This window comes from Hesperophylax consimilis, chromosome 11, assembly GCF_061612785.1.
Source record: "Hesperophylax consimilis isolate HC1 chromosome 11, BYU_Hcon_1.0, whole genome shotgun sequence".
Lineage (NCBI taxonomy): Eukaryota > Metazoa > Arthropoda > Insecta > Trichoptera > Limnephilidae > Hesperophylax > Hesperophylax consimilis.
The window spans coordinates 9,594,246-9,716,141 of NC_142846.1; the positions used below are offsets into that span (position 1 = coordinate 9,594,246).

Below are 121,896 nucleotides of genomic sequence, written 5' to 3' on the forward strand. Positions count from 1 at the left end.
CTGCACACATAGACTTCTGTTCTAATATTCTCTACCTTGGTAATGTAGGTAACCTAACAAAAATTCTTAATAACATAGAATTGAGAAACGACAACTAAAAATTAAGTGTTTTTAAATATTGAATATATTTTTAAAAGGTTTAACAAATACACGTAATTGTATACTTTATAAATACATCCAAAAATAATACATTGGTTAAGTAAGCACAATTAATTAAGTAATACATTGGTTAAGTAAGCACAGTTAAGTAAGGAAAACATTGGTTAAGTAAGTAATACATTGGTTAAGTAAGCACAATTAATTAAGTAATACAATGGTTAAGTGTTGGTTTAGTGTTTGTGATGGAAGCTTCTTCCTTTGCCAGTTCATAAAAATTAAAATGATAATGCAATATTCTAAATTTTTTCGCAAAACTTGTTAAAGCATTGAAAACTTTTTTGAAAAAAAACATTGAATAATTATTTTACATTATATTAGCTCCTATTTACAAGAGACCCTGAGCAAAATAATCCCCCTCCGGGCCTGTGTCATCATTGGGGATGATGTGTGGAGGGTCTTTTTAGGGGGGAAGTTCTGGGAAGGAAAAAGGTGTGAGGGGTGGGTAAGAATCTAAGGGTCAGTGTGTCCAGGAGTGACGAATGTATGAATCCATCCCCCTCACTGCGGTGCAAGGCGATGTTCTGAGAGTCCTGCTAGAGAAGTCCTAAAGTTTCCATCAACCAGTCTCTCCCGATCTGACCTGCCACGCAGTTGGTGGTGATCAGACGCATTTGTCGCCAAGACCCGGACACACATCACCTCATGAACCCGGGCACCCCTACTACGTCACCAAACGTAGCGATCCACTTAGGGTGACCTATGGAAGAGGTTTTGCTTATCCAATAAATGGTTTCCTGGGTGGCGGTACCCGTACCCGCCTCCCAAAATGTAAATAATGCGAGTATCATGTAACTTTTTTTTACTTACAACTTTAACTTTTGCGACAAACTCCTATCCACAACGAAGGAAACTGTTGTGGTGTTTTGTTTTACATTATATCACTCTTACTTTGATAGTTACAATGCTTTATTCAACTACCTAAAGGATATTAATAAAATAATGACCATTTTTCTTTTCGGAATTAAATTGGATCGTTGGGGTTTTGCATCTAACGGACTCAATTTAACAATGCCTTCTATACGCAGCCTCTTGCTTGTTTAGGCTTTGAAATCTCTTCAATGCGAATATTTTTACAGAACGAAGAAAGGTTTTTTATTTCATAAATATATTCTTTTGATTTGAAGCTTTGATACGAAAATCTCCATTAAACCTCGTTTAAAATGTCCCGTGCAACTGTGGTAAACGTGTGCTTATAGGAACATTCAGGTACAAAGTCCCGTGGAACTGCGGTAAACGTGCGTTTGCAGGAACATTCAGGTAAAATGTCCCATCCAACTGTGATAAGCGTGCGCTTGCGGGAACATTCAGGTAAAATGTCCCGTGCAACTATGGTAAACGTGCGCTTGCAGGAGCATTCGGGTAAAATGTCCCGTGGAACTGTGGGAAACGTGCACTTGCAGGAACATTGAGGTAAAATGTTTATAAAATAAACTTACCGATACATTTTGACTCAAAATATCCCTAATTTTGAAAGAATTCGATATTTGGAGCATTCCTTATAAGTTATAAGTATGGAATTAGTAAAAAGAACTGCCCCTTCACTTGGTATGCTTTTTTTATTCAATAAAAACATGAAAACATCCCTCTAATTTGTTATCATACAATTTTAAGGATTTTATCAACCTAATCAAGTTTAATATTTGAGACAAACCGAGAAGAATGATTATTTCTCTTTCTAACGACGGACATATCACATATCTCTGAATTATAGAAAAAAATATCAAAAATACTTTTTTTTAATTTATGGATGCCCCGGTCAGATCTGTCCTTGAGAGGCTCCATTGAATGTGCTGTTTGTGGCTAGTATTGTCCTTCCAAGGTTTGAAGTGTTAAGTTATTTTATTTTATTTATTTACTTAACGCCCAGAGGGCTTTTACATGGTTGGTAGTATAATTTTAATTTGACAAATACTTTGAAACATAAAAAATAAGAATAAAATTACATTTGATAAAAGCTATGCAACAAGTCATACAAACACAAGAAACAAAAACAGAAAACTACAGCAATTTGTAGGTTTACATGATGTGTTTATGAGTATTGTTGAAATAAATGTTTTAAATGATCCACAAAACTTGCCAAGTTGGTATTGAATATGTCAACATCACCCAAGTAATGATTTCCCATGGTGTGAAGTCGTTGTATCGGAGAGTGGGCAATGTAGTTACGCTTATGTGTGCTGCTGTAGAATATTGTATTTTGTCGTGTTGTTACTGTGGGTGTATGCATGTTTATAAGTTGCAGTAATTTATTTTTATAAGTTATGGTTGGAAATTGACAAAAATTTTATTTAATCACTTTATCAACACTCAGACCAAATATGTGAAAAAGAAAAATCATAAAAAGATTCGGTCGTATCTAAAATGGAACACTAGACCTCAGCCTTTTTAGGTGCTTTGCAACTTTGAATATTGAATATTCATAGCAGACTTGTTAAAAAGTCGATAGATGTCGCACATTTAAAAAATAATGGATATGTTTGTCCAAGACACTATCTAGATTGCAAATAAATACGGGTAAAAAATTGCACATAATCACATTTAAAAATAGCAACAACAAGAATAGTGTTGAAGAAAATTAAGATAATTTTGGTTGTATGTTACAGTTAAATATGACCAAAGGGGTTAGGGTCGGATTAGCTCAGTGGTAGAGCAAATCCCCGGCAAGACTGAGACTCTGGTTCAATTCCTTGATGCAACCCAATCATTTTCTGATGTTCCTTTCTCACATTTATCGTTTGAGAGTTTTTAATATTATCTTCAATGGTTAAAATAGGTTTTACTCGATAAGTTATTGCCAGCTATAAAATTGTAAATATAACATCTTGGGTTTATGAAGAAGAACTTGGACACAATTGGTACTTCCATATCTGGGTTCAGAGCACTCAGCCACAACTGGTATATTGCACCTATTTATTATAATATACATACTGCACATATTTATTATAACATACATACACCCACAGTAACAACACGACAAAATACAATATTATACAGCAGCACACATAAGCGTAACTGCATTGCCCACTCTCCGATACAACGACTTCACACCATGGGAAATCATTACATGGGTGATGTTGACACATTCAATACCAACTTGGCAAGTTTTGTGGATCATTTAAAACATTTATTTCAACAATACTCCTAAACACATCATGTAAACCTGCAAATAGCTGTAATTTTCTGTTTTTGTTTCTTGTGTTTATATGACTTGTTGCAAAGCGTTTATCAAATGTAATTTTATTCTTATTTTTTATGTTTCTAAGTATCTGTCAAATTGAAATTATACTACCAACCACGTAAAAGCCCTCTGGGCGTTAAATAAATAAATAAATAATAGTTATTACATATTCCATAAGCATGACAAGTAGTCAATTTAATTTAAAAGTAGTCAATTAATTCAAAACACGACAAAGAGAGTGCATTAAAAAGCATTGAATCGTTTGACATGGGTAAAATAACGTCTTACGTGAAATACATTTAAATGTCATCTGTGGTTAAAACAATACGTAATCATTGCGTGATCCATCTCGCGTATTATCTTACTGCTACCATAATCAGTTACTATCTTTTTGCTTCCACTCTTGGGTAGGTACTGGAATAACTTGAATATGTGGTAAGAATACACGATTTAATTACATTAGTAAAAAGCCTATAAAAATAATAATAAAATCAGTGAATCCTCCCTCAATTCGTATTACGTAATAAAATAAAACCGTCAACGAATGAAAAAAACTACATTTGTAAACGTTTGCCTCGGGCGTGAAGGTGTTAAGACTGGCTGGCGGGACCTTTGTCGGTCCCTTTGAAGCTCTTATTTAACTCTGGGCGCTAAGGGGTACAAACTGGGGGTGCTACACTGCCAAACTTATAAAGTTCTCTCATAAAGGAAGATATTTAGTTAGAATATCTTCAAATTATTGGTAATACGGTTAAAAACTGGATTACAGGCCCTTAACGAATGATTTTATAGGTTTTTCGGAAAACTTTTTGTAATATACTAATATGTTATCACGATGTCGGAACACGTGTTAGTAAAAATTAAAATATTTTCGCATTTCATTATTATATTTTATCAAGGCAAATGCAGGGCATGAACACGTGTACCGATATATTTTAAATTTACTAAAAATTTTACAGGAAATGGCCTGCAATCCGGTGTTTAGCCAGATAACCAATAATTAGAAGGTATTCTTAATAAATTAGCATTACTCATTTTTCTCAGTGTATCGCTCTTCCAGTTTGTCATAAATTGTATTAGATCAGATGTTTGTCGTTGTAAACAAACTGCTTCTTAAGACGTAGACGGTGTATGAAGTATGAATGTGGATGAAGTAAGTATTGTATGGCAATCTATCTCTATGCCTACTATGTCTAGCTTTTAAATAACGCACCATTCAAGAGACATCAAATAAATAATGCTATTAAATTTAGTCAAATATCGGTACTATTATTACTGTTCTTAACACATTCGTTACGAGGAGCTTTTGTTCCAATTAAAATTACATAAGTTTGGTCTGCCTATGGGAGTGCTTGTCACAGAACCGGTTAAAACCTAAAAAACCCGGCGGATCAAAACAAAACCATGCAGCGGTAATGGGTACGGACAGACCCAACTAAAATAAAATTAAGTGCTTTCTTTGCATTTTTTTCGTATTTTTAATTTTAAATATGTATCATCTTGTGCAATTCCTCACACATCAAATAAGTTTCCTGTAAGTAGTTGTAAAGTAAAAAATATACATATTCTGAGAGCGAACAATGGCGTGCGTTTTAGCACATTTTCATACACAATGGTGTACTTTGCCGAGCAGTTATAATCCTTGGCTCCAGATTCCAGATCAATAAAAATGATTCGAATTGTTTACGCCATTTCACAGATAGGTCAAGTTCCAGAGTGGCAAAAATCCTCCACTCTGTATCGCCCTGGTTCAAAACCACCTTTAGAATCGAAACATTGCATTAAATGGTTTTAGCCGTGCTTGGTGACCAGATCTGAACAGCCAGGTTCTTACCAAACCTTGCTCTGCCCCATCGCCTTCCCCTCCCTTCAAACACACGACATACCGTAATGGAGTATTTTCACAAACTATGAATACCGTTTGAAGATTTAAAGTTTATTTTTCAAAGTATGTAATTTTAATAATAGATTTAAAGTCATTATAACATAGAAAACGTCAGTGTCAATGCCGCCTAATTCACAATTAAAAACAAACATGTCGATAATGGCACATTTTAAATCGTTAAAGAAAGATTATTCGTCAACATAAATAATAAAATTAAAATATTACTTCCAAATATTATTACACTATCATAACTTTTTTCGAGAGTTAAAAAAACTGAAAATATCCTATTATTAAAATTGAATAATAGGATAAGCTTGAAGCTTGTCCTACTATATTCCTGTTTACATCAAATTGCGGGTAAATATTTAATAATCAATGTAACTGCTAATGGAAATTAACTCAAAGATATTCTGTAGTTATAATTATATTTAAAAGCCCTGGGTCATTCCTGACCCACCAGAGTCGTCTTGTTAGGGGTACTTTGGTGTGAGATGAGCCTCACTTATAGTTCCTTTGTATGCTGATTACCAATAAAAAATCTATTTGTTCAGAAAGAAATTCAAGATATTTCGTAAATAAAAATAGTTACCTTTGAAGTCACTTCCCAGAATAAATAATGTGTATCGCAGTATTAACACCCACCAGGTAGACTCGGACGTTTCAAAAGCAACTTCTTTCTAAGAAGAAAACCATAAATTACCCACAATTGAGATGCGTGTAGTGCCGGACGCTGGGCGCTTGCAGCGGCGGACACTGGACAGGGACGGGGGTATTGAGGGGGTTAGAAGTATGTTGGGATAATATTAAGTGTCACTCGAATTGAAACAAGGCGTTGTCTTATGTCCAGATAGTTTAGATAAATTTAGATTTATGTACTTTATTTATATTACTACAAATATCTTTCATATGATTTATTACATCGCTCTAAAAGTGAATGAAACTCCCACCTTCCTCTCCCTCATCTCCTTCCCCTCCCCAATACCTTCAGCCTCACAATATACACCAATTGGAGATACCATAGTCTCTCTGGCAACAGTTGGAACTTGTGCGGTTTCACATAATTTTTTGTTTCTTTTTTATACATTATTGAATCAAACAGTACATGATTTACAGAGATGAAACAATATAAAGGAATAAGATACCTACTTTATGTTGTGTACCTATGACTTTTTTCCTCGTAATAATAAGTGGTATGTTTATTCCTTAATTACCAGGTGAGGTGTCTAGTATATAGGTGTGTGTATTGTATGTGTGAGTGTGTTTGTGTGTGTGTGTGTGTGTATGTGAGGGAGGGTGTGTGTGTGTGTGTGGGTGTGTGTATGCGCATTGAACAGTTTAAATTATTGACATGATGCCACGTTTGAATTTGGGCAGTGTGAAAAAATGTCAATAATAATATTATATTGGATATTTAATATTAAATAAATATGCCAAATAGAAAAAGGTTTTATTTATTAAGTATACTTGGAAGTGTCATTTTAACCTTGGAGGAATATTTCTTCCAATATCTTGACTAACCATAACACCTGTATTTTTATGGTTATAAAAATATGAGGAGTAATTTTTTTTTGTTGGTTTGTATAATTCTGTATTGAACTTAATTAATGTTATATCCTGTCCAATTTTTTAATTTGTTCTTGTCCTTAAATGACAACTTTAATTATCACCTGATATGTACTGTTTTGTTTATTTGTATTTTAAATTATAAAATATAGGCCATTAAATGATTCTATTTTACACGATTTAAGAAGCAAACTTTTTGTGCGGTAATGATAAATTTTAAAAAATAATCCTTCCCAACCTACTATGTAAATACAATAAAACAAATTTTTTGTGTCCGAATTTAAAATTTATTTACGACAAATTTGTGTTCAAACGTAAATTGGTTGTTTAAATATTAAATTTAAATCCATCTGAATACTTTTTTTAATAATTCATATGTTTTATATTATATTTTGTTATGTTTGTTAAAGGGCAAGATTATTTTTTTAGTAGTTACCATTAAATCACAAATAATTTCCAAACTTGCCTCTATAATCGTAAAAATGGATTTTTTCAATTGCCAATATTTTATATTATGAAATACAAAAAAATAAAGTTGCACATCATCGTACTAGATTTTTGCTACACCCTTTGAATAAACAACATATTATTCAGTTTGGTTGGTTTTTTTGGCCTCAACTCCAAATTTAAGTTTTTTTTAAAAGGCCGCGCAACCGTTCCCCTTAAGTATAATAAATACTCTAAAAAAAACTATTCATAAATAAAAGTACTTTACTTGAACCAGATACTTGAGTCGTGTCATGTCAAGAGTCAGAATGATAGAAGAGTATATATATGAGAAGATGTATGAATGTGAATGAGACAAGGAGTATTGCCAAGACTGAGTTGTTTGGCGGTCAGTCTTCTCTACCTACCTCTGCGGGAAACGGCATGATGGTTAGTTAGTAAGTTAGTTATAAATTACACAATTTCTTCTCGGGTAAAGACTAAAATACTATCAAGGGTAGTTTCAAATTCGCCAATTATATAGTAACTGTCCCTAAATAAGGACAAATTCCGTTCGGCCGTTAAGGTAGAAACACACTGGGTCAACGAACGCTACGTAAGCAATGCATTAAGATATCTATAATAATTATAATCCATATACTTTCTATTGTAGCGGCTACGTCATACTCCGCTCCCTTTGCCTCAACATATGTATTATACCCTGTACTGCCTGCTTGTCACAGCAGTTAAAGCAGTTAAGCAGTAGTAGACGTGTTCACATTATTGTTCCGCATTTCCTCCTACATGCCTTTCTTAAGAGTACTGTAAATACACTTCCAAAGTGGTGACCCCGACGTGATCTAGAAGTGTGTGTGAGAACAATAGAGTGATAAGGCAGTGTAACCCAACACTGCATCATTGCGATATTTTCTCGTGAATTTTTTAACAATAGAGTGGGTCAGCGCAGTTCCAGGGCTGCCTCCGAGCCCGAGGTGTACACGGTTTCTCTAAATACTAAAATTCTGGAGTTTTAGGACGAACACTATTAACGTATTAACGGAACGAGGGAATTTTAGCGACACAAAAAATTGGTGATGAGAATCGTTATTTAATCCTTATCGCAAAGCTAGAAAAAAATGAACTGCGACAAATCAGTGATATACTAAACAACAAAACAAATACTTGGCGCTGAAGACCAGACTCCTTCAGGTATATGAAGAGTCAACAACCCAGCAACTTCAACAACTCCTCGGAGAACTCGAAATAGGCGACCAGAAGCCTTCACAACTCCTGCGACGAATGAGAGAGTTGGCCATAAACAAACTCTCAGACGAGACGCTCAGGATCCTTTGGCTAGGACGTCTTCCGCAAACCGATCGCGCCGTCCTGACTGTCTGCGAGGTACAAGACATAGAGAAGCTGGCATAGATTGCCGACAAAACATTGGACACCACTAGAATCTCCGAGGTAGCCGAGGTTAAAGCGCAATCATCATCGGCCATTGAGATGCTGATTCGGACGGTTGAAAAACTGCATCTGGAAGTATCCAGCTTACGAAGAGAATCACGGGGCTGCGAGCGACAACGTTCAACCTCCAGAGCCCGCCAGTCATCTTCATCTGTGCTGGTATCATTTCAAATTCGGTTCCAGGGCGCAAAAGTGCAAGTAAGTAAGTTCTTACAAGGCAAAAAACGAATATTGACCCCCGCGATCGAGATAGTTGCCGTTGATAATAAATCTCGATTATGTGTTACCGACCGTAACAGTAGTATCAGATACTTAATTGATACCGGCGCTGACATTTCCGTTTTATCATCTACAAAATTTTCCTCATCAACACCTACCGAATACAAACTGTTTGCAGCAAATGGAACAAAAATAAATACGTATGTTGAAAAATCCCTGATTCTCGATCTAGGACTACACAAACTACTCCGGTGACCTTTCATCATCGCTGACGTCAAACAATCTATCATCGGAGCAGACTTTCTTCGGGCGAGCATCTACTCGTAGATCTACATGGAAGAAAACTGGTAGACAAGGTGACAACCCTAACCACCAGTACATCTATTACAAAGGATCCAAACGTAAACATTTACCCAGTAGACATAAACAACCCATATCACAAGTTATTATTGAAGTGCCCCGAGTTGACAAGACCGGAATCATTGAAAATGCACCGAAACATGATATCCGTCATCATATTGTGACTACAGACCCACCCATACATGAGAAGGTACGTCCATTAAATCCAAGCAAGTAAAAACCGCCAAGCAGGAATTCGAACACACGCTCGAGCTTGAAATCTGTCAACCATCCAACATTTCGTGGGCAAATCCATTACACGTCGTAGATAAGGCGTGTGGCGCTATTCGACCCTGCGGTGATTATTGCTTATTGCATACAAAAACAATCCTAGACCGATTTCCGATCTCTCGCATATTAGATTTTACCTAGGCACTTCACAAGCGACAAATATTTACGAAATTAGATTTATGCATAGCTTATCATCAGGTCCCAATCGCAACAGAAGACATTCCAAAGACTTCAGAGAGAAGCAATTCAAGACAGTCAGACCTCTCAAAGGTTCATATACATGATATTACGTGGACTCGACTTCGTTTTTGCATACTTGGATGATATACTAATAGCGTCAGAAAACGAAAAACAACATATACAACATCTTCAACAGGTTTTATCCCGTTTGGACGAATTTGGTTAAACAATTTATGCAAGCAAATGTGAGTTTGGAAAAAAAGAGCTCGGATACTGCGTAAAAAGCGATGGAATTACCCCTAGTGAAGAAAAAGTCAAGGCTTTTGCCGATTTCCCTAAACCAAGCACTATCGAAGAACTACGTCGACTCCTGGGGATGGTAAATTTTTACCGCAGCTCTATTTCTAAAGCTGCACAAATGCAAGGCCCACTCAAAGCATTCTTGCATAACTCCAAAAAAAAAGACAAACACGAATTGAATGGACGGCAGCCGCAAATGATGCATTTCCCTCATTAGCCCTCATGACAGATGCTGCCGAAACGTGTGTCGGAGCTGTATTACAACAACAAGTCGGAAACAGTTGGCAACCACTGGGTTTTTTCTCGAAGAAATTGAGTGAAACCCAACAAAAATACAGCACCTATGATTGCGAACTTTTGGCTATTTACATGTCGATCAAACACTTCCGCAACATGACGGAAGGAAGAGAGCTGATAATATTTACAGATCATAAACCTCTTACCTTTGCTCTTACAAAGAAAATTTCAACGTCCGACATACCTCGAAGAATCAGACAACTTGATTTCATTTCACAGTTTTGTTCCCAAATTAAATATGTGCATGGAGATGAGAACCCGGTCGCAGACGCGCTTTCACGAATTCAAGAAATTAACTAACCTGGCTTGTTCGACAGCGAGGAACTTGCAGATAAACAAAATAAAGATGAAGAATTACAAAAACTAAAAAAGCAGAGTAATGTTCAATTGAAACAATGCCAAATTCAAATTGCTAAATAACTTGTGAACTATCAACAGCACGTGTAAGGCCATATCTACCACTGAAATTTCGTGAAAAAGCATTGGCCTTAGTTCATAATATGAACCACGCTGGCATCAAAACAACTCGACGTTTGATAACGCAGCGATATTTTTGGACTGCAATGAACAAAGACGTAGCAGTGTGGGTAAAAAGTTGCTTGCTTTGTCAAAAAGCAAAAGTTAGTAGACACACAATAGCACCGCTTGAGGAATTCCATGACGTGTCTCGATTTGAACATTTACACATCGATATCATCGGACCGCTTCCAATTTCACAAGAAAACATGTATTGTGTGACAATTGTAGACAGAGAAACATCATGGCCAGAAACCATTCCGGTTAAAAAAATTAAACAAAACAATTGCTGACGTTCTGATAATTCATTGGATTTCAATATTTGGCCGTCCGGCTTTTATTACTACTGATCAGGGTAGGTAGTTCGAGTCCGACTTATTTAACCAGCTGTTAAAGAAACCCGGCATCAAAAAGATTCATACTACCGCTTATAACCGGAAAGCCAACGGCAAGGTAGAACGCTATCATCGCACTCTCAAAGCTGCTATCATGGCAAAATGCGAAGATAACGAACAGTGGGTACACTAATTACCAATCATATTATTAGGCCTTCGATCAGCCGTCAAGGATGATAAAGGCTACAGCCCGGCACAAATGGTGTATGGTACATCTTTAACATTACCTGGAGATATTTTCGTGCCTTCTAAGCCGAAAATAAACGACACAGATTTTAACAAAAGATTGATGGATCATTTCCAAAATGTATCTTGGCCAGAAGGAAGAGTCATTACAGACCGAAGACACATTTTTATTCATTCTGAGTTAAAAACTTGCTCCCACGTTTTCCTTAGGAACGAAGAAAAGAAAGCCCTTACTCCACCATATAAAGGTCCGTACGAGGTTTTCAAATGAAAAGAGAAATATTTTAGCATTATTATCGATTCAAAAAAAGTCAACGTGTCAATTGATAGACTTAAACCGGCATTCTATTAACCGCTAAATGTTTCTAACGAAAATAAACCAGCTGATTTTTCAGACCAACTACTGAGTCAGCTGTAGACAGACCGACTAAACTGTCAACCCAAGCGACCAGTGATCCTGTACTCGTGCCCTCGTTAGCAAAATACGTTACACGGGTCGGACAAAACTTAAAAAAACAGTACGTTTCTCCTGAAAATGTTCATTACTAACTTTCGCCATCAACATCTTGTGCTATGAAAGTTTAAGAAAGTGAGCAACGTAGTTGATTGTAAAAAATTGTGAAAAAAGTGTACAGCCCAAATTTTTTTTGAGGATATTCTGCGTTATTTAATGTGAATTTTTCTTTTTGTTCGTGAAATTATATGACCATTTCACTAGGGGGAGGCATGTAGTGGCTACGTCACGCTCCGCTCCCCTCGCCTCAACATATGTATTATACCCTGTACTGCCTGCTTGTCACAGCAGTTAATAAACGCACTAGCTTCGTAGCAGACGTGTTCACATTATTGCTCCGCATTTCTTCCCACACACATGCCTATCCTAAGCATACCGCAAGTACACCTCCAAACTATATAAATCGATGCTTTAGAAACACATTTGTCACACGCAACACTAACCCACGCGATCGGCGTGGGACGTGTAAATATGAAGGGGTGATCGATTTGATTTTACATCTATGAGTGGTATTATCTATGCATCTTCTGTTATGTTTGGTATATCTGTGGTTGTTTGTTTTAACAGTTGGTTTGGTAAAATAATAAACTAACAAAATCTTCCTCAAATTTTCTCCCTGAATCGCAAGACATGACAAAGCAACGAATTGCGTTTGTAAAAAAAAAAATTAAAAAATAATAACTAAAAAAATTAACGTCATATCTACTGACGCACCTACGCGCCACATACCACTTGTGCGTGTGCCATTTGCCCACGCGTTGCGTGTGTAGAACCAGTGAAAACGTTGATCTTGGAACGTAGTGTATCGCGTACGTCGATTAGTGTGTTTCTACCTTTAAGGAACCATCACAAAAGTTGAATTATAAGAAGTTAATTTCGAAAAACTCTTTTTATTTCATATAACTATAATTCTTTTTTCATGTTATTTGTTAATGTGTTGCCTAACTGGGTATATTATCTGTACTGATGCCTCCTTTTACACTCGCCTATTCGATCATCTTCACACTCGGCTCTGCGCAGTTGTTCGTATGAGTTAAGCGCTGACGGTGATGCGGTTTGCTAGGACAAATGGACCATCTGCTCTGCCTCGCCTCATTTCGCTCTACTTTATGGGCAAACCTTTAGCTTCAGGCTTTTGCAGTTAAGCTTCGATTGGCATCGATTACAAGGGCCGATCTGCTGCCCAAAACACAGCATGTTGAGACTCCTTTATATGTTTTTATTCATTTAACCTCGGGTTTACTGAAAAAATTATTGCATATTAAAGTGTTCAAAAACAAATCCCTCAATAAACACAAAGTTCATAAAATTTCATTATTTTTAAACATGATTTTTTTTTAAATTTTGATCAGCTTACATTTATTAATATTTGATGCATGAAACGCTTTTGTAGCGTTCCTTTATTTTGTAAAGGTGCTGAAATAATTATTTCCTCTTTGGGGGAACATCAAAAGCGTTAATTGTATGAACCAAACCCATAAGGATCACGGGTCCATTTTCTGGCAGCAAATATTCATCAAAAGTAAGTAAAAATAATTATAAATTTATTAAGTTGGTGCTTGTATACATTTCCATCTCACCTCAGAGAAGAATCAAGAGTCTTCGCTTTAATTATAGCTATGTTTAGTGACTACACGGATAAAAATAAGTATTGCTAATTTATTAATAATCTCTTCAAATTATCGGTAATCCGTTTAAAAACGGGATTGCAGGCCCTTAATGAATGAATTAATAGGTATCCCGACAAACTTTTAGTAATATACGAATGTATTATCATCATTTTATAATACGTGTTCATAAAAAAACTAATATTTTCGCATTTCATGATTATATATTATCAAGGCAAACGCAGGTGCATGAACACGTATGTCAATGTATTAGGAATTTACTACTACCATTTTAAACCGGATTATCAATAATTTGAAGAGATTCTTAATAAATTTGGAATACTCATATTTCGAGTCCGATTTCCTCTGGGTAGGAGAGAGTTTTAAAGATTAATCTCAGCGATCAAATGCACGAAAACACACAATTTTTCCCCAGAAACGTAACCTCAAAAAATCATTAAGAGGGTGGTTTTAATTTCTAATCACCGAAGTTAATCTCAGTCCGTCCGCGCTCCGGCAGTTAAGCCCCCAGCAGCTCCTTTCTCTCTTTTTGTACACCCGTACGCCCTTTGTCGGCGTTTGGCCGAGCAGGTGGGCCGCTACGCGCAATAAATTAATGCGCATTAGTCACTGGCTACCGTGCAAATGGGCCCGCCATTATGCACCGACGGTTTCGGATTTGGGTGCATTCACAATCTTTAAAATCTCGTTAGAACCAACTATTTCGAAAGGTTTTTTTATTGTATGTTAACCTTTTGCACGCGACTGGTTGTTCGTGATCGATTTTGTTACATCAGCTTCACACAGGAGGCTCTGATGAAAAATAATTTGCAATAGCACCTATATCATCTTTGGGCACGATTTGTGGAAGTTTTTTTTGGGAAAGGGGGGAGAGAAAGATCTGGGAAGGAAAAGGGTATGAGATGTGGGTATAATATACGTATACGTCTCGGCGGGACCAACCTGAAAATTTGCAGCGAAATCAAATATTTGGGGCATGTCATCACCGATGACCTAAATGATAAAAAAGACATAGAACGTCAAAGAAGAGTACTGAGTGTGCGAGCTAACATGCTTGCCAGAAGATTCAACAAATGCAGTCCTCCGGTGAAGAAGCAACTTTTCCACACATATTGTATGAGCTTCTACACTAGCGAGCTATGGACGACATACACACAAGGCGTCATGAACACACTCTGAGTACAGTACAACCACGCATACAGAGCCCTATTCGGCCTCCCCTGGCGTTGCAGCGCCTCACAGATGTTCACCGAAGGAAGGGTGCATGGGTTCGCTGCTTTAATGCGCCACAGAATAGCCGGGACGAGTCAGCGCTATCAGAGATCGGACAACACTCTTGTCCAGGCCGTTGCCCAGTGGCAGGGAGCGCCTCTACACCAGAGATGGAGAATTTCACTCAAGCCACCATAAAGTCCTAATGTGCTCATCAATGTATTGATTTTTTATTTATTTCTTTATTCATTTTATTTTTATGTATTAACTTAAATGTAAACTTTTATGGCAGGCAGAGCATTGCACACACCGCTCTGTCCAGCTGAAATAAACATTATTATTATTATCATAAATTTACGGGTCAGTATGTCCAGGAGTCATAGACGTTTGAATTCACCCCTCTTACTGCGGCGCAAGTAGATAGGTCGAGAGAGTCCTGCTGGAGAAGTAAAAAGATCTCCCTCCACCAGTCTCTCCAAATCCAGCCTGCCACGCAGTAAGACTAGACAATCCTCGCTCCCATGAACCACCCACCACCACCCCTGCTAAGTCCCCAAACGTAGCGAACCACTCAAACGTTACCCAATTAAAGGTAGACCGGGGCGACGGTACACATACCCGCCTCCAAAATTGCGCCCTTATTGTGAGTTCTAAGATATTGGCTGTTAAGGCTCCGTAGTACGCGTTCAAAGATGGTTTGAAAGGGATATATGTAAATACGAATGTTAGAGGGAGAGCGCTAATATTAAAAAAACGATAACAATTAAGCGAAAATTGTAAATATATTTAATAAGGTGACCGGATAAATCATCACAATAATAATTCATCACATCTTTAAAAAGTTATATAAAGTCATGGAAAGTGATGAAACAGAAACTTTATTAACATGGTTAAGTAGGTTAGGTTAGGTTTTGAAAAAAAAAATATCGTTTCTAATGACTTTATATCACTTTTTAAAGGTGTGTTGAATTGTCGATGTGTTGATTTATCATGGAACCATTTAATAAAACACTCGACTCGTTTGAAATATAGCGAATATCTCTATACAAATCCTTTAGTTGCGTTTAAAGATGCCAATAATATATTAAATAACAGAACAAAGCGTGTTTTTAATAATTTTCGCAGCCTTCTTTGCGATTTTTTTCTATCTAGAGAATTTAAAATAATTAACGTTTCGGCATAACAATGTACAGATATTATTTTCAAAAATAACATATATTTTTTCAGAACGTAAAAACTTAAAGAGTTGAGGAGAAACTTGTTATAAATCGGTAGAAATTGGGAAAGCGGGGGCTTAAACATTTTATTAAATGAGAAAATATATTTTAACTAATAAACAACACTTTTTATATAATATATTTTAAACTGTTTATTTTTACAAGTTATAATACAAAATACGTAAAAATAAAATTTTAATTACGACGTTTTTATAAACTTTTTTTGCCAGTAAAAATATCTATAATATTTCAATTTTTTTTTTTTTTTTTACAGTATTACCGCACAAGAGTCCCAACTGCTCCCGTCTGGAGCCAGTTAGACTATGGCATCCCCAATTGGGGTATGTTGTGAGGCTGAGGGTATTGGGGAGGGGAGGGAGATGGGGAAGAGGAAGGTGAGGAAGTACCTGGCTATTCAGATCTGGTCACCAAACACGGCTAAAGCCATTTCAAGCAACGTTTCAATTCTGAATGGTGGTCTTACACCAGGGCGATACTGAGAGTATCTTCCACTCTGGAACGTGCCGCAAATATACTATATATTATTTTAATTAATTAATTGTGAAATAACACAAATTAATCAAATAAAATAAATAAAACTAAACGAAACATTAAACAGAACAATACGCAGAAAACAAAAACACTCAATTTCACAATTTCAATTAGAATTGTGACCGTTATCTTTTTTTTTATTTTCTGTGTCTTGTTCTGTTTTATGTTTCGTTTAGATTTATTAGTATTATCTTCTTCAATGATATACATATTTCATTGATATGTATAACTGCTTCAAAATAAGTTAAAGAAATAAAATTACTAATCATTTAAATAATTACTTCCTTGCTAGTTGGGAACGGCTCATGTGCGTTGCGTGGAGTGTCTGGACAATGCTATTGTGATTTCTTATCTACGCATTTAACAACACTCTAATAATTAGTAAAATCCAAAGTCAATAATAGTACCTACTTCAAAAGCTGCTTCCGCTGAAAGGTTTGAAACTTTGCTAAATCAATCAGAGTTTGCCGCCTTATTTATTCAGCACAAAGGTTCCGAGGGTTGAAACTAAAAAAAAACCTTCTATTCTGTCTCATCATACTTATTTCTTATAATTCTTTGCCAGAAATCAATTACGGACCTAATTACAAAACCCTTGTCAAGTGTTCTCGAAATTTCGGTAAATGGGACAGAGAATGGGCACAAATGTATTGTACCGGGAACTTAGGGTCCCATGAATGACCACACACTAAGAGACTATTCGGGAAATAATCGTTTTATTGTTTTATGACACCATGGGCTTTAGAATTCAAACTATTATTGGTATTGCGGTGGTGTCAAAATGTAGTTTCGTATGGCAAACTTTAAATTAAAACTTGAAAATGTGTATTTCATCACAAGAGTCGTTCAACTATAAACTTCATCTATGGATATACAAATAACAGCTGATTCTGACAGCTCCAAATTTAATGGCGAAATAAGTGACAATTATGCAAATAAATAAAGTAATTCAATTAGGAACAAAAAAAACAGTGATACGTTAAACGAAGTGACAGTTTATCTGGTGGTGGCAGTGAGAAATAACTATACAACTTGATTTAAAATTTTATGCTACACAACAAATCATCCTCATTGTAAGGTCAAACACAGCCAAAGGCAATTCATGTGTTTTGAATTTGTGCTTAAAAAAGTGTCATTTTTGTCCATAGACAAATTATTTTAATTTAATAGGAGGCATTTCTGAACAACAATAAAATTCATGACAATAATTTGTCATTTGAATAATTCTGTTTTATAATCTATTTAGAGCAGTTTTAGAAGGGAACTTTTACAGGGACGCCTTATAAATAATTTAGAAATTATTAGAAGTTGTTTGAATTCTAACTTATAAATTTATCGCGGTAAATGAAAAGATAAAACTTCTTTGCGTAAATACCGCACGAGAGACTTTTTGACAGTTGTTCGAAAGAAGTGCGAGAGAATGAAAAAATAAGATGGAGGTTGGCTATTAATGTTCAGATCTTGTTGCTGTTGTAAGTATTGCTAAATTCGTTCCAATCAACACGTTGATTCTGAAAAAATACTCCACCATGACTCTGAAAAATGAAAAACTTTTCAAAGTGCTGATTTTGTTTGTGGGTCTGTCTGTAAGTCTATATGCGTAACTCTGGTTCAATGAACTCGGATTGGTTTAACAGAAAATTAAACGTTAATTCAATTTAACGATTTTAATTATTATTGATTTTAATTCATTTTCATGTTCGAATAACCTGGACATGCAGATTTAGTTATTTCACATAGAGTAATTTTTGCAAATTATCATTAGAGTTTTTAAAACTTTTTAGTTTGGCACTGTATTTATATCCCTGAAAAAATAAAATTGTTAATATATTTGAAAACCTATTTATTATTAGAAAACCCGAACAGAAAATTTTATGATTGGAAACCATTGGCTTGCAGATTGGCAGAAGAAGAATGACATTGTCAACCGAAGTGCCCATTCTAACACATCACACAAACCGACAAATCAGTGTTCCTCAACCAAGCAGGAAACATCAACCATTTATGTTGGCGATAAATTTATTTTGTTGTTGTTATTTTTCCTACTATATTATATTGCTGCATTTAGATTACTTTAAAGCTAAAATCTATGTTGGAAAACGTAAAAATTTTATATATATATTTTTTTCCATTTCATTTACATATGTATCTACCGAACTCCCGGAGGGCTTTTAAAACATAATGCATATTGAACAGTTATTTGGGTAAATAGATGCAGGTATATTAGTTAGTTAAAAATAAAAATTTACAGATACATACAGAACTAACAGAATTTTTGTTTCGATGCATGGCGGAGAGATTTTGAATATTCAGAAAATGTCTGTATTAGTATATTTCTGTATTCTGTCTGTATAGTGGTGGGTTACTGGTGAGTTTGTTTTGAATGTATATTTGCTTTTTCCAGTAGGTTCTTGTATGTAGTCTATTTTCGGAAAATATTTCTCTTCGCTTCATATTTTTCTATTCCTGTGGAAGATTGGTTAACATCACCTGTACTCTTGATTGACACATAAACCCTTGTTACTGTAGCCTGGGATATAAACAATATGATTAAGTCAACAATCTCTGTAAATTTCTTATCAATTTTTTAAATATATTTACCTATCTATGTCACTACCTGTAAGTCTGGATTAATAGATTTTTATACTGCTAGTATTTTTTCGAAGTCATGAAAAGTGATATAAATTTAAGTTAAATAGGGTACGTTTGTAGGAAGCGATATTACCCGGAGAACTAGATAACTCTAGGAAAACTAGAAATGCTAGTTTTCATTTCAATGGCATTTCTCTGTGTGTCTGAGATGGCGCTTCTGACCACGACTCTTCATAAAACCATGATTTATCTACTGTAGGTAGTTATTAATTGTTCAAAATTCATTTAAGTAGGTACATTAATTTTTCTAATCTTTCCCTTTACCTGTATTTTTCAATTCCCCAAAAACTCGTACCGTTATTCTATCATGTGAACTGTAAAGAAATTGTTTTAAAAATATATATTTTAATAATAAAATGTGCTAAATAGTTTTAAGAAAAAAGATTTGCGAATATTGTTTAAAAATTCTATGAAAACCGTAGAACTTTTGTGTGACAATTTTTCTTTTGCGTTTCTAGTTCTAATTTTAGGATTTTTTAAACTAAAATAATTTATTACAAATATTTTTGCCTCGGGATCATTGCCTTTCAAATTAATAAATTTACCTACAAATGTTAGCAAACTTGACAATGACATTATAAAAATAAAAGACACGTTATATTCATACTAACCGAAAAAAATGTAGCACCCCTTATAAAAATAATTCAAAGCATTTGTGTATGAACATATCTAATATGAATAACATATCTTCACTAATTCATCTGAGCATCTTCTGTCAAATATTTAAAGCATTTCGAATAAAGATTTATTAATTCATAATATAAATTTTGTCTCACTTTATCACTTGTGTGACATGATAAGATTAAGAGTTCATTAAACTTGAATAATGTTACGCATCGACCAAAAATATTTCACATTACTTACTAACGACCGAAATTATTATGTTTAATTATAATAACTTGACCACCTCTGGCTTTAATCTCTTGACAAGGCTTCCTTGACAGGAGTGTGAAGTCCTTTTTGTATTAGCTTGATCCTTACAATTTTGTCACACCGTGCAGCAGTCGTAAACCAACAGCGGGAACCCACTTTGTTAAATGCTCTTACATTCTACACGCGACGTTTCGGGTATCACCCCTAACAGGATTTCAGGAATTCTAAACAAGGCTTGAATGCCTAAATCAACTGCCGCAGTGGAGTCGTATAGGTCTTAGGAAATAATTAAATTAGGTACCTGCTTGCACGAGTCTCAGAACAGCACAGTGCGACTTAAGTATGTTTGATAATTTGATGGTGAAGTAGAATATTATATTCTGGGTATAATAATTGGTACGTATCTACCTAGCACCTAGAGGCGGTTCCTTGGTATCTGCATTTGTGTATTGTACTGCTTGTCTTCCACCTTACACCAACCAGTCATCGATATATTAAAGTGCGCTTCAGAAATAATTCTCGCCGGGGGTCTAGCACAGAGAAATCGATCGTTAAGCGTAACTAACGATGATTTTATACTGATTTCCCGGGCACGGTGGCGCTGTCAATATCCAGACAAATATTGATAGTGAAAATTAAGATGTCGGTATACGCTGGCAACAAAAAATTGACATACCGAAACGTTATAGGTCAAACAGCTACGTAAAAGTATTAATAAATTGAATTGAAATACTGACCGAAATATGCATGGCAGTTTGCGTGTACTTTTTGACGCTAAAAAAGTAGTTAATTTTTTATTGAAGTTTTTATTTGAACAACTTTCGTTTCTCCAAGCCCGAACCAATGTAGCGTCATTGGCCTGAAAGGATTCAACCCACTGCGAGTATATGACTTCTTTCAATTCTAAGAGCTTCGTTAGGTCAACTCAATTCGTTAATAAGCCAGTATTTTTGCACAGTTAACCGAAGCTTATCTAATATTATGGAGCCCGCACTAAAATTTGTCCATCGGCCGTCGGAACATTTCTTATTTTGAGTCGTGCGTGCTCGCAAATATCGTTAACTGACCATAATACTTACACATTGGCAATCGTGCGCGGTGAATTCAAATGCTTTTGTGAAATTTTTGCAATTAATTGCGTCCTTTAGTACCAAGATGATTTTGCGAACGCGTACTGGACATGTAAGTACAAATTTAACTTTGTGATGTGAATGAATTGCAGCCCCCCATAAATTAATTTGCTACCTTTTTTAAATATTAAATACATTTCAAAAGTGAAATAAACTGCTGGCAATTTCAGTCGTGAGCCGCTACTGCTAGCGCCTATCTAATCAATTCAATTTTAACATAGATACATTATTAAAAGTAGATGGACTTGTGCTGAATGTTTGTGTAAGTATTGTATTTATTGGTTTTACGTGTGTCCTTCCCTTAAATGACGTTGGTGAAATCCAGGGGGGGCGTTGGAGAAATACAGGGGGGCGTTGGTGACATCCAGGGGGAGTTGGAGAAATCCAGGGGGTCGTTGGTGAATGGTGAAATCCAGGGTGCGGTGGTGGCCTCGAAGGCAAAAAGGGGGCAATGAATGGCGGTGAAGAGCCTCAATGACGGTAAAAGGAATAAAAAATAAATAAAAATCCTAATGAAATCACGTAGATACAATTGCAAGAATCTTCCAGATGAACAATTAATGATAGATGGAATAACAGTTTTTTTAATTATATTTTTTCAGATATCCTTAAAATAATGTGTACCTACATGTGTGTATATATTAATTCCCGGTTTCAAAAAACATTGATAATCTACCCTCTTCCATCGTTATAAACGTAAAATGTGAATTTTGCAACGATGGATGACTAATCTAGTGAAAGATCTAACCCGCAAGGCTCGGGTTAAAAAATGGTTTAAATATGATTTTTAAAAACTGCCACGCTAATAACCGGTTGGTCGTGGTACTGCAAAACTTTTGGTGACCTTCCCCTTGCAAACTTGTTACATTAACTTAATAATGGGGCGTTAAGAGGAAGCTACAAGCCAAAAATGTGTATATTCTTGGCATACCCTTCATCGTAGATAAAACGCATTAAAATCGCTTGACAAACGGAGTCTAAAAACGTTCGATTTCAAGCAAAAAACTGGTTTTTATTTATTTTGTAAATAATTTTATAAGAAAGCAAAAAAGTAAATCAAGTGAAACTGTCACAGATAATCTTAGCTATAATACTGTATTTTTTAAAGTTTTTTCCTTTATGCGTTCATACATTTCTGTTGAAAAAATATTTTTCTTAGTAGTTTGCATTTATATTTTTTATTGAGGCGAAGCAATAGGAAAACCTTCAATTTATCTAAAACATATTTTTTTGTATTCATAATGTACACCAATTCGTTATAAAGATTAATCAAATTAGTGCTTTGGCATTAAGCTTCGCCTTAATGAAAAATATACTCGAAAAGGGAGCGATGAGTCCGATAAGGTTAGTAACCTCTGCTCTAATTCGCGTACAAGTAGGTAACTACCTATATACAATTTAAATTAAATAAACTAGTCAAAAAATTAATTCGAAGCTGGTTTTCGTTCCTGTTCTTGGTGATTGAAATCAAAGCGCGAGCGTAAACACGCATCAAAGTAGTTCTAACCTTCCAAGCCGCGCTATCGGAGACCGTCTCGTGATAAGTTCTTGCGGCGCGAGCAAAAGGCCGCTCGCCGAAAGCCGCCAACTTCAAAAATAATGTTTATTGGCCCCGCTCATTCGGCCCATTCCCGCGATGTTCCCAGAGATAGCGGCCTCTTAGGGCCCAGGATCGATTGTACAGTTTGTATACTCTGCGCCGGGATAAGCGGAGCAAACAAACAAACAATCTCAACATCTATGCGTAATCTCGAATACAGCAAATCAGGGTCACCAACTAAGGTTTTAATTCGAGATTTGATTTTCACCCTCTCGGATTTCGATTTTCCTGTGCCAGTCGCAATTGCGCACCATTATTGAATTTAGCAGTCACCTATGTGTGTACACCTATCACCTGTCGCCGTTTTAGCCACGTCATAAATCCGTATTAACCCCTCCCCTACGGTGTTCAAAAATTACTCATCCTCAGGTATACACGCGGTAAAAATTTATATACTGTAATTACTTGATGCAATACATAAATGTATTTATTGCGGATGAAAACCCAAAATTTTAACTCTCTGTTTAGTATATATACAGAGATATGTTATTAATTAGAGGCGATGTTCATTCAGTTGACAGCACCTGCAGGGTTAAACTACGAACTTACTGGTTTGTTAAGCCGAAAGATACAGAGTGGATCCCCTGGTCTGGTGTCCAAAAAATGGGCGGTTCGATTCGTAGATTTCCAATCTTCAAAAGGATTGCAATAATGTCTGGTGGGTATCTTGTCTTTGTTCCAACGGTTGTCCAACACTTGTTCACGTTTGATATTTGTCACAATGGAACTTGTCATTTCTACGACTCGTTCTTGAGTTCAACATCTCGGCCGAGGAACGATTTGATACTCACTCCTATAACATTGGTCTCTTCAAGACATGTTCATTTATTCATTTCCTTGAAAAGATGACATAGACCCTGAGGGAAATTAGTTTCCTACTAGTCTTCCTTGCCTACTGAATGTAGATGTTTTTTTTAAGGGGCAATTTCCAAGGTCGAATTTATTTACACCCAGCAACGCGACAATATTCACAAATAGGGCAAATATTACCTCATAAACATTAATCTCTTAATTATTAATACAGTACGAATAAAAGGTGTTTAAATGAGGATACAAAAAAAAATTCTATCTTGCACACCAGATTAGTCATCAACTAAATGTGCGAAGTTTAAATACATTTTACATGTTATTAGGTGGAAAAACGTTCCTTATTACCTAATATCCACTTAATGTATGTATAATCAGCTCCAATTTTGAATAGTACCATCACTAAAAATTAAATATTGTTGAAATTTGCTATATTTGACGAATTTAAGATATCGCCTCGATTTTTTTTTTAATTTTGAAAAAGCTATGAAACTATTTTTTTTACGTTAATTTGTCGCCACCCTGTTATAATTTCGATTAAGATTTCAGATAAAAAGACAAAGAAACCTTTGACTCTTTACGTTATCTCAAAATAAACTGTGCATCTGCGGCGGAGGATTCTTCTGAAATCTAAAAACAAAAAGTTTCATTGAAAACCAAAATATTTTCGTAAATGGAAAACTGTAACTAGCGTGCACTACACAAAGGGTGAAAAGCTGTTCCTACCAGAAAAACAGTAATATAAAATAAAACATGTTTTATTAAATCCAATAATCACTTTTTGTTTTACCATAAAATATAATATATATATTATTTAACGTCAACCGGTTTCGCTTGGATCAAGCTCAAATGAGGGGGTCAAAAATCTTGTGGAGCCGGATCATTAAATAACTGAAATTAACCCCCCAAGCGAACGATTTTTTTATCGAACTTTGTTCAAACCACTTATTAATATTTATTTTCTTATAAACGCTGACCGATTTAAAAACAACCGATTTTTTAAATTTGACCTGAAAAATTTCAACATTGAACTCGATTTACTCGAAAACGGAAGCTCAAATCAAAAAAGAAGTTATACCACAAGATCGACTCTAAATGTGATATAAATTCGCATGTATATTGACTTTTTGAAAATTATTTATCTAGGCACGTGTTATCGACATTAATATTTACCAGTATTTTTTTGTATTTTTTGTGAATAAAAAATCTGATCAAAAGTCTTCTTCTCTATTTAAAGAAATTAATTATTAGATAATCAAATAACATTTTGCAATTAAAATGTTAAACAGAAATATTACAAAACTAAAACAAAGTAAACGATGTTGATCAATCAATGACCAATCAATTCGTTGAATACAAATCGGGCATACGATTGTAAGCAAATAGGTTTAAATAGGTTCAACTTGTTGGGGTGTTATTTTTCACTAATGAAGGTTTTATGGTTACAATAACAATGGGTTAGTTTCCTAAATACCAGTGACAGTAATATGAAAAATTATTTCGTATTTTTGTATGAAAAGTTTTTTTACGAATTTTCTTATGAAATTTTAAAAAAGACTTATTTTATGTTTACAGAAAATTTCAACACAAAAATATGTCTATATTATTTAAATTTTTGTGTTGAGTTATAATCTATAATATTTTTATTTTTGGTCAAATTCTTCTAAATCCAATGAAATTATTACGTCTGGAAGGGAACAGAAAAGTCGGCTTATAATAAAGACTAATCATTGTGTTTTTAATTTTATTTTAATTTTAAAGTTATATTAAAGATTGCTAGTAAATGACACAGATGTGTCGAAACCGGTAGAAAATAAATAGTAATAATAATTATAATATTTGGATGATTTATGTGTCTCACATAGCAAAATGGACGTACTGTCCTGGCATAAGACATGAGGTATGGCGCTATTAATAATGTTTCCAAGACTGTTGACATATTTATGACATTTTGTTTAATATATATATTAATGAGCTATGTAACAGTTCCCTTGCCGACCACATTATTACCTTTGCAGACGATACGGTCTTGTTATTTGAAGGTAAAAACTGGAATGAAGTTCACAGTAAAGCAGAAGCTGGTATAAACAGTGTTAAACAATGGCTAGATAATAATCTACTCACACTCAACACGGAGAAAACAAAATTCATCCGCTTCAGTGCAACTCAAGCGGGACAACCGAAAGAAACACAAAACATTATTATACACCACTGCAATAACCTAACTACTTGTAATTGTAACACCCTAGAATGCGTAGATAGTATAAAATATCTAGGAATTATGATAGACAAATTTCTGAGATGGGACCTACATATAGACTCAATTTCCACAAAAGTCAGAAAACTTACTCATCTTTTCCTGGGCATTAGAAATATTCTCTGCATAAAAGATCTGAAATGTTTATATTATGCCCTGTGTAACTCATTACTTGAATTATGCATCTTTGGGATGGGGCGGATGCACAAAAATAATACTGGATCCCTTAGCAAAAGCACAGAAATCACTACTAAGGGTCATCCTAAAAAAACTATTTAGGTACCCCAGTGATGTATTATTCGAAGAGATACGAGTTCTTGATATAAGGCAACTATACATAAAAAAATTATATTACACACTCAAAAACAACGTCACCACTACCCTTCCATTGATCATTATCACGACACTAGACATTCAAGGAGGAATCCAGTTGTTCCACCTACTACTATGACATCCTTTGCCCAAAGACAATTCTATTACCTTGGTCCAAAATTATTCAACCTCTTACCCGATTTATGGAAATCGAAAAGCATAAGCATTCTGCGTAAATTAGTTAAAGATTGGCTTCTAGACTTAGGAAGAGTCGAAAGCGAACTTATGATGACCAACAGATAAACAAAAATGTTCTGTACTCACATTTATTCATTGTTATTGGCAGTTAAATAAAAAATTCCTACCATGCATCTGATTGATACAATGCGATTGATAATTTTTGTGATTGATAATGTTTATACAATATGTTTTCATGTACCTTGTTTACATTTTTCTTGATTATGTATATTATATTATATGTACCTTGATTATGTAAATTTATACACAGCATAGTAACAGCGAACAAATTAAGAAACCCACCTAATATTTTTCTTATATTGTAACTATAAATTGAATTAATCCAATATGTTATCATGTACCCTGATACAGTGTTCCTTAATTATTCATATTATTACATGTACCTTGATAACATTTATCAGGTGTTTTCATAAAAAAAACTAATATTCGGGTGTACAAATATGTCTGAAAAAGTTTTTATTTTGATTACTTTGAAAAAAATATATGTATATAGACTATATATTACTAGCTTAACTATTAATGTAAAGTATGGAAATATAATTCATAACAGCAGCGTTTACAAATGTTAACTAAACCAGGCAATTTGGCTGTCCTAAAACGGGAAAATTTCCTAGTTGGACAGCCAAAGCTTCCTTAATATGTATGTAATTATTTGTATCTAATAAATAAATAAATAAAATAAATAAATTTAAGAGCAGTCTTGATTTAAAGCATTACAGCACGTTTAAAAGTACACAACATCAACATTTCTTGTAAAAAAATCAGCACATTGAAAAAATAATAATATAAATATATATGTATCTGTAATAAAAACACAGACGTAAGTATGGTCCAGTATATTATCTGCCTGTTAATAATAACAAATGATACTTACATTTTAAAGCACTTTCACGTTCATTGATCAAACACATTGTACAGTACATAATTGCCAATTTTTTGTATAAAAAAAATTATTAACAACTAGTTGATGCAATCTGTTTACCATAAGTTTTTTTTATTAGTTTATTTTTGTAGTTTTTACAACAAATATACAATTTTTTGTGTTGTAAATGAAAATAAATATTGCCTTTCCTAACCATAGAGAGACAAGGCTCTTCTTTGTGGTGAGGGAATTCTAGCTCAGTTATATAAAGTCATGTAATTAAGCAATAATAAAAAATTGTAAATAATTAATAAAAAAATTATTAAAGTCTTTTACAAAATAATTACAAATTTGGATATAAGGATTTAAGTAATTTTTCAAATTTTGCTGAAATTCAAGAATATTTTCGATAATTTTAATATTTAAATGAAGATTGTTAAAATAAGTTATTCTTGGAAAGAGGTATTTTTGGTATTTTAATGCTATTCTGATATTTTGCTGACATATTAAATTGTATGTTATTTAACTATATTTCTTTAAAAATTGGTAGTATTGAACATTTTGTCTATTGTAGGTAAATTTAATATTGTATAAATAATTTTAGTTGAAAATGTAATTTTTTTTCCCGGATTACCTTAATCATCAATGTTTAAACTATTTTAATTGTATTTAAAATAGCCCATAATACCATATTGTACATAATATAGATTGAACAATTGCATAGTACACTCTTTTTAGGTTTTTAGTTGTTATAATAGATTGTCTGTAGTTATACAATTGGGAAAAAATAATACTATTTGTGCGATCTTTATAACGCCCTCAAAGTGTTTTCTCACACAAACCAAACAAATGATTTAGATTTTATTATTATTATTCCAAGTTCGATTTTCAAGCTCGTTCGAACACCATCTACCGGCCGATTTAAGAATCGTAGAGCCTTACCTCCCCGTCGACAGAGCAACAAAAGAGGTTATTATTATTTGAAAAGGTTCACAGTCTGCGGCTCCTTCCACCTTCTGCTTTACTATCAACCATTACCATTTAGTCTTGTACGACATGCTTCAATAAGAACACGGCCTCGACGGTCTCTGCTTCAATTTCAAACATCGCGATCGATCTTCGGATTCGAATGTCAATATTATTTTCAAATTTCAAAATAAGAATTCGAACTCAATGCGGGCGGGAAGATTTCGCGCGGTTTTTGAAACCGTCCTTTCGAACTGATTTTACAATAAAGTGACTACAATGATGTGAATTTTTTTTTGCATTATTTTCAGTGTTGTATTTATTAAAAATGATTAAGTTTTTATAAGTGATTAAAATGTTGAGTGAAAGATCAATGTTAAGTTTAGTTTCGTGCAAGGATCCTGTTAGATTATTTAACGTAAGTTTTTTTAACCCTTATTAATATTATAATTTGTCTATTAATTCTGAATATTTTTTCATTTGACAGCAAGTGGAAATCGCTTCATGTAGGTACGTTAAGTTACGATTAATAAAATTGAATTTAATTTTTCGTTTCGCGTTCAATTTTGCGTAAAATATCATGTATTTTTTTCATATCATGTATTATTTTATTATTTAATAGATACATAGTTGTTGAAAAAGTTTGGAAGGGTTAGTATTAATGTTAAGCTCCCTTAAGAGGAAGCTACAAACCAAAAATGTGTATATTTTTGGTATACCTTATATTATCAGTAATAAGCATTAAAATCCTTTGAAAAACGGAGTCTAGAAACGTTCGATTTCAAGCACAAAACTGGTTTTTATTTATTTTGTAAATAATTTTATAAGAAAGCAAAAAAGTTAATATGTCACAAATAATCTTAGCTATAATACTGTATTTACTTAAAGCTGTTTTCTTTACGCGTTCATACATTTCTATTGAAAAAATGATTTTTTTAGTAGTTTACATTTTTACTTTTTATTAAGTAATTTATTATTTTATTTGTATTCTACTCAGGCGAAACGATAGGAAAATCTTCAATTTATCTAAAGCATATTTTTGGTATTCATAATGTACACCAATTGGTTACAAAGATTAATCAAAATAGTGATTTTGCATTAAGCTTCGCCTTAAGGCGTTTTTTTTACAAAAATTATATTTTCATATTATTTTGATCTGTCCTACATTTCAGATGTTATTAACGTTAAGCGTTGGTTAAATTTCATGTTACGTTTTAAGCGCAAATTGTTCTAAGCAACAAATTGAACAACAAAAAAACATTAAAAATATATTGTTAGATTTTATATTTCTACATAACTGATTAGCATTTATGAAATGCGTAACCAAATAAAAGGAAAACTATTGATATTAGCATTATTGAATTATCATTAATACGGAGCGTAAACAAAATCACGATTTACATATCAAAAAGACCGATATTCGCTAAATAATGGTTCATTTGAATAACCACCCATTGGAGTAACATTTGTTAAATATCTAAATACACACATTATATAACTGTATTCCTTTTAATAACGTTATATTATGCGTGTAATCATTTTATATTAGAAATGTAATTGCCTACTTATTAAATGTTTAAGAATACATTGTCAGTTCCAGCTTTCTTATATTTTACTGTGGTATTTTTAGAAAATTTATGTTATGTTCATATTTTAAGACATAATTTAAAAACGATAAGCATGGTTATTTCCTAACCTAACTATAACTTAACGAACATCATAATTTTAAATTCGTCCACAGTATCTTAGCGATTTTAATAATAATACTTGACTGATTTGTATAGCGTCGTTTTTTTTAAAAATCACCTCTAGGGTGCTGTGCAAATAAATATATTTTCGAATAGAGTACAGCTGGCTTATAACTCAGATTTATAATTATAACTAGTGATTTATATCTAAGACATAAAATTAGTGACTTCATGACTTAGGTACATATTCTCAACTGTCGCTTAAAGTAAAAGACTTGCAATTAACATATTTACATTTAAAAATACATGTTTTGATGTTACCTGGATTTATAGAAAGTAAAGATACCTTAAAGAATGAAATGAATTAATTAATTAATGGAATTATTATTTAATCATGAACACCTCTATTTATTCATGATTCGCATGAATTAACAGTAAAAATTCTAATACTAATTTATATAGCGCCCTGTTTGGGAAAATATTTTTAAACTTTGCGCTTGACAAAGCATCAAAATAACTAAGGACGGGTGATTGTAGAATTTGAACAACTCTTCAAATTTCAAAGTAAATTTTTTTCAAAATTCTGTTATTATTTCAGTTCTGTCAAGCAACTAGCCTATAATGATATAATAACAGAACATAAATAGAACTTTCACAAAACTCGAAAATGAACATTGAAATTTGATGAATTGTTCAAATTCTCCGAAACAACCCGCCCTTAATTTTATAACATACTGTTGTTAAAAATGATATATTTTATTTATTTTTAATTTCCCATGAATTTTCTATTTTTGACTGAAGGAGTGAATTATTTAACTTTGTCTGTAATATGTGATTATTGTTATAACTTCTACAACAATAACCCCATTTGTCATGGATTTGATGGGTGGCTTGACCTCTTTCAAAAATAGACGATCAACCTCCTTTTCTTCGATTTCAGGGGGAATTGATTGTATTTCAATATTGAAGACAATATTAGTGATTCTTAAACGCAAATCTGAAACAGAAAAATCAGAAAAGGAAACGGTCACATCTGGGACTCGAACCCAGGACCCTTGTCTTTCCGGGACAATGCTCTACCAACTGCGCTAATGGGACCCTATCCTCATCGGTCACTTTTAACTGTATCATACTTCGAATAAGAACTACCAACGTTGTCTAGTTGGTAGAGCATTGTCCCGGAAAGACAAGGGTCCTGGGTTCGAGTCCCAGATGTGATCGTTTCCTTTTCTGATTTTTCTGTTTCAGATTTGCGTTTAAGAATCACTAATATTGTCTTCAATATTTAAATATTATAATTTGAGGTTTTACTCAATAAGTTATTCCGAAAAATAATGATTCTATTTCATCTATTTTTTATGGATTCTCTTTAAAAATTACCTTAATAAATAAAAATTTCATATTGTGTCAAATAAAAATATTAATGTATAAATTCATTTTAAAACAAACTAGGTACCTATACAAATTGTTTTTATATCCATTAACAATGCCATCTTCATTTCGTTGCCCCGTGATCAGTGAAGAAAAATTGTAATAATTAAACATCATGGTATAACTATCTTCCGTCTCCTAAATAAATAAACACTCATAAATAATTTGCTAGTAAATTCCTTGCGAATACGCTAACTAACCGACAAACGTGAATAGTAACGAACTTTCCGGCATAAGTCTAAATAGAGTCGGTATTTATCAACCAGCCTACAAAAAGCTTTCTTTGTTAGCTACTTAACATAATGAACTTAGAATTACAATCTTTGAAAACTGGTTAAAACTTCAATTTGGTACTGAAAAGATATTGTATAATAAATATCTATTTAGGTACATATTTTCTGTGATGAAAATATATAACAGTGTGTAAGTAATTTATGCAAATCAATATCTTAGCAGGTAGGCACCTACATATTTGAATTAAGTATTAATATAAATAACGTTTAAAACCCCGTTCACATAAAATTACTATTCAATTGGGTAATATATATAATCAGTTAATTATTTAAAGTTCTTAGGCGCCATCAAAGTAACGACATATTTAAAATTTATTTATCATATGGCACCGAGTAAAAACATATTATTATTCTTTCATATATAATACGTACTGAAAAATGTTTAATGAATATTTAAAATAAGTGCTTCATTAAAATTGATTCCCTTCTTTTTCAGTCATTTTCATTTGTAAAAAGCTTTCTACTAATCCAACCTCATTCATAATATGACCATGGAAATGGTGGTTTGAGCATGAAGAGAAGATGGATGGAGAAGTAATGTGTGTCCGGAGAATATATGTAAAGGACGTGTGGTTGGAAGGAAATGTCCAGTACATCCCAGAAAAACATGACAGAATCTAGCATATCGAATATTTGAGTCGAGAAACGTCAAGAGACCGAATATCAGAACATTGTGTAGGAATAAATGGACTGAACCATAAGTGTACACTAAAACAGAATTGGGTGGTATTCCATCTTCACTGCCATCCCTATAGTAAAATTATATGATTGTTAATTGGTTAGTTACGCAGAAACTGCGTATAAAAAGTTTCACCTAAGGACCTTCTCTATAAATTTATTAAATAATAAGGACGATTTCGCTCTCAGTATTTTACTGCAAAATACTTCAATCGCGTGCATTTCTCACAATCAACAAGTTGTAAACAATCTTTACTCTGCTTCATGCCACTACTCTTAGGAATCTAACTGGAAATTTTCCCACTCCATTCAATCAAAATTCCCCTCGAGTCAAAAGCACCGAGGCATTGTAACGTGCCTAAACTCTAAGCTTCCTCAGTTTCATTTGTATTTTTCTACTTATTGGTTCTGCTGGACAAGATTTTGCTGATGTTGGGTATAGATCTAAAGCGGTAAAAGTGATGTAGTGTGCATACGCAGACCGGCGTGATCAAAGGGCGCCAAAAGAAACAAAAAGCTCAGGAGCTTTCAGGAAGTTGTTGCAGGATTACGAAATAACTCCGAACTAATAATATTATTATCGCATTCAACACAAAATGTTCAAATTTACATCATCATCCCTTATATTATTACAGTTTACTTTAGAACCTACGAATGTACTCACCCCCACTGACATGAATTTTGTTTGTCTTTCAAAAAGGTTAGAATATATCGCTTCTTCAAAGTCCATTCATCTCGGATGTTGTTTGTCCTAGTATCAAATATAACGATATATTTATAGTGAGCTTTTCAGTTACAGAACTACAATGTTTCACTATAATAAAGTGAAATATCATGCAAGTTTTTGATGTAGATATTTTAAATAAATTGTCATCGTGATAAATATAGTTACATATGTAACCCTACTCAATCTACTGCAATATTTCTGCTATTTAATTAGATAAAATAATGTTTTATAAAGTAACGTTTTTTTTACTTATTTTGAAAATACGTTATGGGATTTATGTGGCATGGAGTTGTGAAAAAAAGACAACTTATGCTTTCAAAAATTACAGCAGGCAGGTGGTTATAACTTGAATTTTTTGAAAAGGCAAAATAATCCAATCCAGAATTTTTTTTTTAAATCATATCAAATACATGCATATTGTTTATGGTGATAATATAGGTATATTCCTTTCCATCAAATCGATTCGAGTTGATAAGCCACATTCTTCAATTAGCTGTCATATTATCTGATCAGAGGGTGGAGATAGGAAATATTCGTAACTCTCATATGAATTAACAGAAAACGCATAGCAAAAAATGTTGTTTGATACAATCGTGACACCTTTGAATAAAAATGTTTATCTCGAATTAAAACGTTAAGACTTTTTAGTCTTCTGTACAAATATTGTAATTTTTTCCTTTTTAAATAATTATTTAAGTCAGCAAGTAAACCTTCTGCAAGGAGGAAAATAATAGTTTAAAATACAAGGTTCCAGGCTTCTGTGATCAGAAGGACAATCCCGGTTCTATTTAAGGGTAGGGAATTATCGTAAAGGCGGTGCACTAGGTCGTGTAATATTTTAAATCGAGCCGTTATCAATAACACCCCTTACGTAGATGGCGATAAGGTTTAAATTCCCGCTTAACACCATCCGCCTGTTTTGATTTATGCAAGAAAAAGAACCGAATCGCACCTAGTTGACGAAAAATTCGTTAATTTTAAGGTTAAAGACAATTCCTTATCCATAAATTGACAATTTGCCTCTCTCGCAGAGCATAGGTTAACTTGTTATTTGATTCGTACGTATTGAAAGCTTTATTTCAAATAAATACGTACATAGATAGTAAGTCAATTAGGACCTCCCATGCTGTGTGACCTGTAACTGTGTTTGATTTATGTTTAATAATGGTTGACTCGTAACAGTGAACTGTACTATATCAACCTTCATTGGCAATTGACCTTGACAGTAATTGAATATCACTTGTAATAGCAATTGACCTATGAAATTGATGTACTTATAATAATAAATTAACATATAAAACTGATTGACCTATAATAGCGATATGGCCCTGTACTAGAACGTATCTTTGGAGCTTATAGCTCTCCGAAAAATGTACGCTTTTAAATCTGGGAACCTTAACGAAAAGGCTCTATAAGAGTCACAAGGTCCATTTGAACTCTTCCAGTGGCACTAACAAACCATTTGATTCAAATACTGATTTTATACCATTTAATTATATAATTTTTAGTTGCCCGGGCTTTGCACATAGTTTTTAAAAATCAGATGAAGACAGTGATAATTATCCTTTTATTATAAACGTCAAGTGTGCAAAATTTCATCAAGAATTATCAAAATTCTGCTTTAAGGGGGTGCGAATAGGGGATGGGGTGGTTTTTAGAAATCTAATGAAGACCTTTCTCGTATTTTAATGGACACGGGAGTAAAGTTTTATTAACCTTTGAATTAAACTGTAGACTTGTGTACAAAACAAACCCACGCCGCCCACCCGCCCGCTACAAACAGACACTCTTTTTTATATATATTATAAATTACTTGTTCCCTTGAGAAATATTTTTTTTGCACACGATTACAGACTCTCAAAACTCATTGCGTTCCTCTCTCAACTTCATCCAATCTCAGCAAATAACTCCATCAATTATGTATCCAATTTTATTATCACTAATTTTTGTTCCCTAAAAATGTTAAAATAATTAATAAAGTCGGCTCGCTCAGCATTGTTGGGTGACCCCTGGTCGAGATGCTGCGAACATTGGTCGCTGCGGGATCTCGGAGCGCGGTGCCGGTTGCGCGGCACGCCGCTCACGTGACCCGCGCGAGATCAAAGTGCCGCCGCCCGGGCCCTGCGCGCCATCAGCCTGCCACCAGCCTGCCACCTGCCGCGGATACACACACCAGTCTGTACTCACTCGCTACACGGTACGCGCTGTGACCAACCATTGGTGCGCGCGGAAACTAAATTATTTTTTGAAATATCTTTAATTTTTTTAAAATTAATTCTCTATTAATCTTAAGGAAACGCAAAAAAAATCAATGCATCGTGATATATGCACGGAGAAAAATAAGTATGGTTGATTTATTAAAATCCTTAAAATTAAAATCGTTAAAAACGGGACAGCAGACCGTGTCCTAATGTAATGTTAGAACTTTCCGAATGTATTGGAACGTGTTCACACACTTGCGTTTGCCCTATTAATATTATGTAATAACGAAATGCGAAAATATTATGATTTTTATGAACACGTGCTCCAACGTCGCGTAATACATTCCTTTTTAACTAATAGTTTTACATGAAACCTATCAATTCATTATTTTAGGGCCTGCAGTCCCGTTTTTAACAGGAATAGGACTTTTTGAAGAGATTTAGAAAAAATAGGCACGTGTAAAAAAGGCACAGAAACATAAAATAAACATGTATTAAATAAAGGGTAGAAAATAATGTAAAAGAGAAAAGAAAAAAAACATACCCGATAAATAATATATATTATAGAAAATAATAAAAAAGTGCCATTAAATTTTTTTATATAGCACTTTTAAATTTTGAATTTAGTATTAGTATTAACTGACAATTGTTTTAACCATTTTAAATCCAATATATTTATAAAATTGTTGGCGTATATAACGTAGAAAAATGAATATTGCTAATTTATTAATAGAAAACGATAAACACCTACTAAAAGCGATTAAAGAGAAGTTCAATGTAAAAATACCATAATGATGAAATCTTAGTAATTAATTATAAATTTAAATCGCTTTTTTACATATATATATACCTATATATATTTAATATTCATATTTCCTTAAATCGTAACTACAAACACTAAATATTCTTATCTTGATGCTCACCACTCTTTTAGACACAAGCGCCAGCTTCTATAGAAGAGAAACATTAAAAAAATCAAATAGTATTAATAGTTTATCAGGAAACGGTATGCAATCCCATTTTCAATCGAATTAGCAATAATTTCATAAGATTTTTACTATACATTATTACTATAATCAGCGATAATCATTTTTCTCCGTGCAGGCAACTCAATCTGTGTTCATCACTTTTTATGCAATTCCCTAAAGATTTTAAAGCCGAACTTCTGATAGTATAATATATAAAAATGATGTACCTACCCACCCTCACAAAATAAGGATAGCAAAATAAGTTAGCTATGTAAAAAATTTGGTCATAAAACTTTGTTATTTAGCTGTCAACAGGGTGTTTCTTCTACGACATACGACAATAGGCACCAATCAGCATTCCTCAAATAACTTGTCACGTTAGCTGATAAGGTAAAAAAATAATTCACTGAGGCACTCGATTAAAACTGTGCACTTTATCTAACTGAGAACAATTGATACACATTTGTCTTAAAATCAGCAAAATCGTTGTATTCATATTCCTCGTATTCTCTGTACGAAAAAATAATAATAATAATGTATTGTATTTCAAAGGAATCTAAAGTGAAGTGTCAATTTTATTTGAAATACGATTTTATATGACATGGAAATCAGCTCAGGACTTGAGAGACATGAGAGAATTTATCTCATTTATGTTATTTCCATAAATACCCACATTCCGTATGAACAATTTTTTTTATATACATATGTAGTGGTACGCAACTACTTCATTCGAACGAAATTCTAGAAGTCTCGATTGTTCCAAACAAACTTCTTGGATGCCATCAGTTAACAAGGTGCTCAACGAGTGATAATCCGCGCACCTCACTTGCGCGAAGGAAATTCTTCCCGGCTCTCATCATGGACTCCATCGGGACATCATCATAGCGCTTTGGCCCAGATCGCCGTTCTTGGCCAACGCTACGTGGATTACAGCGCCTTGGTTCCAGCGTCTCTGACCAGCGATTCATCCACTCACCATGACCACCACGAGGACACGCAGCATCCTCACTGGTCTACCAGCTCCCGCTCAACCGCATACAAGGTCCATCGCACCTTCGGCATTCTCGTCAGCACTGGAGTACTGATTGCCAAGATCGCCAGTGCCTGACAGACAACGAGTCCGGTCACCAGCGCCCGGCGTCGACTCACAGACCCGCGCTTGACCTGCCATCACAGCCAGCATCCGGAGAATACAACATCAGTCCTACGCCCACTCTCATCACGGCCCTGACTCACAAAATAAACACTCTGACCTTCACAACATCTTTCATTCCGTGCCTCCTCACCAGATCACCAAACATATTTATATTTTTTGGCAGAATTTTTATTACATACTAGGTATACCCCGTTGCTGTCTCTCAATCTGTCTGTACAGAGAGAGAAACAATAGTGCGTGTTGCTTTTACGTCCGACAGATGACGCTGTAATAAAAAATCATGTTTATAATTGTCACAGGTGACATCTCTATAATATAGGTATATAAAAACACACACGTATTCGAATGCAACGTTGTATCAAAATTTCAAAGCAATCGGTGACAAACTTTTGGATACTTAAGATTTTAAACAAACGAACATTTATATTTTTACTTATATGGATTTTACATGAAATTACAGTTTTCAATGTTAAAGTTTGTGCAATATCATTCTTTCCTAATATAAGCTTGTTGAAAACAAAAATAAAAACGAAAATCAACTTTTCAACCCAGGATTAAGACAAAGTTAGTAAGACAGAGATCATATCTTTGATTTCTAGCTGAGACCGTTATATTTTTATTGTATGTGTCTTATTCTGTTTCATGTTTCGTTCAATTTTTTTATTTGTATATTTTTCTTCCCAAATAATTCGCAATTGTTAGCATATAGTATTATTATAAAGAAAAATATAAGCTTTTTATGTAAATATATATTTTATTGGTGTTTTGACGTAAGTACCCATTTTCGTGTCAATGAGTAAGGTAAAATCTCGTATATTACAATTTTACAGATCTTTCGTACCTATTAAAAAAGCAAAGGAATAAATTTAATCAAATATTAGATAATGTTGGCATTTTGAAAATATTTAAGTCCTTTGATGGAAGTACGCGGTTTTCTAATAAGAGGTGTTATTTTGATATTCAATCGAAAAAGATCAATGGTTTCTTTGCTTGTGTGGCACGTAACGCCGTCTTGTTGAAAGTAAACGTTGTCCAGATCAATACCATCCAATTCCGGCCATAAAAAATCATTAATCATCTCTCGATAGCGTAATCCATTCACCATAACTGTTGCTCCAGCCTCATTTTCGAAAAAGGAAGGTCCAATGACTCCGCTGGACCATAAACCGCACCTAACAGTCACACGTTGAAGATAAAGACGCTTTTCAACAATAACTCTTGGGTTTTCCGAGCCCCAGATGCGACAATTTTGCTCGTTGACGAAGCCACCGAGGTGGAAATGGGCCTCATCACTCAAGATGATTTGCATTTGATTCACTCAAGTGAATTTTAATAATTTCAATGCGTTGTTGAAGCGTGTATCGTTCCATTTTTATTAAAGGCGTAGTTTCTACTTGTCAAATGTTAAAAATGACAGCTTCAAAAGTAACATCTACCGAAATAACGGGCTATTCAAAATAACACCTCTTATTGAAAAAATCCTGTAGATAATGAAATCAATTGTAACATTTATTTATTTTTTTAAAAAGCATTTACACATTTATAAACGTAAACTTTGGCAATGAACTAATTACACGATAATTAAGTAATAATCTCGATTCACAGACGAATTCATAATACTACACGTTAACAGTTTTTGGTACTGTGTCAAAACTGTATCCTTTTTATGTATGTTTGGATGAATTTACGAATAATTTAATAAAATTAAATTATATTACATAATTTGTTTACTCGGTATTGAATGTGTTACCCTTTGAAGCTTGCCGACTCGGGCGCCGTGGAAGTTAAACCAATTTCTCCGCTGATGCAAATGACACCGTATAACGGTAGGCAATTAGCTCGAGTCGAGTCATAACACCTTCAAGGCCGGGGCAATAAATCTTCGCTACTTACAATAGCTACATATATATATCATATCACTGTTTTTCAGGGTTGTAACGCGAAACTTCAGGAGATGCTTATTTACGATGGTCTAGGAAACATCGTGATAATTTTTTCAAACCGATTTCCAAAATACAAAATAAAAAAATATTTGAATTTTCAGTTCTCAAAAACTTGTTTTGTGCTTTACAATATCCGCGTACGTACTACCTCCTTTATGTATCCTCCAATCAGTGGCGTGCATTGCTTTGTGACCAAAGGTAGTTCTTAAGTCAGTGTAGTTTTTTAGAAAAAAAAGTTCAATAGTCCGTGGCTGATTTGAAATTGCGTCGTGAATTCAGTTCCTTGGCTGGCTAAGTTCTTAATCACGACACAAGTTACATTTCCCGCTTACTGTGGTGGTACTATTAGAATATTATTATTATTATTAACTAACCAAATAGAGTAGATATTACTAACAAGTTACTAACACGCAGCACTTGCATACTGCGAACAACATTGTATGTTTGGACATTTTTTAGGTCTTGTTTTGAAATTTTAAACGTAGACTCGTTATATCAAAAAATTAGCGTCCTCACGAGAGCTCTGAAGGAGTACCATCAGTAATCAAAACAGGGCGGGGAAGTGGTGGGCCTCCTCCAGAATGGTATTATTAGATTATCAAATTATTATCAGGTTATTCGAAATACGGAAATGTTTTTTTTTATTTTTTTTTTATATTGAACACCTCACAAGAGTCCCAACTGCTCCCGTCTGGAGCCAGTGAGACTATGGCATCCCCAATTGGGGGATGTTGTGAGGCTGAAGGTAAGTGGGGAAGGGAAAGAGGAAGGTGGGGAAGTACCTGGCTATTCAGATCTAGTCACTAAACACGGCTAAAGCCATTTGGAGCAACGTTTCAATTCTGAATGGTGGTCTTACACCAGGGCGATACTGGTAGTATCTTCCACTCGGGAACGTGCCGCAAATATACTAGGTATATATTATTTTAATTAATTAATTGTGAAATAACACAAATTAATCAAATAAAATTTATTTGCGCACGCCGGGTTCGAACCCGCGACCTTCGGAATGGCAGTCCAATGCGTTACCACTGGACTATGCCGGCCGTAATATGTCTCTCTTCAAAAAAATAATTTATTTTGCACTGAATATTTGAAAATTGCCATTTTATTATTATATTTTGATCACTGTTGTGGCCAATTGAATAAACTATCTAACAAGTTTATTATTTGTTCATAAAAGTGTTTTTTTTATATTATATTCTTCTTATGCTTTACTTTTCTTAGGGTTGGCATAGCTTTTCAGATATTATGGACTACACGTCACTGCCGTCTATTCGTAAATATGTGTTAAGCCAATCAGTCGTTAGGTAACAGTAAATCAAACAGAGCCAGTGGTGGTACGGTGATATTTTGATGTTCACTACAAAGGATCGTTAACACTACACTTAATTTATTCTAAATACCAATGTCTTCACTTTTTTTATGTCGATCTTAAGGCGATGCACTACGTCGTTTAGTATTTTAAATTGAGCCGCTATCAATAACAACCCTTACGTAGATGGCGATAAGGTTTAAATTCCCACTTAACACCATCCGCCTGTTTTGATTTATGCAAGAAAAAAACATGGCCAAAAAGTGCCTTTTATTTTATTTTGTGGATGTTCAGGCATAAATATTTAAATTTTTTTCGTTCATTTTATAAATAACTTAATTTGCCACATTATACAATAAAATCATTACCGAAAATGGGTTCGTAAGTAGGAGATCTTGAACTTTAAAGCAGTTTTTATAGGCACTTACACTATTTTTTTCTGGTCTTATAAAAAGACTTACCTAAAGAACAATCGATTATTTTAAAGGCCAAGATGTATTCTACTCGCAGTATTTAATTAAAGTATCTGAAAAATTTCTAGACGACCAAATTTTCAAACCAAAAACACATGATTTTGCATTACTACGTATGGCATCGCCTTAATGTAAATTATCTGGAGTTTTCATTTGTCTATCTTTACATATTAATAACCATCCCCTGAGATCCGCGGTACCACCCTGTGTAATACTATATAGTATATCTACGTTATATAGATTATTTCATCGTGGAGTTGTTCGAATGCTGTCCGAGCCGGTGGTACCGTTCAGGTGAATTCCGATCACGGGGTCATGAGTTCGATCTCTAATGAGTGCAAAAAGTGATGATGTGTTCTGATCGGAATTTGCACGAGGCATTTCGCAATGCACTAGAGATATTTGAAACACCTCGATATTAATGGAGTATTGCTAGTTTTACAAACTTGTGTTATTTTAAACTGATTAATATTTTTTTCTTATCTATAAACCAATTGTCAAATTAGCAACACTTCAAAGGAAGTAAGCCTGTCTGTAACCGGAAGATATCTGTATTTTTGTGACTTACGTAGGAAGTTTTCGTCTTACGATATTGATTTTTAACTCGATGCTCACAGCGGGCGTTCTAATGATAAATGTAATCTTACAAATAATAACGAATTAAAATATGTATTATAATAATAATTAAAGTTTTTTTCCAGATTTTACACATTACATAAAGTGTAGGTACTTATATGCAGGAACTTACATAAGTATATACAAAATATAATAAGTTTGTGTTTCAAGCCATACTATACTATCATGTCCCGACTAGCAGTCGGGTGAACCAAGTGGAATTCCACAGTGGAAACCGTCTTACTCCCCACTCGGAGAAAAATCAGTATTGCTAATTTATTAAGAATCTCTTCAAATTATTGGTGATCCGGTTAAAAACAGGATTGCAGGCCTTAATGAATGAATTAACTGATTTCCTGATAAACTTTAATAGGTAAGTATCGTGATAACATATTTGAAATTTTCTAAAAGTGTATCAGGAAACCTGTTAATTCATTCGTTAAAGTCCCGATAGATAGATTTTTAATAAATTAGCAATACTCATTTTTCTCCGCGTTTATGGTTTAGTTTTTTTCATCGCTTTTAATGACTTCGTAACACTTGTTAAAGGTATTTTAAATTGTAATTGTGTTGAGTTATCATAGATTATATTAATTAACCTATAGTGTGCATTGTTATGTACACAAATAAAATAAATAGATAACATTTAACTTAGAGTTTTTGGAGCCTAAGATATATTTTAGACGTAGCATTTAAAGCTAAGATCCTTCAAAGCATGCTATTGAAACATAATTTTATTTTTTGCAGCGACAGTGTTGTTGATGTGTATTTTCATGTTATATTTATGTTATGTTAAATACAATTCTGTGGTACATTACTTTGATGTACATTGTACATTGTACAAGTTGTGTAAGGTTTAGCCAGCGTTAACAATGTAAGCGCCAAAAACATCAACTTTTCTCTTCTTTCTGCATATACTATTATAAACCCTCCGGAAGAAATTTTCTAGAAGATGTAAAAAATATATATGTTTAAATGCATTACGTAGTTTAGAAGAAATAAGCGTACAAACAGTCAGACGAAGATAGTAACATTATTTACTTTTAGCTTATAAGTGAATGGGTTCCATCATAACTCAACACAGTGACAATTCAACACACTTTTAAAAAGTGATATAAAGTCATTAGAAACGATGAAAAAATATTTTTTTTAACCTAACCTAACCTAACCTAACCTACATAACCCAGTTAATAAAGTTTTTGTTTCATCACTTTCCATGACTTTATATAACTTTTTAAAGATGTGTTGAATTATCTTTGTGATGATTTATCCGGTCACCAAGTGAATGGTAGAAGTCTGGCCATGTCAAGAGTCAGAATTACAGGTGAATATCTATGAGACGATGTGTGAATGTGAAAGAAGCAAGGACTGTGTGCTAGACACAGGTGTGTGGTAGTCTACCCACTCTGACTACCCCTGCTGGGAAACTGCGTCATGGTTAGTTAGTACTGCAAAATTTGGTGAGCAATTTTATTGCTTCACATCTATTGTAAGGAACATTTATAAAAAAACTAAAAGCAATACTTCACCCATATCTTTCAATTCCACACCTCAACCTTCTATCTTTCAATGCCGTTTTTTCGAACACAACAAAAAAACTGTGGATTTCCTCAAAAGGCAGATTAAAATACCCATCTAATTAAAAATAGATTTGAAAACAAACTAATTTATTACCCACAATGCAAAGGAATCATATAAAGTATAAAGAATGTTGTTTTTTCTTTTCTTTCATTTCGGAGCGTGCCTATCCGAATAATGTTATTAACATTACTTTCGGTTTAATTTATTTCATCGGGTTCGGGAAAGATCAAAAGATCTGTATACTACTACAGGGTGGTGCAAAATGTCTTGTTTAAATTACTTTAACTTTTTTTTAATTACAATAAAAAAAATATTCAGAATTTTACAAGCGGATCAGATATTTAGTTGTTGAATGAACAACTTTCGTAAACTTAAAAATAATCAGATTAAAATATGTCAAAAATTTTAACGAAATAAACAAACATTTCAAATATATTTTTTTAATTAAAATGCAATAACGTTGGCTCGTACATCATCGTTTGTCTAGTATGATTTTCAACTAATCAGTTCCAATTTTGAAAATATAAAATTCAATGATTGAACTTGAATAATTTCATAATTCATTGAACGTGAGAATATTTCACATGACGCGTGCACCGATCACGCACAACCGAAATAAGTATATTTTATTATTGTATTTTTTTTTGTCTTCATTATTCAATGTTATTCTATCAATGATATAACCATCCTAACACTGTCAAATGCGTATTTGTAAATAGGTACTGCTCATAACGCTAATAAATAAAATTAAAATAAATAAGTCAGTAAGGAATCTCGTACAGAAAGACCACGCTGGTGAAAATATTCAATGTGTACGGAAAACCTTAATAAGGACGCGTTTGGCTCAACTCGGGCTATCCTACAACTGAAAAATCAATAGATATATGCAATGGAATACGTGCACGAGCACCTGAAATTTAGCGAAATGTAATACGTAATGTGTTGTGAAGAGCACGAAAGTGCAAAGCAAAAAATGGCCGCCATTTGCGAGTCGTAATATTTCACGACAAGTTCAATAAAATTCCCTATTGTACCTAAAAATAAAAATTATCATTATCCTGAAATGAAAAACGGCACTACGAATTTAAATCATAAAAGTCATTTTCCACCATCCTGTACTATACGCTCTACGGCAGGGGTGCTCATTGCTCATATGCATTATCATGGGGATCGATTTTCAAATTACTTGGATCGACTTCTCACTAGTGCTTGTCACTTAACTTTCCAGGCGGCCAGAGGTCGAACACTAAGAAACTAGAAAAGATAAAGTTACATTAGCTTCATACAGGAAGACCTGAAGAAAATAATTTCCCTCAGGACCTATGTCATCTTTGGGCTGTGATCTGGGAAGGAAAAGAGTTTGAGGGGTGGATGGGAATCTGAGGGTAAATGTTTCCATCTCTCCCACTGCGGTGCAAGACGATGGGTCGAGAGAGTCCGGCTGAAACGACTTTTCTTTAATATTTTTCGAAGGTTATATCCACCAATGTAATATATCATTGAAGAAGAAGAAGAAAACGACTAGTGCCTTTAGTTGCCCCGTTAACAGAGTTTCCTGCATTCATCCTTCTTTCAATGACTTTATCAGCCTTCCCATCTCTCCTGAACATACTTATTTATTTATTTATTTATGTATTTATTTACGGACAAATAGTCCATTAACAACATATTAATTACACGAATAAGTTTTATAAACAGAAATGACAGTGAAAGGAGAGCATATATAAATGAGGAGCGAAGACAATAACAATGACAATAATAATATAAAAGTAAGAATGGGAGATAATAATAAGTCAAAGCATGAAGATGGTTCAAAGGGCATTAGAAATTAGACATTGCGTATTGACTGTCGAAAGTCATTTAGGCATATACCACAAAATTCAATGCTTTGACTTGACAGTGAGTTGACAAGTCTCGACAAAATATACAAAAAAATATATAAAAATATACTTCCCAAATATACAAACTCATTCACTTGCGGAATAATCTTACTGATATAAATACTGTTAATATATCAAAAAAACTGGTCAAATTGTTCGTTTTTCTGTTAAAAACGGGACTGCAGACCTTTAACGAATTAATTCTAACACAGTATCACTTAAGAGCGAATTTTTTATGAGGACGGTGGAACATATGTCCAAATAAATACCAATATTTTCACTTTTCGTCGTGATATTTATTATCAAAGGAATTTCGATATATTCTGTATAAATAATATTTTATCGGGAAATTGGCATGCTATCACTTTTAACGGGATCATTTTTCTCCGTGTAGTATTTATCGTTCTCAACTATATTTTACTCTTTTTCATAAAACATGCCAATGTAATATTAAAGATTATAGCTGTCGTGTGATGAAACCTAAAAATATGATCGACTTTGAAATCTCTCGCTATCCACCGTTTGGGTAACCCTGGTGTACAGTCTTGTACATACTGTACAATCTACAGATACCGATAGGAGTTGAACCTCATTGCCAGGTGAGTCACAAGTCGTGAGAGTGTTTAGATTAAGCTCCTAATCAGACGGAATATTGTTTCTTCCGGGTTTAGCTGACGCGTGGTAATAAACAGGCTCCAAGGATTGGACCAAAGATAGAATCCATTCAATCCTGAATAACACTGACTGGAAGCTCCGAAAAGCTCTTGGGAGGGATAATTTCATAGTTACGGTGATTTAAAACAGATTTTAATAGGTACGTTATAATGTAGTGATACTTTAAATAACTCTTAATGCGATATAAATATTTACACGACGCACATGATACAATAAACTACCTTTGTAAACGTAATTTTAAAAATCCTGAGAATAAACAAATGCGTGTAAAATATACTATAGGCATATATATTTTTCCCGGTGAAGGAGCGGTGGTTCCGTAACCAGACGGAAAAATACTTTAAAGAAGTGGTGTTTTACTAAGTGAAATTCTTATATTTTTTATTATAAAATATGTTAGTTTAACTTAGGGGTATATCATCATTCTCTCGATAACTAGCGATAGCAAACTCGGATTAAATAAATATTAAAACTTGGCTGACTTATTCGATATATTATATAGCCACTCTTCACAGGTTCGAGTACCGAATAATCGAAAATAATACGTTATCCAATGAATACTGCTTCAATTTGCGTGGTAGGTGTGGGCACCGCCGTCCCACCGCCGGTGGATAACCAACACATAGGTCAACCCACGTGCCTGGGTACGTTACATAACTTAGAAGTTTATGGGTGAGATTTGTCCATGTTCAGTGGAAAAAAAATTGAGCTTGCAGTTGTCCGTTTACGGGTTAACTATGTAGGCATATTCTTACTATAACAAATTGTTTCGATTTTTTTTTGTTTACACAACAAAAGATCCCCATCTGCCTGAAACCTGAACTACGGCATCCCCAAGGGGGGTATGTTATGAAAATGAAGTGAGTGGGGAGGGGAGATAAAGGGAAGAGAACAATCTAGAAGTCCCTCTTCTTCTCCCAAAGCTGTGTTTCCAATCAATTAATTAGTGTAAAGCCTGCTCATTTCTCAGATACTGAGCAGAGTCTACAGAAAGCATGTAGCCCAAAATCTATTTATTATACATTTATATATTAAGGACGGGTTGTTTCAAAGAATTTGAACAATTCATCAAATTTCAAAGTTGATTTTTAAGTTCTGTGAAGGTTCTATTATTATTATATCATTATTGACCTGTTGCTTTAAAAAACTGAAATAGTAACATAACATGGAACACAGAACTTGAAAATCAACTTCGAATTTTGATGAATTGATCAAATTTTGTGAAACAACCCGTCCTAATATTAGTATTCTTTTCTTTAATATTACCAAATCTAAAGTCTTAACCACGCATTAAAATACTGTATCGTGCATTAACATTATTACTTAGGTACATTTATATGTAATTATTTATGTTATCCTTGAAAAATCACGGGATAATCTGAATTCTTAATTCTTTAATAAAAAAATGTTGTTAAAATATTTTATATTTTATGCTAAGGAAGTAGGTATCTACCAGATATGACGTGAAATTGATCATCTTCAAATTTAGTCTGCCAAGGAAGTAGGTATCTTTCTAGATACACTGTGAAATTGATCGTCTTTTAATGTAGACTATATCTGCTAATGAAATAGGTATCTACCTAGACGGTTAGGAACTTAAAGCTCAGGACTTCTCAGATATAAATTACATATTTATGGAATACAGATAATACAATGGAAGAATACATAAAAATAACAAATTATAAAAAAACTCACTCAAATGACAAATAATACAAAAAGAGGCCAGAGACAAAGAGGGACACAAGTTATACATAAGTTATAAAATTGTAACATGTTTTGAGCAGAACAATATTTCTGAATCTGCGTAAATTATTGACAAAAATGTCTACTTCAGCACACCTTATCTTATTAAATATATTCGACACATTTGAGTGAGAGCGCTAAAATAGGCGATGTTATTTATAAATTTATTCAGGTGAAACATGCAATGGCGTTTTAAACAATATGAATTCGGAATATTCATTTCAATATGAACGCAATACCAGATCAAATACCTTATTTTATATACAACATTTCAAATCGAAATACGCACAAAACTCCTTGCTCGGGCGTATCTGCAAATCTTATAATGCCTTAAGCGATATTGACATTTTCCACTGTACCCTTAAATCGTTTAAAATCAAATCAAATATTATAAACGGAACTTAACTGGTTTATCATGTTCTATATTTTATGTTCAATTATTTTTTTTGTAAAACTGTATGTTTCCTAAATAAACTAAAATAAATAAAAAAATATTGCTAAGACATAATTTAGTATCAAGATGACCGTGAATCATTGTATAGTAAAATACTAGATCAATCAATTGCCTTCTAACTGAAGGTGTATTTTTTGAGGTATTCAAGAAATACTTCTGATGGCATCTCCTAATCAAGGTAATAATTCTTCATCTGTAATCTTAACAGCGTCATCAAATCTTCGAGTTTATGAAGATTTGGACCAATTCACCCCTGATCTCTGTAGTTCTTTTAATCTGCTCCAGATAAGTTGGTCGGTTGGATAGGGACCGAATCTATTTGCTATGTGCGGCGTAAACTGTTGTTATCTGGTGGCGTTAGTGCTTACTGCGTACTACTTACAATGCTCACTGCTTACATATAACGCGGGGTTATTTAATTACTCTGACCACTTCGTAACCACCTACTGGATTCTTCAAAGGAAACCGATCCTTTCATCTCGTACCGCCTCCACCGCGAGTGTTTTCAAATCGAAGTATGTTGTATTGAGGGACTTTATGATTCGTTTGTTTGGCCATAATTGCGTTGTTACTAGCTATCAACTTCAATATAATGCTACACTGTGTATTGTGTATCGTATTCCTGAGAGCAAGCAGGTCTAATGACTTTAGATTTGTGGTTTCAATGCATGCTAATTTTGCACGGTAGGCACTTTGTGCCAGAGACAGCTGGCTAACTATAACCTATACCGCTCTTCAAGGGAAAGGTTTGAAAAATTTTAACAAATTAATTCTGTCAGAGAAAGGATGGCTGGCTAATATTTGGATCGAGAAGAATGAGAAGATTCAAAAAGAATCCAAGGTCTGTGTAATCGGAATATAAATGATTAGAAAAGGAAAACGTCCTTTGGACATGTGGAGGTAGAGAATATGGACATGGAAAGAAGCGAAGAAAGATTTAACATTTTTGTCGGACCACATGTCATCAACAATCTGAATTATAGAATAAATTAATCTCGATTTAGTCAGTAGGTGGTAGTCGATCCTCCCTGCCTAAACCTGAAAAAAAAGTCTGAGAAATATTTAACAGATTTTAGAAATCTAGGAATCTTGTGCTTTTCGTCCATAACCTACGTTAAATCTTTAAAAAAAATACTTTAATAAAAGAAGAAAAAAATCTTTCGAAAAAAATATGTCAGCCTATATTTTCTCTTACTAAGTTTATGTCTAGGTACGGCTTTCAATTACGTTTGATATAAATAATTAATAAAAACGAATAGTCACAGTGTACACAAGGTGTGTGAAATGACATTTTTTAATTATTATTTTGCTTTAATAAAGCGGCGAAGGTTTTAGAATAGTCCCCGTGAGCACTCGGGCTATGGGTACATTTCACCTCTTTCCCTTAACAGTAACCCGTTCCCATTAAACAAAACCTTGCTATCTAGATGGTTTTGCTATAAACCCCCAAATGTCATGCCTCCTGGTTCCACAAATTGTCTTTCCAGGTACCTGAGCCTTGGTCTCATCAGGGCGGGACTTTGGCACCATATTTGAATTGAAGTCTCTTCATTCTCTTCACATGTATCTCCTGAAGTGGCAGTTTCTTCGAGGGTACTCTCGACAAACCGGCTAGGGGACGAGGGTGCTTGGGCTCATTGTAGCCAGGCCGCTCGCCACGCTCATTCTTACCGGGACTGCCCCGTAATAGATAGCGGGGTAAACTGCCCTCGATACGCGGCTTGTATATTTTCATGTTTTATTCATATGTGAGCTGGTACATATCTTTTCTCTTACTATGTTGTCTAGGTACGGCTTTCAATTACTTTTGATATAAATATCGTTTTCTTTCTTTATTATTTCACTTTAAATGCCAAATCATCAGGCGAACACATCTCTGATGTATCCTTATTTTGAGTTACTATTAATGTAAGTATGCATACATTATTTCGTACTAACAATCATGCATGCAGGGACATTGGAGGGTCTAGAATCGTTTTAAAAATAAATGTAGCTTATTTTTACGAGTCCTGACGTGTGCGGCTAAGGGAGTTTAATGATCAGTTTCCTCACACAGGCGTTGGGAAAGGGTGGGTCCCCTCCAATGAGGTGGCAGTGTCCCTTTTGTAGTCCTACAAGTTCTCGCAGTGAGTTTCTGTCCGTTTTGATTAGTTCTTTGGCTCGTCTAGGGTCTGGTCCGTTATAAGTACAGATTACATATTATGATCGTTAATATATACGTTTTTTCTACCTACGCACTTTTATGATTTTTGTATACGCACACGGAGATAAATGAGTATTGCTAATTTATTAAGAATCTCTTCAAAGTGTTGGTAATCAGATTAAAAACGGGACTGTGGGCCGTTAACGAATAAATTAACAGGTTTCCTGATAAACTTATAGCAAATCACGAACAAGAAGAAAAAGACCAGAAATACATTCGCAGCTTTACCAGGAAACCTATTAATACCCGCTATTAAGGCCTGCAATCCTGTTTTTAGCCAATTTAACTGGCAATAATCATTTTTCTCTGTGGATATGTTTTTCTTAAAAGGACCTCATCTATATTTCATCGAATATATTTCGTGAAAAGTAATTGAAAGTAGTTAGTTACGTTGGCAGTTATTTGTTTCAGAAAAATTACATAAACTCCGTGCAATACATTCCCGAAAAATTCTTAGAAATATTACTTTCCTGTTACGAGAGATTAACGATTATTACAAAATATTCAAAATCTGATGAAAACAAAAATATTTTCCCTGAAAACTTTGGTAATAAATTTAGTTTGGCGCGTCTGATAACTTCTTAATCCTACAAAAAATCGTCAATGGGGGCTCCCAAGTTGCAAAGTTTGCACAAAGGCATTTATTTTCGATGGGAGTGAAAATTGTAATAACGCTTATATTATTATGACTCTTCGCGTCAATATTATGGATTAGACATCTTGTTAAAGCTTTTGTTCGTTCAAGTACCTGCCTATTATACCGTATATTTTCTTGTGCGTATGTGTGATGTTTTCAAATGTTGAACTGATCTACGTTTTGTGTGTTGCGAAAACGATCTAATTAAGGAGGCGGGTGTGGGTACCGCCGCCCTGGGAATTTTTTATCGGATGACCAACACCTCTGCCATAAGTCACCCCAACGTTCAGTGACTTGGCAATGGTGCCCAGATACATGGTGAGGTTTATTTAGGTCTTGGTGGTGAATGCGCCTGCCCCCGGATCTGGATTATTAGTTGAGGGAGACCCTTTGACCTGTACAGCTGGACACTATCGATCCATTGTCTTGCACCGCAGCGAGAGGGATCGAGTCATACGTCCACCACTCATTTCTTCAACACAGCATTCCCAAAGATGATTTAGGCCTTGAGGGAAATTATTTTCCTCTATCCAGCAGATTTTATTTTTCTAGACGATGAATTAGTAACTTCCTGAGGTATCCATCTAGAAACATTTGAGATTTTAGTAATACGTTTATCAGAAATAATTCAAACAAACCCCACGGAAAGTTCGAAATTCTAGGCCTGCTGGGGCAAAGTCGACCGTAGGTCCGTCCATTACGGCGGGCCGCGCACCGAATATTATTTGTACACGACTTCATCACTTATGTCGCTATGATTCCCACTTTATTTTAGAGATTTGATAGGGCAAATTCAACTGCAGGGTATCTATTCCAGAGTCTCTACCACGTATTACTTGCTATGCGCCATCTACGAACGAAAATCTCTACTACTTTCGTCATAAGTTCTATATTTATACATTCTTTAGTGTCGCACGGTTGAAGATATGTCTGTGTTGGCAACCCTGTGAATATTGTCTATGTTTCTGATGTGTTTGAGGTTTCTATGGAGTTAATTTGAAATGTCAAAAACAAACCGTTGCCACGTCGTTCAACGTTTTTATTTGCTACCTCACTTTTTCTGAAATGAATGGCGGTGGTGGATACATATCGAAATGCCAGAAAAATGGTTAAAACAACTTTGCAGAACTAAACGAATCCGATACCAACTTCGAAAAGCGCGCGCGAAACGGTCTTTTTTTTGTATAAGGCAATTCACCACGATGCAATGAGATTTTGACAGTTTTGCCGATCTCTACTGCTTCGACCCACTCGTTGTTTAAGTCGAATGAATTTTGACGTATGGCGTGTAGTATGTACTTTCGGTGAGACTCAAGAATAACAAACTCTACCAGTGTATGTACTTTCGGCGGAAATTGCGAGCGATCGAGACTGGGGAATAGATTCCCAGGTCTGTCACAGTTGCTTCACTTACGTCGTTATTCTAGGATATTGTCTCGTCTTAATGAGTTGGTCTATAAAACAAGACCAACAGTTAGTTTTAATTTCTACCAGTTTAGAGCTTTGCCTGTAACGCTAGGCTTGAATCAACGAGCCCAATTAAAGTGATTACTTAACTTTATTACTGGCAGTAAAAATAAATCACCTTTGTTGTATCGTAAGCGGGAATTAAGGCTACTGACCAACTTCTGGATATTACCGTAATAACATTTTTTTTAAATATATTCGTATTTAACTTTTGAAGATTTAATATTTATGGAAATCCTTTGCTGATCAGTTCTGATCCTTGGCTCCAGATTCCAGACCCTCATTTAGAATCGAAACATTGCATTAAAGGGTATTAGCCGTGTTTGGTGACCAGATCTGAACAACCAGGTTCTTCCCAACCTTGCTCTGCCTCATCGCCTCCCCCCCCTAACTTCCTCCACATACGCAACATACCGTAATGGTAGAGCTAATGTAAGAAATGGGTTTTTTCACAAAATATGTAAAATGGGGTATTTTCACAAAATATGTACAAAGGAGACAAAATATATATAGTGGGGTATTTTCACAAAATATATATCATGGGGTATTTTCACAAAATATGTATAATGGAGTATCTTCACAAAATATGTATAAAAGGGTATTTCCACAAAATTAGAATACCGTCAAAAGTGTGTGGAAGATTTAAGATATTTTTTCTGATTTTGATTGTCGAGCTAAAAATATGTAATTTTAAAAATTTCGTTCATAATTATTTTTATTTTATTTGGGATACCAACAGTTTACATTAATAAAAGCATAATAATAATTGAGTTACAATAATTAAACCATTTACAGGTTTCCACTTAGGTATTGTATACAAGTATAGTGATTCCGAGATATTTACTAAGGAAAATTACATTTCAAGAGACAAGTTATTTAGTGGGGAATAGGGAGGGGGTAGGATGGGGGGGGATAGTTTAGGTTGAGGTATAGTAATAAAAATATATGCGTAACAAAAAAAAAAATCCGATCTAGTTCGTCTGTTAGGAACTCGTGTCTGTATTCGTTCTAGGAGTTCTGAGCAATCAACAACGGACCTTGCTAATTTTTTTAAGAAAGGGTACATCGGCCGAGCTTCTTCGAACTTCTAATGATAGTATATTGAAGTAGGCTGCTGAATCTTGGTGACTTATTGATTTGAAAAACCGCCCATTCCGAAACGGTTCCAACTGGCTACAACGTCTTTATGACATAGTAACCGCCACTGGTTTGGATGACGGAAGACAGCAACGTTGCCGAGCGTGACGACACCGCCGTTTTGTCGTGTCGTTTTGGCAGCAAATAGAAAATGGTGCATTTTAAATGGTCGTAGAAAATGTATTCGTCGACTTAAAAATAAAATCAAAATACTTTCACTTTTGTAATTTTATTATTTATTTTAATTTTAAAATAACAGTAAAAACACCCTATTAGGGATACCATAGACGTAACTAGTAACTAGGTAATCAATATAAGCTGCATAAAAGTACAAATAAAATATTTTATTTTCTCCATGAAACCTTTTCCAGGTAACCACAGATTTAATGCTCGTAGCCAGTGGCGGCCAGCTAATATGTGCTCCCGAGCGCCGAACAACCAACAAGATTTCCGACATGACTAATCACAATACGAAACTCGGTTCGGTTATAATATCTCATTCAAAAGGTACCTACTTATTAAGCGCGCTTAACTTGCAGACCGACTTTGACTTGTGCCTATGTTCGTAGCAGTTCGTTTTCGATTGCGATCCAAAATTTAACTGCTTTGTCGCATATTCTGTGGAACAGTCGAAAGCGTGGGTACATACCAGTTCATACTATTCTTTGCAAATAATACCATATCATGGACGGCGTTCGGGGTTTTACCACCACATCAGAAGGAACGGTTTATTCAGTAGAAAGTTAAACTAAAACGCGTATGTTTAATGTTATTGTCGATATCGTGGTTTCAATTTTCCATCTGCTATTTTCAGCGAATGTTTCGCTTCTTGGATACAAGCATTTAAGATAAAACATGTCATTAAGAGATGAGTGATGGTCAGATTACTTATTATCAGTTTAGTCAGTACTCGCCGTTGCCGGGCACGGTCTGTTGAATTAAAAAATGTTCTTACTCTGCGAAAGTTTTTAAGTTTAATTGCAGGTTATATCGATCTTGTATATCAATTATTAATAGGGTTATCAATTGCAGGTTATACTAATTTATGATTACTTTTGTGTTTGTTCAAAGTATAAATTAAGAATGAGTTTGAATGTGGAATACATTAAGAACAATAGGTCGAGTTTTGAAAACAAAGTGATAATAAAAAATGCCTGTCCACCTAAAATCTGAACTGATAATAAAACAAGAGTGAAAATCTGGATCGAAGAAGTTTACTCGATCATTTAACAAAACAATGTATAACAAAGCTTCGTAGCTCTGTGCATGTGATCAATTGAATAGTTTATTTTGTTTTACGTGTTCAATTTACGATGTTGATTCAGTTTGGACAATCAGCGGTGTTACTGATGTAACTCACCTTTCTGAAAAAATCAAAAAACATAATTCTTGTCATTTACATTTACAAAAAGTTTTGAGCTTAAAGGTTTTAGGAAAAGTTGACATCAGAATGCAATTGGATTGTGGCTACCGTGCCTAAGTTAAACACCATAATGAGCTATTTAATAAAAATCGATACAGGTCAAATTTCCCAGAACATGATTTCAATGTTACGTTTAAAACGTATGACTTCCTAAATAAAGTTCAGAAAAAGTGAACTCTGTAGAATTTACGCCCGCGACGATTTTTCAAAAGCTAACGGCCCTTTATCAATTTCACAAATTTTTTATAGTACTTGTTTATTAGAAGACTTTCCCGAGACTGTGAAATTACTAAAACTTTTGTGCACCATTCATGACCTTTGGAATGACCTCAGTTGAAAGCTAAAGATGTTTCTCAACGTTAAAAAGAATAAAATCTTTTTTAAGCACGTTGAGCCAGGACAGACTGATCGCACTATCAGTGTTAAGCATTGATAGAGGTCTTCGCTAAACAAAAGGAGCAGAGAATAGAACTTCTTTATAAATAGGTATGTACCTTTATTTAATTTATTTTATGACTTAATGTTGTAATCCGGTGAACCCCCATATATTTTGACCACCGGCCGCCACTGCTCGTAGCTACTTCCAATTATTGAATATGTTTCTCCAAGCGCGTGTTAGGCTTAGAAATTATATTACATTTAGAATATTTTAATAGCTAGCAGCATGATCATAATTAGAATGGAATAACGCCAGATAATCCGAGTCTTAAAGGTACCTAGATTATACGTTGAAGGTCGAATGCGATTATAAGTAATCTTGCCGTAAGTGGGTACTAACTTAGTAAAAGAAATGGAGGAATTGGTCAAATATGGCGTTTTATTTTTTATTTAATCTTTACCACGTGTCTTAATACTCTTAACCTACTTCTCGACCCAAATTAATTTGTTTTATGATTAGGGAATTTGGTAAAATGTGTGATTTATAAATATTTTGCACGAACACCTAACAATTTGGTTTTGAAACATTGGAGACCGACATACAATAGTTATAGTCAATAACATATAATAGAATTTGTTTAAGAAAGCAAGGCTACATGGAGGAAAATCATATTGGTAATCCGGTTAAAAAGAAGATTACAGGCCTTTAAAGAATGAATGAACAGGTTTCCACATTATGATATTCAAAATTTACCAAAAGTTTATCAGGAAACCTGTACATTCATTCGTTAAAGGCCTGCAAATTAATTTTAACCAGATTACCAATAATTTGAAGAGATTTTTAATTTTTCTCCGTAGCAGTTCACAGTTGAGTTCTGATATGGCAGATCGGCGGTGCGTAGTATTGACAGAAGAATATTTAAAGTTTTTCTAAAATGCAGATGGATGTGAATTTTTGAAAAACCACTTTTGATTTGGATGCAAGTCAATAATACGTATATGAAGATCAAATGAACGGAGTACAAATTTCTCATCACATCAGAAACGGAATGAGAAAAGAGCGAATGCCAAGTGAAAGATTAATGGCTTTTTTTGAAAATCAGCGCCATCTGTTGGACAAATATGCTATTTTTAAATATCGCAATCTGTTGGACGTAAAAGCAACACGCGGTATTGTTTCTCTATTTGCACATGCAGACTGAACCACACAGCAGCGCACAGATGGTGCTGAATAAAAAAATGACGTTATTTGTCATTGGCGGTATTTTTTTCTAGATTAAAATAGAGAGCAAATGAGTACAGTCTCTAAAAGGGATGGAGGATTTATTTTAAGTGGAAAAAGAGGACTTGTCCTTATTTTGAACACCATTTGGAATCCCTATAACAATTACATGGTGCTGTGTCAATATGAACTCAACTCTCGAAACGCCCCGTTCTACTTTTTGTCGAAACTAACGATCTTGTTGCTAAGATTGTCAAGATTAACAAGATTGTCATTTTGGTGTGTCAATTATTTAATTGCGCATTATGGTGAGTTGCGAGTTTCGAGTTGGAGGTTGAACGCATTCTCGCGGCCGGCTGCCATTGCGCCTCGGCAGGAATTCTTCGGAATTCAGTCCAAAGAATGACAGCCCGCGCTTTTCGGTCGCGTGCGCGCCGCCATTTTTTCATCGCATTTCTTCCGACCAATCAGTGGCGTTGGCGGCATCACTGCGCGCGCAACAATCTCGCGAACTCATCGGACCACTTATAATTTTTTACTGCCACCGAAAGTATTCGAATAATAATTATTATTTATTACTGTTGAATAATAGAAATAATAAAAACAAATTTGCCTTGTTCATAGGACATTAGGTATCTACCTACGTACCTTCCCAATGTTCTCACTATTATATCGTAAATAAATAAATGAGTAGTGTTGTGTGGAGAAGTTGGGGATACCTTAAAAAAACATGGCGCGCACAAGTGGAACAAATGCTTGAGTCGCGTCGTATCAAACATAATATCTTTGAATAAAGCAAACACTGTCAAGACATTGCTACCCGGCAGAGAAATTGCGATATCTAAATATAAGTAATGATAATAATACCACAAATTTTGTGTGATTTGAATCTACTATTGGGGTTGGAAAAAGGTACCTACCCTTATGTAAAGTCTCCCAAAAAGTATTTCTAATTAATTTATGAAAGTTTTAGTTGGTTCTTTTGACAAATGGATTTTTATGAATTTCGGGTAGGAAAAAAGTTGGGTTGGAGGGAGGTTTGAGATGGGTTCGAGGTTAGAGGTTTCACTGATTTTTATATGTATGATATCTAAAAAACGAATCTCATCATTATTTAATATTGAATAATTTTTATTTCATAGCTACAGTAGAAATCTAAAATTAAATTAATAAATTGGGGAGATAGAGAGTGCAATGTTTCATCTTTGGGGATGCTGTGTGGGGGGTCTTTTTAAGGAAAGCAAGTTCTGATAATAACCGGGGTTTCTAAATGTTCGCACATTTCAGAAAACCTCCGTAACCTTCACTGGCTCAAGTGCCCTGAAAGAATCCAGTACAAATTGTGCTGGATGGTTTTTAAATCCATCAATGAAATAGCCCCACCCTACATCTCTGAACTATGCGTCCCGGAAAACACTGGTCAACTCTTAGATCAGCAACATCATCAGTAGGCAGACTGGTGGAACCTAAGCGCAAGCCAAATACTAAGTTTGGTGATCGAGCATCTGGGCCGATTAAACTTCCTCGGGAACTAAGATCCATAACAAGACCAACAGAATTCAGGTCTAAACTAAAAACTTAAATACATTCTCCCAGCCGATATATTTGCGGTCAGGAGTTAGGCAAGGAGGGTGTATGTCCCCCATTCTATTTAATGTATACATGGACGAGTTGTCAAGTCGCCTGGACATCAGAGCGGGCTGTCGTGTTAACAGTATATGTATGAATCATATAAGCTACGCGGACGACATGATCCTCTTAGCTCCGTCGATCAAGGGATTAAGATTACTCCTAAATACTTGTGAAGAATATGTAAAACAGCATAATATGATGTACAACCCTAATAAAACGGAATTGATTGCGTTCCATCACGGAAAAAGTCAAGATAGAAGTAACATGCTCCCCGTATACCTTAAAGAGGCAAAAATAAATACATGTTTGAACGTGAAATACTTGGGGCACATTATTAATGAAGACCTATCGGACGATGGCGATATCGAACGACAAAGGAGAAGCCTAAGCATAGTGTCTAATATGATTGCCCGCAGATTTTGCAATGGCAGCGATAACTTAAAAAAAAAATACTGTTCAACGCATTCTGTACTGGCCTGTATATGTGTGAGACATCGTGTCACTACCGAACTTGCTCGATGGAACGACTCCAAATTCTATATAATGACGCCTGTAGAGTAATATTTGGATACCGAAGATACAGCAGCGCATCGACAATGTTCACGGAACTAGGACTGAATGGATTTGCCTGGTGAGACACCGGGTCACTGGAGCCAGGATGCGGCTAATGGCCTCCGCCAACACGTTGGTGACCGCAGCCTACCAGCACCAAGCGCCACTCAAGACCACACCCTGCATAGTTGTCCTTATTTGTTAATTTATTATATGTATTATACAAAAAAAAAATGTATATCTATATGGGACGTGTGGGATTGCACTAACCTCCCCACATTCTGGAATAAAATATTATTATTATTATTAAATTAAATAGAGAGAAAGTCCAATTATATCCAATTTCTCAATTATGTCCTAAATCTTGTATCTAAATTTCGCTAATAAACAATTAGTTAATGTTAATTTCAAGTGATCTACCAGGTAAGTATTGTACTCATAGATCAAGTGATCTACCAGGTAAGTATTGTACTCATAGACTAAATACATCAATGATTGTACTGTATTCTCCATATAAAGTTTGTAATAACATAGATCATTTTATAAATGTATTATATATTTGTACAGCGCCCTTGAGGTGATTTTGCACAAAAACGGCGCTATAGAAATCATCCAAATATTATTATTATTATTTATGAAGGGTGGGTAGAAATCTAGGGATCAGTGTGTCCAGTTCCTGAACCTACCTCACCCGATAACCACAGAACCCTTGCTAAACCACTTGATGTGTCCTATTGCAGAGGTGTTGGTTATTCAATAAATGGTGCCCGTGGCGGCGGTACCTAAACCCGCCGCCCAAATTGAAAACTCTTAATTAGTTCTTTCAATAATCAGACACCAACGAAACAATATGATCAAAAAAATTAATATTAGTAAGAATATGTACAAGAAAAACATGCAGATTCCAGTAAATATCGAAATTACACGGGCGTGAATTTCACATACCAGAATTACACACGGACGGAATCACGCATGGAAAGGAGAGAATACACTTAAATTAAACCTACTAGAATTACACGCGTTAAAAACCTTACCTAACCTAACCTAGCTTTCGTGTTTTTCATATGTGAAATTCACTTAGCGCATACAAAATTTAAACTTATAAAAAATTTATGATTTAAGATTTTCACGGCCAAAAGTATTTATGTTATTGTCAGGGGAGATGTGTTATTGATGAAAGACAAATCCTTACGATAATCATATATTGTAGTCCAATGTTTCAAAAACAAATCGTTTGGTTTTGGTACAAACTTAGGAGGTCATATAACATACGTAAATACCATATTTTACTAAATTCACTCATAATACACCTACTGGAATTACACAACGCTGCCTTAGTTCTTGTATGTTCAATAAACCATTTTGCAAATTTTACAGGAGACGTTTTTTTTGTTTTTACAGGCAAATTCTAAATAATTCTCGGCTTTGGTCATTTCATTTTATACATATGTATTACAGGAAATGTTGAAACGTCTAATTTCGAAGTTTGAAGCTATAATATGCCCATATTATGACTTTAAAGGTGGATATTGAACATTGGTTGAAAATAATGTTTAATTCTTTTGGATATTGAACACATTGTTAGAATATTGAACAATTCGGCGTGCAAAACTTTGAGATATTTTATGTTCAATAAGCCAAATAGTGGTAAATTGTACGTACAGGGTGATTTTCAGATTTCAAACAATTTAATTTTATCTTGTAAGTAGTAGTTGTCCTAAATTATTACTTTGAAATATGTACACAAACAGCGTTCTTCAGGTAATTGTCAACAAAGGCGACACTTTTTAAATCATTCAAATATTATGATTAAGGTTATATAAGTTTGAAAGCGTAACTATGTACAAAGATACGTCTTAATGATGTTTCGTATGAGTAAGCTGTGCATTATTAAACATACTAATTTCGATTGTCGGTGCATGCGTGATGTGAAATATTCATATGTGTAACAACATAGGTAAAATTATTCAATTTTTTTTATTTCTTGGGCATTAACTATGTAACAATTTCTTGACATTTTGTTTTGAAGAGTTTTATTTTAAATGTACATTTACATTTAAAATAAAACTCTTCAAAACAAAAAAATATTCAAGTTCATATTTAATTTTAAAATTGGAACTGATAAGTATTAAATCATATCAGACAAACGAAAATGTGGGTACCAAAATTATTTTATAAATTATATACATACATATATTTGGAGGGCTTTCGCTTTGTTTTTTTTTTTTTTTATTATGTTTGTTATTTTTCAAGTTTACTTATTTTCGAATAGTATTTTTTTCCTTTTATATTTCCATTATATTATAACGTGAAGACATTTTTATTTTTTTATAAATAATAAATAACCCGTGGATTATAATACGACAAACAAGTTTATGGAAAGGCGGAACAGACACTGAAATAAAATTTTTTTTTAAAAATGTGCCGAAATTATAAGCTACAAAAATTACTAGTTTCGGTGGAGGGGCCTGAGGTCGTCAGTCGTTTGAAACATTTCACGGAAAACACATAACTGAACATTGTTTGTTCAACACAATTTATTTATTGACCACATATTTAACATAATACGTTTTTAATGATAAAGTCCACAAATCGGTTAATTTTATCTTTAGAGTATTTAAAACGTATTAAAATAAACAAATTACGAATAAAAATAACTAATTTATTATGACTTGTTTTACGTAAAGAACGAAAGGTGTAATAAATAGTTTAATTAATAAATAATAAATGGAGCATCCTGTGTATATACCTAGCAAGTTCAAAAAGTACATGTAAAATATATTGGAAATGCGTATAAATAACATAATTTTAAGACTTACCTCTCTATTTGAGCCACAGGTCTAAGGTTTGTTGATTCTGTAGTCGGTGAAGTCATTTTTCACTTCAATAACAGCAGTTTATTCACAATTAAACGTATTTTTAATAGAACACTGCGAAGCTCTGATAGCAGTTCGAAAACAATAAAAAACCAAGATGACCGCTAACAATCCTAAAGCCGTAACAAGCCGACTCCTGATTGGTTGAAAGTGAATATTGAACATGCAAGAACTCAAATTGCGGCACGAATAGGCAGAACGTTGAACAAATATGTATGAACTTTTTTAAAACTATTCTATGCATAACTTTGAGTGTTTGAACGTTCAATATACAGAATATTGAACATACAAGAACTAACAAATTGTTCCGTGAGTGGATATTGGCACTCGAGAAATGCTGAAAATAGCAGTTAAAAACCGAAAAATTTGGTTTTTTTTAGCTACATTAATGCGTAATAGGCTAATGAACACAATGGCATTCATAACTCAGTTTTGCTAAAAAAGGCTTATTGAACATACAAGAACTAGGACAGCGACAAGTTAAAAAACCTAACACGACACGTACGTGAAATTCCCGCCTGTTTAATTTTGTCCTGACACCGCGGGTTCCAAGTTACCATTACTACATCTTGCAATAAAAGACTTGAAACAATTATTTCCCAATAAGTCAATAAAAAATGGCTAATGAATTTTTCCGTCTTCAATGGAAATGTGTAAATCTAAATGTTATTAATTATGAAAAGATTTCGAACGCCGTCTTTTTACATTTCTTTGATTTAGCCGATTTATATATTGGGGACTAAATTCAATTATTCATCTCTTTTGTGGACTTAATTAATATGAGGAAACTAATTGCGTTCAATTATAATTGCTTTTAAATTAACGTTTTATCAAAAAATTTAAATAAAAAGATCAAAGAAATTTTAATGTTTGGGGATGGAATTTTTTACGTTAATTTAACGCGACAAATTTTAGAGCAATGTAAACGAAATGGCATAAGGGAAATTTGAGTTCTCTTTCCAGCATGTAAGCAATTTTTAACGTACCTAACAGTAAATTTTGAAATATCAAGAGAGCTTTTCACAGTTTGTTATTTTAGCATAAGTTCTAGCAGTTTTTTTAATATTTTTTCAACCGTTTAATTTATATATTTTCGAACTTTGGGACTGAAATGGACACAAACATTGTTTAGTTAAAGTATTTTTATTATTATTCTTTATTTTGGTTTTCACCCATTAGGGGTGATTTTGGCCATACACAATTAACATTTTTCTTATTAACAGATACAACAAATTACAGAATATAATTGATTACACATCATAAATTTAACATAAATAAACCAAACATTACATAAACATAACATAACGTAACATACTTAACATAAACGGTACAGAGCTGGTAACAGTAGGTTATCACAAAATTATAAAAATAGGAACCTGTGTACAATATAAGTGGGCGCTTTTCGTTATTTAACCAAAGATTTTTCTAAAATTAGTAGCGTTTTTTTTTAAACAGAACTATGAATTGGCAATCTTATAAACAAACACAACATATGGGAGTAAACAAATGTGATTACTAAGCATAAAGATAAACATAACACAAACATACCATGAACATAACATAATATACACATACATAGTAAAAGTAATGGTTCAAATTGCACTATTAGCGCAACTAAATTTCTTAATGGTGTATGTGGTTGTTCTCCCTCAAATAGCAATAAATCGGGTAATTTCTTAAAGGTGTATGTAGTTTTCTCGCTCAAATAGCGATAAATCGGGTAATTTCTTAATAGCGTATAGCGTAATGTGTCGCTACCGTAATAATCAAAATTAAAACGCCGCTGCAGTACCTACCGCGATACATTTTTTTTTTTTTTTTTTAAAGAAAGACAAACATTCCCGGGTTACGAATAACCTGACAATATTTGAAAATCTCCTACTACCACCACAGTAAGCTGAAAATGTTGCTGGTGTTGTGATGGAGGACTTAGCCAGCCGAGGAATTGAACACACTACGCCCGAGTGAGACCCAAGCGCGATGTCAACTCGGCCACCGACCGGTCTGTTCGGACTGACTGATGTTGGACACGTTCTCGTAGTAAATCTAGTGCTTACGAAATACATTGTAAGCACCCCATTCTATACCCATTTATTTAGATTGATTTCCCAATTTCTAACTGTGATAGACATTTTTTTACACACACTTTTAAAAAGCCAAAATATGTCAGACTTCATCCCACATATACAAACACGGGCACTTCAATAAAGCACGCGCTTACTTCTAATGCCAAATTACTACTTTGATTCATCTTTATAACGAATTGGTGTAAATTATGAAAACAAAAAAATATGCTTTCAATCTTAACTTTTATTGTTATTGAATTATTTTCAATCTTAACTTACAAAGATTCAACGATCCTGTTCTATTAATGTAGCGAGACTCCCCGTCCGTCACATTTAAAAAAGCACCGCCATTACGTGAATACTCTCCGAATTTCTTGAATTTTAACAACACGTTTGCTGCGTAAATTCTTTTAAACTTCGTCACTGTTTTACTATAATTAATGACTCAGTTTCCTCGTCGCCACTGTAGTATCCTGTAGATTCACCTTAATAGTGGACTTGGGTTCAGGATTGATAATGAAACGTAAGGCTAGTTACTATTTACAGAGATCGTTTATTGCTTGCTAACTGTGAGACTACAGAATACCGAAAGGCAATACAGACTACCGCCGAAGTGCTCCCCGCACCTCGCGGCCCGTAGGTAGGTAACGAGTACCACAGATAAGTTGAAGGTTTTCCTATCGCTTCGCTTGAGTAGAATACAAATAAAAATATATTTTACTCAATAAAAAAATATAAATGTAAGCAACTAAAAAAAAAAAATTTGATTAGAAATGTATGAAACCATAAAGGAAACAACTTTAAAAAATACAGTATTATAGCTAAGATTATTTGTGACAGTTTCACTTGATTAACTTTTTTGCTTTCTTATAAAACTATTTACAAAATAAATAAAAACCAGTTTTGTGCTTGAAATCGAACGTTTCTAGACTCCGTTTGCCAAGCGATTTTAATGTCTATTACCTACAATATAAGGTATACCAAGAATATGCACATTTTTGGCTTGTAGCTTCCTCTTAAGGCGATGCACAACGTCGTGTAACATTTGGAATCGGGCCGCTAACGATAACACTGCTTATGTAGAAGGCGCCGGTTTTATTTTACGCAAGAAAAAACATCGCGAACAATTTGTTTTATTTTATTTTGCGAAGATTAGGCATAAATATTTAAAAAAATTACGATCATTTTATAGAGAAATTAATTAGCCACATTATACAATTCAAATCTAATTTTATTCTAATTTTTTATGTTTCAAAGTATTTGTCAAATTAAAATTATACTACCAACCATGTAAAAGTCCTCTATGCGTTAAATAAATAAATAAAACAAAACGGAAAAATGGTTTGTAAGTAGTAGATTTTGAACATTAAAACAGTTTTTATATCCCTGATAACTTATTGGGCTCAAAAAAGACTTATCAAAAGAATACTCTATTATTCCAAAGGCCTAGATGTTATCTACTCGCAGTATTTAATTAAAGCATTTTAAATATTTTTAAGCTATCAAGTTTCCAAATCACAAAACGCATGATTTTGAATTTCTTCGTAGTGCTTGGCCTTTATTGACAAGTGCAGCTTCGTAGAACAGCTGATCGGTAAAGCAGCCAATACAATAAATAACTAACTAGCTAAACACCACGCCGTTTCCCTGCAGGGGTAGGCAGAAGGATTAGACCGCCACATAAATCTATCAAGGCACACACACCTTGCTTCATTCGTAATTATACATCATCTCATTCGTGCTCTTCTGTTATTTTAACTCTAGACATAACCCGACTTGAGCATTTGATTGTACTTGACAGATTTTACGCCAAGTTAAAAAAATCACAGCATTGCTAGATTGACAGGTAGACGCGAAATGACAAGAACAAAAAGCATGTTGAAGTCATACTAGATTAATACGTAACATACTACTCGGAAAAATAGTGGTGTAAATATTACCCCGCGCGTAAAGTCACAATAGTTAAAACTTGACTTATTACTATAGCGTTTTCTGGTTAAAACTGTCTTAAACCAGGCTCGAGGCCGGCTTTACCACACCACCGTTCAACAGGCGTGTAAGAATCTAATTAGTAAGACGGATAGTATATCTAACGCATTGTTTACTCTAGCTGCATAATATTACAACACGTAGGTACGCAATCTCTGCTTCCCCTGAATTGTAACTCTAAATACTTGGCCCTTTCCACCCTGAACCCTTAACTTCTCATTGTTTACATCCATACTTTACCATTAGTGTGCCGAGCCTTCACAAATTACGGATCATGATCACCTGTCCCGACCAAACAATTAACTCCAAACACCGCGCAAAAAAGAACAAACAATCAGAAATAAGTTAGTTTGGTTTCAGTGGTTGAATTGAGGCATTGTTGTGCGGTGCCAGGTGTTTGGTAGTAAACCCGGGTGGCGCGTATAGGACCAACGAATTATAACAACCAATACAAAAAGGAATGGATAACCGGTTACTTGCGCCACTGTGTACCGATTTACACCGCGAAAGAAGGAGGTGGTTGTCAGGGGTGCCAAAAGCGAGAAAAAAAATTATAAACAAATGTTTAAAAAATCTACCTACTCGTTGACAAGCAGTGCCACTAAACAGTAGGTATTTAATAGTCTTCAGATAAAAAAATAACCAATCATAGTTTTTCTTTTAAGACCACGCATTCCTAATTTCTACCGAAATATATCGTACTTCTCTTAAACACTATCACCACGCTCGTTTAACGTTTGCGAGCCTGGATTAAGAACGTTATAACCAAAGAAACGCAATGGTAATAAATCAAATTTTTCACTGTTCCGACCTTAAGCGCAGCATAATATTACCACAATTTTAGTGAGGATGTTTAAGTTTTAAGGTCTTCAAAATAAAGATAATTTCTCTTTATCAACTGAGTTAAAAAATAGAAATTATGTGAAATTCTCTCGATTGAAAATAATCTCAAAGTATTCTACGAAAATTATTTTAAAAAACATATCTGGATCTGTTATTTGACATGTTCACGGTAATTTTTAAATACTGCTTCAGTGCAATCTTAGAATTATTCATAAACTGCTCATGCATAAAATATATGATGCTAATTGAATTATTTTAGGACAAAACACTTTGCAAGCCTTGAAGGCTTTTACGAGTATACATTGTTATAGGTTAGTTGTTCAGGAGTAAATAAAATTTGTATCGTACATAACACAATAAACTGATATGAACGATATAATTAGGTACAATACAAGTTGTCATAATTGATTTATATATATATATATATATATATTTTTTTTTTTAAAGAAAGACAAACATTCCCGGGTCACGAATAACCCAACAATGTTTGAAAATCTCCTACTACCACCACAGAAAGCCGAAAATGTTGCTTGTGTTGTGATGGAGGACTTGGCCAGCCGAGGAATCGAACACGCGACGCTCGGGTGAGACCCAAGCGGTATGCCCACTCAACCACTGACCGGTCACCTGTAAATCCATTCATTGCAATCAGGAGTCATTCCTTGCAATAATCAGTGTGAAATATTGTTCCCGTGCATGAAGTAGGAAGGGGGTGTGACGACTGTTGATGTCGCCCGAATCCTTCCCACCGCGAACGAACTCAACAAACGTGTCAAAGGCGACCGGCATCACGCACCGCCAACCAAATGCTCCACATGTTTTTAACATTAATAAGTAAATTTACACAACTTCTGACTATGGTAAAACCCTACTTACGGATTAAAGGTATTGCTTTCCCTATATTTTCCAGTACGACTTATACAATATCTCAGCGTGCATGTCAGCATTTTGAGGTTATCGCCGGAGACCTGTGCCCAGCGACCGCTTGTAACCGACTGTACATACGGAATATGAATATGAAAAAATAATTTTGTCCGTATAAAAACTCAATTCTTTCAAGAAATGGAAACAAACACAATATTGTATCGGTGATTCAATTCAATATTATATTTGCAAACCTTTCTTGAAAGAATTGAGTTTTTATACGGACAAAACGAAGTGTAACGCAATGAAGTGCATATTGTTCAGGCGAAATAAAAACACGGCAACTTTGGCTTTTAATTTAAAAACAAGTATTTCTCTCAGCCCTGATTGGCCCGGAGAAGAGATCAGATCGCAGGGAGAGAGGGGGGTGAGGGGTAGGGGATGGTGAGGGGCAGGGGGGTGCGGTTAAAATTTTTGATGTCGGCGAGATGAAAGCGGGCGGCATGTTCAAAAGGAGACCGCTCCATGGAAGTAATAACTGAGTGTTGAGCGGGGAATCGGAAGGCTGCATCTCCATTTTATTTGACGATATTCAAAAAAATATTTACCATGTTTTTATTTTTGGTGACAAATTAGATCACGCGTGGTGATGTTTAGTTAAATCTTGAAAAAGAGCACAAACCTTGTAGCCTAACTAAAAAAATATATATTATGTATTGAATTGCAAAAAATTGCATAATATATTATATATTTGATTAATTTGTGTTATTTTACAACTTAAATTAATATTATTGTTATTTACTTGGTAAATAAATTTAAAACACTCATTAATGTCTTCAGTATATTATATTTCTTAGAGAGAAAGCATTAACATTAGAGAGGAAAAAACATTTCTCTGGATACAAGTCTGGGGAAACTACACAGGCATATTAAAAAAAAAAAATAATTTACGAAAACATAAATTTGCAAAAAAAGGGAAGTTATTAAAAAATACTTTCAGCCTTTGGCGATTGGCATTATACTCCTAGCATTCCAGGGGTTAAACTTGTGCTTGAACTTGAACGTGCTATAATTAAAACATTGCTCTAAATTTTTGTGAAATCTCAGCTAAACATTTGTGACGTTTTTACAAATATATTGTCTACAACAGTCACAGTATCCTCGAAACCGAAAAATAAATTGCTGTAATACTTTCAAAATCTCCCACAATAGACTCTCTTAAATTTTAATATACAGGGTGTATCGGCACTAACCCGACAAACTTTAACCAGCTATTCCTTAGCACATTTGGGGTAAAAAATGTTATGTGCACTTTGCTGTCCGGTAACGTTTTTTTTTAATAAAAAATTAATTAAACATATTTTCACCACATGTCACCACTGTTTTATCCTTTGTCAAAATTTGAAAGCAACATCGCAACTCTCGCGTGTTGCTGCGAACGAAGCCCGTATTACATAATCCAGTACCAGAAAAGAAATATTTTATTTAACAATAATGATTATTCACATTTTTCGTATGCGAATCACTGATTGTCTTCTTGTATTGTACACATCAGTTTTATTTTTGTATCTAAATTGTTTCACCTCTGGAATGCTTTGGTTTCACCTCTTACGCGTTTCACGTATTAAATAGTCTAATTTTGAAACTAAGAAACTAATTAGTAGATTTCCTGAATTTATAATCGAAGTCCAATAATTCTGAGCACTTTTAAAAACAATTTTCCTCACTTAGGTACTTATCAATAATAATAATTGGATTATTTGAACAGCGCCGTTGTTTTTTAAATCACCGTAAGTGCTCTGTCAAAATGTTACTTGCTAGGCTATCCTACAACGTATATTTTTTAATAAATTTAGTTATTTACAACTTCGCGGAATGTGATTTATGAATATTATTGCTTATGTTAAAAGCCTTCCAGAATTACCGGAATATAACGAGCAGCTTGACACACTTAAGTTTATTTCCACTAATTTGAAGGTACAAAGAATGTATAGTTTTAAAAACAATCCCGATGAATCAAAAAACGGTTCATATAAAACTGCTGCGCAACACACTGAGACAAAGGAAAGCACTCACACAAACGTCATGACTGCATTGGATTGACCACCTGCAAATGAATGCTGCCAGATTGCTAATTTATTTAAACAATAATTATTAAATTTTATTTAAAATATCGCAATTTTTTTAAAAAATCGACAATAAATTACAACTATAATTTAAAAAAAATATTCTTAACCCCACGCTTTTTCGTAATTGATTAATTAATTCAGAATTTAAACGTTGCTTGAAATGACTAGCCGTATTTGGTGACCAGATCTGAATATCCAGGTTCAGAATTTAAACGTTGCTTGAAATGACTAGCCGTATTTGGTGACCAGATCTGAATATCCAGGTTTAGAATTTAAACGTTGCTTGAAATGACTAGCCGTATTTGGTGACCAGATCTGAATATCCAGGTTCAGAATTTAAACGTTGCTTGAAATGACTAGCCGTATTTGGTGACCAGATCTGAATATCCAGGTTTAGAATTTAAACGTTGCTTGAAATGACTAGCCGTATTTGGTGACCAGATCTGAATATCCAGGTTCAGAATTTAAACGTTGCTTGAAATGACTAGCCGTATTTGGTGACCAGATCTGAATATCCAGGTTCAGAATTTAAACGTTGCTTGAAATGACTAGCCGTATTTGGTGACCAGATCTGAATATCCAGGTTTAGAATTTAAACGTTGCTTGAAATGACTAGCCGTATTTGGTGACCAGATCTGAATATCCAGGTACTTCCTCACCTTCCACTCCTTCCCTTAGCCATAAAACTTACCCCAATTCAACATAAAAATTGTTTAAATTATCGGATGTAATGAAATGCATAATAATTAGACCCCAAAATACTTAATTATTCAGGGAAATAAACCCCTGAGTCATCAGTTGGAAATACCAACGACATTAAGTGAAATTAACAATGCAATAATCCTATTATTGCATTGTTTAAAATTTCACTTAATTATTAGCATTAGCAAATAATATTGGGATTAGCAAATAATAATTTACGACAATTTACTCGGAAATCAATAAAGCCAGAATAATAAAAAAAGAAAGTTATCACTTACGTCGTCTGTAAGTGGCTTTACCAAAGTTTGATAATGCCGTCAGAAGGTGAAACAGCTGTCACGCGTAATAATAATTACAACTAGCAGAACTTGTTTATAAACACACTGTTTTTATAAATTTTTTAATAAGACTGTTAAAATAAAAAAAATCTCTAAATTGAAATGGAGTTCTACAAACTAAACTTAAAATCAAATAAATTTATTGCGAAGGTTCAAAGTACTGTACTGTAATATTATATTAAATAATTTTTACGTGTTTAATTATTGTTTAAAGTCAGATTAAAGCGATTAAAAAACCCACCTGGCAATTCTTATTCGAGTTTCGTTGTTTTTACGTATTGGCGCGCTTACAAGCATCAGTCGTCTCATTTTTAACCATTAATATTTAGTGTGTAGGAAAGAGAGAAGACGCTTTTCGACACACTTGTCGAAAAACTTGTTGAATGCCGACGGGCATACTCTTCTACAGATTTTATTAAATATTGATATGTAGGTAATATTGATGTGTAAATGAATGACATTGTGAGAATTTTACCAATAAATAATAAATGAAAATGCGGACATGTAGTTTATGTTAATTTTTTTATTGGAGCATTTGTTCGAAGTGACTACCATTATTTTCGATGCAAGCGTGTAGTCTTGTTATATTTTGATTATTTAAGTTTGCAGGATTTGCTTTAATTTCTGCAGCGGCTTCCATCACTCGTTCGAGCAGTTGCTCTCTTGAGGCTATTGGCTTAGCATACACTTTTTCCTTGAGAGCCCCCCACAGGTAGTAATCCAGGGGGGTCAGGTCGGGTGATCTTGGTGGCCAAGCAATGGCCGGACTTCCACGGCCTATCCAACGACCAGGAAACTCGACATCCAAGTAGTTCCGCACGGCAATCGAATAGTGTGGTGGGGCTCCATCGTGCTGGAACCACATTCTCCGTAGTAATTCGAGGTTCACATCTTCCAGAATCTCGCCCAGTTGCACTTGTAAGAACTCCAAATACATCGGTCCATTTAGTCTGGGAGGCAACTCGATTGGACCGAGTATTTGATTTCCCAGGATTCCTGCCCACATGTTGATGGAAAATCTGTCCTGGCTCGACGACTCCCGAACAAGCTTGGGGTTTTGTTCAGCCCAATGGTGCAAGTTGTGCACATTTAGCACTCCTGTTTTAGTGAACTGTGCTTCGTCGGTAAACAATATGTTTTTCATGAAGTCTGCATCTCTTATGACATTATGCAGCATTCTTCTGCAGTACACGACTCTGGAAAAGTGGTCATTCTCCATGAGGCCTTGGCAGCGCCTATAGTGAAAAGGTTTGAGCCCGTGCTTCTTCAGAACTCTCCATACCGCCATGTGTTCCCTGTGTCCTATCATCAGAGCGACCCGACGCACGGACAGCGTGGGGTCTTCGGTAATTAAGTTCAGGATTCTCTCCTCAACTGCCACAGGAACGATGTTGTGTCCTCCGCCGGCGCCTTCAATCCGTCCGATGCCACAGTCACGCAATTGTTGATACATCTGAAACAAAACAACAAATAACAACTGCTTTTATTATTCAGCTCAGTAATAATGTCAAATAAACAATCGCGGGCTTTTTCACTCATTTTATTTTTAAAGAACACTTATTTTAGGCACATATCAGAAAACTTACGTTTTCTCTTCATTTATTTCATTTTTTTATAGTAAAATGTATAACAAAGTGTTTTAAATTATAATTTTCTTAACTAGGTACGGTTGATATCTTGGATTCACAGGGGTGAAATTGAATTCAAGTAATTTAAATAATCCCATGGTGAGAAAGGGAGTGAATTCAATTGCAGTGAATGATGCATTTATTAGAGATTAAAATTAATTAACTTTTTAAAACGCCGTTTAGTGACCACTGAACACAAATCACCTAAAGTACAATTTACATTTTTAAAGTTGGTGGCCCCTTGTTATGTTTTTAATGTTCCCAGTTTAAATTTCAAAAGCGCTTTTTGGCATTATCAATGAATGTAAATAGTTTCAATAAACAATTGATAGGGTACAAACCTGGACAAAGGTAGCATGGTGTGGGACGCGTCTTCCAGGAAACCTCATGCGATACTCCCTTACGGCTGCTCGTGAATTTCCATTGCAAAATCCATAAACAAAAACAATATCTGCTTGCTCGGCAGGTGGATAATTGAGGGGCATATTTCAACAGTAAAAACTTAGATAACAAAACAAAAACGAAACTAGAAACTTGATGACATGCGAACTCCCAAAACAGCACTGACCACTGATACGAGACGGGGTGGCGGGAACCACACGGGACTTGAGACAGAATATGTGTGAAAGAGATGACAGTAGCGCGGCGTTGCCAATTATTTTACCCCTATACTGTGGGCAGTAGCGGAGTGTGGAAATTTTATTTATTTTTTGTTTTTAAAAGAAAAAAAATGTTACCGGACAGCAAAGTGTACATAACATTTTTTACTCCAAATGTGCTAAGGAATAGCTGGTTAAAGTTTGTCGGGTTAGTGCCGATACACCCTGTATTCTCAAAATGGATTTAGTACAATCTTGTTTAGAACCGTAATTACCTGGCGTAGTGATGCACTCTGAATGGAAAGTGTAGCGACATAGCTTACACAAATACTCAAATCTTAACAGCCTTGGTGCACTTTATGAAAAAAACGTAGTCAACAGTACTATACAAATAAACACAAAACGTAAATAGTTTCAACCTTTTTATATTTGCACTTCATTTTGCGTGCATGGGGATAACATCGAGATGACTCTTGTTGTCTATTTAGAGTAGGGGGTGGGGTTTGAACGCACTGAAATAAATAGAACAATTTTTTCGAGTATTTTTTTTTATATTTGTTTTTTCGTAGTTATATGAAAATAATAACTTACATAATGGAGCCACCGGAAGAAGTCGGTCCATTTCGCTGTCAGCATCTTAAATAAGACAGGAGTGCGGAGATTTGGCCAATAGGGCCTCGCCTCGGAACAGGTGCAAAATAAAAGCCAATAACACATTACGACGGACCCAAAGACAGTAGCACATTTTTTCGCAAACAAATCAAGATTCGCTCTTTGCTGAGTATAGACTGTTTCGGAAACTACTGATACCTTATAATTTATCGTTATTTTAATTTTTAGTTCCAACTTTTTTTCTTCTTCTTAGAGACATAAACATGACATTTATTGAACACGCCTGTATTGTAAAAATAGTTGATAAATTTCACAATTAATAAATTTCACAATAGTTGATAAATTTCAATTCAAAAATAAATATCTATTTTTCTATTTTTGAATTTAAATTAAATTTAAAAAAATGTTTGTCTGAGGATTGTACCTTCTTTCCCATGGATTGGAGTCAACCGCGCTAACAACATTGCCAAATGCCAATCGGTTAGTACCGATATTTATGTCTTATATCAACTGCTTCCTTCATCGAATTTGTTCCTCTGCCCTAACATACTCAATGGATTTTACCATTTAGCCACGTAACTTAACTCGTTAACTCTTCGTTCATTTTGGCTTTAAAACTTTTGAACAAACAAATTAATATCATACATATTATATTGTATATTAATACAACTGCTATCAATTATATCGTAAATTATAACAACTGCCATCAATTATATCGTAAATAATAACAACTCCTATCAATTATATCGTATATTATAACAACTGCTATCCATTATTTCGTAAATTATAACAACTACTATCAATTATATCGTATATTATAACAACTTCTATCAATTATATCGACTCTCAAACAAAATTTGAAACAGAAAAATCAGAACAAGATTTGATTGCATCTTGAAATTCAGCGTATTTTTATTGGCTGCTATCTTTATGTATAATTAGCAAGATTATTCCGGAACTAAATGCAATCTAGATAGTTTCTGTGATAAATATATCCATTTTTTAATGTGCGACATCTATTGACTTTTTTACGAGTCTAGGATTAATAGTTTTTATTTTTGGAATAACATAATGAGTAAAAACTCAAATTGTAATCTTTAATCATTGAAGACCAAATCAGAAAAAGATTCGGATGTGACAGGATTTATACCAAATCTTTTTCAATTTTTTGTTTGGAAGTCGGTAATATTGTCTTGGATGATTAAAGATTATAATTTAAGGTTTTACTGATTAAGTTTTTCCAAAAAAATAATAACCAATTATTATGTGCTATTCTAAAGTAGAACTGCATACGGTAGTGTAAACATAATTGTGTCTTATTTATTAGACTATCGCGCACCGGTTTAGCATTGGTATAGTTAGGCCCAGCTTAAGGTCATTTTATCCACACAAACGCAGCTTATAAAAAAGGAAAGTTTTTCACTATTCCGACCTTACGCGCCGCGTAAAATTCACAGCACAATATTATAAGTGTGGGGGAATATAGCCCAGACCTTATTCCCTTTTTGGTCCCATGAAGCTCGAGGACAGGCGGCTCTTTAACAACCGTAAAATTGATCATTTTAAACCGCGACATAATAAAACCTTATTGACTCCAGGTGTGGAATTATTACTCCCTCACCACAGAGCAGTTTTTTTCTGGTCACCGAGTCACACGAGCCACTCCGTCAAAAGATGCCGCCGTCTTACTTGAAACTGAGTTTCAAAGATTATATTGATATATTTGATAAAACCCATGGAGAACGAAAAATATCATCTGAAAAGTGCACCTCATTTATGTAAGAGCATTTTTAATAATTTACTGTAAAAAGCTTTTTATAGTAAATGTTAATTTATTTGTGCCTCTCAATCACGTAAACACTTTTTTCCCTCCGTTTTATGTTAACAGACTTGTGCAAAAAAATCCCACAATATCTAATGCAATTTTTTTTACACAAAATTCTGCTATATTCATTAGATATTATTTTTACCTACAATAAGCGCATTGATTTATGAAGGTTTCGAATTATCAGGCTTATATCTTCTATTCTTCTAAGAGCGAAACAACTGCTATCAATTATATCGTAAATTATAACAACTGCTATCAATTATATCTTATATCATTACAACTGCCATCAATAACATCGTATATTATAACAACTGCTATCAATTATATCGTAAATTATAACAACTGCTATCAATTATATCGTATATTATAACAACTGCTATCAATTATATCTTATATCATTACAACTGCCATCAATAACATCGTATATTATAACAACTGCTATCAATTATATCGTAAATTATAACAACTGCTATCAATTATATCGTATATTATAACAACTGCTATCAATTGTATCGTAAACAATAGCCAAAAACCTAATTTTTTTATTAATTTTCCAAATTAGATTTTTCCGTCTTGCGAAAATCGTCTCGGCTATTCACTGAAAAGATTTTTATGAGTGTACTTATTAACTAACTATCCATTGTTTTTTTCCGAGGGGTAGGCAGAGAAAACGCACCGCCAAAAAACTCGGTCTTGGCCACAGACCGCACACCCCTCGCTTCAGCCACTTTCATACGCCGTCCGTTAATAAGCACCGCGCAATTTTTCTAGCTAATGGCAGCGGCCTAAAACTATTGACGACACATTTTAAAAGATTATAATTGGCTGGAGAAATGCAACTCGCTTTTTCAAGCATAAAAAATGTTTTTTTTTTTTTTTACTATAATAGTAAAATACTACATTAAAGGTTTTGATATAAGTTCCTATAATTCTCGAAATTCGGTTTAACGAACTATTTATTCGTATTTACATTCTACATTCCATAATAATTTATATTATGTCTTTTGTGAAAACCAATTGTATGTTAGTGAGTCTATCTTTGAGATTCTTCAAAATGATTACTCAGCCAAAAATTTGACCGCAAAAGTTTCAACGAGCATTGTCATTGACTACCAAAAATAATACGGTAGCAGAATGAATCTGGTATTGTAATTTGTGAGCGTAGATCCATTGTGGTACGGTGGCCAGAAAATGACCACAGGCACGTCTTTGTTGGTTCAATTAAAGCACTATCGTATAAAACACTGGACATTACTTATCCACCAAATAGTCCGGATTCCTTTGATGTCCACCGCCAGGTATCCAGTAGCCAGTAGCCATGAGATAGAACTAGCTAATCGTGTGAATTTCCCGTAAGAAATTTAACCGCAAAATTGCAGCTAAGTTCGATTTTCGTCAACGCGTTTCGTGCAGAGATCAATGATGCGAATCCTTAAAAAAATGTAATTTTCATTTTTTACTAGTATCCTCTGAAATTACAAAATTTGTTGTATGTAGGTATCACTGTATCTCTGGTGGTTCTTCTAATTTTAGAGAATTACTGGATGATCAAGTGAATTATAATGATGGGTAAAATATAATAATTAGTTTGTCGTCATAATATTTTGTACGTTCAGGATAATCATGCACTCTCTTTCATGCACGAATGTCTCATACTGCATTACACCCACCTACTTTATTATAAATATTTTGTTTCAAATAAGGAATTATAAACATAATTTTTCCAGAGAAACGTCACTATCTCAATGGTAATTCTTTTTCAAACTTCCTGGCGAGTAGGTACTTGGTAGGTGCCTGAAAAAGGTTAATAATAGTGAATATGAAAGTCCAAATAAACACGAAGATTTAACATTTGAAAAATGTATCTTTACTGAACCATTAAAACGGCCACCATCTTGAACCGGAAACGGAACGGACAAACAAATTTACAAACAGGCGAAACGCAAAACGGTTGTGTTAAAACATGACTTCACTTAGTTCAGTTAATAAAAGAATTTACGTATGGTGAATTATGGTTCCTTCAAATTGGCGTTTGTAATTATTCGTTTTTTTTATGTGAATACCGCACAAGAATCCCATCTGCTCCTTTGAGGAGAGAGTGTAGCGTAAGGTTAGGATTTTCACCATAATAAGTTATTGAAATCTTAGAATTCATCTATTAGATGCGCCTTACAAAGCGGTAGGTGAAATTCTAAATGAAAAAGTAAACATATACTAAAGGTTTCTTGTTAATTTCACACGTTAATTAATTTCGAAAAGTCTGTATATTTTTCTTTGATTTTCTTGCTTTTATATTTAGGAACAATGAAAACCAGAAGAGACTTTTTCCAATTCAATCATTTTATACTAAAATAGACATGGCTAGTGTGAATACAATACATTTCTGAGAAAACTCCAACTTCGGTGATAACGTAATAACTTAAATGAAGTGATTTTTTCCAATTGCTTCCGAGAATTACGAAACCTTTCACTGAAAATTCTTAGTGTGATTCGATTCGTGAAAAACAAAATTATCAGCCAACAAACGACGATGTTTTTACATTCTACGAACAGGTCGAATCGATAAGAAGGAAAATTTAGATCGGTTGCTTCCAAGTAGGAACGTAAAAGATATTTTAATTCAATGAAGCATAAAATTAAATTGAATAGATGAATTTATTACGGATGGTATCAGAGGCGACCCGTAACTGAAATTTCCAGAAAATGAATTAATGGGGGTTTCTACTTCTAAGTTACATTTTAAAAATAATTGAATAAATAAATAATCTCCAGAGTAAAAGACAGACACAATTCATCGCTTAAATTCACCGCGCCGTTTAAAACACCGCGCATGAGTTCTAATGTGTGAATTTTGTAGCGCTTATATTGTAAATTAGTATTCCTAAACGAATACACACCAAATACATTGATCAAAGTGCTGCAAATTCACTTGCCGTCAAGGCGCTTCGCGCATGCAACGATAATGCGCGGAATGAGTTATATATCTGTACTGCTCTTACAAGTGATTTTTTAAGAGTTCTCAACCATGTCACCATTTCAGCTAGCCGAGTTGTCTCGACACTGATGCATGGTGGTCTCCATAGTATGGTAAAACATAGTTTTGTGCATATCGTAATATGCACGAACAGTTTACGCTTGCACGGGATTCTTTTACTAGAAGATCTAAATAATGACATTAGCGGGAATCATGACTATAGCACACTTTCTTATCTCTATGACTGGGGCGCGGATGTCGTTGTAAGTTATGCGAAAACTGAAGACAAGCACTGGAATGCACAAAATCGACATACCAAGGTACACCGTCTATGGATTATGTTATTGGTATGAACATATATAGATTTTAAAATACCTTGAATTCTTACGTCCTTGTTCTGCCAAATCATCCCTTTAAATCATTATTATCATATCACGTATGTAGGTATAAAACAAATGGAAATATCATTGCAAACATCCTGCAGAAGATTGTGAACTCATCGAAGTGAAGTTGTTTGCCTTAACCCTGTAGTTATCGTTATAAATAATTAATCCTTTAAATCTTACACACTAATCAACTGATGAATAAACATGAAGTGGAATAATCAATTTTACTATGTCTACAAACCTGCAATCAACTCTGAAATATGTGGCCATTATACTAACTGGAACTGGAACCACGTAGCATCCACACTGATTAAGCTTATCAGAGACGGTAATTAAAATACTTTAAAATCGCTTGATCATTTTTGATAAATAGTCTGTAAAAGGAATATTGGTAGATGAATCGAAAGAATGCTGTAAAAGCTGTTTTCATCTACAAACTAGCTTTTGTAACCGATTACGCCCGCGTTTTCCCGCTTATTAGCTGACGTGTACCCGGCCTTGCTGGGGGTTATCCTTAGGAGACACACATATGCCATCATGGACTTTTTTGTAGGCCTTTTTAAGATATATAATATTGTAGTACATTATTTTGATGTATCTCATAAGGTTTAGCCAGCGTCAGCAATGTAAGTGCCCGAAAATATTTTTTTACGACTTGATTATAAAACATCGACTTTTCGCTACTTTCTATAAATGTAATATGAATGTTTTATATCCACAAACCATCCAGAAAAATGTTATTGAAAACCCTATCAAAATCTTTTAGAAGAACTAAGCGCACAAACAGACAGACGGGAAAAGCTACTTTATTTTATACTGTTTAGAGATACCTCAAAATTGACTACAGGGAAATTTCATGTTGTTTAGGAATACATACTTATTTTCAACTACCAGCAAGAATACAAGTATTACCTATTGATGATCAACTCATGCAATTGCAATACAAAGCTAAGGGTTAAAGAAGCGATTTATCCCTGTCATTATTGATATTGATTCGTTTCGCTGTCTTTATTTTATTTTATTTTTATTTATTAATTTCGGTGCGCTTTTACAAAACAAGTTTTTTACATAACAAGCTTTTACATAACATAACATACAAAAACATTTTTAAATGGAAAAAGATAGACTATAAAAATAAAAATAAAAGTAAACATAATATGTAAGGTAGGTAGGTGAATAGATAAGTTAAGGTAGAGTTAATTCATTGTAATAAAAGAGAAATAAACTAGTAGGTATGTTAACAATTACAAAATTATATGTGAATGGCTAAATGTGATACATGACAAAATTTATTTATTTGTTTGTTCACTCCTTGACGGCTTTTACATGCGAGGTAAATCATACAGGAGCATTATAACAAGTATATAGCATCATAAGAAGTATAACATAGTAAATAAAATAATAAGCTGAGCATGAAAGACATAAGTAGGCACAACACAGGTAGGTATTAGTATACGATAAGTAAATTGTATATTGTATAAAGGAGTTCAACAGGCAAATACTTATTTGGGCTCAGGCTACAGTACATTCAGTATTACAATTAGTAATACAATTGTATTACATTTGTATTACAATTAGTAATACAATTAGTTAATTTAATTGTATTACAATTATTAGTAATACAATTAGTAATACATTCAGTATAATAGTCACAATATTATTGTGACAATTATAATTGCTTAATGACTTGTTCGATCAGTTATCGAAATATCAAAAAATCGTTAACTTTTACTGTTTTTTTTCCAGAAGAACACTGAAATTTTAAATGTGTGTCAACAGAAACGAGTCGATTTTGGTTCGTTACCATCGAATTCTTGTTTTAATTGGAATCAAACACTTCCGACTAAAATCAGAATTTGAGTTGAAATTTGTGTTCACTATTTCTAATTCTGAATTAAAATGTCACATTCCAACCATATCACATCGCAATTCAAAACGTTTCCTTTTTATCAAATACCACTAAAAATGAAATTAATTCATGCTGAACACACATCGAGTATTTTTAAAATAATATTACTTCAAAAACAAATTCTTTTACCATCCAGTAAATCAGTCAGTAAAAAGATTTTTCCGTGTAGATTCATGCAAAAGTACTTACTTAGAAAATTATCACAAAAATACTCGTGAATCTTATTTCTTCGTATTATTTATTATGCTACTTAGTGTCATAAAACAAAATTTCTTACAAATCTCATAAAGCAAACTGAAACTTGAATTTATTTTTCTTGGAAAATGGAACATAAATGTCAAAGAAACTCTTAAATTTAAATAAAAATCTGTAACCCTGATAATTTATTTAAAATTCAAAAACTGGTTAACCGTTGGCTTTTAGGGGATTACATTCCTTCCAGTCAGTTTGCGAGAGAGAGAGCTGTTCCAAAAGGATAATAAATGGTGAAAATCAAGCAAAACAAATCGATAGGACTTAGAAATGGCAGGAGAAACTGCGACCTGAGTGATGGCCGCCCGCAGAAGGCTTTGCGAGCCCTTCCAGGAGTTTCATAACGGACACACATATTATAATCAAGGTGCCACCGAAATAATGTTTTTTCATTGAAGAAGAAGATAATACTAATAATAAACATGAATCAGAACCCAGGATCTCTCTCTTACAACATCTTTGACTACTCGGGACCTAATTATTATACGTCAGTTTTTGCGGATCTCATATTTCAAATTCAGAAATAACTATATTATCTTGGTAACTTTTTTTTGCAGCTATATTTTTGAATGATTACAAAGTTCTAAATAATTGGTTGGTAACCTAGATAGTGTCTCTGATAAACAAATCTAACCTAACCTAACCTAGATAATGTCTCGGATAACAAAACCGATTTTTATTTATATTGGAAACCTTTTGACCTTTTCGAAACGTCTAAATGAACATTCCAATTTTTTTCTCTTAGAACTTTTCAAAAAAAATTTTTCAAAATGTACTTTTTATCGCACATTTTTCAATTTTTAGAGCAAAAAGCGGTAATTATCGACGAAATGTACCCTTTTGTTTAGAGATTTACCGAAAAGTTATGTATGGAATGTCATCATCGGGGTACTAAAGTTTCAAAAGTGGCCTCGTCTAACTAGGATGGGATGTTATTTCAAATCTGCCGTGTTTCCTGATTTAAATATTTCCGCCTCTCAAACTTCTTGCATTTTGCTTTTTTTATTGCAACGATACAAAAAACAGGTTGACGACTTCTTTATCTTTAAACCCCGGAAATCCTCAATTTGGTGGACGTTGTGAGGTTGAATGAAGTGAAGAAGGTAAGAGATCCTGACTATTCAGATTTGATCACTAAACATAGACAAAAGGTTTATAAATTATTTTTTTGCACGTTTGTATGGAAAATTACCACCTTTTTCGTACAAAAAGATATAAATTTTAAGATCTAAAAGATTTCTCTTTCAGAAAGAGGATTATATGTGAAAAAAAATCTAAAAAAAAACACTTTTACTGCTTAGAAAAAGTTAAAGTCTGTATTTTAATATATTGATTCCGTGGACATTTTAAGGTTTGGCTGACTTATAGATGTTACTCTCTATTGCCCAGTATTTTAAGTTTGTCGTACTCATGAGAAATAAAAAACGTTCGCACTCAATTCACCCATATTTTATGTAATTTAGAACATATTTTTATGATTAAAAGTGTTTTTTTTATTCGAGGATAATTCCATAGCACTGATCGATTTCCATGTTTCGTATTTTTTTAATAAAATTTTTAATCCGAGTGCTAAATGTTTAGTATCGCTGGTCGGGTCGCTTGATTGGTCACCTGATTGATGCAATACGGAAGGGCACATCCATCGAGACGTATTTTTCTCAGAGAGCGGCCAGGGTTTGTCAAACTTTTGAGGCTTAGAGAAAAAAACCCTTATAGATTACATTTATTAACATATTATATTAAAATTATATAAAATACGGAACATGTTAAATGTGTTCCCCAGCACGGGAAATCTCAGTGAAGGAAACATTATGAAACATAGTTATGTCAAAAAAAAGCGTTTATATGCAGATTAACTTTTTTGAATACTGTCATACAAACATGATACGTTACGAGTAGGTGTGGCTTATTCCCTCTTCATGTACTTACGCTACATTTAATTTATTTTGGAGCATTCTCTAGAATTTCATAATATTTCAATTTAATGCTCTACTTTGAGAAGCTAGTATATAATACCTAGTAGCCAATAAATAAGCATTATAAAAACAATCGTAATCAAAATCGATGTGTGACGTCACACGAAAATGTAAAGATCATGCCTTCAAGGATAACTGCATGAAATGTAATCATCACGCCTTCAAGGATAACTGCATGAAATGTAATCATCACGCCTTCAAGGATAACTGCATGAAATGTAATCATCACGCCTCCAAGGATAACTGCATGAAATCAATTATTATTCAGTAATAATAAAACTAATCAGACGATAAAAACAAAACACACATTTTTATGTTAACCTTAAATTGCAAGAAATCTATCTATTTTGCAACCGAAAAAAACTCGGTATACGGCTCCTTTAAAAACTGATGTTTGACACTTTGAAACTTACAAAAATCTTCTGCAGGATCAACTAGAAAATATTTCTGAAACACACTTATTCACCAAAACATGAATTTTAGACTATCCCCCAGATGAAGATATAACTTTCATAATGGGTGGAAAAACAACAATAAGTACCTACATAATTTAATTCCCACTGTTTTGTAGAATCCAAAAACTTTGTTGTTTGACATATAATTAAATTACACAAGCACTTTTAAACAACTAATTTATTTATTTTTTTCACCACCGGTTTCGCGTAGATCCGAACTTTAAATTAGTTAAAATTAGCTGTAGTTTATATTTCTACCCTGATAAAATTTGTGCCCAGCGAAACCGGTTGGTAAAGAATTCTTTTTTAAAACAGTAAATTGTAACAAATTTAATTAAATGAATTATGATTGTTAATTGATGTTAGTTGAAACAAGCCACAGCAAAATGTAATATAATAATAACAGCCTTCATTCCAGAATGTGGGGAGGTTAGTGCAATCTTATACATCCCTTAGATAGTACTAGTTTAAATACATTCATACATAGAAAAAAGAACATAATCGTATTTATAAATAATAATAAAAAATAAAAAGACAAATAAGAAATAGATTTTTTTTAAATAAGGTTTATGAAGGACGGCTGTATTTGCCTTATGGTGTATATCGCCAACTTTATATACTCGTATATATGAGAAATGCATAGAGAACGCGCGCCCCATTTTTAACATCTTGCGGTCTGGACATCTTCCATCTCACTTGTGTGACATTTGAGTTTTGAAAATCGAATTTATATCCCCCACTAAAAGGAATTCCGACCACCAAAATAAATTCCCAAATCTCTATACGGCGCGGCGTAGCCCCTTGCGCCGGCCGCAAGTAAATTGGTTTCCCAATCCAGATTGATCTCATACTGAGGAATCTGAGAAAGGATGAAAAGCACTTTAGATTTAGGCTGAATGATGCGCACTTCGCGATCACATTATTAAATGAAATCTATTCGAGTTATTTACAATGACCTTCATAAGCAAACTGGAGCAATATAACTACCTACTTATGCCAACAAATTTTCGAAATATTTTTGGCCGTCTGAATATTGTTGTTACTGACCTTCTATGAAGTTATACAGCAAGATGTAAATTAATTAAATGAAAACTTTTGTGTTTACTGTTCACAAAAAAAGCATCAAGCTAAATGAATCTTGCTTAAGGCGATGCACTACGTCGTGTAATATTTTAAATTGAGCCGCTATCAATAACCACCCTTACGTAGATGGCGATAAGGTTTAAATTCCCGCTTAACACCATCCGCCTGTTTTGATTTATGCAAGAAAAAAACATGGCCAAAAAGTGCCTTTTATTTTATTTTGTGGATGTTCAGGCATAAATATTTAATTTTTTTCCGATCATTTTATAAATAACTTAATTCGCCATATTATACAATAAAATCATAACCGAAAATGTGTTCGCAAGTAGGAGATTTTGATCTTTAAAGCAGTTTTCAAAGGCCTATACATTATTTTTTTCTGTGCTTATAAAAACACTTATATAAAAAATACTCGTTCTTTTGACAGATCAAGATGTATTCTACTTGCGTTATTTAATTAAAGCATCTGAAACATTTGTAGGCGACCAAATTTTCAAACCAAAAACACATGATTTTGCATTACTACGTATGGCATCGCCTTAATTGAAAACCAAAACATCAATGGACCAGTCACGATTTAACTTTCTTACTCCTAAAATCTTCCAAAATATAACAGTACAAATAAAGACAGTTGCCAAATAACACAGAATCAAAAAAGCTATAGAAATTTTTTTAATAAATTAATGTGATAATATTAAAAATCTATTTCTCATACGCAAATAGATATTATGTATCAGAAAAATAATGATGTATTATTCTCTAACATGTCCTTTTCTGTTATATTTTCTCTTCTGTTCTCTCTGTTGGTATTTTGATTTGTTGTTTATATTTCTTTTAACCTGTTTTTTGCTTGTTTTACATGTATACATATATATACATATATAAATTACATTTTATTGTTCAACATGATAAAGGCAGTCGCCTTGTAGGGTTTTTTTTGATACATCACTCCCTTTTTATGTTAATACCACACAAGAGTCCCAACTGCTCCCAACCGTCTGGAGCCAGTGAGGCTATGGCTTCCCCAATTGGGGAATGTTGTGAGGCTGAAAGTAGTGTGAGGAGAATGATATGCGGAAGAGGAAGGTGGGAAGTACCCGGCTATTAGGCTAAGATCTGGTCCCAAAATATGGCTAAAACATTTCAAGCAACGTTTCAATTCTGAAAGGTGGTCTTACATCAGGACGATCACTGTATATATATTTTTTAAATGAATAAATTGTGAAATAACACAAATTAATCAATTAAAAATTATTTGGCTACGCTGGTATTTGAACCCGCGACATCCCGATTGCTAGTCGAGAGCCTTACCTCTCAAGGCCATCAAATAAATTAATATTAATGAAATACCAAGTATTTTATAAATAAATAAATATGCGTACATATTGCACTTAACACATGTTTGCACTAGGGCATCGTTATTGTCATATGCATAAACCCAATCTCCCTCAAAACTGTCATAAGATTACCAACCATTCATGCTCACGGACTCTTAACATATCTACATCAAGTACCAAAACTGTCATAAGATTACCAACCATTCATGCTCACGGACTCTTAACATATCTACATCAAGTACCAAAACTGTCATAAGATTACCAACCATTCATGCTCACGGACTCTTAACATATCTACATCAAGTACCAAAATTGTCATAAGATTACCAACCATTCATGCTCACAGACCCTTTACATACCTACATCAATTATCAAAAATGTCATTAAATTATCAAAAATTCATGCTCACGGACCCTTTAACATAAACATATCAATTCACAAAAATTGCTCATGCAATATCCTAAAAATATCTATCGAAATTGAATACTTAGGGGTTATCATAGACGATCAACTGCGCTGGGACGTCCATATCAATTCCACAACCGAAAGGCTCTGCAAATTATGTTACATTTTTTAGTATCTCAGATAAATCCTTAATCTAAAACACTAAGGATTGGTTGTTTCGTAGAATTTGAACAATTCATCAAATTTCAACGTTCATTTTCAGGTTCTGTAAAAGATCTATTCAATTTCTGTTATAATATCATTATAGGCTAGTTGCTTGACAGAACTGAAATAATAACAGAACTTGAAAAAATCTTTCATAGAACTTGAAAATTAACTTTGAAATTTGAAGAATTGTTCAAATTCTCCGAAACAACCGGTCCTTAGGGTCAGTTGTCAGAATTTGAATAATTCATCAAATTTCAAAGTTATTTGTCAAGTTCTGTAAAATTTCTGTTAGTATTTTAGTCATATGAAACAACTGGCCAGTAAGAATATAATGATATAACTTGAATAGAACCTTTACAGAACTTGAAAGTGAACTTTGAAATTTGATGAATTGTTCCAATTCTATGAAACAACCCGTCCTAAAATGTGTTTTCTTTCCACTTTTTGAATCAATTACTACATATGGTTTTCTGACATGGGGTGTTGTGCAACATCAATTCTTCATCCCATGTTTTAATTTAAAAACTATTCCTAAGGATAGTATTCAAATATCACTGCTTGCATGACAGCACCGATGGGAAGGTTGTGCAATATCAATTCTTCGTCGCATGGTTTTAATTTAATAACTATTGCTAAGAATGATATTCAAATTAAAAAGTTCACAATAATTATACAACAAAACTGTATTTACGGAATTCGCATGTAGGTGAGACAGAGCGCTGGGATGTTGGGCTAAATGAAACAATTTTTCCTTTCAAATTTGTATGGAAGGCCCTTCAAATTTACTTCTCTATTCTACACTCTTTAACAATTTTAAGTACGACCAACAATCTTGGCTGGAGCCCCACAATACTTGATAAACCCACTTGATTCCGCGTAAATGAGGGTAGTCCGTCTGATTGACAAACCATCTAATGCACAGACGAAATGTAAGCATGCTGAGTCTCTTCTACGGGTATTTTAACGAAGCCTGCTCTAAGGAGCTAGTAGCATTTATCCCCGTGCACCAGTGCGCGTACGAGAAACTCGACATACACGAGCGGAACCGTTCACAGGTGATGTTAGCTCCATGAGAACAAGCTGCTTCTTCGATTCGTTTTTGTATCGTATGTGAAACTAGCTACTGCCATCCGTTTTTCCTTCTTCAAATAATACAGATCTCTTCAAGACTCGCATTAATAAATCCCTTCCTGTAGCCCCTATCTTAACCTGCAAAGATTATACTTATTTTGTTTCTTGTATTTTTATTTCGTGTATGTGTGTTATTTTTGTTTATTGTAATCATATTTTTATTCTTTCTTCTATTTGTTCTAAATTATGCATCGTGTCAAAATTATACCTCTTATTATATGTACCTACGTAAAAGTTTTACGGGCGTAAAATGAATAAATTAAACATAAATAATTAACTAGAGCAGTGCACTCTACTGGTATTTCTGTTCCCACTATCCTTGTGCTTAGATTCCGCCCACCTAAATTCGTTTCCTTATTATATTTCTATGCTTTCCCTACTTGAAGACAATTCGTATTAATTTTTATTTAAAAAACATTCCCACTATGCGGAAAAACACAACGTACATAGTGCTATTCCTTTGTGAATTTAGATTGGTTTGTACAAATTTACACTGAGCGAAATAAGATTTTCTTTATTCAAGCTTCATGAATAGAAATTAAATTAAATAATACATACTTTAAGACTGTTCGTATAGGTATGTACTCGTAGGTGGTATCGCAGAATTGAACTGCATTGAATCATATAATTAGGTTAAACTCCAGATATATAATTTTACAAATACCTATGTTGAGTTTTTTTTAAACATTTAGTAATATATTCACAGTCCTCCAGTATAGTATGTGTTGGTGTTACATCATGATTTCTTCGTGTTCTTTAATTTGGGAGGATTTGGGTACCACCGCCCCGGGTACTATTTATTTGATAACCAACACCTCTGCCATAGGTCACCCCAAGTGACCGGGTGCGGTGTGTTCAGGATGCACCTGCCCACCAGCTGTGGATCGGGAGAGGCTGATTTGGGGAGACCCTTTGACCTCTCCAACTGGTTTCTCTTGACCCATCGTCTTGCGCCGTAGTGGAAGGTATAGATCATTCGTCCGTCACTCCTGGACACACTGATCCCTAGATTCCTACCCACCCCTCATACTTTCTTAATTCCTCTCGCTCTCTCTTTTCCTTAAATAGACCCTCCAAACAGCATCACTAAAGATGACATAGGCCCTAATAGAAATTATTTTCTTTAGGCCCTCCTGTATGGTATTAATGTTAAAAAAATCTTGACAATGTTTTTTTTCTTAAGTCCTCACCTTCATGTTTGTTGACTATGTTTTTTACTTAATTACTCACCTTCATGCGCACTTGAAGTGAAACAACACAAAACTGCGCTATATAAATACTATGTTTTTTTTTTTTTTTTTAAACTTCCGATTTAGTTGTCCGGGTTAAGTCTTCCCCAAAGGAAAAACTTAACCCTTCCACTCACTTTTCCACAAATGATTAGCTAGTCAATCAACACTATGTAAGTGCATTATATAAGTAAAATAAATACAAAACAATACAAGAACAACAACACGTCAAATCACCAGATATCAAATGGGAAAAAAAAAATTCACCGTCTCCAGATATTTTCATATCAGAGGGATCGGCTCGGTAGAACTTCTAACAGGGCCTATAAATCCTACTGATCCCTCAACATAAATATTTAAAAAATCTTTTGTTATCCTACATGTATTCAAAATGACCGACTTTTGCATCTTTATATATAAATTTTTTGATAGATCTAATACGCCTAAATTTTTAATTAGAGAGCTAGGTATAATGCCAGTAGCCGAAATAACGAATGGTAATATTTTTATAGTCTGAGAATGCCAAATTCTTTTTATTTCATTTCCTAAATCTGTGTATTTTCTTATTTTTTCACTAACAGATTTTTGAATATTACAGGAATTTGGAATAGCAACATCAATGATATAAGTAATTTTTTTAATTTTGTCATGTAAAACTATATCGGGTCTATTATGACTAATCGCTCGGTCTGTTAGTATAGTTTTATCATAATATATTTTATAAAATTCGTTTTCTAAAAATGAATTTGGTTCGTATTCATAATATGGTACTACATTACGGCAGTCAATCAAGTTATGTTTAATTACCAAATTTTGGTGAATTATTTTTAAAACTTGATTGTGCCTAAATGTATACTCGGACGGTGCTAATATAGAACATCCCGATATAATATGTTCTATAGTTTCCGGAAAGGCCAAACATTTTCTACACAAATCATCAATTTGATTTGTATCTTTGATTATATGCTTTCTATAATTTTTAGTGTTAATGACTCTATCCTGAATTGCAAGCATAAATCCTTCTATTTCTGCGCTCAACTCTCCAATACTCAACCATTTGTTTGACTTAATTTTGTCAACATACGTTTGGTTGAGATAATTGAAGTGTTTTGCGTGTAAAATTTTATTTGACCAGGAATCTAATAATTCCTGGTTGGGATTTATAAAAATGTTGGCATTCTCATCGTATAAATTTAAAGGTGTAATATTTCTATCTGCCTTGCAAATTATTTTGTGCATTTCTGAGCTATGAGCTTTCCTATGGAAAAAAGTTCTTAGCATTTCTACCTGATTATGTTTCAAAGAAGTTATTTTGACTATACCTCTACCTCCTAAATTTCTTGGTAAATTAACTCGTTCTATAGCTGAATTTGGATGATGGCAATTAAACTTTGTTAGCGTAGTTCTAATTAATCTTTCTAAGTTATCTAAATCTGTATTAGACCATTTAATTATGCCAAATGAGTACGTTAATAGAGGTATTGCCCAAGTATTTATTGCTTTTACTAAATTTTTAGCAGATAGATTGCATTTTAAAATTTTCCTTATCCTAGTTTGAAATTTAATCCTAATATCATTTTTAATACTACTATGGTCTAATCTATTTGATTGTGGGTATCCTAAATACTTATAAACCTCATCCCTTTTCATACTAGTAATTTGGAAATTTCTAAATATACTCTCGTCCCCATCTACAATTTTGCCTTTCTCTATATGGATCGTTCTACATTTATCTAAACCAAATGTCATTTTGATATCATCTGAAAAGTTTTTAACTACCTCGATCATTTTCTCTAAATTTTGTTCAGAATTCGAAAATAATTTTATATCATCCATAAATAATAAATGCGAAATTGTACTACTCTCCCTTGTATTACCCTTAACTTTTATTCCAAACTTGCTTTTAATTAACATTTTAGATAGAGGATTCAATGCTAAGCAAAACCAAAGAGGACTCAATGAGTCTCCTTGAAAAATCCCTCTTTTAATTGAAATGCCCGGTATTACTATTTTCTTACCTTTTAAATTGATAAGTAAATTGGTATTCCAAAAGGACATAATATTTTCCAAAAAGCTAATAATAATGGGGTTAATTTTATATATTTTTAATACTTTGATCAGCCACGAGTGCGGGACACTATCGAAAGCCTTTTGGTAGTCTATATAGCAAGTATGTAAATTACGTTTTCGAGTTTGAATCTGTTTTAGAATTACAGAATCGATAACTAATTGTTCTTTACATCCCATATGTTTTCTGCGACAACCTTTTTGTTGTTCAGATAAAATATTTCTTTCATCTAAATGAGTATATATTAAATCTGTTAAACAAGAGGTTAAAATTTTGTATATTGTCGGTAAACATGTAATGGGTCTGTACTGAGAAGGATTATTAATATTTTCGCTTTTGGGTAACATATAAGTAATACCCTTAGTTAGAAAACTTGGAAAATTTTGAGGTTGACTGACAAATTTTGAAAGATTTTTTGCCAAAAGAGGATGTAAAGTAGTCAGACGTTTGTACCAAAAATTATGTATCCAATCGCAACCCGTGGCTTTCCAATTATGAGTATTTTTAATAATTTTGGTTAACAATTCAACCGATATATTAGAAAAACTCATTTGTTCAATACCTGAAAAATTGAGTTCTTCATTTTCTATCCATGGAGTTGACTCGTTATGTTTTATATCTTTACTCCAAATTTTAGTCCAAAAATCGCGCATATCTGATTCAGATGGTAACGGAATATTATTATTCGAAATAATATTTTGTTTATCGTCAAGTTTGGAATAAAATATTTTTTCATTTTTCTGAAATAATCTATTATTTTTTTTTTTATTATACGTATAATTATATCTTTTTAATCTACTAGCTTTTACGCCTAATTTTTGTTTTAATAAATCCAATAAATCATTGATTATATTTTCATTATTATGACTATCAATGTTATAACCAAATTTTCTACCAATTTCATCTACATGTCTCAAAATTTTCCTACTTCTATTTCCATTTTTATATTCTATTACTCTAGCTATGTTACTTCTTAAAAATACTACATCATTTTCTTATCTGATCTGCCATTCTGGTTTACTATAACTATATGATCTATCGTCAGAGGATGATAATTTAATTCCTAACTTATTACAAACAGTAATCGCACTAGCGTATACTATTGTATGAAGATCTAAAAAACTAATTTCGTCAAATATGATTTTTGGTATTATTATTATTATTATTCATGTTTGTTGATAATGTTTTTTTCTTAATTCCTCACCCTCATGTTTGTTGACTATGTTTTTTTTCTTAATTACTCACCTTCATGTTTGTTGACTATGTTTTTTTTCTTAATTGCTCACCTTCATGTTTGTTGACTATGTTTTATTCTTAATTCCTCACCTTCATGTTTGTTGACTGTGTTTTTTTTATTAATTACTCACCTTCATGTTTGTTGACTATGTTTTTTTTCTTAATTCCTCACCTTCATGTTTGTTGACTATGTTTTTTTTTCTTAATTCCTCGCCTTCATGTTTGTCGACTATGTTTTTTTTCTTAATTCCTCACCTTCTTGTTTGTTGACCATGTTTTTTTTCTTAATTCCTCACCTTCATGTTTGGTGACAGTTGTGTTACTTCACAATTCTTAAGATTTCCTCTACTTCATGTTTAATTAGCCATATTTTTACATTGTTTGCCTTGTTTATCTCCGTGGTATTTTTATTTTCAATTGAAACGGCGCGGGTGTTATATAATTTTGCAACATGAAATGTTTTTTCTGACCAAAATAAATATTTAATTTTGGGATATTAAGTAGATTTCAGATTTTCGTCCTCGTAGTGTAAGATATGTTGAAAAGTAAGGTACTTTCTTTCCTATAAATTTGAGAACTTAGAGCATTTTTTAAAAGAATTTTAAAATACTTAAAACGCAGTATTTAAAAATTCTTCTGATAGAGTTCTTATTATTAGTTTTACCTTTAATTTACTATTTTATTTCTTCTGATTGTTGCAAATTTTATTTTGAAACACCTACACAGATTCAAAGTTCCAACACGAGACCAATGGCAGCAAAATAATTGCAGATAACGATAATACAATAATTGCCTTAAAATTGTTGTGATTGAATGTCGCAAAAAACGGGAATGAACCAAATTCATCAAATCACCAATAGTTCTCCTTAGATAACTACGTACTTATACTCGTATATTCTTCATTTGTACAATATCATTTCATTTTATCCTGTTTGTAATTTCATACCGTTAATTCTAACACAAATAGGAAAATTAAACGAAAGCAGTACATACTATAAACAGATACATGACAAGAAAATAAAATGCAAAGAAACTGAAATAAACTTTTTCATCCTATTTATTTTCATGATATCTTTTTTTTTATTAAAATGATTTAAATTGAAGTTAGTGTCTTAAACAATTATACGTGAAATAAAAACGCGTGTTAGTGTTAAAAAGGTGGAGAAAAATAATTTTTAGGGGAATATTTTTAAGTGTTATTGAAATATCAAAAACATTTTTCATAGGTTGCAAATTGCAAAATGTTGGAAATGGTCAGATTCGAAAGGTTTATATCGCACCCTTTTTACGTCAAAACCTGGTAACTGACTTCAAAACGAGCTGCTTCTGTCGAATCACACACAAACCAACCGAATCAGTAACCGGATTACATATCAACATGTCAATTCAACATACCTATGGTGAATCACCAAATAATATAAAGTCAGAAAATTGATGATACAAAAACTATGTTAAATAGGTAGTTAGTTAGGGTGACCGGAGAAATCATCAGAATGATAATTCATCACTTTTTTAACTTAGGTTAGGTTAGGTAAAAGAAAAATTTTCATCGTTTTTAATGACTTTATATCACTTTTTAAAAGTGTGGTGAATTGTCACTGTGTTGAGTTATCATGGAACCGTTAGTTAGGTAACATAGGTTTGTATGTTAGTTTTTTATCGCTTTTAATGTCTTTATATTAAATTATAAAGGTTTTTTGAATTTTCATTGTACTTGGTTCGTAAAAAATTTAAATATCTGTGCCTGAACTTCGCAAAATAAAATGAAAACACTTCATGGTGATGTTTTTTCTTGTAAAATCGAAGCATGACATTCAGCAGGAAATTTAACCTTATCGACACCTAAAAAGGAGTGTTATTACTAGCGACACGAGACCAAGAACGACGTGGTGCATCGCCTTAATTTACAAATAGATGGCATTAGAGAATTCTTTGAAAGTAAACTGAGGGGGCGTAACCTAACTCCGTCGTATGATATATTCAAATTATTGTTTGCATAATATTTTCCCCAATTGAATGGAAATTTCCCCAGACGTAATATCACTGCGAAATATCTCCCTAGAGAGAGAGCAGAGAAGAGTGCGGGAAGTGTTGGTAGTTTGGTAGCAGAGCTGAGACGATTGTAGAGTGTAGAATTGAGTATAGTGTACGAGGAACGAGAACGAGGTATGAGGTACGAGCTGCCTACGAGGAGAAGAGAAGGGCAAGGGGAAGCGGCAAGGCGGCGAGATCAAACGCTCTTGAATAACGTAATAATAATAATTATTACTACAGATCACTGGAGATCAAAGCCAGCCGACAAAGCAGCCTCGCCGCCACGGGCCTTTTTTCCAAATCACTTCTGTCTAACCTCCTCTAAATGGTGTAAGCTACCAACCACCGACAGAACTATACTACGACTACAGGAACACCATCAAATGTATTACACTCTATTCATGTACTAATCACAAGGTTGTGTAATTATTATACAGGGGATATTTCACCATCTTCTTGATAGATTGTATGTAGGATAACGCATACTGTCGATTTACGATTTTTTTTTTTTTAAATCCGATAAATTCGTTACTCGAACCTATGGATAGTAGCTATCGGATGAGTTAGCCGAGTTTTCTACAAATTGAGAGTATTTATTTGTTTAATTATTAATATACGTTATCCTGCAGATAATCTATCAGAGGATTGTGAAAAAAACCCCAAAATCTGATAATTCGTTGGTACTTGCGAATAACCTGATTTTTTTATGTGACTCCTCACAAGACTGCCCCTGCCTGTACAGTGTACAGACATGGGAACTATATCGCCACCTGGTTGAGCAGGCGTGTGAGACCGGTTAAGGTAGGGGCTGAAGTAATGAATTTATTAACGTGGATCTTCAAGAGGTCTGAATTATAAAAACAGATTCCGGTAACCCGTTCCACAAAAATGAGTCGAAAAAACGACCCGTTTTCATGAAGCCAACATTAACTGTGAACGGGTGATTCGCTTGTGTAAGTCGAGTTTGTACCTGCACCGGTGTGCAGGAGATCAATGCTGTTAGCTTTTTAGAGCAGGCCCCATTGAAATACCTTTAGAACAGTCTCATTGCGTTCATGCATTAAAGAAAAACGGTAGGTGAATCAAGATCGGTTTGACCAAATTAACCGTTTGATTGTTAACATATCATCACCTGATCATGGTGTTTATGACGTTTTCAAATTAAATACAGTTGTCAGGATTTTACCAATGGAAAGTAAATGCATCAGTAACCGTATTTTTACATTTAACATAAAATAACTAAAATGCCTTTCAAGGTTATTCCCAAACACCATCGAATTGGTGGACAATTTATGGCTAAATTTGTTGTTCCTGGTTACTTGACCAAATTTGTGGGCATGTGTTGACAAATCGTGTATCTAACTCCACAATTCCAAAGATTTTTACATATTTTAACGCGTAACAAATCAATTTTTCCGAGAGATTAACATTTTTAACTTCGATATTTCGAAATAATTGTTTTTGGTGATCCAATACCATACGATCATTATATAGTGACTGTGTATCTGTCTCACGATCATATAGTGATGAGGGACTATGGGAGAAAAACGTAAATCTTAAAAGATTTGGACGACTAATTTTTATAACTGGCTCATTAGCACTTAATTTCAACTCTTATTAAATGTTTAATTTTATTTTTGCACTGATGCTCAATTTCTGACATTAATGTTACATCACAATTACTAGGTCGAAATATGAAGGAACGAAAATAACTGCGGTTAAATTACGAGTATATGTAAAGTATATACTTAGCTATTTTGTAAAATAAACTAGCTTATTGGAATCAAACAAATAGTTTACTTGTTCTTGTCGTTCTATTTGAGATGCTTCAATCTGAATGACATCGGGCAGTGGGATTCTTGTATGGTATTCATATTTAAAATGGTTTTACCGAAGAAGAGATCATTTTATCAAAAATCATGGGACATATATTTCAAATAAAACAACAGGCTATTACAGAAGACTTGTGAAAGCTTTTTAGCTAATTTACGACTTAGCCTTAGCGTTTATTATGTGAAGAGAGCTATTACAGTCTCAGTCGTCGTATAGTAGTCTCCAAAATAGACGAATATTCGAAATATATATTAGAAATTTCATAAATAACTTTAAACTGCACTTTTTTTAAAGAGGTTGTTCACAATTCAAAGTAATTAAAGAAAAAATCTTTCGGCAGCTAAAAGGTTTGTTGATCATTCCTTATTCATTGCAAAACTGTGTCAAATGAACTTTACTACCGTACGAAAAGGAAACAAAATTATAATATTATATAATACCTCGTGATCATAGACATATTCCTATGTCTGTGCTCGCGATGTAATCCAATCTGGGGACCTAACTTAATTTAGTATGCAAATCGACGTGAACTGTTGTTTGTTCGTTGGCGAACTGCATGCTCCTGTCATGCTCGGGAATCATAATTTTTTTAGGCTAGAAATAGTCGCAAACGTACCGTCGCGGTCGGTCGACCGACGACATATCGCTGACGAACTGGACCGATGGTCCTCGTATGCAGCGCATAGCGAGTCGCGAAGCACTACAGCTCTCATTCATTCACTTACAAGTGACCGACATTAGGTTAAAAATTTTCAAATTTTTTTTAAAGTTCTCGTAGATATTTGGCTCAGTTAGTGTTTGGCAAAATTAAAGTTAGTCGATTTGTTTCCAATCCGTCACTTGTTATTTGTTGATATCGAGAAATATGATCGTGATAACCCTGTAGTTGTTGTGTTGTAGCTATAATATATACTTAAAAGCGAACTAGAGTTGCCTAGCCTAGCGCGCAGCTCGCAGCTCGGTGACCACGTGGGGATTCTGACAATAAAAAGAAACGAATGAATTCAAGCTCCCATCTGCGGTGTTTTTATTGAATAACCGTGAAATCTACGTTTATTTGATTCAATCACACATCCGTGAATAAAACCATATTCTAAAGCCGATTTACAATAGTTAAGCAGGTAGGCACTAACCGAACAAAATTAAACATACTTACATTTAATTCCTACCTGGTATAAATCGAATGTATTCACATATAAGAACACTCAACCCTACAGAATATTATTTTTTTTAAAACTACACTTAATTTAGATCATCTATCTCATCTACTGCCAGTTAATATATTTTTATTTTTCAATAACAAACTTTCCTTTGGTTTTCTACGTCCCTGTACAGCTTGAGTATATGTCATTTGTAAATACAAAAAAGCTAAGTTGTATAACTCGAATTCTTAGATTTACTATCGTAGTTTGAAAATAATTACATTTAATAACAAGGTAGTGATCAGCTTGAGTGATCATAGAACAACATCACATTCCTTTGTAAACTGTATTTCCTTAACGAATTTCTACGAATCTATTAATCGTTTTGTAATAGCTGCTCCGTCGAATAAATAGCTACCATCTCTTACTCTTTCTACTGTGATACATTATTTAATTTCCGTTTGAAGGTTGCTGATTCTACTAATCGAACATGAAAGCTGTGTTTACTCCGATTCTTTGTGTAGTAATTTTGTTTTTCTTATTTTCAGATGTATTTCCTCTGGTTCCTATTATGCAGTACAACGGCAAAGCATTTGCAAATGCCAGACACCTCAGACAACCAAAGATTACCATCTTCATCATCATCTAAAACGTCATCATATTCATCAGAATCAAATACGATTCCACTATCAAATTTAGGAAACAATTACGATGTAGAAACAACATTCATTCCGCCATCGTCAATAGACTCAGGGGGGAGAGAAATAAATGAAAACTGGGATGAAGACAGTGAACTTCAAAGTGGGATAAGCAGTGGTCTTTTAGAAAGACAAAACGTTGTTTACAGAAGACAAAGTGAATCTAATACTAGACAAGATGATTTGACTCTAGACGCAAGTGACTTGAATAAAAGACAAAATGTTTTGGGGTTAGTGGAAAGTGAATTGTCCAAAAGACAAAATGACATTTCTAGTAATGGAACGCAGAGTAATGAGACGAGTAGTAATACTGACGATTCCACGGAAAGAGATGTTGCGTCTTCAGCGAACGAGAGAGGATCAGATGATATAATTCCTTCATCTACTGTTGTTAGTGTTGACTCGAATTCAATTCAAAAAGTGTCGTCAGGAGAAATTGAGAAAAGCGATGATTCGAGATCTCTCAAAAGAGTGTTTCTTAGCAACCGGACAATAGTCTGCAATGATGGATCTCAAGCTGGGTACGTATTTATTTTTCTTCGTAAAAATACAAGTATTATTTGCAATAATTTTTTCAGAAAGTATTTGACTCTATTAACACATTATACGAATAATTCTTAAGCAAAAGTTTGTTTCTTTCAAAGGCATAATCTTTAGATGTTAACTTTATAGCATTAAAAATCTGTTGAAATTGAAATCATTTTGTGTAATAATCCACAATTCTTGAATTTTATTTGAATGTCTATCCAAAAAGATAAGTTGTTAAATTACGACAATGTTAAATATGTGCGAGTTCGTGTGTAATTTCGGTTCGTGTTTTATTCACTGATCTGTTTAATTTAGTTGGTTATAATCCAAGTCCAAATATTAAATATCTTTTCTCATTTCTCTTTGAATCCTGCTTAAATTAAAATGGTTCTTTTTAGTTCTTAGTACGTCTTCACATGAGAGAGAAAAGTTAATGGGGTGTCTATTTTATTCTTTGCCCCTGCGTATTTGATTTGAACTCGGTTTGTGCTTAATTTAAAAGTCGAAACATACAAAAGTTTATTTGAACCTTGTTGAGAATCTTTAGGAAAGCTCCCTAATATAAACAGAAGAAAGAGACACGACAACCATTTTGTTTCCGACTACAGACTTTATAACAGTATTATTAGTTTACTTATGGGCTATATTTAATGTTTTTCATCAAAATATCAAGTTTTCCCCTCTCTATGAACCAATATCCAAGAAATTTCCTTTTTCAAAATTTGCTCGAATACTTCTTCATCTCCAAAGAGTCCAAATTCAAAACCATCAAATTTATATCTCTTCTGATATTGAAAAAAATGTTAGCCCATAGTAAATACCTTCCAATATTAATAATACGTCCAACTCTAGTGAAAAGTTGCAATATCTACAACGCTGGCCGCCAGAGACGTTAGTGTAGCATATTGACTTTGACATTCCTTTCAATGGCGGTAAATTGAGTTTATTTTGTACTCGGTGACATTACTTTGCGCTTTCTAATTTATATTTTTATCAATATTGATTAAAAAAAAATAAACCAAAAGTATCCCAAAAACTAGGTTCTGTATGTGTACATGGATGTAATAAAAATTAATAAACAACAAAAACAATGTCGTTTTCAGGATGCCACAAAACTTTAACAGGTTAGTTGTTGAAACATAATACGAGTTTGTTAAATTCTATCAACTAAAACATTTTTTGTTACAGTATTTTGTAACATTTCTAACCCATAAAGACAGAGTTTATTATTTTTCTATTTCTCTTATTTATTAAGTAAAATAAAAAAAAATATTCCACACATAAAATCAATTAATATGTATGAAAAAGAACCAAGGCGCACAACCCACGCCGCTAGGAGGTACTAGTGTAACATTTTGCCATCAGAATCTATTGGAAATTTCAGAAGTTGGAGGTATTATGAGTATTATATGGTATATTTGCCTGTCGATCTGTGACGAACTCAATTTTGCTTTGAATGAATTTCACAAGATCATTAGAATCACAAGCTTAAAGTACCTACCTATAATGTGTGTAATATTTTTAACAGAAAATTATTGTAATTATCTTTTTCAAAATTGGAACCGATTTGTCAAGAATTTTTTCACTTTTTTCATTTTTAGTTTAATAAAATCTAAATTAACTTTGATATGCATCTACCCTATATATTTAAATTCAAATACCTAACGACCGTTCCATAATCGAATTCTAAAATTGCTTCCTTTTGAATGCTGGTCAACGAGATAATGCTTATTTTCCGTGCCATATCTTACATCTCTTTAGAAACGTGCCTTGCGTTCAACTCATTTACAATAATTTCTGTCCGGTAATAATATAAACGAAACCAGCCATTAAAAGTCTAGTAAAAAATTCTTATTTACATATTTTCTTTCCAGATAATTCCAAACCCAGCAAACTCTTTGATTTCAACTTACAATCTTTTTCTATTAATCTTCATAATGAATATTTTCCCTTCAGACAATGTTTAAAAAGACGAATATCTTTTTTTTTCTTTGGCACTTTATTTTTTTTTCATCAATTTTGATTTTTATGAGGCTTAAAAAAAAGTTTTATTTTGCATCTAGAAAACTTCGTTAGAACCTGGATGATTTTTCGCGTATAAAAATATTAAGTTAAAAATTTACCATATTGAGTCTTTAATATTTTTTCATTTTTTATTTATTAAATTATTCCATGTGTTATTTCACAAGTAATAGTATGTAGTACTAGCACAGTCCGGTGGAAATTCACGGGATATTATAATTTGTAGGATTTGTAAAGCTGAAATTGAAAATAAAAATAAAAACTAAAACTAAAAGTTAAAATATTAAAATTTAATGAAAAAAAAGTTTCGCGGCCTTAAACCTATCCTATCCAAACCCCGATCAACTGCTTGGAAGGCAACTATGATGACCATTACACCACCAACTATTTTACGAACGGCGGCATAAATTCTTTATAATATGTACTGAAAATATTGTCGGTTGAAAATATACAAAGATTATCTGAATTCTCGACAAATCTGACCAAATTTTGAAAATCGCAAAAAAAAGAAATTCTGTTAAAAATTATATATTATAAGTAGCTACTTTATCGCTAGTCTGAATTCCTCACACAATAAGTTCCACTTTTGAAAATGACACTTAAATTCAAAACAAATCCAAAAGTGTTCCAAATTCATTTACCAAGTTACGCAGGACGCACAGACAAGCTAACTTAGTTTTTTTTTATGATTTGATAATAACAGTTTAGGAAGGTAGATACTATAAGTAGGAATCTATCTCCCTGACCGCCATACGGAATCGAAACGTTGCTTTAAATGACTCTAGCCATGTTTGTTGATCATATCTGAATAGTATATAGTAAACGGAGAAAAATGATTGATGCTGATTTATTAAATAACTTCTTCAAATTATTGGTAATCCTGTAAAAAACGGGAATGCAAGCCACTTCATAAAAAGGTGCTAGTCCTTGTAAATTCGTGATAATATCGGAATACGTGTTCATACACCTGCGTTTCTCTTAGTAATATATCATAAAGAAATGAAAATATGTTATAATTTTTATGAACCTGTGTTCGGACATCGTGACAAATCATTAGTATTTTACTTCATCAGGATACCTATTGTTGTATTCGTACAAACAGGTCTCCAACTCGTCTTGTAAGGAGTTTATAAATAATTGGTTCTTTTAGATTAATCAGGGATGTATTAATACTCCGCGTATTATAATGGTGACTCGATAGTCGACCTAACTAGAAGCTGGGTAATTGGAATCTGAATCCGTAAGTTTCTCTGGGAGCCTTCCCACTGGCCTTGGCGACTACTGGCCACTGGCTCCATCTTGCAGACTTCCATCCACACTGCCATCTGTGCGTGCATCTATGAAGCTCTTACTTCCCAAGACCTATCAATTCATTCAATTCGTTAATGGCCTACAATCCCGTTCTTAACAGGAATACCACTAATTTGAAGAGATTTTTAATAAATTAGCAATATTTTCTATCAGTAAGCTTTCTCTGTGACTCTTGTGTGTTTGTTCAACGTCAGTGATTCGAATCGACAATAATTATTTTATAATATTGGCACAATTGTCGGTGATAGAACCTTATTTATTTCTCAACTCGTGTGTTGTTCTTCCACGTTAGGTATTAATTGTGTGGAATATAATCTAATTGTTTCTTAACTGTGTACGAGTGTTCCTGAAGATAAGAGTCGTGGGGCTTTATTCGCGCGTTTGGAGTAATTAGCTATTCAAATTGTGCTTTCACTGGAATTGCGCCCACTAAATTTGCATCATTAGTTAGAAATTTACCACTTCTCTCTAGGTTGAAGGTTGTTTCTAAAGAATATGTATCATATTTAATAATTATCTAACATAATAACCATCACAATTTAATTTGGGAGCCCCCGCCCCGGGAACCATTCAAGTGGTTCGCTACGTTTGGTGACTTAGCAGGGGTACCCGTGGTTCATGGGGTTGAGGATTGTCTTGATCTTGGTGGCGGATGCGTCTGATCACCTACCGTGTGGCGGGTGCTTTTTACATCTCCGGCAGGACTCTCTCGACCCATCGCACTGCAGTTGTAGGAATGGATTCAAACGTCCATCATTCCTATACACACATTCCTAGACCTTCATCTCCTTCTTTTCCTAAAAAAAACCCTCCCCACAGCATCCCCAAAGATGACGTTATTTCTGAGGGAAATTATTTTCACAGAGCCTCCTAAAAAAAATCTCGCCTATTCTCAGCGGGGGTAGGCAGAGTGGCTGGACCGCCGAACCACTCGGTTTTGGCACGTACTCCTTTTTTACATTTAAATACATACATCGTCTCACACAACTTTCTTCTGTTCTTGACACAGCCCGACCCAAGTATTTGATCAACTTAATCGTGTCATGTCTTCCTCGAGCGTCCCCGATTTCCTCTAACATTTACATTTGCAATATATTATTATCCTTACAATCCATTCTTCGTTTATCTGCTCTGTAGGCCTATACCATACAAGAGTTATTTACAAAAGACGACATTAATCTCATACTAGACAAGATGATTAGACTGTGGACGAAATTGAATTAAATAATAGCCAAAATATTTTGGGTCAATGGAAAGTGTTGTTCATCCAAAATTGTATATCTACTCTATTAGCCCAAACCATATAAGCATAATTTCTTAATATTCATAACGTTTATATGTCTTGATTTCTTTCCGTGTCAAAAATGTTAGCAATTTACAAAAATTTTAGCATTTGACCGTGTTAAAAATGTTGGCATTTGACCGTGTTAAAATGATGACGTTTAACGGTGTTAAAAATGTTGGCACTTAACCGTGTTGTAAATGTTAGCATCTGACCGTGTTAAAAATGTTAAAATTTTATTTGTCAAAAATGTTAGCAATTAACCTGTAAAAATGTTAGCATTTGACCGCGTTAAAAATGTTGACGTTTAACGGTGTTAAAAATGTTGGCAGTTAATCGTGTTGTAAAAGTTAGCATCTGACCGTGTTAAAAATGTTAAAATTTCATCTGTCTAAAATGTTAGCATTTGACATTTTTAAGTAATATAATTTGATATTTTTAATTATTATTATTGAAGATACTACAAATATAAAACAATTATTTTTACTGCTTAAAACCAAAATGTTAATTTCTAAAATAAGTCTTCGATCTACCAGGAAAACATACATAAAAACAGCACTTAAACAAAACCAGTATCACATCCCTTTTATAAGTTGTTTGTTGTTTTTCTACACCAGCTTGCTCCAGAGGTCTTTGAATATAATATAATATAAGTCCCCTGGAAGACTCTTAGCTCTCTCAGGGAGCTTTATGGAGGCAGTAGCTTTGTGTTAAAGCTCGCAGCCTATCGCTATTGTTGAGAGCTTTTACGGCGTGTCTCTGTTGTTCACTCGCTAGCTTTTATTTCGCATGAGATGAGCTTTGTTAAAAATTTTCGATTCGTTGACGAACTTTAACAGCTGTGTCAATCAATGTAAATAACAAATTTGCATAGTCAGATAGCTGGTGATACTCAATCGGATGTTGGTGAAAATTGTACGTACCTACAACCATCTTGTTTATTGTGTATATCTCTAAATAGTATAAAATAAAGTTGCTATTTTCGTCTGTCTGTTTGTACGCTTCGTTCTTCTAATCTACGTAACGCATTTTGATAGAATTTATACTATCATTTAGAAAATTTCTTCCGTAAAGTTAATATAAATAATGTAATCGAGACGTAAAAATATTTTCGGGCGCTTACATTGTTAACGCTGGCTAAACCTTATGAGATACATTAAAATAATGTTCCACGGAATAAGGAAGTTGAGTCCATTTTTTTTATTTTTTTTTATCAATGTTCGCATTCAAACTTAAATACTGGTATTTTTTTTTTTTTTTTTAAAGTTTGTTTTCATAGTTAAATTAATTCTCAAAGTTTAAATTTTATTAAGCCCGCCAAAACGAACGGAATCCGAGCGGTAACAGGCGGGGTGTAGTGTGACGTCATTAGAACTGTGAAAACCACGTCGCTTAAGCATTATGTATGGAAAAAAATTTAATTCTTCAACAAGGAATTCCAGTAATTTTTTTACCAATGTTAACCGTCTATTATAATTGATGTTATTAAAAAAAAAAAGAAAATTGATTAAGATTTCATAGTTAAATTAATATTTTAAGTTAGAATATTTGCTTTTCACGCCCGATACGGTACTTGTACGGTATCGCCGTCGCTACTTGTTGACGTTCCCCGCGCGAATTCAGGACCACCGCGCAGAAAAGTAAAGACCGAAAGTAAAATAACGGTTTACAGCCCAGTTCACTGTGAGACTTTTCTGAGCGGCCGGCGGCCTGAAGTGTATCACATGCTATGTGACATGTATAATAATAAAAACATCTAAGTTATGCAATAAACAACATATTATTATAAAGCACTATACGAATATGTATCTTTAGAAATCCATTTCATATAATAATAATAACAAATACGTACATATATTTGACAAACCCAAATAAACCTTTGGCCTATACACCTCTCTCATCTAAATCGACCATCTCTCATGTAATAGAAAGAGATGCACCATAGGTGTTCCGTTGTACGTACAAGTCACGACACATGTGACGACAGAATTCTTTCGACCAATCGTGGAGCGTATACAGTCTATTGCTATTGAATTCTTTTTCAAGAACGTTTAACTAATTCTAAGAATAATAATATAGAAATATATTTATATATTTAGAATCGATATTTTTTGATCTACATGAACATATTTTTTATAAGTCAAAATATTTTTCACTCAACTTCCTTATTGTATATCAAAGGCCTACAGAAAAGTCCGCGATTGTATATGTCTACATATCTCCTAAAGTTAACCCCCAGCAACGCCTGGTTCAAGTCAACTAGTTTACATATATCTATATTAAAAAACTCATTTAACATTAAAATACACATCAACTTCTTAAAACACTTAATCGGCAAAAAATAAAATAATGTTTTAATAGCATACTTTGAAGATTCTTAGCTTTGTAAATGCTACGTCTAAAATATAACAGGTGCTCCAAAAACTCTAAGTTAACTGTTTTTTAATACTTTATCTATTCATTTTATTTGTGTACATAAAAATGCAACATTACATGTGCTATGATAACACAATGACAATTTAACACACCTTTAAGGCGATGCCATACGTAGTAATGCAAAATCATGTGTTTTTGGTTTGAAAATTTGGTGGCCTAGAAATGTTTCAGATGCTTTAATTAAATACTGCGAGTGGAATACATCTTGACCTTTGAAATAATCGAGAATTTTTTAGATAAATCTTTTTATAAGCCCAGAAAAAAATAATGTAAAAGGCTTATGAAAACTGCGAACCCATTTTCGGTTATTATTTTATTGTATTTTGTGGCAAATTAAGTTATTTATAAAATGATCGAAAAAACATAAAATATTTATGCCCGAACATTTACAAAATAAAATAAAAGACACTTTTTGGCCATGTATTTTTCTTGCATAAATCAAAACAGGCGGATGGTGTTAAGCAGGAATTTAAACCTTATCGCCATCTACGTAAGGGTTGTTATTGATAGCGGCTCAATTCAAAATATTACACGACGTAGTGCATCGCCTTAAGAAGTGATATGAAGTTTTTGAGAGCGATAAAAAAAACTAAACCATAAACGCGGAGAAAAATGAGCATTGTTAATTATTTATTAAGAATATCTTCAAATTATCGGTAATCCGGTTAAAACGGGATTACAGACTTTAACGAATGAATTAACAGTTAAGTAACCTAGATTTTATTTCATCACTTTTTAAGTTGTGTTGAACTGTCATTTCACCACTTATCCGGTCATCGAATACTGAAAACCTTGTTCACCAATCATTTTTTATTTTATTATTTTTTTCGTGTTTTACTGGTGGGTACTGCGGGATTTAATAAACATCTTTGCGTAACTTTTAAATTATGCTATAACATTTTATAAATATAACCGGTATCTAATATATTTTGACATAAAGTATTTTGGACCAAATTCCCAAACAAGTCCCCGACCCCTGAACTAAAGCATGGCTACATATCAAGAAAGGCCGTCCCTTGGGTAAAGCCATGTCCTCACGATCAGAAATAAAACTAAAAACAATCTCAATAGATAGGTATTTTATTTATTTTTCTACAATAAATTGTAGTTTCCTATGCATCCCGTCTGCCACCGCTCGCGCTCATGGATGTGGATCGCGTGGTGCATCCCTAATACAAGACTACCCCACTATCACAACCCCTAGCCCTAGTCTAGTCTCTGAGGGCTGTAAATCTTCACTGGAAGGCAACCAACCACCAGGGGTGCCACACCACGATGTGTAATTTGTGTGAGGCACTCGCGCGGCTAAACAAATCTAAATAAATTCCCCGAAATTCCGTGTAATTTTAAATATTATGTAAGGCAATTCTCATATACGTATGAAAAAAACATTTGATGAAAAAAAACACCAAAAAATTAGCATCAAATAATTCCATAATTCTAAGTTCAACTCACTGAGTATTGATACTAGGAAATTGAAAAATGATTATTTTTATACCATAAGTCTTCTGAACTAGTTATTTAGTGAAGGAACTATTTTAAAGAATGCTTCACATCACTGAAATAAGTTAATTTGCTTTACTATTAATTTTTTCATTAATTCTGAAAATTTTACTTTTTTAACAAGTAAAGATGTACTGTCTTATTTATAATTTTATAATATACACAGTTGTCTACTAATCTTAATTCGAGCATGTGCCTAGTTTGGTAGTTGAAAAGCATGCAAATACTTTGTACAAAAAAAAATTACATGAATTAAGAAAAATTAAAAATACATTTCATTTGAAAGAAGCGGTCGAACACCTTCGTTAACTCGTGCTTAGTTTACTAGTGTTCCTTGTAATGCCTGGGGTAAAATACCTAACGCGGAATCTACGTCGGCTGATATTATTTTCGTAATAACTTACTTATTTTTTTGTAAATTAAACCGTATTACCAAATAATCTTAATTTTAATATTATATTTTATTTAAAATATCGTTTAATCAATCAGTTTAATCTTTATTTCTTATATGGTTTCTATAATAATATACATTTTTAAATTTTCGTTTTACCATAACATGTCATTTTCTACAAAATATTATTTTGTTAATTTCACATAAATCATGTACGACTACCATAATACAGGCACGAGCCTAGTATGGTAGTTGAGAAAATCAATAAAATTGTAATCTTTGAAAATTAATTAAAAATGTTTATTTTTATCATTAAAAAATTATATAATAAGGAAGTTGAGTGAAAAATATTTTGACTTATAAAAAATATGTTCATGTAGATCAAAAAATATCGATTCTAAATATATAAATATATTTCTATATTATTATTCTTACAATTAGTTAAACGTTCTTGAAAAAGCATTCAATAGCAATATACTGTATACGCTCCACGATTGGTCGAAAGAATTCTGTCGTCACATGTGTCGTGACTTGTACGTACAACGGAACACCTATGGTGCATCTCTTTCTATTACATGAGAGATGGTCGATTTAGATGAGAGAGGTGTATAGGCCAAAGGTTTATTTGGGTTTGTCAAATATATGTACGTATTTGTTATTATTATTATATGAAATGGATTTCTAAAGATACATATTCGTATAGTGCTTTATAATAATATGTTGTTTATTGCATAACTTAGATGTTTTTATTATTATACATGTCACAAAGCATGTGATACACTTCAGGCCGCCGGCCGCTCAGAAAAGTCTCACAGTGAACTGGGCTGTAAACCGTTATTTTACTTTTGGTCTTTACTTTTCTGCGCGGTGGTCCTGAATTCGCGCGGGGAACGTCAACAAGTAGCGACGGCGATACCGTACAAGTACCGTATCGGGCGTGAAAAGCAAATATTCTAACTTAAAATATTAATTTAACTATGAAATCTTAATCAATTTTCTTTTTTTTTTAATAACATCAATTATAATAGACGGTTAACATTGGTAAAAAAATTACTGGAATTCCTTGTTGAAGAATTAAATTTTTTTCCATACATAATGCTTAAGCGACGTGGTTTTCACAGTTCTAATGACGTCACACTACACCCCGCCTGTTACCGCTCGGATTCCGCTCGTTTTGGCGGGCTTAATAAAATTTAAACTTTGAGAATTAATTTAACTATGAAAACAAACTTTAAAAAAAAAAAAAAAAATACCAGTATTTAAGTTTGAATGCGAACATTGATAAAAAAAAATAAAAAAAATGGACTCAACTTCCTTATTATAAATTCAATGTAGTTTTATTATATTTTCCATAAAAAAGCGTTCTTCACCAAAAAATACATTATAATGTGAGGATTTCTTCTAAATAAATACTACAACTGTTTAAAATTGGAATTATAAAATTTGACATGGAATTTTGCGACCAACTTTTTCACAGATAAAATAAAACATATTTGCAATTTGCAATTTCAATGGAGCCTGCTCCAAGGAGCTAGCAGCATTGATTCCTGATGCACCGGTGCACGTGCGCGAAACTCGACGGACACGAACTAAACACCCGTTCACGGTTGATGTTGGCTTCATGAGAACGGGCCGTTTTTACGACTCGTTTTTGTGTAAGTCGGCTCGTATGTGGAACGAGCTACCGGCATCTGTTTTTCCTCCCTCCTATAATCCGAGCCTCTTCAAGGCCCGCATTAACAAATCCCTTCCTACAGCCCCTACCTTACTCCGCCTCACAACGCCGCCCAACCGGGTGGTGACATAGTTCCCCTGTCTGTGCACTGCACAGGCAGGGACACTCTTGTGAGGTGTCACATAAAAAAATAAAAAATAATAAAAAAAAAGTGACGAAACGACAAGCTAGAATAATATTAAGCAACATTATTTCTTTGCCAAAGCGAATGAAATGTTTTTTTAGTAAAATAGAGCAAGTTCGGTGAACTACAAGCAAATCCATCGTAGGTTTCTTAGCACAATAGAGGTTAATAATGTAATAATGATATTATTTCATTTATATCGTCCTTAAATCCAAATTAAAAGCTATGAAAATAGCGTACTTGTAAGTATAAAAGATTTTATTTTACGGTTGGCATTTTTAGTTTTTGTACACTGGTACACCCCTGATAATCGCTACCAACAACCATCCACTAGAATACTAGAAAACTACGAGATGTAGATATTGGCTCCTTTAGAACGGAACAAACGACTCGAGCAATACTGTTGAAAGTTTAAAATTTATTTGTCTCGTTATCCCTTGTCTGAACTCTTATGCCCACAGTAAAATACGGGAATAAAATCATAAGTAACCGGATAAAATAGAACAGTGACAAAATAGAATATGATAAAATAATGTATCATGTTGACGCAACTGCATGCATCTCCCTTTAACATATGTTCCTGCTTAACTCCACCCAAATATATTCGTTACCCAATTTCCTGTCCATGTCTGACAGTGTTGTGTACATACCTACATCAGTAACATTGCACAAATTTATTATACATTACCAGTATATTAAGAAAACTCAAACAGTGAACATGTTGCCTCGGTGCGTTTAATTCGAGTCTATTACGGAAGATTTTGCAGTGATCACTCCAGTGTCCCTCAAGGCCATAATATAACAATACATACACCAAAGACCAGGGGTAAGTCATAATCCCTTTCCGATTCTAACTGTTAACCACAGACTGCCAATAGCTGTGTAATATATTTATTACAGTCCACAGTAAAACCACAAAGTTATTCGCGTACAATATTTGCGACTCCATATCAGGTGAGGTCAGTTTGGGTTTGATTAAATTTGATTAGGTGTACTGTTTTCCTTCACTTTTCTACCTGGTATTATATTATGTTTTGTCGTGAAACCAAAATCATAATATCCTTCCATAGGGGATGAAGTTGGGTCGTAATTTTCCTGCCTTTTGTCCTGTTGTAACTATCTCCTGGTTTATTAAGTTCGACTTGTTTAATGTTCTCTTTTCGGCGTGATATTTTTTTCGCCTTTCGAAAGCACTAACAAAATTTATTGCGTATTATCATGTAACAATGGGAAAATGTATTCTAGGGTTTTATATTTATGGCATTTTTAAAGGTTTCGTGACTAGGAAGCTGTTTTAAGTGTTGTTAAATCTAGAATTTACGTTATATTAATCACAAAGGGTAAATTAGTAACTGCGTATAAAAAAAATTAACTACTTTTTACCTAGTTTGCAGAAATACATACCTATCTTCCATGAGATAACATATTTGTTATAGCTGTAATTTATGTCACGGATATACCTTTGGTCTAACTTCGGAGGATGGTTCATGAAAATCTAAAGATAAATGTTGTTTGTTTATCATTTTCCTAAATAAAATGGTGTGATGTCTCTATGCTTTGCTTCATATATTACCTTACACGGAGAAAACTTACTGATATAAAATATTCCTAATTTTTTTAAAGAATCATTTCAAGTTATTCGTAATCCGGTTAAAAGCGGACTTGCAGGCCTTTCCTAATAAACTTTCAGTAAAACACGAATATATTGTCGCGACATCGGAACACCCGTTCATGAAAATTCTAATAACTTCGAACTTCGTCATTGCATATTATCAGGAAAAACGTACGTGCATGAACACATGTTCTGATATATTATAAATGTACTAAAAGTTTATTAGGAAACAGTCTACAATCCCGTTTTACCATGATGTTGATAAATCTGCAATACTCATTTTTCTCACAGAAGTAAATAAAAGGTAAAACTTGGCTAGTTTATATATTAACTAACTAACCATCACGCCGTTTCATCGCAGGGGTAGGCAGAGAGGTTGGACCGCTAAACATTCATAGATCGTCTCATACATACTCTTCTATTATTCTGACGCTTAACATGGCCCGACTCGAGTATCATGTCGTCCTCGAGCGTCCCTGACTTCTGCTACCATTCACATTTGCATCGTATATTCTCCTTACACTCCTTTCTTCGCTCATTCGCTCTACATGATCAAACCATCTAAGCGTCACTTTCTTGATCTTACTCATTACACTTACATCAGCCTTACACTCTTTGCGTATCTCCACATTTCTCACACGATCGTACATGGTTTTACCACACATACGCCTCAGGGATCTCATTTCTACTGCTTTCAGTCTAAAAAATATATATATTAATCTTTCGGCTCACCAAACATTTCGTGATGTTTTTTATCGTTCATAATAATCACTCCCTGAAATCATTCCCGGTATGATACAGTACAATGTGTTATTTCTATAAAACTTCTTCTAAAATAAGACTTTTTGATTGTGTATTATTGAAGTACCTAACTTTCGTTTACCAACGGTCTACATTATTCCACCGCCAAACTTGTCCATTATTGTTTGAACACTGAATTTCAAATGACAACATTCAAACAACTCAAGTTCCGCTGGGCAGTTCCCCTTTCAAGTTTAAAACTTTGTTGCAGAAGTTCTGGGTGTCCTGCAGGGATTTTAATTGAATATCTGAAGAACAACAGGCTGAAGGCTTTATAATTCCTCTATTACCGACGCGCTCCTGAAAGGAATTCATGAAGCCGGAAACCAAAGTACAGCCTTGTAACTTGACGGTGCCACCTTAATGTAACAATATACTAACAGAAACACTGTGCGAACAAGATACTGGGTGTGGGTACAGACTTGCGAAGTTAAGTTTTGGTTTCGGATAACTCAGAGCTCGGATTCAACCGGAACGCAACTCCAGCTTGTGAAATCCTCATGCCGTATCGCACCGCTTCGTGACTTCAGTCACTTAAGTAGTTATTGTCACAAAAGGTCATAAATCTACTAGCGATATAAGCATTCCGGTTGGTATAATAATCAATATCAAACGCTGATGTGACTTATGCAAAAAATATCAAGTACATTATATAACCTCAACAAGTGAAAAAAGGATGGCTTTACGCAATTGGAATATAACAATAATAATAGTATCATGGCATTTATATAGCTCAGTTTAGTGTCATTTCACTTCAAGTGCGCTATACTAGCATTGGTGGTCATGTTCTTAAAATTATTACTGCAGTGTGCCTTACCCAATTCAGATCTAATATTATAACAGTAGGACACTCTTAAAGGGTGAAAGCCAGAAATAGTAGAAAAAAAATAACAGTAGGACAGGACAAAACAAGATCATTAAAACTAAAACGTAATATAAGACAGGAGGCCGTTTGTGCTCAGAAATTAGAAACTTCTGGACAGACATTTTAAAAAGGTACAATAAGAAGGCAACCGAAACTAAACAATTACCAGAAGTTTTAGAATATGGCTTATTATAAAATATTGAAAAGAAGTTAAGATTTAATACTTAGCTCTGATACAAATATTGTTGTTTAAAGTTGCAATTCAATTTACTAGCCAAAATATTAGCACACCCCTTAGTTATACTGCCATAAATCAAAAATCGGGTAATTTGTGCATAAATGCAATTCTTGATATTAGGTATACCTTACAAATATAATAGATTTGAAACTTACATACGTAGAAAAATTACTATTGCTGATTTATTAAAATATGATTTTAGTAAATAATTTTTTGTACAATCCTAATATATTGGAACACGTGTTCATGCACCAGTAATTGTCCTGATAATATGCAATGACGAAATATGAAAATATTAAAATGTTATGAACATGTGTTCCGTTTTATTAAAACATAATCATGTTTTAAATTTAATAGGAAACATATAAATTCATTAGTTAAAGGCTTGGAATCCCATTTTTAACCGGATTGCGAATAATTTGAAGAGATTCTTAGTATTAATATTTTATATCAGTAAGTTTTCTCCGCGCTTAAATACTGGCTACCAACAAATTATTTGCCATTGTTTAATTTCTGTCATGCTGTCATAATTCAACTATTTAGAACTAGATAATACTATTAATACCCTGACTCTCAAATGATTACACGCATCAAAATCTAGATTCTTGTTTCATATATCATCAAAATCTAGATTCTTGTTTTATATATCATCAAAATCTAGATTCTTGTTTTATATATCATCAAAATCTAGATTCTTGTTTTATATTTCATCAAAATCTAGATTCTTGTTTTATATATCATCAAAATCTAGATTCTTGTTTTATATATCATCAAAATCTAGATTCTTGTTTTATATATCATCAAAATCTAGATTCTTGTTTTACATATCATCAAAATCTAGATTCTTGTTTTATATATCATCAAAATCTAGATTCTAGTTTTATATATCATCAAAATCTAGATTCTTGTTTTATATATCATCAAAATCTAGATTCTAGTTTTATATATCATCAAAATTTAGATTCTTGTTTTATATATCATCAAAATCTAGATTCTAGTTTTATATATCATCAAAATTTAGATTCTTGTTTTATATATCATCAAAATCTAGATTCTAGTTTTATATATCATCAAAATTTAGATTCTTGTTTTATATATCATCAAAATCTAGATTCTAGTTTTATATATCATCAAAATTTAGATTCTTGTTTTATACCTATATCATCAAAATCTAGATTCTTGTTTTATATATCATCATAATCCCAGCTTTGTCATTTTATATGAAAGCCTGCGTTTTAGTGCAATTATCGTTGTAAGATAACTGTTACAAAGGGCATTATATGATTCCGATGCGATCTGAACTCTCAACTATCAAAGCCTCCTTACCAATGATCTCGTATTCGGTAGCTTGCTTCACGGTCTTCTGTTCTTCCGATAATTCTACCTGATATCACCTCCATTAGAAACCACTTGTTGTTTTGTGAGATTTTCATTTAGATGAGAATTTTCCTGGATTCTCTTGTACCCCAGACAGGAATGGGAAGCAGGAAGTAGGTTCTGCAGAAGATAGTACAGAACAAAGAAAACAATACCGGAAGGAAGCCAGGGATTTCATTTTCCAAAGCAGGCTGCGCTGTGCACTTGCACCATTCGCTTTTGAATTATCCCGTCGTAGCCTTGAAAGCCTTTGCAAGCTTAAAGCATTAGATATTTTAATATACAGGGTGTTAAGGGACGTACTTGACTTACTTTAACCGGTTATTCCTCACATTATTTGAAGTAAAAAAATTAAATTAAATTTTGGTCTCTGGTGACATTTTTAATGTTTTTTTTTAAGGAACGTAGAAAACCAAAAAGTATTGGACAGCTAGGATCGTTGTGGTCAGTTGGATGGTTACTCGGCTGACTGACCAGAGACGACGTGTGGAAGTTTATTTTTTAATTGTATTAAAAAAATCATAATCCAAAAAATCACCGGAGACCAAAATTTCATTTTTTTATTAAAAATAATGTCAGGAATCAATTTTTAAAGTAAGTCAAGTATGTCTCTTCACACCCTGTATAGCTAAAGTTTTTATAAACCCACTTTTCTTTTAGTGTGTAGAACTGATACGAAGTACTTACTCGTGTACCTAAGAAATTTTGAATTACTTGCAACTTTTTATTGTTATATTTATTTATTATTCATTATCGCTTTGTCAGGCTTTTACAAGGAAACTTAACAAATTATATGTTTAAGTGTAACAGGATACATGGGTAATAGCATAACTATATAAAATAAATGTTCAAATATTAATACTATGATTGACATCAAATCCAAACAATATAACCAGATATTGTAAATAAAGAAAAACTTCAAATGTAAAGTAAGAATATATATTCGTATAAGCATACAATTATTCGTGTTTGTTGCAAACCAGTAAAACTGAAAACACGAAAATATTTTACTCGTAAGTTACATACTAATATTATAAAAGAGAACATTTAAAAAAGAAGAAAAATAATATCAGTTGTATCTATAGAACAAACTAATTAATAAGTAATTGCATTTACATTTCATAAGTACGAAAATTACACGAACATTAAACGGAAGCAAAGCCAAAACATTATGTACAGAGTAATCAAGAGTAATCATTGAAGTTTTATCTATATATTTAAACGTGACTAGTGAAAAAAAATAACAAACAGTAGTAGGGTAAATCGTACTACTAAATTAAAAATTAAATGTCAACGGAATAATAAACGAAATACGGTTGTGAAAGCATTGCCATCTGTGGCTCAACCAACAAACTAAAATACTTTAATAATTATATTTTTCACCTTCATAAAGTTCTTCAGAGATGTCGCTATCACTCTCACGAGGCGAAACACGAGAAAGTAATCATACAAAATTAATACTAAATCATTTCTATTAATATAAAATTGCACATTTTCATGGCTTATCTTTAACACTTTACAAAACTAATTTTTTAAAGTGATATATATTATTTATTCAAGCTTTGGTTGGCTTTTACACCTATTTGTACTAATATAGCAAGTCTACGGGGCCGACCCTGAAGTCCTGAAGCGAGTAAAATTTTGGCGCCCCTTGTCAAAGCCCTAGTAGAGGCCCAGGTAAATAATCACTGTAATTCGGATGATTTGTATCTTTATTTAAAACCATATAATATACGATGCAAATTTGAATGGTAGCAGAAGTCGGGGACGCCCGAAGAAGACATGGCACGACCAAGTGAATCAGATACTTGAGTCGGAACAAAGTAAGAGCAGAATAATAGAAGAGTATGTGTGAGACGATGTGTGAATGTGAATGAGGCAAGGCGTGTTTGCCAAGACCGAGTTGTTTGGCGGTCCGTCCTCTCTACCTACCCCTGCGGGGAAACGGTTAGTTAGTTAGTTAATGGTTAGTTAGTTAGTTAAAAAAAACACTTCTTTAAAATTAGATATAGGTAAGATTAGAAAATTAATTAAAATAAGCAATCTGCGTAAAATACCTAATAAATTATGAAATGAAATATAAAATTAAAATAGAGATTGAAGGAAAAAACGCTTATAGTGGTAAACTTGTACATTTCAGAAAAATATTTATGAAGAATAATTCGGAATCTCTAAATATGTCGACAACATTCATAATTTTATTGCCATCATTTTGCTGTCGATTTATCGGTGTGTAAGCCTCTTGGTTTGTTTTGGAATTGAAGCGAACGAATTAACTTTTAATTCATCTGTGGTTAACTTCTAGATTTGAATATAAAGCGTGGTGTTTGCTCTTTCGAATCATATTTCTCACCATGTTAGTAAGGTAAACACAACGATTCCAATGAGACCATATGAGTTGTTCCCAAAAGCGAACAAATTTGCCTAAAAGGTTAATGAAACAAATACAATGTCGCTTTATTTCATTGTTTCCCTTTCATTGCATAATGTATGATTTCTAAACGTTAATTGAATTATTATTTACCCGTTTTATCGAACTAATTGATTGCCTACCTACCTATTTTTAACAAAATGCTGCCTTAGCTGATCTAGTTTTATGTTCCCGGGGTAGAATATATTTGCATAGGAATGCTACTGAGTAGAAATTCTATTCGCAATACAAATGCTCAAATATATGATTTGCGACTGGAATTTTGAACGTCAAACACGCCAATTCTCTTATTATGTTCTCATCCTTCAAAGTAACAAAGATAGACCTTAACCCTACAGGGATTTAATCAAAGTTGACCAAAACAATGAACGAAATATATATGCATATTTTTTTTAATATTATGTACTAAGTCAAATGCGTATTCCACCTTATCGGGTGTTCCTCAAGGCACCTACTTTGGTCTCTTGTAAAACATTAACAATTAATTATGATTATTTCTATATTCCAAAGATCTCCAATATTGATTGTACTCATTGGAAATCATCTTCTTCCTTAGATTCTACCTGAGGAGGTCCACAACCGGCAGTCCCGTGTGGGTGGTGTTCCTGGAGGGCGGGTGGTACTGCCATGACCGCGCCTCCTGCAGGTCCCGATGGCTGAGGCTGCGCCATCTCATGACCAGTTCCCACTGGCCCGAGTCCAGAGATGGTATGTGTGCTTATCATAAATAAAAAAAATATTGGAAATTTATTTGAACAAAATATAAACATGATTGATAACAGAGTAATAATTCAAATGCATAATATATATTGATATTAAACGGACTAAATGATTTTTTCTTTTCTATTCTTCTTCTTTCTGTTTTCTTCTGTCTATTTCTCTACGATGTTTGCACCTTATATTATGATATACCTCTGCATATGTTTCCATTTATTTGTTATTCACTTAACTATAAGCATCACTTTGTGCTTAATACAATATTCTTTTATGTAGCGCAATTGATTTTTATTTGAAATTTTGCATTCTACTTTTATGATTTCGATAGCTTGACTAATTTTACTAACCGACTTCACCAAAAATGTTGACATTTAATATAATATTTCTAATCACACGATGGATATTTCAATCAACTGCAAATCAGCGTAAATATCATCTAGCTCACGGCTTGAGAGAATAAAGTTTTTTCTACATTATAGATTTATTAAACAAGGCTTATGGAAATATTCATCATTTCTTCATTGACATTTTGGCAGATATTGGTTTACCTACATAAGCGCCCTAAAACTCTTGCAGTTAAATATTTTTTTAACTCAAACATATTTTATTTCTGCAGTGAATGGCATTCTATCCGCCAACCCCACGGAGAACCCCTACTGGCATGAGGCTAACCATGTCTCCATACCATATTGCAGCAGCGACTCCTGGTCTGGTACGGCATCATCTAACTCCGCCAGGGATTCCTTTCATTTTATGGGGAAACTGATCGTCAATCAGGTAAATTTGTTCTTCATTCCAACCAATATATGCCTAATCGTATGCATCCATTCCTAAAACATATTATAAATCTTACGGCTTTAAAAAAGTAATATTCTTCAAATGTCCACATTACTTTTTTAAACTTTTTTTCTTGATTCCGAACCCCTGTATTCTCATTAGAACTAAAAGTGGGTACACCTAATGAAACTTTGGATTAGTTTTAGTAGTTGGTGTGCAACATATTTTACCCAAGTACAATTTGAAAAACTTGCCTTGACGGTTTTTAAAGTCAATAACAGAGTTGCATTATTTTCTATTTATTTCTTTTTTAGTTTCTAACAGGGCATAAGTATAGTATAGGTAAATTAAGAAACTACATACTTCTCTCCCCAAATCTATTCTAATAAAGTTTTTTTACGTTTTTACAATTATGTCGACAGAAGAAAACTTTTAAACAATGTGAAGACCTGTGTACTGTGCAGGTGCACTGCTCAGCATTCTAGTATCATAAAAGTTCACGGAAACAAATAGAAAACTCCTTTTCAATAGATTTTCTTCAATGTATGGCGTTTTTGTCTTTCTTTTCGCGTTGATTCCCCATACTCGCTGAAATAACCATCTCCTGGGGCGCCATAAGCAGCAATGAAAGCCTTAATGGCTGTGCTATTAGGGGTGTAATTGGCTCATCACCATTTAATTCAGATGCTATCGTAGTCTTCTCGCTTGGAGTCTGAATGGGACCAGCTAAGGCAGAATCTACTTATGTATTGAATGGGTAGACGTTAGAGGAAGTTACCCATTGCGAGTAGCCCAAATGTGTCTTGAAGCTAGAATATTTTTCTACTGCAACACAATGAAAAACAAATATTTAATCTCAGGGTACGTAGTAGAACTACACGTTTAAGGAGTTTTCCTGGAAGAAACCTGTGTAAAAAATGTAATCACTATTGCTTTGTCAACAATGTTGATGAGCGTAAAAAAACAGTTTTTTTTATTATTTTTGTGGACCGAATAATTTTCTCAAATATATAATGAATCTGCTGTGTAAAATAATTTTTTAAATTATTGTTTCACTAAGAATTAAGTTAATTAACATGTAAAATGTAAGCGAAAATACACAGAGAAAATTTACTGATATAAATTATTGATAATTATTCGTATTCTTGCTAAAAACGGGATTGCAAGAATTTAACGAAAGAATTGATAGATTTCCTTTCAGTAAAACACGATTTTTATCGCGATGTCGGAACACATGTTCATAAGAATTATAATATTTTCGCATATCGTCATTGTATATTATTAGAACCAACCAACGTAGCTGCACGAACATGTGTTTCGATGTATTATGAAAGTACTAAAAGTTTATCAGGAAGTGGCCTGGTATCATGTTTTTAACACGATTTTAATAAATCAGCAATACTATTTTTTTCTCCGTGGACAATTAAAAAAGGAGAAAAGAAACATGTAATATATATAATATACCTGAGTAAAGTAATAAGAACCAACTGAAACAAAAAAATATTACTGGGTTATTTCTACTGACTACTGCAGACTACCATTTAGGAATACATATTATATACGTACTAAACTAATTTATTTTTATTCCAGGTAATTCGTGATTTGGTCCCCCTCGGTGTCCAAAACTCTTCATGGTTAATCCTTGCCGGGAGCAGTGCTGGCGGTACGGGAGTAATGCTGAACCTCGACCCTGTTCAGAGACTGCTGCGGGAAGAGCTTGGACTCAAGAAGGTAGCTGTAAGAGGCATATCAGACTCTGGATGGTTCTTGGACCGGACTCCTTACAGGTATTTAGTTGAAACTCTTTAAATATAATAACTCCAAAGGCTTCTCGTATTCGTGCGAACATTAAACGACTGTGTCAAGAGGCATTTTCATCTCGTTAACTAACAAAAATTTTTTTTTAGCCCTACCACCCTGCCAGCAGTGGACGCCATCAAGAAGGGCTATGCTCTATGGCAAGGATCTTTGCCTAAGCGATGTGTGGATATTTATCCTCAAGAACCATGGAGGTGTTATTTTGGATACAGGTTGTATCCTACAATAAGAGGTACTTATCAAATTCTATTTCGTTGCCTTCCAACTATACTTTTGCATCAACATAATATGAAATATTTTTTGGTTGTGAAAGGATCGTGTTCACCGCAAGTATTAAGAAGCACATTTTTTTCCAGCTCCTCTCTTTGTATTCCAATGGCTATTCGATGAGGCCCAAATGACAGCTGACAATGTGGGTGCTCCTGTAACTCCCCAGCAGTGGGACTATATCCACAGTATGGGCCGAGCTTTGAGAGCATCATTTGCCAATGTATCTGCCGTATTTGCCCCATCGTGCGTTTCACACTCCGTTCTCACAAAAAAAGACTGGCTTCAAGTCAAAATTGACGATGTCTCTGTCGCAAGAGCACTACGCTGTTGGGAACTCTCTACGATGAAGAAGCCGTCCAGGTAACTATCAATTTAACGCATCCTTAATTGAACATAAGCGATATGGGTGCATTTAAATAATCCCATGAGTGTAAGAAAAACTCCTAACAATGCTTTCTTGTTTCAGGAATCATACCATGAGACCAGCCAGAAAACTGGTGAGATCTGGTATAAATGGCGAAGGGGATGAAAAGAAAGACGTTGAAAGACAGGGAGAAAGAACACACAATAGAAGACGCAAAAGGAAGAAAAACCTCCATGAAAGAACCAATACTGACGGTAATAGAAGGCGGCATGGTGGAAATGGTAAATTGAAAAATATTTTGAACTACCTTTAAATATATGATTGTTTTTTGCAGAGGAGCTAATACTTTTTATTTTTCTTACAGAAGAAGTTTCTAGACTTCTGCCATACGAATTTAAGAAACAGCAAACCAACAACAGGCCTCATTCCAACAAAAATCAACGAATAAATGAAAAACGTAAACGAATCCAAAACAAAAGAAGAAATAATAATCTGAGCAGCAATGGCAGAAGCAACAACAGACCCAACAACTTAAAAGGCACAAATCGTGGAAACCTCAATATTGCTAATTTACCCAACTGTTCGAGAAGTCATAATCAAAGATTATACCCAAATAATAGAAAGCCCAGGTGTGACCCTTTCAGGAATGAGAGGCGACATAGCAAAAACAGGAACATATCAGGAGGGAAACGTTTCAAAAACCAATCACATTCCAACGGTACATCAGCTAAAGAGGACAGAAGTCACGCTGCTTTTCATAACACGGAAGGTGATATGTCTCGTCAATTGGAACGGCAGCTCAGACCACAGAGGTCTCTATTAAAGTAAGTCAAAATTTGGGCGCAAAATTTCATCATCAGGCTTATCTCTTGTTTTGATGGAAACGAAAATATTTATTTATAGTGTCGTCTCGATATAATACAAACAATGATCTAATTACGTAATCAGTGCACGTCATAAAAAACCGAATCAATAATGAAATTAATGCAAATGGATTTCATTCTTAATGTTTTACAATGTATTTCGATAAGATAAGATAGGGTTTTTGTGCACCTTTAAAGAAGTATTGTTTGTTATTGCGATTTTTCTAATTAACTCCAATCTCTTGCTTAAGTCCTTAAGCCAAACGAGATTTTAATGTGATATTTATAACAACCGTTTTAAATTCATGACTTTTCCTAATTGTTTTATTTTATTTTTTATTCTAGGAACTCTGAAAGTTGTGAACATCGTCACATAGAGCGTTGCAGTTGGCCCCAATGTAGTCACTCATGTCCTCGACTCCTGGATCCCTACACAGGAGAAGAAGTTAACTTCATCGACATGCTGAAGAGCTTTGGACTTCGTATGGACAGCGTTGCGCAAGCTCTGGGAGTTGACCTTCACACCTTGAACAATATGGAGCACACAGAGCTATTGGATTTGCTGACTCAACAGATCAATTAGCTTTATAATTTGAGGAAATCATTTCAAGCTCCTGCTTGCAATCAAAGAAGTAGAATTTTAGCGCGTGTCCAATTGGTCATCAAAAATAACCTTATATTTGAAAATAAATTTCCATCTTGACTGATACTAATTTATGTTTCCGAAAAATCAATAAAATTGCTAATAATTGCACCACTAAATTTGTTTACTGAAATCTTTCAAAGCCTGAAATCCTGCAGCGTTTGTTATATTTTCTTTTGTAAAAAATATAACAAAATGCCAACACAACTTTCAATCAACTTTATAGTATAGAGTTAGACTAAGGAC

At 33.7% G+C, this 121,896-nt stretch overlaps 1 protein-coding gene across 1 annotated transcript; it reads left to right on the forward strand.

Annotated features, from left to right (window-relative positions):
* Positions 1-21,484: 21,484 nt before the first annotated feature.
* On the forward strand, positions 21,485-121,590 carry Notum (palmitoleoyl-protein carboxylesterase notum). The gene is made up of 10 exons (XM_089637540.1): positions 21,485-21,616; positions 35,052-35,278; positions 97,938-98,063; positions 116,755-116,906; positions 117,532-117,692; positions 119,283-119,479; positions 119,600-119,742; positions 119,867-120,140; positions 120,789-120,968; positions 121,353-121,590. Exons 1-10 carry the CDS (start codon positions 21,485-21,487, stop codon positions 121,588-121,590), a joined length of 1,830 nt encoding a protein of 609 aa, XP_089493666.1.
* Positions 121,591-121,896: the final 306 nt, after the last annotated feature.

Coding starts and splice junctions, on each gene's coding strand:
- Notum (XM_089637540.1), top strand. CDS start 21,485: ATGACGTTGGTGAAATCCAGGGGGGGCGTTGGAGAAATACAGGGGGGC. Junction 116,907..117,531: donor CTGGCCCGAGTCCAGAGATG/GTATGTGTGCTT, acceptor TTATTTCTGCAG/TGAATGGCATTCTATCCGCC. Junction 117,693..119,282: donor GGAAACTGATCGTCAATCAG/GTAAATTTGTTC, acceptor TTTTTATTCCAG/GTAATTCGTGATTTGGTCCC.